Consider the following 121,896-nt stretch of genomic DNA (forward strand, 5'->3'; position numbering starts at 1 on the left):
TCTGATGGGTTTGGCTCTTGGCAGGGGGCTCAGCTTGACCCCAAAGGGAAGGGGTTTCCTCACCCGTGACAGACAGCCCATGGGAGGGAATGGTTCGTGTCGGTGAACTGCATGGAATTGTCTGAAAATGCGGCCACTCCCATATGACAGAGTAGGTGGGAGGGTACGGTGGACGTGTGAGGACTTTGATGATGTCACTGAGCCACAGAACTAACCCCCCACAAAGCTCTGCCTCTGGACTGTGGTCATATGTTCCGCATTCTCATTGTGCAGCACTCCAGAAGGCATCTCTGACACCTGATCGCCTCAGCTGTGGTCTGGGTCTTGCTTGTTGTTGCTTTGCATGCTGGGGACTGACCCCAGGGCTTTGCACGTGCTAGACAAGCACTCCACCCACTGGGCTGCACCCCCAGCCCTTTAGAAACTGGTATAAAATCTTGAGAAAGGAACTGTGAAGGCTGTCCTGAAAGTGGCGATCCTCCTGCCTCAGCCTCCGGGGTGGTTGGAATTGCAGGTATGCGCCACCCTGCCTGGGGATTGATCTTAAGTGCCCTGTGGCATCTATAGTGGTTGTGGTTTGGCTCTTCAATACTCTCGAAGGCCCGTAGGCTGAAGGCTTGTTTGCTGCCTGTGGTGGCTTTAGGAGGTGGGAGGAAGTTATGTCACTGGGGAGACGTTGGGATCCCAGCCCCTTCCTGTCTCTCTCTTTGCTTCCCGGCTGCCCTGAGGCAAGTGGCCTCCTCCGCAGTCAGCTCCCACCCCGACATTCTGCCGACGCTAGAAGATGAAAGCAATGTGTTCCAGTGACCAGGGACGGAAACAGACCTTCCCTCCTTTTCAGTTGATTGTCTCGGGTTATTTTGTCACATAACAAAATATGTAAGTTTTATGTATTCTTTTATGTATGACACAACTTACCAGCTCTATGAACCCAAGCAAGATGCTTCACCTTTCTGTAAAATGGACATAAAATAAGACCCCCTTTATAAGGTGTCTGTGCGGTATAAATGGGTCTTATACACACTTAGGACAGCGACAGGCACTCAGGACATGATACAGAAAGCATGGGACTTTAGTTTTCCCTTTATAAATAGACCGTAGGTGGACAAGATTGGATTAGTTGGAACCCTTGATTCATGCCGTGTCACTGATGTGTCACGGATGATAATGACGAACACCTCTGGGCCTGTCACTCGACTGAAGAACTTTTGCCCAAAGCGGTGACTCTCTAAACTGGCCTCCTGACCACGCCCCTCCTGGCCCCCTCACCCCCAGAAGCGCCGTCCTGCATCGTGATCACCCCCCTACGTGTTGTCTCATCACGTATAAATGTTCATTCAGACACCATCCTGCCGGTCAGGCCGAGGGGAGGGGGCACGGAGGTCTTGCTCTCTGTGAAGGCTCTTGTTTGGGCTCCCATCCCTCACCTACGGAGGCGGGAGAGAAGAGGCACCCCAGACCTTTTCTCCTTGCTTGTTCGTGGCCCTTCATCTGTCTGTAGACTTCTCCCGGCCCCCCTCCGGGGCTCCCAGAGGTGCCTTCCCTCTGGATCAGGGTGTGAGGGGCTTCGTGTTGCTCTGATCTGGTGGCCTTGCTGGGCACAGGGTCCAGGTGTGAGGGAGCAAAGGGGACGCGACCACTTAGCGCCCTGGCCCAAGGGGAGTGGCGGTGGCCCCAGTGGAATTCTTCTGATGCTTCTGAGCGCCCACTGGGAATCCTTTTCCCTTTTCCATCCCAAATATGGGCCGGGGCTCTGGAAGGCGTGGGAGGACTGATTCGAGTCAAGTGTAAACACGTCCATGCCAGTGGAACCCTGGCAGGCAGGCATTCAGAGCCATCCAAGACTCGCGTCAACCTGGAGTTGGACTTTGGCTGGGACCCTCTGGTGTAGCTACTTTTAGCTGGGAACATTTTTTTCCCAGGCTCTGGAAGGCCGCACTTGGAGGATGACGATTTGCTTAGCAAAGACCCCATGGAGACTCAGGGCATTTCTACATTGGGTTGGCTATTTACATGCCTGCTCCTCTAATTCCCCATTTCTGGGTGGCAAAACCTACCTAACTGTAGGTCGTACCCGGATCTCAGGAGGCCAGGAAGATTAGTTCTGCCCTTGGGCTTACCTCCTATTGATTTTGAGCCAATGATCTCACCTATCTGTTTGAGCTTTTAGAATGTAGAGATGATAGTCACACCCTCTTCTCAAGTTGTGGTGAGGATCAATGAGATAATCATACATAAAAGAATATATAAAAAATGATACATGAAAGTACTTGCATGTGGTAGTGCTTGGACCAGTCAGTACAGGTGAGGCTATGCTGCAGTAACAAACATCCCTCAAACTTCAGGGGCTTAACGTAATAGAAACTTAATTTCCATTCCAGATTTGTTGCATGCCCATGTCATTCCCCAGTACAGTTTCCTCCATGAGGGATAATGATCCAGAGGATTGAATTCTTGCTCTCTTATTTCAACACAAACCTTCCACTTTCGCTGTGGCAGAGGAGATCAACTGAAGAATTGGACTAAACACTTCTGCTCTCAATTAACTGGTCCTGACTAGACCAATGGTGTATTTCATGTTGAGGGTGCTGGGATATATAGTTTTCTCTATATTCAGAAAGAAAAATGGTAACAGATCTTGGGGAACCTTGTAACATCTCTCACGGTGTTCACTAAACATGAGTTTCCTGCTTTTATTTTCTTCCCTCAAAAAGCTTAGAACTTACTCAGGGTGACAAGGCACCTGTAGATGAAAAGACCAACATATTTTTTAATTCCTTAGGAGCCTGCAGTCCTTTGCGTTTTACAGAGAGCTTTTCAGCCTAATTTCCCACAATCCTGTGGTGTGTTCCTGCTGGAGCCGGGAGCGGGGGAAGACAGGGATAAGGGGCCAGGGCTGCCTGGTGACTGGACGGGCATGGGTCAGGAAGAGCCGGCTTCGAGGGGAGTCCAGCTGCACCGGGGTACATGAGCCTGATGCTGCAGCAGTTCTTCGTGGACAGAAAGAAGGACAATGACAACCCCAGCTGTCATGGGTCACTTGTGGTGCACAGGCATTGGCTAAAGGCCCTGTGGTCACCACTCAGGTGGTCATCACACCCACACCCCAGCTTTACAGGTGAGGACACAAGACTCAGAGAGGTGGACTAACCTGGGGGTGGGCGGGAGTGCAGGGACAGTCTCTGTCATGAGAAGTGAGTCGGGGTGCTGCTCCTCCCTGTCCCTTCTGCCCACATTATGACTAAATGGCAAAGGGGGGGTGCTGTTGGCAAAACACTAAATGTGACAATGTGCAGGAGGCCCTTTGCCAACTCCAGGGTGCTCAAGGGAATTCTCACAAGTGAAAAATAAGCTTTAACTTCTCAGGGTAGAAGCCATCGTTTGCCCCTTTTGGATAGTAGAGAGGGAGGGAGAGAGGGAGGAGAGAGGGAGGAGAGAGGGAGGGAGGGAGGAGAGAGGGAGGGAGGGAGGGAGGAGAGAGGGAGGGAGGGAGGGAGGGAGGAGAGAGGGAGAGAGGGAGGGAGGGAGGAGAGAGGGAGGGAGGGAGGAGGGGGTGGGAGGGAGGGAGGGAGGGAGGAGAGAGGGAGAGAGGGAGGGAGGGAGGAGAGAGGGAGGGAGGGAGGAGGGGGGGGAGGGAGGGAGGGAGGGAGGGAGGAGAGAGGGAGAGAGGGAGGAGGGAGGAGAGGGAGAGAGGTAGGAGAGAGGGAGAGAGGGAGGGAGGGAGGAGAGAGGGAGGGAGGGAGGGAGGGAGGAGAGAGGGAGGGAGGGAGGAAGGGGTGGGAGGGAGGGAGGAGAGAGGGAGAGAGGGAGGAGGGAGGAGAGGGAGAGAGGTAGGAGAGAGGGAGAGAGGGAGGGAGGGAGGGAGGAGAGAGGGAGGGAGGGAGGGAGGAGAGAGGGAGGGAGGGAGGGAGGGAGGAGGGAGGGAGGGAGGGAGGGAGGAGAGAGGGAGGGAGGGAGGGAGGGAGGAGGGAGGGAGGGAGGGAGGGAGGGAGGGAGGGAGGGAGGAGAGAGGGAGGAAGGGAGGGAGGGAGGAGAGAGGGAGGGAGGGAGGGAGGGAGGAGGGAGGGAGGGAGGGAGGGAGGAGGGGGAGGGAGGGAGGGAGGAGAGAGGGAGAGAGGGAGGAGGGAGGAGAGGGAGAGAGGTAGGAGAGAGGGAGGGAGGGAGGGAGGGAAGAGGGATAGAGGGAGGGAGGGAGGAGAGAGGGAGGGAGGGAGGAGAGAGGGAGGGAGGGAGGGAGGAGAGAGGGAGGGAGGGAGGGAGGGAGGAGGGGGAGGGAGGGAGGGAAGTAGGAAAGAGGGATAGAGGGAGGGAGGGAGGAGAGAGGGAGGGAGGGAGGGAGGGAGGGAGGGAAGTAGGAAAGAGCGATAGAGGGAGGGAGGGAGGAGAGAGGGAGGGAGGGAGGGAGGGAGGGAAGTAGGAAAGAGGGGATGGGAGGGAGGAGAGGGAGGGAGGGAGGGAGGGAGGAAAGGGGGAGGGAGGGAGGAGAGAGGGAGCTCTTTCTTTGTGCTGGGGTCTTAGGTGGCCAAAGTCAGGATCAAAGAATGAGCTGGGTCCTTCTGCGGGTCGCAGGGTGTGGGTTCGCCCTCTAGACCCTGTCTGTGCTCCGGGTAGCTGACCCTCTATCTGCCTCGTCCTGGCTCCTGTGGCCAATACGGGACACAACAGGGGGATGAGGTGGCCATGGGGACAGCCTTTGGGCCGTCTGTCCTTGGGCCTCCGCTGGCTGGCCCCCTGCAAAGCCCCTTGCTCTCAGGTCCTTCTGCTCGAGCCCCCTGCTTTGCGCTGCGGTACCTGCTGGGCTCTGCCCCGTCTTTCAGGCCCAGTGGTGATGAGGGGTCCCTCCTGCGGCCACTCTGGGGTGCCTGCCTCCCCTTTCCGGTCCCCTCCCCTGTAAACAGCAGGCCGTCCTCCTCCTCAGTCCTCTCTGGAAGGTGCCATCTGCTTCCTGCGGGGCTGCCCCACCAACAGGAGGGCTGGACGGTGACCTCCCTGGTCAGCCTTTCCAGACGCCAGGCTTCCGGGGTCCCTGTGGTCATCTTGCGGTCCCCTCGGTGCCAGCCGTATTTATTTATCGAACAACCCGCGAGCGCCGTTTCCCTTTGTGTCTCCTGTGCCCGCGTTTCCGCGGATCGGACTTCAAGGCTGGACTTTGTTGACAATAATGAGGTCACCGGACAATCATCGTTGGGTTTTTCAGTTTGCCAGAGAGGGGAAGATGAAAGAAAAGTTGAGAAGCTTTGCCTGTTTCCTGTTATCCATCTGCTGGGAGGGGTGGGGGTGGGGGTGGGCGGGGGGGGGGGCGGCAGAGAACAGAAAACCTAAGCGCTGACAAATGACCACATCGGGCGAGGCTCCGACTGTCCCCAGGGCCAGCGGGGATGGCCCTGGAGCCACCCAGATGCTTTTCTCCGGGGGCCCAGCCAGGGTCTGAGGACCCATCAGCCCCGGTGCCCAGGGCAAGTCCTGGGGAGAGCGGGTCGGGAGCCGGCTGGTCAGCAGTGGTCGTCGTCGTCGCTATTAATGGGCTGGTGGTTCTCGGCTCAGCCGTGAACTTGCTGATGTGGGATGCGTTCCTCCTCTGGTCTCGGTCTCCCTCTCTCTAGAACGAGGGAGTACTGAGGGAGATGCTCCAACCCCTCGGCCCTGACTCCTGGGACCTGTCCCTCCCTGGCTGGCTTTGTGAGATGGGGAGGGGTCCTGAGACCCTGCCGAGAGGCCTAGGGGGCCTTCACCCCGAACCCTGCCTTCACCCCGAGCCTGGCTCCCTGGCCCAGCAGCAGGGCCAGGGCAGGATCCCCAGGTCCTAGGAAGCTTTGTTCTGAGAGGCGCCGGAATTTCCTATTTTTGGCCTTCAGATGTCTGTTCTCCTAGGCCACCCGGGGATGATGAACCATTCCTGATTTCCTTTTTGAATACCCTTGCTTGGCCTCAACATACATTTTAAAAATTGAGAGTATCAGATTTACAAGCCAAATTTGGGTCCCAATTTTGGGTTTGGGGAACCCCGAACCAGGGGGCTGTGGACCAGCTAACCTCCTGCTTGGTGGAGGGCCCCTGGTCTCCCTGAGAGTGGGGTTCTGGGGGCACGGCTCGGGGAGCCCCTACTTGTCATTCCCACTGGTCCAGGCCCCAGCCTGTGGGTAGAACCAGAGCTCTCGTCATGGGGGGGGGATGTTCCCTGCAAAGCCCCAGCCTCTAGAAGCTTCTTTTGGCCTTATAATCCCTGCAGGTCAAAGAAAAGATCTTTCCTGCCTGATCAATGATAATGGGTGGCTTTTCACTTTCTTCACTCTTTTTCACTTTTACAATGAGCAGAATAACTCTTATAGCCACCTCCAATAAATGATCTCCATATTTTAAAAATCTAAACCCATATAGGTATTTTTTTTTGGGGGGGGGTGGTCCTGAGGATTGAACTCAGGGTCACTCGACCACTGAGCCCCATCCCAGCCCTATTTTGTATTTTATTTAGAGACAGGGTCTCCCTGAGTTGATGAGCACCTTGTTTTTGCTGAGGCTGGCTTTGAACTTGTGATCCTCCTGCCTCAGCCTCCCGAGCTGCTGGGATTGCAGGTGTACATACCCTGCCCGGCCTAAACCAGTACAGTTTTGACCTCCAATTTCAAAAGTAATAATTGGTCACGGCACTAAATTGGAAAACACAGGAAAGAAGAATAAAAAAATGTCCCCTTCCCATGAGACTGTGGTTCTTTGGGTCTTTGCGTTTACATCTTGGGTCTCACAACCACCTAGGAGCAAGGGCACCGTTGCTGCTTTGAGGGGCAGCTGTTCAGGGGGAGGATGCGGAACACCTTTACTTTGAGAAAGCAAAGTCCCTCTGGACAGGAACTGAAGCCACTTCCTCTTGGGGTTCCTCTCTCTTCCCACAGGCCCACTCATCCCCCACCAGATGCCCGGGCCACCAGTGCCTGCCCACCAGCAGCGACACAGTTGTGGAGCTGAATGAAAACCAGCCCAGAAGGACAGGCCCCTTGAGAAGTGTGCAGCCAGCGCCCCGCCCCCCGGAGGACTCTGCCTGGTGGACTTGGACGGACAGAGGCTTCTCCACCTTGTTCAGCTCTGAATTGATCTAAGAGTCGCATCATCTCAAATGACCTGAAACGGTTTGCCCACCACCTGGGCAGGCCCTGGGGGTCCAGAGGACACTCAGGGGCCCTGGGCCTCTGGGGCTGGAGGCCTGCCTGCCCTTCCCTGGCTGTCACAGGTTCCGGAAGGGCAGGGGCAGTGAGCATGCCTGTGTGTCGTGGTGTGGGGGAGGGCAGGAAGCAGCGGACCAGCCCGGGCGGGCGGCATTGTCTGCAGAGGCAGAGAGGAGGAAGTGGCCTGTGGTAGCTGAGCTAGAGATGAGCAAGAAGAATGGGGTCATTCTTCCAGAAAGCCGAGTGCTCAGGTCTGGGATGCCTTCCTGGGGCAGGGGTCTCGGTCACTGTTTGTTCAGGGCAGGGTAGCCTGGGGGTCAGTGCCAAATCATGGCTGAGGGTTCCCCAGAGGAGTGGCCAGTCTTGAAGTGGAAGGGAAGCTGAGGCTGGGATGCCACAAGTTCTAGGATTTGGGACAGGTCATCATCAAGATGGGGAAAGGTAGGCCCAGAGAGGAGCAAGGAATTTTTAAAGCTCCCTTAATGAGTTAATGGCAGAGCTGGGACCTTCATCCAGGTGACTCTGGAGACTCAGGGAATGAATCTTGCTCAGTCACTTATTAGGTGTCTGTATGATCCGTGAGGCCTCAGCTTTGCCGTCTGCAAAATGGAGTGTATTCGCCAGCTTTTGGGTACTATAACAAAATACCCAAGGCAAAGTACTTTATAGAGAAAACAGGTTTGCTTAGCTCACAATTTTGGAGGCTGAATGTCCAAACAGCATTGCATAGGCTCTGGCAAGGGTCCCCTTTCTATCATATTCTGGCTAGGGGAACGTGTGTATGTTTCTGTGTGGTCTTTCCATCTGCTTATAAAGCCACCAGGATTGAATCAGGGGACTTCCTAATCTAATCTAATCTGATGTGTTCCCAAAGGACTCATCTCTGAACAGCATAATGGGATTCAGTTTCTGCCTCTTAGTCCGTTAAGGTAAGACTCTGGGGGTGAAACTCCTGCATGAGTTTGGGGGGACAAACCCTATTCAAACCAGAAAATGGAGATAAATTCAGTCAAGGGCTGACTTGGGGCTCTGGGCTGATGTTGGCGAGTGACCCCTGGGTCTGGCCCCACACTGCTACATCACCTCCGGCTCCTGGCTCATCCTTCGAGGCCCTGGAAACCACCTTCCCCTTCTGGCCCCCTGTCCACCTTCTGGGATCCACCTGCCCTCTCCCTGTCCCCCGCAGGTGGTCCCCCTGTTCCCAGTGGAGGGTCGTCTGTCCCCTCTCTCGCCCAGTTCTCTGTGGTTGTCCTGGGGCCACGGCCTTTCTCCCTGATGTGTCATGACTATGACTCGTCCCTGGACCGATGGCTGCGGAGGTGGCGGAGTGTCCAGGTTTCCTCAGGGGAAGCCACCGACTCTGTGCACCCGTCACGTGGCTGGTGACAAGACTGTCTGGTGAACCTCAGAAAATCCTGGAACAGCGGTGTCATTTGTCCCCATTTTACAGATGAGGAAACGGAGGCCCTGGGTGCCTTCGGGTGGCCCCCTCCCATCTGGCCCGCGTGCTGCGCCGAGCAGAGGACAGAGAGAGGCTGACGCGGGCCGCGGCTGACATCCTACCTCTCTGCTGCCCGACTTGGGGGCAGGGGGAGAGCTTCCCACCTGCTCTGGTTGGACTGTGTCCTGGGTCGGTCACCTAATGGTCCAGGTCTCTAACTCGTAGGTCCACGTGTTTGGAGGCGGAGCCCTGGGAGGTCAGTAGGGTTAGCTGAGGTCTGAGGGTGGCCCCCTCAATGGCATTAGTGACTTGATGGCTCTGATTCTCCATGTGACGCCCCGGGCCCTGACACGATGCAGCAGGAGACCCTCACCCACGCTGTGCCGTGTGCTCCTGGACTCCTCAGCCTTCAGCGCCACGCATTTCTGTTCTTTGTGATGTCCCTGGTCCCGGGTGTGGCTGAGGCCACAGGCAACGCACTACGACGCGACCTTTGCCGTTCATCCTCCATGACGTCCAGCCCGGGTCAGACCACAGGTGGCCCTCTGCTTGCAACGTCCTTTTGTTGGGCCCCTGGGGTGATTTTAATCGTATTCCACTTTTGTTCAAGTATCATTGTGTGATACGATGTACGCACAGTCAGTCTCACACTTTCAAATACGTTGTCCTGAGCATTGTGACCGCAGTGTCATCGATGGATAGATCCTTTCCCTCACTCTCCAAATGACCCCCAAAGGGGACAATCTCTGCCTCCACCTACAATCACCGTGGCCACTGATCTGTTTTCCATCCGTGTAGCTTGTCCCTTCCAGCAAGTCCGCGGTGGAGTCTTGAAGCACCTGAGCTCCCTGCCGTAGCAGAAGGCGTGGGGGATCCAGTGGCCATGGGTCCCGTCTGCTGGTTGGCTCCCTTCTACTGCTGACTTGGATCCCGCGATTTGATGTCGCACAACTTGTCAATCTATTTTCCAGTTGAGGGATGTATGGATTTTTCCTGGGTTTTATTGACTACTATATATTTATAAAGCCACTGTAAATGTTCACCTACAGGTTTTTGTGTGAACCTCATTTCCCATTTCTCTTGGGCCAACACCTCACCGTAGGGTTGCTGGATCACAGTGTAGGAATGCTGAACTCTGCAGAAAACTGCGGAATGGTTTCCCAAGTAGTACAGGTGCCATTTTGCATTGACCACCAACGTAAGAGAGTTCCAGTTGCTCCACATACTCACCAGCACTTGATAGTGTCAGTTTTTTTTTTTTTTTTAAATTTAGCCATCCTACTCGATGTACAGAGTCATCTTGGTGTGTTTTCTTTTTTTAGTTGTGGGTGGACGCAATAGCTTTATTTCACTTATTTATTTTTATGGGGTGCTGAGGATGGAACCCAGGGCCTCACACATGCTAGGAAGTGCTCTGCCCCTGAGCCACAACCCCAGCCCCGTGTTGTGGTTTTAATCTGAATTTCCCCAGTGAGCGATGACATCGAGTGTCTTCTCACGTGCTATTGGCCATCCATGTGTCTTTTTTGACCAAGTGTCCGACTCTTGCTTCTTTTGTTTTTAATTTGGGTTTTGATAGTAATTTTTATATTCTGGTTAGAATTAAAAGTGCTTTAAAAATTATAACCTATTTAAAATAGGAAAGAGATTCCAAATAAAGGAGATGGATTCTGGTTTTGCTTTTTTTCCCAAGGCTGGGCTCAGCATTGCGTGAGGTGACCATAGCAGGAGCTGGTGGGTCCTCTGTTGTCGAGTGGGCTGCTCCCCAGCTTCTGCCCCGTGCCTGCTGCCTGGCTCCTGGAGGAGTCTGAGGCTGGACCTTGGGCACAGTGCGTTCTTTGTTCCATCTGGAATGTGGACTGTCCTCATGGGCAGCACCCCCTGGGGCTGAGTTCAGGTTTCACATCATTTTTCTTTGGATTTTCCCAATAGTCCCTTGCTAGGGACTGAGTTCCCCCAAACCCACTTGTTCCAGTGACCTCCAGATGCCCCTCCTATTCCCGTTGGTTTCTTGATGCTCCCACCTGTCCCTCTTATTGGGCCAGTTGATGTGGATGGCGTCACACTGCCACATGACACGCAGGCCCATCTGTTGTCCCTCCCTAATGTAGGACTCTGGTATCTGTGGTTTGCTGATCTGCCGCAGTCTGGCTGCAGCAAAATAACCGGGGGGTGCCGAGCAACTTGTGTACATTGATACAGCAGGAGTGGGAGCCCTTTATTGTAGGACAACAGAGGTATTTATACATTCCACACAGCTTATCTAATTAGCATAAACTACATACATCAGTCCACCAATAAGGAATCTCCACACTTAATGGCTCGCTGGCGTTACTTCACAAACCACTCCCTCTGGCAAAATGCCAGGCTCCATCCTGACTTGTTTACAGACCCTAACACTGATCAACCAGGAGGATGCTATGGAGCAGAGACTACAACCTGAGGTCATCTCAAGACAACCCCTGCGTAGCTTTTGTCTTTAAAAGGGTGGATTCTCAGTGAGGTTCGTGCGGGCCCAGCGCTCTCAGTCTTGAGCCTGCCCCAGGGTTATGTGAAAGGCTCCCTGGAGCCCAGATGGCTGAGCCCAGCCCCCCACCAAAGGACCTGAGCCACTAGGTCCTGGGGAGGGACAGTGATGGACATTTCTGACCATTGCCCCAGGTGATGTGGATGCTGCAGGTCCAGGCCACTCTGAGGACCACCCAGTTTGAGGGTCCCTTAGGGAAGGGAGGCCGGGAGAGGAAGGTCAAAGGCCCTGAGAGAGTACAGGGTGTGTGACGTCCGTGATGCCTGCAGTAATAGGACGGTCCTGGGGAGAGGGTGCACTGACTCTCCCATAGCAATGGCGCCAGCTGGATGAGCCAGAGCGAGCCCGGCCTCAGGGAGGAGCCTTGGCCCGGGTGTGACTGGAGCACCACGTGGCAGTGTCAGGGGCTGTCTGGGGCCTCCCAGCTTGGCCCGCGGTGGGGACCCTCAGCAGTGACCAGGAGCAAACTTCCAGACAGGTTTACTGAGTGGAAGCTTGGAATCACGTTTGATGCGGTTTCATTAAATTATTTTTGTTTGATTGACAAAAGTTGTATATAGGTATGATGTACATCTATGTTGTGATATATGTATACATTGTGAGATGTGTGAACGTGTCCATCACCTCACATACGTGTGTGTGTGTGTGTGTGTGTGTGTGACATTTAAGGTCTACTTTCTTAACAATTTCGAGCACACAATGCGGTTTAATGTCCCTGTATTAGATCTCCAGCATGGATTAGGGCTAATTCATGCTGCATAACTGAAAGTTCATACCTTTTGGTAATTTTCTCATCCCCCATCCTGACAATCTTCATTCTCCCCTCTGTATCTATGAAACCTGCTTTTTAAGATTCCACAGATACGTGAGACCAATTAGTGTTTGTCTTTCTGTCCCTGGCTTATTTCACGTAGCATAAGGTTTTCCAGGTTCATTCTGTGTTATCATGAATGACTAGATTTCCTTCTTCAAGGCTGAGTAATATTCTCTCTTGGTCTGTCTGTCTGTCTGTCTCTCTCTCTCTCTCTCTGTCTCTCTCTCTCTCTCTCTCACACACACACACACACACACACACACACACACACACACAGTTTTCTTTATTCACACATCTCTTGTATATTCAGGTTGTTTCCATGTCTTGTCTATGGTGAATAAGGCTGCAGTGAACACGGAAATGCAGGAGATTTCATTTCCTTTATGGCTCCACGCAGAAGTGAGACTGCTGGATCCTGTGGTAGTTCCATGTTTATTTTTTCTTTTTAATATTTATTTTTTAGTTTTTGGCGGACACAACATCTTTATTTGTACGTGGTGCTGAGCATCGAACCCAGGCCGCACGCATGCCAGGCGAGCGCGCTACCGCTTGAGCCACGTGCCCAGCCCCCATGTTTATTTTTCCCATCCATCCTTTTCATTGTCTGTGGAGCCTGTTTTATTGATTTCTCCTCTGATTCTGTATTATTTCCTCCCTTGGCTAACTTTGGGCTTAGCGTGTTCTTCCTTATCCAGGTTTTGAGGTATAGAGTCAGGCTGACGATTTCATATCTTCCTTTTTTCTTGGTGTGGACCTTTTCACGGTCAGACTCCCTCTTGGAGCTGTTCTGACTGCGTCTCTTGAGTTTTGGTATGCCGGATTTCCATTTTCACTGATCTCAAGATCATTTTTTATTTTAGTTTGATTCCTTCTTTGACGCAGTAGTCAGACGTGTGTAGTTTACTTTCCACATATTTGTGGATTTCCCAGTATTTCTGCGGTTATTGATTTCTGGTTTCAGAACACTGTGGTTTGAAGAGATTCTTGATATGATTTTGATCTCTCTAAATTGGTGAAGACTTGTTTTGCCGCCTCATAGACGATCTCTTCTGGAGAATGTTCTGTGCCTACGTGAAACAATGTGTGTCGACGGTTGTTGGATGGAATTCTCTGAATGTATTTTCAGATCCATTCGGTCTGCAGTGTTAGTCAAGACTGTGGATTCCTTACTGATTTTCTATCTGGATGATCTAGTCATTATTGAACACGGGGTATCAGAGTCCCCTACTGTTATGCTTTGGATAAAAGGTATCCCCCAAAAGCTCACGTGTGAGACAGGAATGTTCAGATGTGGAATGATCAGATCCTGAGTACCGTGACCCAGTCAGTGGATTAATCCACTTGAATGGATTAACTGGGTGGTGAGTAGAGGCAGGCAGGGTGTAGCTGGGGGAAGTCAGTCCCTGGGGATGTGCTTTTGTCCCTGGTGATCAGAACTCTCTCTGCTTCCTGGCTGACACATCCTGAGCTGCTTTCCTGCCATGATGTCCTACCCCCCCTGGACCCAGAGCTATGAAACGGGCTGACCACGGAAGGAACCTCTGAAACCAGGAGCCACAGTAAACCTTTCCACCTCTAATTTTCTCTTATCAGGTAGACTGGCCACGTGACAAAAACTGACTAACGTACCTACTGTTCATATATCTATTCCCCCGTTAATCCTATTAACAGTTGCTTTATTTATTTAGGCGCTCCAAAGTCGGGTGCATATTTGTTTATAGTTGCTCTATTCTTCTGATGAATGGACCCATTTACCCTTATATAATATCTCGCTTTGTCTCTCTTGATGGTTTTTTACTTAATTTTGTCTGACGTATGTATATAGCCACCTGCTTTCTTTTGGTTACTGTTTGTATGAACCGTCTTCACTTTCAACTAATGTCTGTCCTTAAAGCTAAAGTGAGTCTCTTGCAGGCAGCATATAATTGGACCTTGTTTTTAAAAATCCATTCTTTTTGGGCTGGGGATGTGGCTCAAGCGGTAGCGCGCTCACCTGGCATGCGTGCAGCCTGGGTTCGATCCTCAGCACCACATACCAACAAAGATGTTGTGTCCGCCGAGAACTAAAAAATAAATATTAAAAATTCTCTCTCTCTCTCTCTCTCTCTCTTTAAAAAAATCCATTCTTTTGTTCTTCTCCTTTTGACTGGAAAATTTGCTCCAGTTATATTTAAAATAATTTTTTTGATAAGCAAAGTCGTTATAGTGCAAAAAAGAAGAGACAGTCTTCTCACTGGTTCTATTCTGTCCTGTTTTTCCCTCTCACTGTCTTCATTTATGATTTGAGGACCTTCTCTTAGTGACATGCTTTAATTCATTATCTTTGTAGTTTATGTACCTACGACAGTTTTTCTTTGTGGTTATCATGATGCTTATATAAAAGGTCCTACAATTATAACATCCTGATTAAAGTGGATAACAACTTAACTTTGGGCTAAAAAATCTATATTTTATTTCCTCTGCAACCATATTTTGTGTTTTAAAGCCACAATTTACATCTTTTATATACTGCGTGTCCAATAATAATTTATTGTAACTATAGTTACTTTTAACATGTTTTCTTTCAAGTTTTCTACAGCATTAGAACATTCTGATTTTGATGGTATTCTTACCTTTACAGGGAGTTTTATATTTATGTTTTCGTGTTGTTATTTAGAATCCTTTTAATTTCAACTTGAAGACTTCCCTTTAGTCTCTTGTCAGTCAGTTCCAATGGTAATGGACCCTCCCAGTGTTTGTCTGGGAGTCTTCTCTCTCTCTTTCTGAAGGACAGCTTTGCTCTACATGGTATTCTAGGTTGGTAATTTTTTTCTTTCATCATTTTGAATACATCATGCCATCTCTTTTGGCCTCCAAGGTATCTTCCAAGAAATCTGAGGATGATCTTATGGTGGTTCCCTTGTACATGATGGGTTCCTTGTCTCTTGCTACTTTCAAAATTCTCTCTGTGTAACTTTTGAGAATTTGATTGTAATGTGTCTTGCTGAACGTCTCCTTATATTGAATACATTTGAGGTTCTTTGGTTTCTTGGATCTGCATGTTCATTTTCCTGTCCCAGTTTAGGGAATTTTCTGAATTTCTTTATTTCCTTTTTTTTTTCATTTTTATTTACTTTTTTTTTTTTGAGGGGGGTACTGGATATTGGCCCAGGAATTACTTTTTATTTTGAACAGGGTCTCACTAAGTTGCTCAGGCTGATTTTGAACTGGCCATCCTCCTGCCCAAGCCTCCCGAGTGGATGGGATTATAGGTGTGGGCCACCACACCCAGCTGTATTTTTAAAAAATAATTTCTCCGTTCCTTCTGGATGCCCTAAAATGTAAACATTAATTTGTCCCAGAAGTGCTGGACACTTGGATCTCTCTTCCGTTCTCCTTTCTTTCTGTTCTTACGGGGTGATTTCTGGGGCCCTTGGAATTCACTGATTCTCTCTGTTGCTTGACTGAGTGCCAATGAAGCCCCTTAGATATTTTCCAGTGGAGTTTGCCTGCTTCTTTATTATGGATGAGGGTCTGATTTTGCTCCTGTGCTGCTTTCTGTGTATCATTTAGTGCTGCAGTCCGGCTGGCTGGGCAAACTAACCAAGGGGTGCCGAGCAACTTGTGTAGATTGATACAGCAGGAGTGGGAGCCGTTTATTGTAGGACAGGAGGGGTACATATACATTCCACACAGCTTATCTAATTAACATAAACTAGATACAGCAGTCAGCCAATCAGGAATCTCCACACTTAATGGCTCGCTGGCGTTACTTCACAAACCACTCCCTCTGCAAAATGCCAGGCGCCATCCAGACTTGTTTACAGACCTTAACAATCTAGTTGTACGTCTGTGTTCTCTTAGCTCACGCAACTTCTTCAAGACAATCATCATGAGCTCTTCATCAGGTGGTTCATGAGTCTTCACTTCTGCTTTGAGTGGGTTACTGGGGTGTCATTTTGTTCCTTTGGTGGTGCCATATTTTTTTTTTTTGTGATCCTTAAAGTCTCACTTTGGTGTCTGCCCGTCTAAAGAAGTGGATACCCCTTGTGGTCTTCAGAGACTGGCGTTGGCAGGACGCATCCTCCCCAGTCAGCCCGTCCAGACGTTCTGGGAAAGCGGTCTGTGGGGTCCTCATGTGGGCTGGCCTGTCCCTAGCTCAGGGCCGGCCTGCAGGCTGGGTCTGTGGGGACAGCTCGGTCCAGCGTTCCCCGGGGTGGGCCTGGTGAATGGATAAGTGGGTCCCTCTGGTGCCTGGTTCCCTGGTGTGGCCTGGTGCCTGGTTCCCTGGTGTCCCCTGGTGTCTGGGTTCCCTGGTGTGGCCTGGTGCCTTGGTTCCCTGGTGTGGCCTGGTGCCTGGTTCCCTGGTGTCGCCTGGTGCCTGGTTCCCTGGTGTGGCCTGGAGCCTGGTTCCCTGGTGTGGCCTTGGTTCCCTGGTGTGGCCTGGTGTCTGGGTTCCCTGGTGTGGCCTGGTACCTGGGTTCCCTGGTGTCCCCTGGTGTCTGGGTTCCCTGGTGTGGCCTGGTGCCTTGGTTCCTGGTGTGGCCTGGTGCCTGGTTCCCTGGTGTGGCCTGGGTTCCCTGGTGTGGCCTGGTGCCTGGTTCCCTGGTGTGGCCTGGTGCCTTGGTTCCTGGTGTGGCCTGGTGCCTTGGTCCCTGGTGTGGCCTGGTGCCTGGTTCCCTGGTGTGGCCTGGAGCCTGGGTCTTGGGGGAGCCAGGTGCTTGCTTCCCTTTCCTTCCCCCTCACAGAGAAGGTTCCTCTCTCCCCTGCGCTGGCCAGGCTTGGGGGGCATTGGGCCATGTGCTTTCCTTCTCCTGTGCTCCCCCGAGAGCCGAGGTCGCTCACCTGGATTCTGAAGCTCTTACAGTGGTATTGTCACGCGTGGATAACTGCTGAGACCCGTTTTTTCTGTGAGGGGACAGAGGACAAGAAGCTCCTCTTCTGTGTCTTGCCGACAGCCCTCTCTGGTCTTCATTGGGTTTAGAAAAATGCAACAATGGTTTTTATGGTTGACACCTCCAAGATCACGGATTAAACTTCTCACCTGCTCTGGGTCCTGAGTATTGCTACCTTCACAATGACAAGAGTTTGGTCCTAAATAGGATAATCTTGTCTTTATCTTCTTTTCTGCAGTGTTGGGGACAGAAACCAAGTCCTCCCACTTGCTAGGCCAGTGCTGTACCAGCGAGCTCCACCCCTAGCCCTTTTTAGTTTTCATTTTGAGACAGGGTCTCATTAAAAATGCCCAAGCTGGCCTCTACCTTGTGATCCTCCTGCCTCAGCCTCCGGAGCAGCTGGGATTATAAATGTGCACCATGGCACCTGGCTGTCCTGTTTTTACTTGAGCATCACAAACTGATGACGTAAACACATGGGTGGATAATAAAAATGGGTTTGTGGGTAGTCTGCAAAGTGGAGCCGTCCAAGAGTCAGTTCAAATTACTGCTAGCTGTCCCCGTCACCAAAGCTTTTAAAAACAGCAACAAGTGCAACGACACAAAGCATTTCCCGGGGGCAAGGATTTGAATCATATCATTTTGAGTCTCGCCCAAACTCATCAGGTAAGAATGATTCTCACTTTAGAAATAGGAGAGAGAGGTTAGATGACAGGGCAGTGCGGGATCTGAACCGAGATCTTCTCCGTCTGTTTACACAGGTGATTTACAGCTGCCAGAGGAGCCTCTCGAACCCTCTCACACGGAAAACGGTGCTTCACAGGCAGGGTGTGGGGCGATGGCAAAGGGCAGGGGCTGGAGGTGAAGCTGGAGGCAAGGAGGGTCCAGACCTCGAGGCCGGCCTCCACCCCACCTGGCCAGGGGCACAGCTGGATGCTTCTTGTCTTGCTCCGTGTCCTCTTGCTGGCCTGGGTTCTGATTTTGGTCGCTGCAGAGTGGCTTACAGGACTGGGGCCCCATCCCAGCTCCTGGGGAGGAAGGGTCTGGTGGGCCCAGCTTGGGTCAGGTGTCCGTCCCCGTCCCTACTGGCTCCTTCGAAGGAGGACCAGACGAGGGGCTCTGAATCTCGCTGGGGGACGGGGGAGCGGGTCCACCCCAGTGGCTGGCAGGTGTGTCCTCTGAGCCAGAAGCTCGCGCTGTCTGGGGCAAACGGAGGCTCTGAGAAGCCATCTGACTTGTTTTTTTGGGGGGTGGAGATGGACCAGGGACTGAACTAATCTCAGATCCACCCAGATCACAGGGGACCCAGAAGGCAAGGCGTTGTCTGGGGCGTGGACCCCGCAGACCGGGCTGCCCGCGGCCTGGGGTGGAACCTCAGGCCAGTCCTTGAGCTTCAGGATCTATTCTGCGCCTCCCCGTCACAGAGCCCGGTGTGAACAGGACGCCCAGTGAGGTGACAGAGGCCAGTCCCCCTGTGCTTTTCTTTTCCAAAATAGCTCTGTTGGCCGTGGGGCAGGGAAGAAAGGAGACAAGGGAGTGTGGATCCCCTCTGTCTTGTTCTTCCTGGAGTCTCTCCCGAATCCCGCCAGCTGTTTGAATGCCACATCTGTAAAGAGGACAGTCTTTCCCCTTCCGCCCCTTCCTCCATCTCTGGGGACATGAGCTTCTGAGCTTTTGGTGGTGGTCCCCAGGGGATAAAAGCAGCGATTTCCAGGAAATCAGACTTCACAGCAAGAGAAAAAAAAAAACACTGCATCGGGTGGGAAACTCAACCCCCCAGGACTCGGGAAGCCTCGGACAGCTGATGAGGCCGCTCGCCTGCAGAGGCCCAGGACGACCAGACTCCAATCTTCAGGGAGATCAGAAAGAACCACCCTATTTCTTTAAGAAACAGTCGAGTCTCCGATGGCTGGTGACCTTCTGAAATCTTTCCACGTTCGAGAGAGGAAACAAAAAATCCACCGTGGAGCCCAGGAGGACGCACCCTGAGGCTGCCCGTGGGAGACCCTCCGAGGCAGGCAGGAGGTCAGCGGCCTCGCTTGGGAGGCCGGTCCTGCTCCGGCTCTGGCCCCAGCCTCGGACCAGGCTGCAGACTTGGCGCTGCCTCCCGCCCTCCCCAGAGCCTCCCCTGCCCGGTGCCAGGGGTGACTTCAGCGCGGAGACAAAGGGGCCTTCATGTTCAAAGGCCGCGAGACGGTCCATCCTCCATCCTCCACAAACAAACGGGCGGCTTTGATCTGGGTGGGGGTGGAGGCAGCAGCGCCCATTAGGAGATCAGCCCGTGACGGGGCTAAAGAAAGTTTGTAATAAAATAAAAGATCTAAGTGGCCGTCATGAGGGCTAAGGGGAAAGCCGTGTCCCTTGGGATTCTCTCCGAGGTGCCCCATTTGAAGTGGCATTAACCAGTTGGTATGAGCCAGGGGACCAGGGCCCGGCCCCCGGGGCCTCTCCTGGCCTCCAGGGTCATGTCCATCCTCGGTGGGTGGCACTCCTGGGCACACATCCGGGCCACCAGAATGGACAGCAGGACCCTGTTCCCAGAGCAGGCCCCCACCCCCTGCCCCGGCCACAGGAGGTGCAGCCCCTGGCTCCACAGTGGCCACCCGCTCCACCTGGTGTGTGTGAGTCCAGGCCGTCGCGGTCCCACTCCTTGGGGAAGGTGCTCCTGCTGCTTCTCCTCCTGTTCTGGGGCGCCCCCTGCCCCAGAGTCTGCTCTTGTACCACACAGTGCTTGGGCTACTTCCTGCTGCAAACTTGTCCCTCAAGGACAAGGACTCTTGCGGGTTAGGACCAGCCTGTTTCTTTCTCCCTTCCATACCCGCTGTCCTCAGGACGGGGCGTAGGTGCATCTTTTGAGTCAGAGTCCGTGGTCGGTTATGTGCCTTTGCACAGAGGGAGGCACCCGGATGGCGTCTCCAACGTGCCGATGGCTTTATGCTTGTCGTCAGGATGGCTGGGTACGGTTGCTCAGATGGTGCACTGCACAGTCCCAGGGGATCCATTTACAGTCCAGGCATGATTCTTTCCCCGTCTCCATTCTCCTGCATGATCATGGGCCAGGCAGCCATTTTGGTTCTCAAAGGGAGAAACCAAGGCTGGGGATTGGGGGTGGTGAAATGATATCCCCCAGATGACTGACCTGAAACGAGGCGCCTCCTGGGCCCTCGGGCTCCTGTGTTTCCACCTCTTCCTGTGACACTGAGCAGGTGTTCAGAACCAGAGTGTGGATTTAGTCCCTGCCATTCTGCAGCTTTAGGTATGCGAAGCCGCTGAATCTTTGTGCATCCTGGTGAGGTGGTTATAGTCATCAGCATCTCCATTTTACAGATGAGGAAGTTGAGACAACAGTGGAGTTCAAGCAGCTGGGCTCCCAAAGCCCGTGACGTGAACCGCTGCACCAGCGTTGTAATACCTCGTTTCCAGTTACTAGACCTGATACGTTGTTGTTTGCTTGTTTATTTATTTACTTATGGGGGGGCCTGGAGATTGAACTCAGGGGCACTCCACCACTGAGCCACATCCCCAACCCTGTTTTGCATTTTATTTAGAGACAGGCTCTCCCTGAGTTGCTTAGTGCCTGGCTTTGGCTGAGGCTGGCTTTGAACTTGCCATCCTCCTTTCTCAGCCTCCAGAGCCTCTGGGATGACAGGCGTGTGCACCTCTGTGCCCAGGTTACTTTTACCCCCTTTAAATTAGAGCTTCCATTCACCTGAGAAACCTGGGAAAAGATGATTTATTCTGTCCGACTTCAAATTGGCTCCACGTGGGCCAGGATCCCTCAGCAGCATCTCCCTGGGGTGCTGGAGTCCTCCTCCTCAGCCCGCCTCTCCCAGGAGCCACCTCCAATGGGTCCTGTGCTTCCGAGGTGGCAGGAATAATCTTCATTCCCTCTTCCTCCCTGCAAGGGGCCCTGCTTCCAGCCTCCAGGGACGCTGCCAGGGGGCAGTCCGGACCTCCCTGTCCGATCTACTGTAAAGGAGGGCCACCCTCCCTCTGCATGGGGTTCCTGTATGTGGGTCTGATTATTGGCTTCAACTCACTTGGTTTGACTCAACATCCACTGTTTCCAAATGGCACCGAGTAGAGGTTGGGACACGGCCTTGCTCCTGTCTGCTCAGTGACGGAAGAAGTGGCTTTTTTTTATAAGAAGAGACAAAGACTCCCAAGAACCGTCTTGCATCCTCCAGGTGCCGGGGGAGGGCAGGGGACCTGGGGCAGGGCAGTCTGCACTTGTGACTCTGATTCAGCTCTTAGAGCACAGCCTGGGCGGTCAAGCCAGCCTCATCTGAGCCGGGACAAGCAGATCCAGGAGGGCACCCACCTGTGGTCACTGGCTTCTAATGTCACATGCTTCGGAGTTGGGTTTATGGAGTCACACCTCTGCCCTGCTCAAGTGGCAACTCTGTGGCTGGATCAGATACAAGTAGATTGATTAGATCAGATACAGGGTCCATTGAGGGTCCCTACCCTTTCTGGCAATCCAGAGGGTGGTCAAGGCTCCTTTGTGTGCAGATCTAAGCTGGTGCTCATCTCATGGGGATCTGCCTACGCAGCCCCTGGGATAGCAGCAGCTAAGAGCTACAAGCGCTTGCTCTTCTCTTCACGTAGGCCTCTAAGCTCAGACTCCAGATCAGGTTGAGATCCTGGTCCCAGGTCCAACGTGCTGTGACAACTAGGGCAGCACAGAGGGCCTCTCTGAACCTCAGTCCCCTTTTTTGAAAAAGGAGGATAGTGATCAGTTCCTACCTGCGCAGGGTCCATGTCATGATTCAATGTGGTGATATGGGCGAGACCTTAGCAGTTGGTCCTCCTGTAAGCACACAGTGTCACGCCCGGGCGTCAACGATACCGGTATTATAGGCATCTCATGTGCATTTGACGCACCTATACATGCCTGGCCCAAAACAGGACAAAGTGAAGAGGACACTCTGTGTCCAGCATGGCAGTCACAGAGCTGCGCCCCTGGGCTCCCTTTGAGAGAACCCCCTCCCCCAGTTTCGGGAAGCACACAGCAGGCGCCTCAGCGCAGTGCCTAGGATTGGCCTCCGCTCTCAAGTCAGGCCTCATCCTTCCCAGGAGGCTCCTGGCCAGTGGCCGGCTCCCTTAGGGGGCAGTCTTTGGAGTTGGCTGAGACGCTGTGGGCTCTGTGTGGTGACCGAGTCTCCCAGGCCCAATCCTGCTTCCTTCCCTTGCAGGTGCAGCAGGTGGGCATCTGGGGCCTCCCCCAGAGAACCTGCGTCCCCCCGTGGACCTTCCAGGACATTTCCCCTGGCAAACGGTTTGTGCTCCTGACTCCAGTCCAGCCTCACTCCCTGGGATGCCCAGTGACCCAGAGGGTGAGACAGAGAGACACCGAGAGCAGAGAAGGACGGAGGCCGGGCAGGCCGAGGCTGTCTGCAGCTCCGTGGTGAGGCCCTGCCCAGCAGGTGCCAGGCTGGAGCTTTTAGCTATTTTTTTTTTTCTGCCGCCACTAGAGACCTGACAAGAACAACTTTAGAGAAGGGAAAGTGTATCTGGGGCTCCTGGTTTCCGAGGTCTCAGTCCACAGGCAGCCGGCTCCATTCCCCCGGGGTGGGCTGGAGGTGACGCAGGACATCATGGTGTGGCAGAGGAAGGGGCTCACATGACCATCAGGAAGCAGAGACTCCACTCTCCAGATACTAAATACATACCCAAAGCCACAGCCCCGAAGCCTGCCTCCTGCAGCCACCCCCACCCGCCTTCAGCCCCCACCCAGTTACTCCCATCCCGGGATCAACTCACGGACTGGGTTCAGGCCCTCACAACCCAATCCTTTCTCCTCTGAATGTTCTTGCACTTTCTCACTCAGGAGCTTTGGGGGGACACCTCACATGCAAACTGTCACACCCGGGATCGTCCCCCGCACACCATCCCTCCAAAAAGGAAGGGGCAGCAGAGAAGCGTGCGCTCCAGAGAGAGCGTGAGCACAGAGCGGGTCCCCGCCCGGCCTGAGTGCGGCTCCTGTGTGTGATCACAAGGCTGCGTGGTAGGCACGGTTGTTCGCAGAAACAGAACCAAATGCACAAATCAGGAATCACTTCACACAAGTGGAAGGCTGAGGAGCTGGGTGCAGATTGGTGGTGTGCAAACTGGAGACCCCAGGGACCCCGTGTCACTCCAGTCTGAGCCTGAAGACCGAGGACCAGGAGAGGCGACGGTGTGGGTGCCAGTCTGAAAGCCAGCAGGCTCGAGGCCCGAGGAGAACCGATGATTCGTTCCAAGTCCGGAGCCAGGACGTCCAAGTCCTCAGCCTCTCTGCTCCATGGGGGTCTCCACTGATCGGACGAGGCCCACCCACACTGGGAACGGTGATCTACCCACTCAGCCCACCGAATCCTGGGCTGATCTTTTCCCACCCTCGCAGCCACCCTCAGAATCATCTTTGGTCTCCTAGAGGCCACCTTCAAGTCCTGTACCCACCAGTGAGGTCCTGCTGGGGAGGGATCATGCAGCAGAGGCAGTTATGTGCCCCTCGGGGGCCTCTGAGAATCTTCTGGAGTAAATCTGTTCAGCACTGTCACCATCCTTGCGGACAGCACATCCTTCACCCCCGAGTCATCCCTCCTGCATGCCCCACCCCCTCAAGGTGTCCCCTCACTGTCACATCCAACCTGGGGGCCTTGGCCCTGGGGGTCCCAGACCCCGCACCCCGTGGTGGACACCCGTCATCTCTCATCTTGCTGAGCTGCCCGGGTGCCCTGTGCCCTTTCCTGGGAGAGCCCAGCGCGTTGGGACTGGCAGAGCGTTGACGGAGGAGAGGCCCCCCCGATCCTCTTCTCCCTCCACCGAGGTGGGAGCTGAGCGCTAGATGAGAAGGGACTTCCCGGGGGTGGCTGCCCAGGCCCTCGGGCCTGGTCTTCATGTGCGTCCCCAGGGCACATGGACGTGGCCAGGTGGTGAGCAGAGGGCGGCGGACTGGGCGGTGAGGAGGATCTGAGTACCAGGTGGGGGCCGAATGTGGCTGTGGGTGGCGGCAGCGTGCGCACAAGCCTCCCCCAGTGACTCAGGCCGTGGAGGCTGCATGGGGCAGGGCCAGGCTGTGTGGTCAGTGAACAAAGCCCCTTCTCCAGAAGGCTCCTCATGAGGAGGCTCGGCCTCCACCCACGGGTCTCAGCGGCTCCCACGCCGACCTTGCGGGGGCTGGAGTGGGCAGTCGTGCGTCCAGCTGCCCTGGGAGGGCTGGGATGGGTGTGCAAGCCCTCCTGTGGCCGGTGCCCTGTCTGCAGAGCCCTCTCCAGCTGCGTGCCGCCCCCGGGGCTCCTCCTGTGCTGGCAGAGCTTCTCTCTTCTGCACCAGGAGGGGCCCATGGGGCTGGACGCGTTTTCCAAACAGCAGCCTCCAGGCCAGCCTCTGCCCCTGGCCACAGAAGCCGGGAAGCGGAGGACAATGCCGTGAGCTGTTCCTGGAGCTGAATGTCCCCCTGCTCATGAGGCACCCTTTCTCCCTAGATGACATCGTCCTTCCTCTTTTTGATATTCAGATGCCCTCTCAAAGGTCACGTGAGAGAAGTTCTGTGGGCTCTCGAGTGTGCGCACACGTGCGTGTGCGCACTTGGGTGCTTGTGACAAAAGGCAGCGCTCATCCAAGCGTGGCCTGTGAATGCCGGGAGGTCCCCGTGCCCTCTCGGGGCCGCACAGGTCAGGGGTATTTTCATCACAATGCCGAGACGGTGTCTGTCCCTTTCCCGGGGCTCATAGCTGCCAGGGCGCAAGGACAACGGCGGGCACAGCTGCTAGTGTGGCAGCACGTGTCAGGCTGGGGTGCTCCTGCCGTAAAGCAAGACCCAGAAAAAGAGGCAGTGTCACCTGAGATGTCCTTGAGGCAGGGACATTCACGAATGTGTTCATCACTCCACGCTAGGGTAGCATCCGTGTCTGTATTCTGTGGGACCAAGAGGTAGTGAAGCATTTCCCTGCGTCCTGAAGGAGGACCGTGGTCCCTAGGAAGGGACCAATGGCTGTTGGCTTGCGAGCTTGACCTGACCCGGTGACCACACACGCTTTCACTTGGGGGGCGGTGGGAAGACTAAGAAAAATTCTATCCTTCCCTTTAAGGCACCGCCAGGCGTTTTCTCAAGAACGAAGGAAGCGCATCTGACACCTCAAGGTTCGTTTTCAGTGCTAACATCCAAGCTCTCAGGACCGTGGACACCTGTGCCTGGACGGAGTGGGAGGGCAGTAAAGGCCATGGCTCCCCTGCCTCGTCTCCCCTGCCTTCCCGTCTGCTAGGTGGAGGTCAGCCTCCGTCCTGCCTGGTGAGGTGTCTGGTGTGAGAGGAGGAAGAGGTGCGGTCACAGTCAGGGACAAGGACAATCCCCCAAGCCCAGCCACCAGGTAGAGGATTGTTTCTTATGCGTGAAACTCCAGGGAGTGGTCTGAGGGGGGTTTGACTCCAGTGCAGTGTGTCAGGGACTCAAGTGACGCCTGTCTTGTTCTCGGCCCTCCCCAGGGTGAGGCCGGATCCACGCCGTGTCTGTGACCCCACCTATAAAGAGACGGTGGGAAGACGGAGGGCTGGCACACGTGACGTGGGCTCATGTCCATCACATGGGGACACTCTTGGCCGCCAGAGAGGCTGCAGGGTGCAGTGTCTAGCTGTGTGGACATTCTGTGGTCAAGAGAATAAAGGGAGAATCGAAACCGGGGACGGGAGCAGGTCCCTTTGCAATGGTAGTGGTTTAGGATCAGGAAAGGAAAAAGTGGAAATCATACAAATGTAGCACCTTTAAAATCAGTGTACCACAGTGACACAGCCACTGTGACTGACAGCCATCGACGCAATCCGTGTTTATAGACGCCCAATTCACAATAGCTGAGCTATGGAGCCATTCTAGCCGCCCTTCAACAGATGAGTGGATAGAGAAAGTGTGATCTCTCTCTCTCTCTCTCTCTCTCTCTCTCTCTCTCTCTCTCTCTCCACACACACACACACACACACACACACACTCACACACACACAGTGGAATATTACTCAGCCATAAAGAAGAATGAAATTGTGGCATTTGAATGGATGGAACTGGAGAACATCCCGCTAGGTGAAATAAGTCAGTCCCCCAAACCCAAAGGTCCAATGTCCTCTCTGATGTGTAGAGTCTAACACACAACAAGGGGTGGGGGAGGGAAGAATAGAAGTTCACTGGATTAGACACATATGAATACACCACAGTGAATCTCAATATCGTGTGTATCTGCAAGACTGGGAACCTAGTTAGGATAAGATGTACTTCATGTTTGTGTAAAGATGTAAAAATCGACTCTACTGTCATGTATAACTAAAAAGAACAAATAAAAATTTTAGAAGAGTAGCATCTGAGAGCTCTGAGCTTCAAGGTGAGGCTCATGCCCAAGCCCGGAGAGGACCACGTAGCCTTGTGCCCGGGGGGCCGCCGCCTCCTGCTTGGTCAATCTGGGCCTGTGACCCAGGCCAGGTCCTTACATCTTTCTCCCAAATTTCTGAATACGTCAGGTCTAAAAGGACCCAAGAGACCTCTCATTCTACCAAAGGAGAGGCTGGGTCGGGAGGGCTGACTCTTGCCCAGTGATGCACAGCAAACCGGAGTCAGGGTGGGGGTGAAAACCCAGCTCTCCCTTCCCCAGCCCCAGGCCCAGGCTGTGTGTGCAAACCCCCCTTAAACGTGCTTACACAACTGGGGCTCGACTGGCTCATAGACTGTCCAGTGCAAGATTTTCAGAGTGGGTCACTCCCAACAGCCCGCTTCCCAGTGCCGTCTTCTGTGTCCCTTGCAGACTCATGTCACCAAGCAGCAGCTAGGGACTCTGACAAGCCTGAATCTTGGGGGCTTTTATGGGAATGGGTCCTGGGGGGGCTGAAGAGTGAGATCGGGAAGCTGCCTCTCGGGGGTCGAGGCTCCTGGTGGACGCCCTTCCACCCCTGAGTCTGTGCCAGGGCCAACTGGGGAGAGGAACTCTGCTGGCAGGCCCAGCCCAATCTGACGGGAAAAGGAATCGGGCCAAAGAGGGGGGGCTCCGACAGAGGCAAACGGTCCCCATCACGCCCCGGGCGTCCTGCCTGTATTCATCTGCTCCACAGTTTCCACTCACAGAGACGAACACCGACCTCATCGATGGCATCTTTCTAACGGGAGGCTGTGGTTACCCATCGGGGGACACCGAGGCTCATTCCTATTAACTACGTGTCCCCGGGCAGGTTCCTGGACGGCTCTGAGCATCTGGTCTCCATCTTTAACACGGGGACAAACCCCCCCCCTCCTAGGAAGGGAGGGACGACCCAGGTGCACCAGGGGCTCCTGAGGGAGAGGAGGGTCCCAGCCGAGGGGCTCTGTTCACTGTGCGACTGTCCCTCCCTCTCAGTCATTTCAGGTGGTTTTCCAGAGGCCGACGCTGAGATGTGCAGGGGGTGGCCCTGGTGAAGGGTGGAGGGGGGCCACGCAGAGTCCCAGGGGGTGATCTTGGCCGAGTTCCCTGGGGGCGCTCGGGGCCTGTGAGAGACAACTCGGCTTCATGGGTGAGGAGCAGGGAGCTGGGGTGTTGAGACCCGCGGCCTGCCGTCTCTGAGGTCTCCCGAGGCCAAGCGAGGCCCTCCGGCCGAGAGACACAGGCCCCGGCTGTCGGTGTCAAACACGCCCGGGGAAAGCGGAGGAGGAGATGTGGGGGGAGCACCCCGGGTGTTGTCCCTGGCTGTCACTCACCCACAGAGTGGCCTTGAGTGGAAAATGGCCTTCACAGAGGAGGAGGGCTGGCGTGCTGGCAGGCTCGGCAGCCTCTCCCTTTGAGTGAGCTCGCCCTCTTGTCCGGGGCGCTCTCCTTGGAGCCGCAGGTTTACTAAGCACTTCTGCGCACCCAGAGGCCGGCACACCCTGGGGCTCCAGACGCTCAGCTCCAAACCCAGGAGCTCTGGTTCACAGTCCCACCTGAGGATCAGGATTCCCACCTGAGGATCAGGATTCCCACCTGGAGATCAGGATTCCCACCTGAGGATCAGGATTCCCACCTGAGGATCAGGATTTCCACCTGAGGATCAGGATTCCCACCTGGAGATCAGGATTCCCACCTGAGGATCAGGAGTCCCACCTGAGGATCAGGAGTCCCACCTGAGGATCAGGATTCCCATCTGGAGATCAGGATTCCCACCTGAGGATCAGGAGTCCCACCTGAGGATCAGGATTCCCACCTGGAGATCAGGATTCCCACCTGAGGATCAGGATTCCCACCTGGAGATCAGGATTCCCACCTGAGGATCAGGAGTCCCACCTGAGGATCAGGAGTCCCACCTGAGGATCAGGATTCCAATCTGGAGATCAGGATGCCCACCTGGAGATCAGGAGTCCCACCTGAGGATCAGGATTCCAATCTGGAGATCAGGATTCCCACCTGAGGATCAGGATTCCCACCTGGAGATCAGGATTCCCACCTGGAGATCAGGATTCCCACCTGAGGATCAGGAGTCCCACCTGGAGATCAGGATTCCCACCTGAGGATCAGGATTCCCACCTGGAGATCAGGATGCCCACCTGGAGATCAGGATTCCCACCTGAGGATCAGGATTCCCACCTGAGGATCAGGAGTCCCACCTGAGGATCAGGATTCCCACCTGGAGATCAGGATTCCCACCTGGAGATCAGGATTCCCACCTGAGGATCAGGAGTCCCACCTGGAGATCAGGATTCCCACCTGGAGATCAGGATTCCCACCTGGAGGACCTCTGCCCGGGGGCATTTCACCAGCAGGCCCCAGGCTGGCCAGGCCCCGTTCGCCAGCCCAGGCTGGTGCAGTAGGGGGAAGGGAGCGGTTTTCCTGGTGGCCCCCCTGGGAGGGTTTAAAGGCAGGCTGGGGGTCACCGCGGGCAAAACTCCCACCTGCTCGGTCGGGTCTTCTCTCCTTTTCTAGACCCTGAAAGGCACCGGCGCTGACCTCAGCCCTGGAGGAGCCTTGGGCCTCCCACAGCTGCGGAGACTCCAGTTCCTGCTCTGTGTCAGTGAAAACAGGGACCTGAGTGTGTCTGGGCTGCTGGGTGCAGCTGGAGATCAGGGAAGGCCTCCCGGAGGGGGTGGCTTTCTAGCTGGTCAAGAAAAGGCCTGCATTTACTGAAACAGCTACCAAAGGGGCCTTAGTGACCCCTGGACTTAGAAACAGCACACTACAGGGACATAGCCTCATCAATGTTTAGAGCAGCACAATTCACAGTAGGTAGACTGTGGAGCTAACCTAGATGCCCTTCAGTAGATGAATGGATAAAAAATGTGGCACATATACACAATGGAATATTACTCAGCAATAAAAGAGAATAAAATAATGGTATTTGCAGGTAAATGGATGGAGTTAGAGAAGATAATGCTAAGTGAAGTTAGCCAATCCCCCGCCCAAAACAAATGGCGAATGTTTTCTCTAATATAAGGAGGCTGACTCATAGCGGGGTAGGGAGGGGGAGCATGGGGAGAATAGAGGATCTCTAGACAGGGCAGAGGGGTGGGAGGGGAAGGGACGGGGCAGGGGGATAGTAATGATGGAGGAATGTGATGGACACCATTGTCCCAAGTACATGTATGAAGACACGAATTGGTGTGAACATACTTTATATACCAACAGAGATATGAAAAAGTGCTCTATATGTGTAATAAGAATTGTGATGCATTCTTCCGTCATGTATTTAAAAAATAAAACCAATTTTAAAAATTAGAATATATTTTGTATACTTATTTGAGAAAGATTCACATGGCACTGTCTAAGAGTCAGCAAAACTTTGAGCTTTACGTCTGAACTCGGTTCACATGTGTAGATAAGTGAAGCTACGGGGGGTGTCTGTGGGGATTTGGGCTAACTGGCACGTGACCAGGCCCCTTTAGGAGTTGTGTACCTGCTCTCTTTCACCACGATGGCCAGGATGTCACAGGGCCAACGGGTGCTTCCCTTCCCAAAGAAGCAGGGAGAGCTGGAGGTCCCCTGTCTGCCAGCAGTGGCTTCAGGATCCAGTACCAGGTGTGCAGCACCCAGGTGTGGCCTCTCTTTCCCCCATATCTGGGACCTCTTCTGGCCAGGTGCCGGACTCTTACTGCTCTCTGACCATTTTCTCGGTTGGATTTGACAGCCACCTCTGTGTCCCTTGTCTGTGAGGGTTGATCAGGGTTGGGGTCGGTGTTAGCACCCAGAACTGTGGTTCAGAAGCTGGGAGATGACGCTAGACACACATGGGAGCCAGACCTCAAAAGCACTTGACTGGCGGACTGTTTTTGAATTTTCTCTTTTGTCTCGTGGTTCTTGATCAGGCATATGCTTCTGGCCACCTGCTGTATCAGTCAGTTCTTATTGCAATGATGCTGCATAACAGGTGATCCCCTGCCCCAGGGCCTACAACAACAAACATAATTATTCTCACTACAGGTCTGCAAATCAGTTGGGGCGACTCGGAGGCACCTGACTAGTGTTGGCTGAGTGGTCCAGGACAGGGCCTGGGTTTAGGTCTATTCTTTATGTTCCTCATTGCAGGACGCAGGCTGAAGGGGCAGCGTCTGTCTGTGGCAAAGTCTCTCAAGCAGAATAGCAGGAGTGCAAGAGGGAGGAGAGGAACTATGCAATGTCACCCAAGGCCTCAGCTTGGAACCAGCACTGTGTCACTTCTACCCATAGTTAATTGAACAGAATGAATCTCACGGCCAAGTCCAACATACTGGTGTGAATGTCCCTTCTGCTCACGGTAAATCATAGAAGTAGACTAGGAAGAATTTGGGGCAAGTAATTTAATCTATCATGCCATTTTTTCCCCTCTACTATTATTTATTTTTTAATTTTTTTTGTAATCTGATACCTTGACCAAGTCTTTGAGCAGAATGTCTGTGTTCGGAAAAAAAATCACCCTGGTGGTTCTGATGTGCATCCATGGGGGTAAGGAGTGTGCTATGGACCACGAGAAGCCACTGGAGGCTCACGAGCAGAAGAATGATGTGATCGGTATTGGGCTTGGAAGAGAACTCTGGGGACGGGTGGCCACGGGTGGGGATTAGCTGGTTAGTAAACGGTTGTAACTGACATGGGCAGTGGCGGGAACTCGAATCTGGCCTTCTGACACCGAGGCTGTGTAGCCGACCACCACGAAACTCATGGCTTCATGTACACCTGTTTGGTTAGCTCTTGTGACTTTGGGGATGGACCCGTCTCAGTGGGGTAATTCTGCTCCATGTCACGTCCCCTGGGACTGCAGTCACTTGGTGACTCGTTGGTGCTAGACGTCCAAGATGGCGCACTCCCGTGGCCAGCTCTGGTTGCTGGCTGGCTGGCTGCGGGGATTCCGTTGGGCTGTTGACTGAAACACATGGACGACTTTCCCACATGGCTTGGACTTCCAGCACAGCAGCTGGAATGTTCTGAGAGGGAATGTTCCAGAAATGGGCATTCCAAGAGGGAGGAAAATAAAAGCTGCCTTTCTCAGAGGCCCAGCCCTCGTTCTGTCATGGTCTGTTGGTCTGGTGGTCCCAGGGCCAGCCCAGACCCAAGGGGTCCACAGGGGGGTGTGATGAGTAATTTAACTACTTTAATAATCACACCTGGGGAGTGGCCTACAGAGGGAGAGGATGCAGATCCAAGAGGGAATCGTGCAAGGAGAATCGGGGAGGCCCTGAAGGTCTCAGCATGACAGCTTTTTTCTTGGATGGACACTTCAAACCCTAGAGTTAGCTGTGGGGTTTATGGGGTTCTAACATGGACAGCCCCTCTGTTAGGTAGTAATTTGCTTCCTGTGGGGGAAGGCTGGTCGGCACCTTTGCCCAGGATCCTAACCATCACCCCAGCAGGTATCAGCTGGTCAGCCCAGCTGGGCTTCTCTATGACACCAACTGAAGAGGACAGGTAAGTCTGATAGCAGAGGAGGCATAAAGGGAAGACACTGGATCTTCCCAAGAGGAGAGCGTTCAGAAGTCAGGAGAGGATGGAGATGAACGGATCGGGAGACGGACAGAGACGGGCCTGTGGTTACCCTGAAGAGTTAGTTAAGCTCTTGCAGATGTCTGTGGAGAGGGAATTATTCCCCCTTCAGAGGGCACTGGCCTCCTCCGAGTGGCGTCAGGTGACCCAGGAGGTCAGTCTTGATGGCACATCCCTTGCACGAAGGATTTCCTTCTATTCCTGGAGGCCCAGGGCTGTCTGGTGAAGGAGGTCCTCTGGTTCCACTTAATGGGCGGGAATCCAAGAGCCATCCTCCTGAGCCTCGCCGGGGCCTGGCCATGGAGGGCGGTCACCCCTCACCTGGCCAGAATCCCTCAGACCAGGGGCTTTTGGTCTCAGCGTCACCCATGTGTCAGGACCGAGGACGGTGGCTAACTTGCTCCTCAGATTGTTCAGTGCCTCCTTCCTTTTCCTTGACAAGAGTCAGGGTGAATGGTCAGGTTCACCCAGTCGAAGACCCAAAGACCAGCTGGGTTCTGGGTGTGGGGGGCGGGGCAGGCCGGTGGCTGGCTCCACTGCGGGAAACGTGAGCACCGTCCCTGGTTGGTCTTTCTCTGCCTTTGGGGAAACTGTGGGGGCAGATACCTGCAGACTGAGTCCCAGGGCCACCACTAAGAAACCCTGGGACCCCAGGCAAGCTCTTCTCTAGGTTGAGACTTTTCCTGTCCACCAGTGGGACTGATACCTCTCAGACAGACCCCGAGTCCTGTGCCTTGGAGGCGCCCAGTTCCGAGGACCGTCCGCCTTCCCACTCCCTCCTCTGGGGCCCTTGCTCCTGCTCATCCAGTGCTTGGTTGACGCGGGGCTGCCCATCAGCTCAATCTAGCCACAGGGGCTGGGCATCTGATTCAAGTTGGACCAGTCAAACCTTTGTGGTGATTGGCCCAGGAAGGTGCACATGACCCGAACTAGACCAACCAGAGTCCTTACGCAGGATGTTGCTCACCAGAGCTGGGGAATAAGGGTCCTCATTTCATTCCCCCTACAAGATTGTTAGGTCCTAAATCTGAACTTTTCCATGACCTGCCCTGACAGTCAGGTGAGCCCGGAAAGTTCCTTTTTGCTTGGGTTAGTTTCAGTTGACTTTAGTCACTGTACTTTATGACCAAAAAGTCACCAAAAAATGACACTTTAATGGCAAATAAAGATAACAACTACTTTAACTTCACGCCTGCTCTTTGCCAGACTCTGTGCCAAGCACTGCATACCTTGGCTCATTGTTCACCCTGATGTGAAATATGGGGATGTGTGCAAGGTAGCACCTCCCCACTGCACCCAATCCCCTCAAGGTTGGGTTCATCTCAGCATTGCTGTAAGCACACCCCATTCGGTGCCTGCAGAGATACCTGGAAGCTTAATGGAAGCCCCTCCCAGGGTCACCCGTGTGAGGTGAATGGGGGTGTTCAGTGCAGCCATGGTGGGTACAGACACAGAGCTGGTCCTCTGGTCAGGGGGCTGTGGGGAACGAGCAGGGTGGGGAAGACCTTCTGCTTCTGCTAAACCCCGTGGGGAGCAGGTGGGACCTGGTCAGGGCTCCATCTACTGGTGGGGGGAGAAGCGGCCTCTCTGTGGGACCAGGGGCCGGAGGGAGTCAGGATCTGGGAGAGCAGGTTGGGGAGCAGCAGAGAGAGGACACGGACTCTGGAGGCAGCTGAGGGGCTGGCCAGAGGATGGAGTCCAGATGAGGGAGAGAGTGGACGTCCCGGCACTGGCTTTCGATATTCTAGCACATTCCACAGTTTTTTAAGAACAGAAGAACTGGCGCTTTCTTTGGCAATTAAAAAAAATTGAAATCTGAATTATTTTCATCTGGAGCTGGAGACACCAGGGGTAGGAAAAGGTTGAGCTGAAGGCAGAGAGCGCTGGTTTGAAAGGGTCTGCCGCTCTCCTGCTTGAAGCCCTTCCAAGGTCCCTTCCTGCTGTCTGGTTCCCTTGGTGAGGCCGAGAGCCTTTTCAAAGGTTGTCTGGCCTCCGTATGTCCCCCAGAGCTGCTTGGGGTCCCCAGGGCTCCAGAGGACCCTGACAGCATCCTCGGACAGAGAGGAAGGCTCAGGGTTTAGGGGAAGGGACGGAGCTTCACAGGGAGGACCCAGGCCCAGTTCTCAGCCCTCCCCCGGCCCTTTTCTTTCTGGGGTCAGCACCATTCTTTTAGGGCTTGACCTGCGCGACCTTCAGATAATGCCTGGGGACCAGGCCCTGCTTCCCCAGCACCTCCCCTGGAGAGAGCAGAGGCCGTGTGGTCCGTCTCACTTTAATGTCACTTTGCTTCTGTGTGGCAGATGCTTCTGGAAAGGTGGGCTGTCCTGCGCAGCCAGTGAGTTCCTGGAAGCAGTTGGCCTGATGCCTACAGAAAGTGGGAGCCATGGAAGTTTGTAGGCAGGCAGCCGCCCCTGAGCTCAGTTCCCTTTGTAGGAAGTCATAGAGATGATTATCGTGACAAGACCGCACTAAGGCAGCGGAGCCTACTGAGAACCCACGCTGGACCATTTCACAGACGAAAGCAACGAAGGTGAGTGGCTGGCCGAGGTCACCCAGCTGGAGGGTGAGGGATCACCCACCGTCGCTTTGCTTAGCCTTGAATCGCTGACCTGTCATTTCAGGCAAGTTTGGCTCATTTTCTAGCAGTAACCTGCGAGGATAGTTTGATGGGCCCCATTGACAGATGAGGAATCCGAGGGCAAACGGTGGAGCCGGGAAGTGCCACTCTTCTTCAGGTTCTTTGCTTCTCTCGGACACTTGGGGGAGGCAGAAGGTCTGGCGAAGGAGGGAGGAATCTGTTTCTTTGCCAGAAGCAAAAGACCTGCGCTGGGGGGAGGGATCTCTGGGAAGCCCCGCCCCCACATTCGGAGGCTGAGCCCCAGGGCTTGCTATGCACCTTGAGGAGGGCTCAGTTTGTTGTAATTTGTCTGTCTGACCACAGGGTTGGCATGCAGGTTGACAGATTATGCACAACTGCAGGAGTTAAGTGGCATAAGCCTGAGTAACCCATCTTGCGACCTATGGGACAGTGGCCAGTGGTGGCCTTATTTGAGAGCTGGGCTGACAAGCAGTGGGGTTAGGATCTGGTCTCTGCTGCTTGGTTGAGACGCCTCATTACTCTCCGTGAGCCCAGTTCCTCCTCGCTGAGGTGGGGACGGCAGGCTAGTCCCTTCTCCCCTGGGGTTGCTTGGGATAACAGACCACGTTTACCACCTCAACAGAGCCTGGCCCTAGTGGCCCTCAGTACTGCTTAGCTTCTTGTACGTCCATCTTCCTGGGTGGACCTCACAGTGCCTGCACCCTCTGTGCCCAGCCCCGCTGGCCCTGGCTCGGGGGCAGCACCAGGCACCTCTCTGTGGAGAGCCTGGTGAGCAATGGAAGGCAGCGGGTCCTAGGGGGAAGTGGGCAGCAGGTGCCAGCCTGGTATTGTCACGCCTATCTGACTCATCAGCCTTCCCTGCCCCCAGGGGCATCTTGGCAGGCGGGAGCTCCCCTCAAGCAGTAGGCAGAACAGCGCCTGGAGCTGGCTTCCAGGACGGTGCAGTGCGTGTTCTGATGATCCACACCTCGACTGCACGTCTTCCTCACTCGGCTGCCAGCATTGGAAAATGGGGGGTGGCACTTAGGAAACTGCATTTCCAACTGCTCTTGAGAAATCAGAAGATGGGGCAGCCGTGGGCCCTCAGCTGGTAGCTGGTATTCATGTTCCTGACCCTGGGCCGACGTCACCCGGTCCATTACCAAGTCCCTGGCTTAGTGTCCCGCCCCTTGTGGGGTGAACTTGAGACTGCACTCCTCTATGAGGGGTGCTGCCGACCTCTTGGGTCTCTGCTCGGCAGGTCATTAGGGTGCCCCGGTCTCCACCTGGGGAATGGGGGTCCCTCACCAGGGAGAATCCTGGGGGATGCCCTCCACACTTGCCCACGCTCCCGACCCAGCCTCGGGGGTGCCACCTACCGACTCTCTCTCCCGCCCCCGCCTCCGTGGGCCCGCCAGGCTGCTGCCTTGCTTTGGGACACAAACACACACGTTATTAGAAGCCCAGATCAAAGCCGGCGCCCCACAGCCCGCCTCTCAATGCTCCCTTTGTGCAGACGGAAGCCTGCTAGAGAGTTAGAATCCAGCGAGGGAGGGCGGGCGCTCGCACAAAGATACTTGTCACCCAGAGAAGTCGCAGAAGATGAGGTCAAAGAGGCTTCAGGTGGAGGATGCACCCGGGCTCCCTGCTGGGAGGTGCGAGTGGAGAATTCCTGGTTCTGCAGAGGAGAAAACCCTGTCCCTCTTGGTTTCAGAGGAAACGGATGACAGGGGCCAGGGGCCGGAGCGGCAGCCTCTGTCTGCCCTTCTGCCCTTGCCAGGGTGGTGCGTGCGACTCAGGCTCGGGCAGCTTGGAGTGTGTGTGTGTGTGTGTGTGTGTGTGTGTGTGTGTGTGTGTGTTGGCGCAGGTGCCTGGGGGAAGCCCACAGATGTCACAGGCCATGGTGTCACCTCTGGCCAGGCCTGTGGGTCGGCCCACTCAGAGCTACAGCGACCTTCCCAAACCTTTCCAAACCCCGCTGCTGTGTGCCCCGCAAGGCGGGCACCGAGGGGAGGGACCTGGGGTCGGGCCCACAGTGCAGGGCAGGATGCTGCGCTGTGACCTCCGTCAGAGAGAGCTGGCACCCCAGTCCCCGCGGGGCGCCCCGGGTTCCACACACACATGGTTTCTCTCTCCAGCGCTGCTTGGAACAAAGAAGCACCGAGAGTTCAGATGGGCATCCAGGAAGCCGCCTGCCCAGGGGCTGCGGGAGGAGAGGGGTGGCCTGCAGGTATGGGGAAAGGGGTTCTCCAGGAGGGGACCCACGGCGACGGAATGCTGGGCAGGAGGCCACTGTTGTGCTGAGCTGCGGAGGAGATGGGCACGTGGCTGAATGGACGGGCGACACCTCCAGCCTTGCGGGGTCCCAGGGCTCTATTCCCACTTCCCAGGGACCACTTCTGGGGTCTGGATGTAAGTTCCTCCTATAGCTCATGACACCTGCTGGCAGCGTGCTCCTGAGCAGCTGCAGACCCTGCTGCCCGCCGCTCACCCGCACTCTCGGGGGCTCTGCTCCAACATGGTGGAGCTCTTCAACTGTCCTGCCTTGCAAATTGGCTCCCCCGACAGGCTTCTTCTGTCCAGTTAATGGCAACTCCGCCCTTTGGAGACTGGTTGCTCAGTCTCCAACCTGGGCACTGTCCTTGACTCCTCTCTCTCCCACCCCAGGTCCCATGTATTGGCTAATCCTGTAGCCTCCAACTTCAAGGCACATTCAGCACCTACTCCTTCCAGCCCCTCTGAGGTTGTCACCCTGGTCTAAACCATCATCATCCCAGGCCTGGCCTCCTACCATCACCCCTCTATCCACCTTCTGTTTTCAACGCACCAGTCCTGTTGCTCCAGGTCCCAACCCTCTCACTTGGGTAAAGCTAAAGCGTTGGCTGAGCCTATAGGGCTCATGATCTGATCCTGCCACCCACAGCCTCATGCTCCCCTCCACGCTCCCAATTATTTGTTCTCTCTGCTTCAGAACCAGTGGCCTGAATCATTTATGGCATGTGCCCACCCCAGGACCTTTGCACTTGCTGTTCCCTGTCTGGACCTGCCTTCCCCTGCAAAAAAACACCTATCATTCTTGGGTCCTTCCTCCCCGACTGCTGGCTCACCCTCACCTGCCCAGTGCTGCCATGGACACAGCAGCGTAGAGGCAACCCCATGACCTCGGTAGCTACCGAGAGAAGGCTGACCTTTCCAGAGCCCCGGGATGCAGGTGGTCGGTCTCACCTGGGTCTGGTCAGGAACACAGCCTCTCGGGCCCTGCTCATGCCCCATTTTAATAGGCCCCAGTGACCGCACGTTCAGCTCCAAGGAGCCCTTGACTAGGCTACTTGAGCACCAGCCCACACAGGAGGACTGAGGCTCTATCAGGGACCCTGATCTGTCTGTCCACCTGGCTGGCCATTTCTGTCCCCACCCCTGCTTCCTTCTGTTCGTTCATTAGCCCATGTGGACCCCAGTGGCTGTAGCCCCAGGACTGCCCCAGGCCCTAGGCCTATTAAAGTTCTGCAAAGAGACTCTGACCGTTCAGACTCAAGACCAAGGACCCTCCAGCCGAGGCCGGGGGTGAGGGGTCAGTGCTGCCCACGCGGCAGAGCCTGCTTTCCCCGCTCCCCCAGCAGAGGCCTTGAGAAGCCCCAGGGACTGACCCAGAGGCAGTGTCCAGCTGCTCAGAGGCCTGGCAGTGGACACCTGTGCCCTGAGACGTGTCCAGGAGGCCCACGGGGGTGTCCACCTCCAGGGGCACTCTCCAGGCTGCTGTCCTCCCTGCTCTCCTTCCTTCTGGGCTCTCGGTCCAGCTCCTGGACTCGCCCTTGGAAGGAATCTTAGAAGTAAGCCACCGGGTCCAGCCCATTCTAAAGCCATTCCACGAAACACTGTCGTCACTGGAACTTCCCCAGAGGGTCTCCTCGTGTGGTGAGTTCAAGAGACCCTGCTAGGATGCTTGGTGGGTCACCGAAGGCCCTGACAGGCCTTCAGGAGAAGAGCGTGGCTCCCTTTGGCCCAGCCAGGGCTGCCCAGCGCCTCTTTCACATCACGGCACCGGGAAATGCCGACCTGCCGGGCCCTTCCCTTGATATCTGGACGGCGACATAGGTGTGACGATCAGGCTGAGGTCAGGTGCACATAACTGGAAAATCAAGGCTTAAAAAGATAGTTTTTAATTTTCTCTTTGTAAAACAAGTCTGGAAATAGACAAAGATGGGTACCACGGCTGGAAGGGTCTCCTCGCTGAGCCCAGGAAGCCTGAGCTCTGAGCCTGTTACAGTGGTCTCCCCGGGGGGGGGGGAAGGCTGGTGCCACCAATATCCAGTCCCACTCCACCAACATCTGGAGGAAGGCGAGCGGCTCTCTTCTGCCCCCTGCACCCCCACCCCCCGCCTGGAATGCTCCAATGGCACGGCTTGGGGATCCCGGGCGCCTTGCCTGGGGAAGTCCAACCTCCTCGCCCCCATCTCCAAGAACGGATGCGGCCAGCGTCACCCGGCTGCCTCCTGCACCCACCCTTCCTCTCATGACCAGCGGCCCTCTGCAGATGGCTTGTGGCCCTAGCCTCCGTCAATGGCCTGCGTGGGGCCATCTTTCTGATTTCTTCATTCTGTCCTGTGCCACTAAAGCCGGGGACGTGGTCAGGACTTTGCTGGGGGTGGAGTCACGGGGGCAGATTACTGCACAGAGCTGAGCCAAGGCACGAGAGACCCTGCCGCCCTGCGGGTGCCTGGGCTCTCCCCACCTCCCGGGACGCACCCCTTCTCGGGGCCCTGGTCTGTCACTCGCTCCCCACACTCCTGGGGGCCTTGAGAACTCCCTCTTCCCTTCCCTGGCTGCCGTCCCCCAAATCCCCGCAACCTCCGTCACGCAGAGCCATTTAACTTTCTTCTCCTCACCCCAAGCAGGCTCCCAGGCCCCTTAACGATGCCCAGGCTCCCAGAAAACCACGAAATGGGGCACCTCCAGGGACTGGGAGCAACCAACTCAGGTTGGGGAATTTGTTTTTTTTTTTTTCCAGGAACAGATTTGGGTCTGGATGCTCAGCATCCTCCTTGCCTCTACCCACCCGATGCCCATGCCCATTGCCTTCCTTGGCCGCTCTCCTACTGTCTTACTGACACCTTGGGGCTGAGGCGGTCACAGCAGGTTCCTCTCCTTCCCAATAGAGAACCCACCATGGGTTGGGCCCTGCAGCCAGCGACGCTAGTCACGCAAGCCCCTTGCCTCAAGCAGGTCTCCTGGAGGAAGGCCTGGCCTCCTCATTTTGGAAAGAGGAGGCCAATAGGTGCTGGACAGGAGAGCTCAGCTGTCCAGAGCCGGGAAGGAGCACTTCCCTTAGGAAGCCGTGTCTGAAGGAGCCTGACCTGGTGGCTGGGCATGGGGTGGAAGCGTCCAACCAGGGTGATGTGGTTTTGAAACAAAACAAAACAGCCCCCCCCCAAAAAAACCCCTCCCACTCTATATCTGACAGCTCTCACCTAAGCTGGCCTCCGTCTCCAGCCCCACGCAGCCATTTGTTATAATCTCTTTCTCTTATCTCTTCCTGGCTTCCTCTCCCATTCTCCTCCCCCAAAGGATGGGAAATCTTCAAAGAAAAAGATGTGTCACTGTAAGTCTCCCGCCCAAGAAATGGGCCAGATAAATTATTAAAACACATAAAAAGAGTGAGTGGCGGGGGGCGGGAGGCCCTAGAGGACCAATAGCCACCCCAGTTGGACGGTGAGCTGAGGGCCTGGGGGGAGTCCCTCCTCCGAGTCCTGCACAGGCTGCACAGTACCTGGACGCTGGCTTTGTCACCCCAGGGCCAGGCCTAGGGGGCGTCACAGTTCCAACAGCCAAGTCCCCGGTGTCTGCTGGGCTGGGAAGCCAGACCCCAGGTGGAGGGGCCTCTCTGTCTGGGCTGGACATTTGGGATCCACTTCCCCTAAGACTCAGGCTGGTAACTGCAGTTTTAGTTCTCGCTTTTATCTCTTTTTGAACTGTGGAAAGACATTCCCAGGGGGAAGAGGGGATACTGTTTTCTCATGAAAGAAGAAAGCCATGATGGGTTTAAGGAAGTAACCAACTTTCCGAGTGCGGTGAGACGGTGCTCAGAGCTTTGCTTTGATTCCCAGGCGCCCCAGTACCCGTGGGGGTGGGGCTGCAGGAGACAGCCACCCCAAGTGAACTCCTTTCCTTCAGAGGGCGTCTGCGGGAAGCGCCCACTCTCCGCCGGTACCCCCAAGCCCCTGCCCGGCCTACTGTCTTATTGACCTCTGTTCCTCCATTTCCCTGCGGCTCCTGGGTTCTCGATTGCCCACTTCTGACATCTGGGAACAGACGAGTCCTTGGGGTGGGGTTGTGCTGGGCACTCTGGGATGTTCAGCAGCCACCCTGGCCCTCTACCCACCAGATGCCCACGCACATGGACAAATGCCCCAGTGGGGGTGGGGTGGGGCAAACCGCCTTCCAACTCACCTCACTAGGGACCCATTGACGACCTCCCTTCCACCCAGCAGAGGGTGAGCTCCGTGGGAGGGCAATTGTCCATTTTATTCACTAATATGTCTTTGAAGTGCCTAAACCCATGCGTGCCGCAGAGCTAGCTGGTGCTTAATATTTTCTTTCCAGATGGAGGACTCTCTCTCTAATGGTGGGCCACTAGGTTTGAAATGTGGTTGGGACATCCTGATAGAGTGAAATGAGCATGATTAATGGAATCAAAAGACTTGGGTTGAGTTCCTAACTGGGACACTGATTAGCTGTGTGACCTTGGGCAAGTATCATCACACCTCTGAGCCTATTAGTCTCCCTCCTTTCTATAAGTCTGTATCAGAGTGACTGTGCTCTATGTGGCATAGGAAAGTGGCATGTAAGAAGTACAGGATGAAGAACTGCAATACGTGACAATAGGAACGTTTGGGTCATCCCAGCACTCCTCCAATGAAAGCACTCTGCCAACAGCATCCATGTCCTTGCTTATAAGATAAGGCTTCATTTTGTGCCAACGGTGTGCATAAAAGGAAGACAATATTGCTGTTTGAAGAGGTTCACAACTCTGGAGGGCATGAAGTTCCCAATGTTCTTTTGGGACACACATGCTCACAGCTGTGCTGCCCAAGGCAGTAGCCACTCCCCACACGCCAAGGATCACCTGCCACGTGGCCAGTCTGGGTTGAGCTGTGTTTTGAGTGTCACCTAAACACTGAATTTTAAAGATAGTGCAAAATTAAGAATGAAATGTCTTATTATGTTGAAATTATATTTCGGTTATATTGGGTCATATAAAACATTAATTTCATCTGTGTCTTTTAACTTTTAAAAAATGTGACTGCTAGGAAATTGGAAAGTACCCACGTGCACATTCCATTTCTGTGGGATGGAGGCGAAAGAGCGGAATTGAGTCTCCATTTTACAGACCATAAAACTGAGGCTCTCACAGAGAACTCAGGCAGGACGGGGTTGGAGGAGTCTTTTCCCACGCCCAGGTTGCCTGACATCAGGGCGAGCTTAACACAGATCCACGGTGTCCTGAGCAGAGCCGGCGTTCTGAGAGCCACAAAGGTGGGGTGGAACCCCTTGATGTCGCCCTCACCTCCGCAGAGACCTCCCCAGACAAAACAAATCAGCCTTTGGGTCTGACGAACTGCAGCGGGGAGCGGAAACCAGGAAAGATCAAAGACCCAGCGGTTTACCCCCTTCCGGGCGGCGTAGCTTGGCAGCGCGCCCCGAACCCCGGCGGGCACCCACGGGCCCTGGACCAGGAGATTCGAGGGGCTGGCTGACAACTCGGGGCTTCTGTACACTTGTCGCCGCTAAGCGTCAGCTGGATACCCACCTTAGGGCGCAGTGGGGGCTTCTCCTAGACTCCCGACTGAAACAACTCCGGAGTCGGAGGAGGGACTTGGGAGGGAAGCGCACTCACGTCGGCCACAGAAGGCAGATGGTGAGAAGAGGCCGCGCAGCGGGAGCGCAGGGGACGCTGGCACCAGAGCAGTGGAGGTCTCCACGCCTGACCTCAGTTTCCCCACCTGCAAATCGGAGCCCCCTCCCTGATCGCTTCGAGGAAATACCGAGAGGAGGAAAGACACGGTCCCGTTAGCGGGGGGAGAGAATGTTCTACTGAGGGCAGCACCCCCAAAGGGTGTCCGTCCCCAAACGCCTCCCGATCACAGTCTCCGCACGGGTCCCCAGCCCCTGAGACCCCGGCTGAAGATCGCCGGGGCCACCAGGGCTCGCTGGGCCCCTCCCGCCCGCGCCGCGCCCCGCCCCCGGCCCGCCGGCCCCGCCCCCGCCGCGGCCCGCCTCGCCTTTGATGCGCCGCGCCTGGCCAATGGGCGCGCGGGGAGGCGCGGGGCCGCGGCGGCGGGCTGGGGGCTCGGCGCGCCCGGGCGTCAGTCGGGCCGCGGCGACGGCGGCAGGAGCGCGTCCCGGCGCCGCCTCGGGCTGCGATCGGCTCTGGGGCTGCTCCGGGAGCAGGGGAGCCAGGCGAGGCGCAGGGCCCGCGGGCCGCGCGCATGGCTTAGGGACGCCCCCGCCTGCCGCGCCCCCAGCATGGGGAAACTTCACTCCAAGCCGGGTCAGTGTCCCCGCCCGCGCGCCGGCCCCCTGGCCCCGGCGTCCTCCCCACCGCGGTCGCTAACTCTCTCCCTCTCCTTTCTTTCCGGCTCCCGCCGCCGCCGCCGCCGCCGCCGCCGCCGCCGCCGCGCGCGTTGTGCCTGCAGCCGCCGTGTGCAAGCGCAGGGAGAGCCCGGAAGGTAGGGGCGCGCGGGGCACCGACCCGGGGGATGGAAGGGGGAAGCACCGCGGACGGCTGCCAGACGGCCCAGCCCGCTGGATTTCATTACCAGGGCCACCCCAACCCCCAACGCCAGCGACCAGTCCCCCCAAACCGCTCCTAGAGCCATCTTCGGGCCCCCGCCTCTGTCCCGCCTACTCCCTCCCTGTGGTCCTGCTCTCCGACTTCTGACCCTAAAGCCCCACCCCTCCTGCGTCCCCGCCCTCTGGGCTCACAGCGCCCCTTCTTCAGACCCCCCAAGTGCTCTAGCCCAGGATCCCGTCGCCCTCTTTCTGGCCCCCAGCCCCTTTCTTGGCTTCTGCGTCCACTGCTCCCCCTCTCCTGACCCTCAGCCCACTGCTGTCCTGGCCTCCTGATCCCCAACCCCCTCTTCCCCGGGTTCTGCCTTCCCTTGCCCCGGATTGGATCCTTGCTCTTGGGGTTTTGCTGAACCTGGTTCTCCTGATTCCCTGCGTGTCTCTTGGATCTTGCCCAATCTCTTGAACCCCCAGCGGACCCCTCGGTGCCTTTACTCTCTGCCGCGCCCACTCCTTCTCCTACTCTGGGGGAACTTTCCGGCCGGTGGGGGGCCCAGACTCAGAGGCTTCGTGTCATCCCTGTCCCAGGTGACAGCTTCGCCGTGAGCGCTGCCTGGGCTCGGAAGGGCATCGAGGAGTGGATCGGGAGGCAGCGCTGCCCAGGTGGTGTCTCAGGACCCCGACAGCTGCGGTTGGCGGGCACCGTTGGTCGAGGCACCCGGGTACGGTCCCCACCCTGTCCTCTCCCCTCACCCCTTTCAGCCTCAGAGATGGGTCTTCACCCATCCCCACTTTTAGCACCCTCCTGGCCCGGTGTCCAGGTCTGAAAATCCTGTCTCTTCGGTCCCCTGCCCCAGCAGCACAGCCCTGTGCCCCACGCTATGGGGAACCTGAGAGGTCTGATGGGCCAGTCTCCTGCCCAGTTGGGGGGCAGAGGGCTGCCAGGAGGCAGGTCCCGGGTGAGGAGGTGGTATAGGTCTAGTGGATGGGAAAGCTGGTCTGTGCTAGTGGGGTTTGGGGGCCTGCTTTGACTTCTACCTTGTTTCTGTGACCAGCATTCACAGGGGTGTTGCAAGTGGGGCTGGGGGAGGGGAGGCATGGGGACTATCTGGCTGGAGGGCAGGGCTGTGCTGGCCCAGGGTCTTATGGCCACTTCCGAATGTGTCTTAGTGTCTGTGGCATTCATTAGTGCCATCTGCCATCTGAGTGGAGAGCTTGGGGGCCACTGGGACCCAGCGTCACCCTTAGTGAGGCTCACAGGGCGGGAAAGGCCTCACTCACTGTGCTGTAGCCTGGCACGCCCCCGTGCCTGCAGCCGGTGGGTCCAGGAGGTTGGAGTTGTTCCTGGAGGAGCAGTGATTGTGACAGGGGAATGAGTGAGTGCAGCCACAGCTCCTGGCCTGGGACTGGTGTTCACAGATGTCGTGTGAGCTCCAGAACTCTGCACGGGGCTTTCAGATGGTCTGCGTGGAACTCTCGCAAGCAGAGGATCAAAGGATGAATCAACTTTTTGATGTGACATTTAATTTTTTTTTTTTAAACTTGGAGGGGAACAGACTGAGTCTCGGGTCTGGTTAGTTCTTTGGTCTTGCCCATGGCTGGGGAGAGGCTGGTGGAGTCTTCAGATGTGTGTGTGTGTGTGTGTGTGTGTGCATTTGGGTGGTGGGACCTGGCAGTTAGATTGCAGGGGCTGATGTTGGGCGGGGGCCTGTGCATGTGTGAAGTAGCCTCTGCGGGTAGAAGAGTTCTCCCCCCCTCCCTGCTGCTTAGCTGAGGGCTTTCTCTCCTCCGTTTCTCCTCATCTGTTGACTGGGTTGGAATTGGAGCTGCCAGCCCCTAGCAGAGGTCAAAACTTGGTGGGTGGGGGGGCACTGCAGTTGGGCCCTTGAACAACACAACTACAAACTGCTTTTTCTCCCACCATTTCTAGCGTTTGATCTACTTTTTAAATTTAAAGGCCAATGAAAACGATCCAGTTGAGCCATATGAACAAATGTATTTGCAGCCTAAGACAGAGGCCAACTGAGTGGATTTCCATTAATCAAGTTTTGGGTTTTTTTTTTTTTTCAGCCTGTTTATTTTTACAAACTATTCCTGCAGAATGACATTTATTTGCAGTCCTTTTTTTTTTTTTTTTCCCCTTCTTAACTGCCAGGCAGCTCTTGCTCCATGCTAGAGGGGAAACTTGAAATACAGCGAGGGCTTACTTCAATTGACTTTTATCTTCAAAGCCATAACAAATGTTACCCGCATGTTTTTGGTGGGTCTCCTTGGCATCCAGTCCGGGAGGATGAGAGGGAGGAGGAAAGAAGGAGAGGAAAACAAAAGTCTGTCGTTTTTAATTAAATAGTAGTGTTCCCAGCAAGAGGAATGCAAGCCAGTGAAGTTGCCATTGGGGGAAATGAGGGAGGGCCGGGAGGGGGCCCCAGCTTAAGTTTGCGGCTTTGGTGAAGTCACGGAATTTTGTTGCCTGGTTTCTTCCCCCCAGCTGAGGACAGTATGGGATGCTGCCTGCTCCCCTCCCTTCGTCCCTCGCCCCCTCTCTCAGAGAAATGCTGTGGGGTCATTAATATTGGTTCAAAGTGCTTTTAAAGATGTGAGGCATAGAGCCATCAGTGGGACATGTGGCGGGTGGGCTCAGCCGCTGGAGATGTTAAGGGGGGGTGGGCGCTGACTCCCTGGGAGTTGTTCTTAGTGACTGGGATTTGGATTTCTGGGTTCTCACCTGCCTTGGTCCAAGATGGCCCAGCTTCTGAATCAGGGCACCGTCCAAGGTGTGGAGCAGCCGTGTGTGTGTGTGTGTGTGTGTGTGTGTGTGTGTGTGTATGTGTGTGTGTGTGTGTGTGAGGTGTCTGACATAATTTCAGGTGGCACCTGAGGGAATGTTTTTAGTCTTAATAGTTACTCCCCCCCTTATTTTTTTTTAAATCAGAAAAGATAGCTAGGTCATGGAACCATGATATCACAGGGTATTATTACTGCTTAGGATGAAGCCAAGTTAAATTCGATAGTCTCACTTCAAGTTGATTCAGAGAGAAATACTGAGTGCAAGTGGTCAAAATTATGAATGTGAGGATGGGATGCCCAAAGTTTGGGGAATGCTGAGATTCTGCACCGGGCACCCGGGGGCACCTCAGTCCTGCTTCATTTCTCTGTCCCCACCAGCGCGGAAGGGGTGGCTGGAAGGTTCCTCTGTGATATCACCAGGATGTAGGAGGGTGTGTGCTCCAAAGTCTGCTGGCTTCCAGGCCTGGCAGCGGTCCTCAGCCTGCCCCAGGTCTGTCTTGGGGATGACTTCTGTCTGCACTCCTTCAGCTGGCATGTCACCAAAGTGGCTGGGGACACATGAGTGGCTTATCCAACTAGCATTCTTATTAGTGCAATGATAGCTACTATTTATTAAGTGCCTGTGTGTGTGTCAAGCTTTGCTTACATTATCTTAATCTCCCGTAACCCTCTGGAGCTCCCAGCCAGCTGGTGTGCCCTCTCTTCTGCTGTACTTTCTAGGAGAAAGGAAGTCATGGGTGGGGAAGCCCCGTACAGAGTGTCCACTGCCAGGGCGCTCGTTTGACTCATTCCTCGGAAGGGGGCTCGCCCGCCAGCTGCCAAGCACGGTGAGCTGAGCCGAGCTGGTGGAGGGGCTGGCAGAAGCAGAAGGGGCCCTCGTCCTGCTTCCTCCTCCCTGATGGGGTCTGAGGAGCTTGGCCAATGTTTGGGGAGGGTCTGAGTTACCTACAGGGCCCTGCTGTGTGAGGGGGTGACCGTTTTGGCACTAAACTTCGCCTTCCTTCCTAAGTCCAGAAATAACGAGGCCCCACTGTGCCACAAGAGCTTGTCACCTTGTGCAAGCCATTTTGCCTTTGGATACCTTAATTAGCTCATCTGCAAAATGGGTGCAGTGATATTCTCATCCCTGGCAGAGTCAGGGCAGATAACTCCTTCAAAAGAGTCGAATCTGGGAATTCTGTGGAATGCTGAGGTATCTGCAGAGGGGAGATGGGAGCCCACAGATAGGGATTCTGGAACCAGAGTTCTGTTCCCCGCTTTCCTGTTCTTCCACAACAGGCTCCGTTGCGGGGAAACAGATTAAGGCCTAGGTTCTGCCCTTTGCATGGGCACATGATGAAGTCCAAGGGAATATGAGCTCACAGGAGACACATAGTGAGAAATGGGAGGCATGTAAATGCTCTGAAAGAAGAACAATAGACCGAGCCAGGTGCCTGCCAGAGGACCCTGGGCTGAGCAGAATGAGAAAGCAGAAGAAGTAGAATCATCTCCAGGAGGTCGCGGAGTGCTTTGGAACACGAAGTAGCAGCAGGCAGTTACAGAAGAAACCCATCAGAAACCCTGGGTGTGGGACCCGCAGTGGGGGGACAGCAGAGCTGCACAGGTGGATGGACTAGCAGGGCGGACGCAGGTAGGAGGCCAACTTGGAGAAACAACTTTGGTGCCTCTCTGCTGCTCACGTGGCGTGTACACACGTGCATATGTGAATGTGCACAGCCAGATTTAAAACACACACCCCCCCACCAGCTTGACCCTTTTGTTCTTTTATAGCAGAGCTGCCTGGAGAAATAGGCCGTGAGCTGCGGGGCAGGCGGGCCCTCCTCTAGATCAAAGGCGGCTGCCAGGCAGTTGGGTAATTTGATTAGGGGGTACCTAGTGCATTTTGATATTTGGGGAAGATTAGGAGGGTGCAGGGGCCTGGTTGGAGCCCCGGGGGACGTGTGGGGCTGGGTGATGAGATTGGAGGCTGGCCCAGCTGCTGCCCGAATGCTGGATTCCAGGGGAATTACCCTTGAATGATACCAGTTGGCACAATTAAAAGGTCCCAAGTCCTCACCATATGGAAAGTGTTAGTCCTCCTTACGTGGTTTCAAAGCTATGTGCCGGGAGGTGGACTTGACATTTGAGGTAGAGCATAAATTAAATATTTGGTGTTTCAGAATTAAAAGATGATTTGCTCCAAGGCTTGTGGAGGACTCGGGGCGCAGCCGTTTGAGCCCCACTCGCTGGCATCTTTGAGTTCCCCCAGGGAGGGTCTCCTCTGCCCATGGGCACCGAGGGCCGATTTCACTGCCCAGCCTGGATGATGTCTGTCCCTGTCCCCTGGGGAATGGACAGGAGAGTCTGGGAAGACCCCCGCTGGATGAAGAGCCAGGTGGGGCTTTGGTTTCCTCTAGGTCTGGGCCCGTCGGAGCCTCTGACTGGTGGGCAAGGGTGCCCTCTTCGGGGGCTCTCCTGCATCTCGGTGATGTGGTCTCTGGTAGCGACTCCAAGGACTGTCTTGTCCTCCCTCCGAGACTTTTCTTCTTTGAGAAGGAGGCTGAGTCCCCCTGAGCCCGGCACGTGCGCATTCCATTTCCTAGAAGTCAGGAATGCCCCTCTGCTTTCACATTTTGGAGGAAACGCAGGGAAAATCAAATCCAAGAGGCACCCCCTGCGTGACCTGCCAGGACCTAATACTTGGGGGTGTTTTCCTTCCGCTCATCCAGCGGGGTCCTCAGAACGGGGAGGGAAGGTGGGGTGGTCAGGAGTGTTCCTGTTTGTGCTGAAAAGCTCAGACACCCTCTGCGGGACCACACTGTCCCCTGGCCTGATTCCAACAGACGAATCTGGCAGCACCAAGAGGAGTCACTGAATGAAATCTCCTCCCCACGGTATCCCTGCCCCAGCACAGAGTAGGCCCACAGACGGATGGGTGAGATGAAATCAGATGATCGGTGCCCTCGCTGCCCCCTTCCCAGCCAGCATCTCCTCTTTGTTCCAAGTTCGTCCTGTCCGGGGTGGAAGAGAAGAACCAGGCTTTTCTTTCAGGTGCTGAGCTTAGTTGATGAATGAGGGAATTGCAAATTTAAAAAATGAGTGACAGTTCATTACTGAGGATAATCAACTGAGGCAGGCACTGGAGATACAGTGGAGAGTAAAAGAGACCCGCCCCTTGTCCTCCTGTGGCTTCCAATCTTCCAGGAGACCAAGAAGCGGCAAGTAGACAGGTGTGACGACGTGGTGGCCCGAAAGTCAGCGAGGGAAGACGTGTTGGGGGAGGGGATGTGTTCCTCCTGGGAAGGACTGCTGGAGACCCCCGCCCACTGTGGTCTTTGGAAGGTGGGCTGGCAGGGTCGCTGGGACTGGATGATTGTGCAGGGACTTGTCTGTGCAGCCCTTGGGGACCGGGAGTCTTTCCTGGTCCTTATTCTTTCCGGAAGGCCTTGAGCTACCTGTCCCTCCAGACAGGTGTGTGGGGTAGAGGAGGGTGGGCCGGTACACCTCCAGCGGCCAGCGCACCTTGAAGTTGATTCATGGGTAGCATCATGTAGGAGGACCGGGGACGTGACCCAGCTGTTTGAATGGGTGGGTGGCCCCTGGAGCCCTGTTGGAGGAGGAAGTCAGCTCTGGGGCCAGGAAGCTCAGCTTTGGTGGGCTCGGGGGACTGAGGGCTGAGATTGGCTGCTGAAAGGAACAGAGAGGTACTTCAAGGCACAAGGGACAAGAGACCGTGACAGGCAACCCCAGAGGGAGCCCTCACTTGCCCAGAGCTGCAGTGAGCTGGGGGAAGAGGCTCCCTTGTCTGGGTCAGCAGAGCCGTCCAGTCGAGGGGTGGGCGAAGTGACCTCGAGGCACCAGGGCCTATGCAGTGATGAGCCAGGAGCCCAGAACCTTCCAGCTCAGGGGCCCGGCAGCCTCACCGACAGGCTGTGGATGGATCCCTGCTGTGTTTTGGTTTAGAAACTTTTTGGAATTTTTAGGTCTCTAGTTGGATTCCAAAACAGGCGTTTCCGGTGGCTGCCCCCCGACTTCCCTTCCTCTCTCTCTCTCTCTCTCTCTCTCTCTCTCTCTCTCTCTCTCTCTCTCTCTCTCTCTCATGTCTTTTGGTAGCTCCTGCCTCTCCCAGACAGTCTTCCTCTTCCTCTTGCCCTGGCTCCCCCTCCCTTCTCCTCTCTTCTCTCTCCCTCTCTCCCAGGGAGAACTGAGGCAGGAGCCCAGAATACCCTGGAAGATCTGCCAGCGGGAGCTGAAGGCCTCACTTGTTGACTCTGGAAGGAGGGCTTTGATGTCACCCTGCTCCGTTTATCCTGGGAAGCTGCCTGCTTCTTTATGGCTTTAGACTCTCCGCAGGAAGAATGGCCCAGGGGCCTGGAGGAGAGGCCCGCTCCCTCCCCAAAGGGCAGCCCAGCTCAGCCCCTGCCAAGCCCAGGTGGTGGGGAGCCCTCTCTAAACACGCACTTCTGGAGGCATAAGTGACCCTTTGATAGCTCACTGGGCAAGCAGAGGGGGCTGTTGATCCGTGTGGGCACCAGTCATGAGGCTCAGGGAGGAGAGCCTCCAGTCCGGCCACTGAAGTCATCCTTCGCCCCAGAACTGGGGCGTGCACGAGCTCTGGCCAGCCAGCCCACTCTGCCTACCGGGGCGGATCCCTGGCGTGTTGGTCTGAGGCCTCTGAGGAATTCGTCTGGGCTTTGCTTCCCTTCTTGGTGAGCCACACTGGCTGTGGTGCGTATGGGTGGTCTTGGGTGTGGCTGATGCCTTTCAGAGGGCCTCAGGGTACCAGGTGGCTTCACAGTGGTGTGACATCAGCTGAAGGGCCCCTTTCCCCCTGGGCCTTGGATTCTTCAGCTGAGGAGCAAAAACCATCATTCTAACTTCCTGACTCTCTATTGAATGCGTCCTGTCCAGTGTGATAGATGTCCCTCGTCCCAGTTGCACCTGCCCTGTCAACAGAGGGCAGGCCTTGTTTTCGTGGGACTTAGAATCTAGTAGGAAAAGAGAAATATATTAAAGAACAAATCATACAATTGAAGTGGTGATCTGTGTCTCAAAAAACTAGTGGGTGCTTTTCGAGGGGCCAGACCTCATGGCTGGGGCGTGGTTATTCATTTCACAAATAGACGTTTGCCTTCTGTTTGCCAAATGCTGTGCACAGGATGTTGTGGGAATTACAAGGAATGGGACGTGATTCTTGCCTCGCAGAAATTAGTGTTTAGTGGAACTAAACTCTTATCGTTGCCTCCCATCTCTTTTTCTTCTCCTATTGCATGGGTTAGAGTCTCCAGTGCTGTTTAATAACCATTAAGTACGGTGTTTGTTATTTATATAGTTAAGAAAACATTCTTCCGCTGCTGGCTTGCAAAGATATGTAGTTTCAGGAATAATTATTGGCCTTTATCAAGAACTGTTGGGACATTGATGGAGCAGGTCATTCTTTGCCATTATGATATAGGATTCCTATGCCTGGTTCCCATTGCTGGATTTCCTAGTGTCCAACGTTTTCTCCCTCCTGAACTGAACCTCTCTTTGTCATGAGAGATTCCATGACGGACTGTGGCATGGGCTGCATCCATATCCATAGGTTCTATGTCCACGGACTCAACCAACCCAAGTCAGAAGATGTTTGAAAAAAAAAAAAATTGCATCCGTACTGAACATGGACAGACTTTTTTCCTTGCCATTATTCCCCAAACAGTATAGCTCGATTATTCACACAGCATTTACATTGTATCAGGGATTATATGTAACGTAGACAGGATTTAAGGCACACAGAAGGAGGAGAGGAGGTTTTATGCAGACACTACATCTTGTTCTGTAAGGGCCTTGAGCATCTGTGGATCTGGGGATCCGCGGGGCTCCTGGAACCTGCCCTGTGGATACCAAGGGACGACTGTACTTTTTAAAAATGTTTGATATGCAGGAATTTTGCTTTGGATCTGGGTATGGATATTCGGTTGGCTCATGGTTTGGGAAGAGGGGTGCTGAGTGATGAAAGTGACGTTGAGGGAAGCCTAGGGTCACAAGGCTCTGGGTCTAGAACAGGCAGAGTCTACGCCCTAGGGTCCTAGGGGGTCTTGGAGGAGGTGTTGAAGCTGACACCCAGAGGTGGAGGAGGGGCACTGTCTGTCTGGCAGGTGGAGTGGGCACCATGTGTGGGCAGCCCTGTAGCCAGGAGGGCAGACTGAGGGGCTGGCTGCTGGTCTGTTGGCTGAAGAGGGGTCATGGGTGGGCCTGGAGGCCTCCCCAGTCACATTGCAGCCCTTGGTCTTTGTCTAGAAGGGAGCGAGGTAGGCCGCAGGCTCTGAGGGCCAGGCCAGGGGGTCGAGGTGCGCCATGCTGCTGTTTGGGGGAGGAGGAATGTGGAGATGGGTTCTCAGTCGTAAAAATACTTGGGAGGATAAAGAGGAATCAAGTGACAGACTGTCTTCTCTGGGCTCAGCGAGATTCCAGAGTGTCTGTTTTGGGCTGGCACCACTCTGGCTCTCTGGAGGCCATCCGGGGACCCCAGAGGAAGACCCAGACAGGCAGGTGGAGGGCCAGAAGAATGAGCAGAGACCCCTGGGTTAGAGAGCAGGGGCTGGGAGCCGGCCTCCGAGGCCCGGTGCTGGCCTGGTGCCAGACCTCAGGGTCAGCTCGGGGTGCTGGTGGGAGTGGCCACTCTGCTCCCAGAGGTGTGAGCAGGGACGGGGAGCCCTCAGGGGGTGTGGAGGCAGAGGCTGAGCCACAGTGAGAGGAGGTTACTGGTCCTGGATCAGGAAGAGCTGGGGATGGGGCTGTGACTGGTCCTTGTAGGAGCTGCTGCTGCGAAGCCGGCGACAGGGGGAACAGGCAGAGGTCAGAGGCCTGGAGGAGGAACTGGGCCAGAGCCACGTGCCGAGGTGGTGACGGAGTGGGCAAGAGACACCCCAGCTTCTCCTCTCCCCACCTCCCTGTTCTTGCCAGGGCTTCCCGTGCGCGGAATCCAGACGCTAACAGGCAAGAAAGGCCCAGGAAACAGGTGCCCAGGGATTGGCTTCCTGGGGCCCAGAGCTGCGAGGAGAAGGGGAGGGAGTGATGGGGTGCAGCTGGCCATAGAATCATCACCTCTGGGCCTCAGGGTCTGCATCTGGAGAGTGGGGTGGTGGTATCACTTGCTTCCTAGGGTGGCTGCGAGGTCCCCCGCTGTAAAGTGACCCGGCACACAGTAAGCGCTCAATACACGTTAGCTATTAAAGTTGTAAAGCCACAAGACACACCCGGGCTGGGATGATTTGAGAGGATCTTTTTTTTTGTTTTTCAGTTGGGAGGACTTTTGAAGAAAGGGACATGTGAATAGGGCTTTGAAGGACGATAGGGCAGACTAGGGACCTCCAGGGACCAGAAAGGTCCTGTGAATGAATGCAGCAGGCTGGGAGGGGGGACATCTGGGAGGAGTGGGGAGTGGGGTGCCCTGGGAACACACGCCCTGCCTCCAGGGGGCAGTGCTACTCAACCCCACCCAGCTGCTGTCACCTGAGGATGTGGCCCTGGCATTGCGACCCTCTCTGATCACCAAGGGAATCCACCTATCTGGATTTTTATGTAAAACCTTGCTAATTTAAAAAGCTGTCAACTCATTAAATGTTTAGACAGTGGGAGATCCAGAGGCTGGCTTTGACCTGTGGTGCCCTGGCGTGTGGTCGCTGGTCTGGACCTGGAAGGTTGTGATGGGGTGACCATGGGTGTCACGCTCTACCCCGGGGGCTCCTGTGGTGTGTGGATGAAGAGACGGGCTCGCTGAGGGCCAGCCACTGGGCCAGCCAGGGAGAGCAGGATTCAGGCTGCAGCCAGAACCAAGGGTTCAGCCTCGGCAGAGGCTCGGAGCTGGGAAATGGACAGTGGGTTTCCGTGTGGAGGAGAGCAAGATGGGGGCTGGGGCGGGGGTGGTGGACAGTGAAGGTGTGGTGTGAGCTGCTTTCTGCTGTGGAGCAGTGTGTGCACAGAGAAGGGCCAGAGGGGGCTGACAGCTTGCAGCTTCAGACTTCCTGGGCCAGGCTCCAGGTGCACGTCTTCCTGTGGGGTGGACGTGGGCCAAGTGGACTGAGTCCCTGGTCATCGTGGAACTGGTGGAGGATAGTGAGTTAATGAACGTGAGTTCACTGCCGCAGCTTGGAAAATAAAGCAGATCCAACCTTCCTGCAGCTTTTTGGTGAGATGGGCTAGGGGTCACCCCCAAGGGTGTGCTCAGTGCGTGATCCGGTGGGCCATGAGATGCAGGGGAGGACAGTGTGGACGGAGGGGAAGGGCGGATTGCACTTTGGATTGGGGAGTGACAGTGAAGTTGTGGAGACCCCAAGAATAAACAGGGGAGAGCCCGGCGGTGAGAGGATTGGTGGAAGCCTTCTAGGTCAAGGGCGTGGAGGGACAGAGACAGGGCCGCTCGAGGGCTGCCCAGAAAGCGTCCAGCCCACGCTTGGTGTCTGTCACCTCCGAGGTGTCAGGGCAGGACTCTGGGCTCTAGCTCAGGGTCGGTGGCACCTGTGGGCCCTGAAGGCTACTGGAGCCCTACTGGCCGCCAACCCCCCGAGACTGCAGATGCTCCCCTTTCTGGAGGGGCTGGGAGGCAGGGTGAGTGCCCTTGGTCAGAAGAACTAGTGGCACCTTGGAGCGAGTTGGTCGGCCTCCTGTGGGCTCTGAAGCCTCCTTACCCTGAATCTGGAGCTGGTCTCTGGTGAGAGTCGGGCAGAGCATGAAGGTTGGAGAATGGTCCCGTCTACACCTGGGCAAGGCCAGAGCCTCCCAGATGGGCTCCAGCCCAGGATGGTTTTCTAAAGTGGCTTCGTGGGCTGCCGGGCCTCCCTCAGAGCCTCCGCGGTGGGGGTTCGGGGGTGTGGGTTAGGGCTGCACCGGTCACTCCACACCTGGCTTCCAGGGGGTGACTCGTTAGAGGTGGTTTCTGACCTTGAGTTTGTTGTTTGACCTTTCTCTCCCCAGTCATCTAGACAGACTGCGAAAGCAAAGAGATGGTTTAAGAGAATAATAATAAGCCAGGGACAAGGTTGCTGTCTCGGTGGGCGCTGGGCCTTCTTTTCTTGGGGCTTTTTTCTTCTTGCTCCTTTGCCCTGGGAAGTCCACAGAAGCTCTCCGGCCGGCTGGGCCCTGGGCACGTGCCTCCTTCCTGGCTGCTCTGTGGCTCCAGCTCCTGGGTTGATTAACCGTTGCCTGTGCACACAGCCCCGTGTAGAACCGTCCCCAAGACGCAGGCGGTCACAAGGTGGCCATTTGTTTGTTTGCGGAGTCTCTGCCCCTGCGCAGCCCTGAGCCCCGTGGTGGCCAGCTTCACAGCGCCCTTGGGAGGTTGGTGTTACCATCTTGCCCACGGGGACACTGAGGCTTGAAGAAGTCCACTCCCTTGCCCGAGGTCACTCGACTTGGAAGTGAAATCTTGCTCCAGCAAGTGTGCTGCTCCAGGGGCTTATAGGGCACTTGGCTCATGGATACGGGTCCAAACTTCGGCCAATTAGGTACTTTGAAAAAAGCAGCAATGCTATTGGTCCAAATTTATGCTAATTAGGGTTCGGAAACATTCTGACACTGTCATTGGTCAGTGCTTCAGTCCAGGCTTTCACTCAGGTCTGCCCCACTTCCGTTTTCTTGCTGCAGGTCAGGAAGCAGGAGGTTGAGGCCTGTTGGATGAGGTTGCGTCGAGTGGGCTTCTGCAGCAGGCGTCCATACCGTGCCCAGGCCCTGGCCGCCCAGGCCTAGCTCACCAGGGTGGCACGTTCCACAGGGCCATGCTTGCTGCCCACGCTCCAACCCACTCACTCCACTGTCTGCTACCCCTTGTTGGCAGGGACGGGTAGCATGGGGAGCTGTGTTGGTGAGAATAAATATTGTTTCGTGTGATTTTTTTGGTGTTGGTTTGAATACATATACATTTAGACGTCAGACCATATATACAAAAGCCCATTATAAAACGTAAGTCTTACTGTAGGTCATGCTCACGGTGTTAGAAAAACACTGGTGTTTGATCACTGGCGCAGGCTCTGAGCCTGAATGCCTCATTTCAAGCCTTCACTTTACTTCTCACTTGCTGTGTGACCTTGGACAAGTTTCCTGACCTCTCTGTGCCTCATTTTCTTTCTTGGCTTCAGGGCCTTTGGGCTATTTTGGGGGAGGGTCAGAGTAGACTGCTGTGGGTTAGTTCTTGCTGACCTTCCCCTTTGGCTTTGGGGTGAAGAGAGGGAGGAGGCCCTTGGTGGTCCTCCAGGCCTCACACCTGAGAAACTATTGTCAGAGCCTAAACAGTGGCAGCACCGTCCCAGGAGGAAGATGTGGCTGGATCTTTGGGGCCTGGGTGGCCCAAGAGTGGCCTAGCTTTCCCCTGGCCTTTGGTTTCTTCTCTCAGATCCATGCTAGAGAACAGGGGCGTGCTTTCCGTTTCCATGGAAAAAAGTCTGAAGTGGAGCGACTGAACCATTTTATGATTTTCTTCAGATGATGCCCCTGGGTAGAATTTGGCCGGCAGCTGGCCTGTGGCCCCGGGGCCTGGTCGAGGTGGTTCGCCCACAACAGCTGCACTTGGGCGATGTGTCTGGAGCCTGGCACCCCTCAGGGCCTGCAGGCCTCACCTCACGGCCCGTGGGCTTCCCTGGAGCACCGTGGTCTCCGGTGGTCAGACTTTCATGGTGGCCACAGCTTCCCCCAGAGACAGGAGCCGAGCCGGCAGGCTGCTAAAGGATCGGCCCGGAATTGACACACCAGATTCCCTCGGGCAGAGCAAGACCCAAGTCCAGCCCAGATCAGGGGAAGGGACCACGCAGGGGTGCTGGGAAGGGGGTTCACTTGGGGCACCGTTGTGGTCTGTCAGAGGGGGTGTTGTCGGAGAAAGGACCCGAAGGAGAGGTGGCCAGTGGGTTTGGTGGCACTGGATGGTGGTCCCAGTGGGTCCAACGGGAGCGGTCCTGGTGAGTGACAGCAGAGGTGCGATTACAGTGGGTGAGAAGGGACCAAGAAACACTGGCACGGGAACAGCGGCACAGAGTTTCGGGAGCGCTGGTGGCGGTAGTATCCTGAAGAATGAAAAATGGGTGACAGCTAAAATCTCCATGTATGAGGGGATGTGTGAGGGCATGGCCGTTTACGGATCTCTGCAAGGGGTCAGAGCAGGGCGCCGGGGTCTTGTGGGCATGTGGCAGGGAGGCCGGGGCACCTGCAGACGGGCAGAGTGTCACAGTGCCTCCACTCTCTGTCCCTGCGGCCTCTGCATCTGTGAGGCCGACCAACTAATCTAAAATAAATCAATAAACCACAGGCCCAGTGTGGTGGCGCACACCTGTCATCCCAGCGGCGAGGGAGGCTGAGGCAGGAGGATGGCAAGTTCAAAGCCAGCCTCAGCAACTTAGCAAGGCCCTAAGCAACTCAGCAAGACCCTGTCTCCAAATAAATAAACGGGGATGCGGCTCACTGGTTAAGCACCCCTGCGTTCAATCCCTGGTACAAAAAAGGAACCCCTACAGACGTCTTGATCTTGTCGTCATTCCCTAAGCAATACAGTGCAGTGACAGTTTGCGTGTGCGAGGCATTATGTGTGGAGACAATTCAAAAGGCACCAGGTTACATGCAAATCCAGTGTCATTTTATTTAAGGGTCTTGGGCATTGGTGAGTCTGGGTACCCTTGGGGGGGTTCTGGAGCCGAGGGACAGCAATATACAGACGTCTGGGCAGGTCTGTGTCTGGGTGTTTGCAGGTGCGTGGAGAAAGATCTGTCAAAGACTGAGGAGTGCAGGATTCCCTCTTCATATTCTCCATTTCCACATGGTGTGACTTTTGAAGACAGGAGCAGGTACTACCTTTTGTGTCTTTCAAAGCCGTTCTGTTCACAGTGAGAACGAGGGATGGGGAGAGGGCCACAGCTGCGGGCAGCGTGTGGGGCAGTTCACGGGGGGTGGGGAGAAGACAGAGGCTGAGGGGCTGTGGGGACGGACTCAGGCCGTGTCCCGAGGACGACCTGTCCTGACCCTCCTGGGAGTGGTTTCAGAGGTGGGGACCCCGTCTCCCGTCTTGCCACCTTCTGGATCCAGACCTCCCTGTAGGGGCACAGCCTTGGTAATGGGTGGCCTAGGGAGAAGCTCAGCTGTCCTTCTGCCTTCCCGTCCCCTGGCAGTGTCTGCCTAAGCCTCCTGGGTGCCTGACCCTCGCTGCCAGTTATTGATAGCTGCCTGACAATATGGAGCGCTGTCTCTGTAACGGGCCACCAGGCCCCTCCTTTGAGATTGGAGGCACGAAGGGGATCTGCGAAGAACAGAGAGACCGTGTGTCCCGGAGACCTCTGGGGATGGCAGTGCTCCTGGTCCGTCCCCTCCTCTCCGGGAGCCATCTCTGCCTGCCCCTGAGCCCTGGAGGTGTGACCGCTGTGGCTGATGAACGGGGTTTTAAGAGCGTTTTATTTGAATGGATTTTCAGAGTCAATTTGAGGAGCCGGCTGAAGTTGGTGGCTGCTGCACTGAACAGACAGCTGTGGACCGGGGACCCCCGTGTGGGCAGGGGGCGGGTGACAGAGGAGTCTTTGCAGCAGACAGTGGTGGGAAGGGTGCTCCCTGTCCCCTCCTGGGGAGGCACGGGTTTGGCCCTTTCTTGAGACCACTTGACGCCTGTGCCTAGGAGGGACGGTCACCCACCGTCATGGCTGGGAGTGGTCATGGCTTCCTCCTTGGTGGGTGGCCTGGAGCATCTTCCCCTGATGTCACCAGGTGGAGCCTCCCTAGCCCTGCGGAGCCTGCCTGTGGGATTCCTGGGTGGCGACTCATCCCCTGGGCCCTGGTCTGGGTGCCAGAAGGCAAAGCCCCTGCTGGGCCCCAGGCCACAGCCCTGAGGGGGATCAGACTTTGTCCTGCCAATGTTTATCCAGGGATTGGGATTTGCAAAGCTTCCTCCCCGCAGCCACCTGGCCAGAATCAGTGATCCGACCCGGGAAACGGAGGCCAGGCTCAGAATCCCCGGGTGGGCAGGTTCTCTGCGACTCACCCTGGTAACCTCAGGCCCTTGGCACTGCTCAGCACTCGACAAGCTCGGAGAACGTTTACCAGGAGGATGAGGCTTCGAGGGGACAGGGTTCAGGTTATGTCCCTGCAGTCCCCATGTCATCCCATGGAGCCGCGTGGCTGTGAGCCTTTGAAGAGAGCTTCTGCTGGTCCCCCTCTGCTCTGCAGAGAGGGCCTCCCGTGTTCCCTTGTGGTGAGTTGAGTCACGCACATGGTTCAAATAATCATAATAAACAAAAAGGAAGACAATTCAAGCTGGTCGTGAAGGGCGCACCGTGCCCAGCAGCCTCCCTCCCACCCCTTCCCGGGGCTCTTTAGATTCACCTGCTGAGACGGCTCCTGGGGTTCCTCTGGCCTTGCTGAGTGTACCCACTTGTCCCTGTGCGACGGTGGCAGCCCTCCTGGCCCCGGAAGCACTGGTGTTTGTAGGTCAACTGAAAAATTCACTCAGGTGGTGTATACGGGTTCTCTAGAGGGACAGAATCCACAGGGGGTTTAATTATAAGAGGGGACTTATCAGGTTGGCTTACGCCACCAGAAGCCGGGTAGTCCTCAGTGGCCGTCTGCAGGCTGGAGAGCTGGGGGAACCAGCAGCTGCAGAGTCCAAGAGGCGGAAGCCCAGAACAGGAGGGACCAGTGGAACCTCCCTAGTCTGAGACCCAAGGCTTCTGGGGAATCACTGGCAGAGTCTGCTCTGGAAGAGGGAAGAAGCAGGAGTCCGATATCCTTAGATGATCGAAGCAATCGAGAACCCCTGCGGGAAGAATGGAGCTTGCATCTGCCGCTGCTTCCTGTTCTCCCAACTTTCATTCCATCCAAGTCATCATCCTATTGGTCGGTGCTGCCCACTCTTAGGGAGGTCTCCATTTCTGTTGGCTAGCCCACATGCCAATCATTCCTAGACACACCCAGGAGCCCTGAATCCTCGACATCTCTTCATCCAATCAAGTGAACAGTTCAGATTGCCCATGACAGGTGGAGAGGCCAAGACACTGGTACAGACCTGGAGCATCTTCTTGTAACTGGAGCTGCCTGCCGTGCGTCTGTCCTGCACCTTACTTTCCTAGCTTACCGGTGCATCTTGGAAAGGATTCCATGTCAGGACAGGTCATTGTTGTGTCCTCCATGGCGATTGAGCTTCCCCTTATAAGGATGGACCCTAATTTATCACACCGATCCCCCTCCTCCTGGGCATTTGGACTGCCTTTATTTGGCTTCAGGTCCGTGGCACGTGTTTCTGTAGTGGGGCCAGCCTTCTCTGGGCCCCTGCCCCAGGCTGCACACCCTCCTGTCATTTCCAGGTGTGGCTCTGCGACTTTTCTGCCAAAGCTGGAGTTTCTCTGCTTCTCTGTGTGGACTTTGCTTTCAAGCCATCTCAGCTGTGTCATGACAAGCAAGTGATTGGTTCATGAGCCAAAGTGTTGGCTTCAGGTACAGCTGGATCCAGCCATGGCCCAGGACGGTGATCTGAGTCTTCAACTCTGGTTTCTCTTGGATCAGCCTCGTTCTTGGGCAGAGTCTATCTGGCTCATAGAGGTTCAGCCTTCCGTCTTCAGTTGGAAGAGAACTTTCCATCAAAAACTCAAAACCGGGCTTCCGTTGTTTTGATGAAGGTCACGTTCTTACTCTAGAACCGATCCCCATGTCCCTGAAAGTCGCAGGGCACCTGCTTGCTCCCCTGAATCTCTGTAAAGAGAAACGCCTCTTGGGGAGAAGGGAGGCCACAGCTGCGTGTGCCTGGCCCCGGGGCTGAGGCTCACTGAGGGAGGCTGCAGCCAGTGTGGCTGGAAGTGTGTGGGACCGACTAGAGCGGCTGGGAGGACCCAGGTCCTGCCATCAGATCTGGGAAGAGCCGGTGATCTGCCTCCTCCTCCAGGTGGCCCACGGGGTTGCAGCCTTGCTTTCCAGCTCCCAGGCTCCCCGTGATGATTATTGGTGGCTCCTTCTTCGCCATCAGGGGCCTGGGAGTGAGACCCGGGAGTTCACTGAGCTTGATGGTGCTTTCCTCAGATCCGTGCTGCACACCTTGAGCTCCCAGGTGAGACTCCTGCTGTGGTGTGTGGATCCAAGTGGATCTTCTCCCAATTTAAGGGGCACAGAGCTTTGGACGTGGGCTTCAGGCCTGGTTTACACTGAACTGTGTTAGAGTTGGATCTTTATCACCTGTAAAATGAGGAGCTGGATCCACCCCTTGGAGTTGTTTCCAGGATTAAAAGAAATAATGCACTTGGCCATTTGAGGCTCAGCTGCCCCAGGCGCTCAGCAAACACACCAGGAGCCCTGGAAGGGTCCCGGTCAACCCCATCCCCGTGGGCCTACGACACATCGGCCAGGGGCTCCGTTCAGAGAGGACACCTCGCCTGTGGACGTAGGGGCTGGGCCGAGCGAGTGGCTGAGGCTGGTTCGCTGTCCCCCCGCCCCCCGGGTGTCTTGAGTGGGTTTGTTTTAGTTGCGGGCACTTCTGCGCTCCGTTCCAGGACACCCCTCACTTCTCGTCCTTGGCAGGGCCAGAGCCACAGAGATGGCGCACCTGTGCACGGTGACCACTCGCAGGAGCCCCTTGATCTCAGCTGAGTCCTTCCTGGCCCCTCGGCCGCTCTGCCTGGCGGGCCCCCAAGGCCAGGGCGGTGGGATTGTTCTGGTGGAAACGTGAACTGGGGCTTTGCTTTCCGTGCATTAAGACACAAAGTCCTTGTGGTTAACAGCAAATTAATCACCGTGGTAAGGAGGGACCGTCCCGGGTAGACATGACTTCATGAGCTTGTCATAGCGTCTGCCCCTGCCGTATTTCACTCTCCAAGATTTTTGACTTTCAGAGAAGGAACCGCAGATAGAGTTACCAAGTTTTACAGAAATATTTTTCCTGGGCAGAAGATTGCTTTATGGTAAGAGCCAGTTATTTCAGGAGACGAGCAAAGAACCCTTTATTCTCGTGTTCTGTGGGAGGAAAATATTATGCTAGAAAGCCTGCTTCTGGGAGGGTCATTTGAGAAGCTGGGCTGCATTTCTGGAGTCAGGAGTGGGTGCCATTGGAGGGCCCCAGGAGTCCCGGGGGTCCCTGAGCAGGCACCCACCCTCGGTTACCTGTCCCCGGGGACTTGGGGCTTATTTTGCAGGCAGCGGGAAGCCTGAGGTATTGAGTGGGGGAGGAGGGTGATCAGAGTCATCCAGGAGAGAGCAAGAAACTGGGGGGCAGGTGCAGCCGTGGGGAGCCCCCCAGCGGGAGAGCCAGGCAGTTTGTCCATTCGCTGCGTAAGTCTGCCTTCTGCTGTTTGTCACTTGGGGACCACAGCACACCTGCCTCGTGAATCCCGAGGGCCAATGGTGACCCTCCACGTCACGTATTTTCTCCTGCTTCGGTCTGTTCTACCAGAAGGCTAGAGCGGTCGGGAGGCAGGACACAGCCTCAGTCCATCCGGAAACTTCCTTCGCTTGTGTGTGGGGTGCAGGGGTCCCACGCAGGTGGGAGATTGCAGACCTGGGCCACCCTAGCCATGCATGGGCCTCGTTCCTGAGTCCTTCGTTAGTGCTTCCATCACGGAGGGGACTGTCTCCCGGGGCCTCGGGGTGGATGTCAGCCCGACTGTGCTCAGGAGGATGGGTCTGGCCTCCGGGGGTGAAGGCCGCGCCCCTCCCTGATGCGGAAGGAGGCCGCCTGCCAGGACTTTTGTTTGTGTCTGGAGCGGCCCGAGCCTGATAAGGACTCGCAGGGCTGCTCCCTGCTCGCGGCTCACCCCGATCCCTTTTAAGTTGGGCGGTGGGGGAGGCTTGATTTATTTCCTCCCCCCACTCCCTCTCATTATTTAGAATGTGAGGGAGAGTTTATCTTGTTCTCTGGGAGATCTATGGTGCGGGCTCTGGAATGGCATCCAAGTTTACAGAGCGGAGCCTGGTGCCCAGAGCCTTTGGGTAAATATTTGGGGAAGTTGGATTCCGCTGGCATCATGGACCCTGGGATGGGCAGGGGGTGACGGGGCGTGGGCTCTTCTCCTACGGTGCCTGCAGGGCCATCTCAGGGCCAGGGACTCCCTCTTCTGCCCCTGGCTGCAAGGATTCCCAGTGCCCGCCTGTCCCCTGGGAATACACCCAGGGCCTGTGTGCTGCCCGCCCACGCCTGCACCCCAGCCTGATCCTGGGAACCTCCTTCCGTCTCCCTCTCCCGCCGCCTCCTGGGCACCAGCTCCTGAAGCCTTCCCTGAGGTGGCTCCCGCTGTTCCCGAGAGCCCGCACCTTGGTCTGGATCTGGCAAGACACCCAGGTGGGCCCTGGGCAAGATCCAGGCTCTCCCAAGCCTCAGTTTCCTCATCAATGAAATGGACCGGTCATAAAAGAACCCACATCCCAGACTCAGTATGAGGATCAGAGGCGGCCATTGTGGGGGGAAGCCCAGGGCCTGTGTGGCAGGGCGCCCCGATCCCTTCCTAACCTGCTAGGTCTTGAGAACCCTTCCCTGCAGGGAAGAGTAGTAGAGATTCTGGAAGGTTCTTGTGTGGAGAGGTCCCTGGGAGCTTGACTGTCAAGAGCTTCGTGGGAGATCAACGGTGCTGCTTTAGCAGAGTGTCCACTACGGTGGCCTGTGTCCTTGGGAGGTGGTGAGCTGTGACATATGGCTAGTCTGGCTTGCAAAGGCACGGGAATTTGAAAGCTTTAGTGTGGGGGGAAAAGAAGGCACAAGTTCTTATTTATCATTTTTTTTGTGGCTTTGTACATATAATAATAATGTTTGGGGATTTGAGTACTTTGGGTATGTAGCTTAAGTAACATTATTAATTAGAATTAACAATTTTTAAGCTTTTTAATGTGATTGCTAGAAAATTCAAAATTACCTGCATGGTCTGTAGTCTGCTCCTTCTGCACAGCCCGGGTCCTGACTCTCTGGACCATTCTTGGTGAGGATGACACCATCCCCAGGGGAGTGAGAATTTATTCTTGACACTTTAAAATCTTAATCAGATGCTGCCTGTGCCAGTTACCAGCTGTGTGACGTCTGGACCAGTGCATTAACCTCTCTGTGCCTCTGTTTCCTCACCTGTAAAGTGGGAGCCAGGGAGCAGGCCCCAGAAACCCCTAGCTCAGTACCTGTGTCCCAGAAAGCAGTCCGTGAGGGGGACAGTTGGTCGCTCTAGAGGTAACTCGCTTGGCTTTTGAAGGAAGTTCAGAGAAGGAGTCCGCTTCTGGGATTTGCAGTGACCGCACGGTCTGTCGGCCTCGTCTCCCACCCAGGAAGTGTGTCCCCGGGGGCTGTGACATCTTTGCAGCGCTTCCTGCTCAGGGTGGAATGTGGCAGGAGGGTGAAGAGCCAGACAGCCCCGTCCTCGAACCTCAGCAGCACCGACCTGGCCTGGGGGGGGTTCTGCCCCAGGGCCGGCCAGCGGGGCCTCCACCGGGGCCTCCACCGGGCTCCCAGCGGACGCTCCTGCCTGTGTCGGTGCCCGGCCATCAGTCAGGGAGACCTGGGTGCAGTGGGGACAGGCTGCCCACCCCCCACCCCGCGTGGACAGTCGGGTCAAAGGTCCATTTCAAGGCAGTGACTTGGAGCTGGCCCGGGGACCTCAGGCACAGCCCTTCACTGTCAGACCCCGTCTCCCGATTCTGGGCTCCCCGTGTGGGAGACCCCGGCCGGGCTCTGTCACCTGGGAGAAAGGGTGGGCCAGGAGGGCGGCCGGCCGGCCGGGCTGTGTGTGCGCGTGGTGGTGGCTTTGGGGCTGGGGGCCCTGGGAGCCTCCTGTGGTCTGAAGTCCTGGGTGCCCACTGCCTGCCACCACCTGATGCCCTCACCCGTCACGTGGCCTGTCGGGGACACCTCCTCCTCTACCCCCAGCCCGTCCTGGCCAGGCCCGCCCCGCCCAGCAGAGGCCCTCAGTGCACCTGCGCCCAGACCAGGAACCCGGGGCCACTCCTCGTCCCCCAGCTGAAGAGCCAACAGGGGGACATCCTTTGTTAACTCTGTGACTTTGAGAAGCCCCCATTTGTCATTCCCCACTCTGGTCCCTTGCTGGTCTTCAGCCACCATCCTATTTGACCTAGAGGACTCCAGCCAGCCTCTGAAATTATCTCCAGGGCTTCAGCCAGGCTGCTGTTACAGCAGCGGTGAGATCACTAGAATCTCCTGCAACTTCCCACAATGTTTTCAGGGACGTCTGAATTCCTTTTCACAGCACCCACCGCCCCCTTTCCTGCCCCGCACTCCCTCTGTCCCAGGTACTCTGGTTCTTTTTGGAGCACACTGTCATGTTTCCACCCCAGGGCCTTTGCACATGTGCCCTCTGAGATGCTTGCTGCTACTCTTTCTCTTGTGTTGTCCCCATTCACCCCATGGTGAAGTCTCGCTCAGAACTGGCTTTGGAACTCCTTGCCACAGTCCCTGTCATCATGCTCTGCGTCTTGCTCTTTCTTGGATGGTTCACTAAGAACTACTCATGTGGCATCCAGTTATTGCCCATCTCCCACAGGAACGTCAACTCCATGGTGCTAGGGGTAGGTTATCGCCACTAACCCCCGGAGCTCCATAGTCCAGCATGGTGCCCGACACATAGTGGCATCCGTTCACACATGGAGACAAGTAGCTTTCCCTCTCTGGGCTTCCGTTTTCCTGTCTGTTAAACGGGGATGGGGGCGCGTTCCATTAAGGCATTTCTGAGTGGCTTCCATCTTGGATTTTTGTGGAGTAGATGTGACTGGGGGCTGGCTGGCTGGCTGAATGGGGTGGGGTTGTTTACCATACCTTTCCTTTGTACCCTCGCTGGGTGGGGACTCAGGGAATCGGCTGTGGAATTCTGGGAAGCAGGAATCCTCTGGGCACCCGCTAGCCCATCCCTAGAGTGGGTGCTACCACTCCCGCGGCTGTTCTTCACCAGCGTAGGCGGGCACAGCCTCGTGGCTCGGCACATCTGAGACAGACGGACCCAGGTCTCTGCTGGCTTCCCGCGTGGAGGAGGCAGGAGAGCGGGCTCTGGGGTCAGTGGGTGTGGACCTGGGGCCTGCTGCCCTCCAGGCCCGGCCCCTCCTGTGGGAGACAGGCCTGCCATGGACCCTCCCTGGGTGTGTGGGCCCCACGGCCTGGCGTGGCCCGGGGCTGGGGGAAGCTGCCCAGACCAGGGGCAGAGGAAGGGGCTCCGGGCTCTGTGTTTCCCTCTCAGCTGGAAACCCTCGCCAGACCCCATCCCTGTCCCTTGGGAGCCCACTGCCCCTATCTGGTCTCCAGGTGACATAAGTGTCTCCCGCTGGAGGGTTGCCATGGAAACCTCTGGACGCTGGGCTGCCCTGGGGCAGGTGGACCTTCCCGCTGGCCCGACCAGGCTATTCCTGCCCCTGATCCGCCTGCAGCTTGGGGCCAGGTGCTCTGGGGGAAGGGGCTTTCTGGGGTGGGGTTGGAGCTCCGCCTGCTCTGTGCCCCCCGGTCGGGGAGAGGGTCCTATCCTGAGTCCTGTGGAACCCGAGACCCTGCAGATGCGCAGCTTCCTGGCGCCTGGCGGGGTCGGGCGGTCGGTGCCCTCTTAGCCCAGCCCTGGCCCCTGGGGCTTTTCTGGTGACGGTGTCCTGGGCCTGGGGACAGGCTGGCTGCACCCGGGTGACTCTGAGTGGGAAGGTGTCTGAGAAGGGTATGGAAACAGGTCAGGCCTCCGCAGCCACAGGGTGAGACGGGGAGAAGTGGCCACCCAAGGGGACGTCTGGAGTCACCACCTGGCAGGGGTGGTGCCGAGCTGGTCCTGGACGTGCCTGGAGGTGCCGGAGGCTCTTCAACACGTGCACACACCTGTCCCTACGGGGACCTCAAGAGTTCCGTGGTGTCTTCAACAGGCACTTGTCCCTCCGTCTTGTACAGGGAAAACAAACTGATGAAAGCACCTCTTTATCTGATTGTAGGACGGGGTCTCACTGAGTTGCGTAGGGCCTGACTAGATTGGCCAGGTGCCCTCTCCAGGTCACGTGGGTGTCCAGGGATAGACGTCGTCGATATCAGGGCCAAATTCAGGGCCCCTGCACCTGCTGCCTTGATGCTGTTGCTTTGGGGACCCGGTGGCTTCTCCTGTCCAGTGGGTGGACTTGGAGGGTGGACCTGGGACTGGAAACTGGGGCGCAGGATCAGGCTGGCAGCCGAGGGGGCTCTACTCAAGGTGGGGGCTGGGGTAGAGTGGCCGGGAGGGCCTGTGGGTTCAGTTGACACTTCCCAGGATGTCTTGGTGCCTGGCTGTCCTTCCCTGGGGACTCAAGTTAGGGTTCCTGGGGTCCCGGCTGGGCCTCGTCTTGGCTTTGGAAAGTCTCCACTTTGTTCTGCTGCTGCTGTTGGCGGGCGGGAGCCCCGTGGCCGCCGGGTGACAGTTGGAGCTCTTCTGGCCTCCACTTGCGCCATGCTGCCGCCGTGGGGCCCACACGGAGGGAGTCAGCAGCTGGCCTGGCAGACCTGGCCTCCAGCGGGCAGGAGGAGCTGTGCGGGCCCTGCCAGGAGCCAGGGGGTCCCTCCCCACGTCCCTGCCCCGCTGCCGTGGCGGGCGGGGGCCCTCCGAGGGAGCCCTGGGGTTTTCTTTGGCTCGGCCTGAGCCCACGGCTCCGGCTCCCTTTTCTTCTGAGCCCTGTAAAAATAAGAAGTTAAAAGACCCTGAAGTTGGAACAGTAAAACCAAATACTTGAAACCAAGCTGTTTCCATGTGGGGCCGGCCCGGTGAACACCCGGCTCTGAGACTTCCTCTCCTTGGGATTCAGGGAGGCCTTGCAAACTTGTCCCTTTAAACCTCAGCCTGGGCTCGGGGCATCCTGCAGCCTGACCCCGCTGCCGCCCCCAGCTTGATGGAATTCAGCCTGCACACAATAGGACTTCTGAAGCGTGCTCTTCAGAGCGCCGCGCCTCGTTTCATGACACCAGTAAGTAGGTGTGTGTGGTTTTTATTTTTTTTTCCCTTCTCCTTTTGCCAAGAAGTATATTCCAAGATTTATTAGACTCTCCTCTGCCCTCCCCCTAGTAACCCAGATTCCCGCTCCAAGGAAAGGAAAGGAAATTGGCTCAGAACACGTTCTGAAGCCAGGTGCCGGGAGCGCGGAGGGCTGCTTTTCTGAAGGGGGCATGTTGTCACCAGGAGAGCCCCTGGCGCCCAGGAGGGAGGGGGTCCTTGGAGGTTTTGCTTCCCAGACCAGGACCGGCTCAGGACAGAGCTGGAACGTCACCAGGAGAGCAGTGGTGTGTGTTTGGGGGAGAAAGAGGAGCGCTTTGATGGCACCTGCAAAGGGACTCGGGTCTCGGCCTCTGGGGGCGGGGTGGGAAGGAAGCGCCCCTGGACAGGTGAGGGGACACGTGGTTTTCCTCTCCGTCCCCACCCTGGTGGCCCTCCTCACTTGACAGGGCCCTTTCCCCGGGCCTGGAGTCCTTTTGTCTTTGGGGAACTCGGGGCCACACACGTTAAGAAGGGGTCAGCTCCTTTGTCCTTCTGCCGTCTGTACCTGGCAGAGGGCTGGGGGGTGGTGGCCAGTGACCTGCACTCACGTTTTGAGGCCCTCGGGGCATAAAAGAACTTAGGCAGGTGTCAAAACTTAGAAACAGACATTTGGCCTGTGGAAACCTAGGTCTGAGATATGGAGGATGTGAAGTCACCAGGCCCAGGTTTTGGCATGGACACCGTTGCGCCTTCTGAGCAGGGACATTTGGTGACATCTGGTGATGGAGTGGGAGGTGACCCCGGCACTTAGTAGGTAGCCTCCAAGGGGACTCCCAGACATCCCGCCGTGGACAGGACAGCCCTCCGCAACGGTGAATCCCCCCCCCCCCCGTCCACTGCTGAGGTTGAGAGACCCGGCTGTGAGGAAGGGAGCCTGTGGGCTCCAGTTGGTGACCAGTCCACCTCTTCAGGATATTCCAGAGGATTCTGTGTTCCTGGGAGTGACTGCCGGCTTCTCGGCCGACCCTGGCCTTCTGTTGGAAGCTGGAACTGTGTGCTAGTATGCCCTCACTTCCCCCAGGGTCCTGCCCAGGCCTTGAGCCAGTCCTGCACTGATGGACGTCTGAGGGCCACCCCAGGTGCATATGGCTTCAGCAGATCAGAGCAGGGAGGGGCAGCCATCGGCACCCTCAGGTCCAATGACAGGAGGACGTTTGGTCACCCCCCACCCCGGGCACCAAGAAGATGCCAACCCAGGGATTCCTGGTTAAGGGTTGGTGACTCGGGATAAGAAGATCCTCAGGGTGACCGAGTGGTGCCCAGGTGTCAGCAGGCCTGCCCGCCGTGACGTTTCTGACCGTCCCGTGTGGAGAGAGCTGGCCTAGAGAGCGGCCTGGGGCCGTGAGCCAGGGTGTTCGAGGGACCCACCTTGGCCCAAGGGGGCTGCAGGTGCGCCTGCGCTCCCTCCCCGGGGAGAGTAATGAGGGACCCCTTGCCCTCTGCACATCCGGAGGCCACACTGGTAGCCGGAGCGCCACTTCAGGTGGTCCCCAGGCTAGTGGGGAGGCCACTCGTGTGGCCTGGACAGGCTGAAAGGACTGTGGGACGAGCAGGAGGGGCTGTCGGAGGCAGCAGGGGCTTGTGTGAAACCTGGGCTCTGCGGTGACCTGGCCCTGGACAAGCCCCCTGGCCCTTGACCGCAGAGCTCTCCCCGTCCGTGGGGTGGAATGATGCCTTCCTGGCCTGTCACTGGGTATGTGGCAGAGCAGGCTTGGTAAATAAATCCCCCCCCAAATTATTTTTACACAATTCATTTAGATTTTAAAAGTTGCTTTCATAGAGATTCGATTGACATTGGAAAAGCCGTACTTAGTGCTTACAACTCCCCGAGTCTGGGGTGAGGATACACCTGTGAAAGCCACCATCAAGGCCACGGGGTGTCCGTCATCTTCCAGCACCAGTGGCCGCGTGTGAGCGCGGGATGTGAGCGCGTGGGCTGCCCGTGGAGGTGGGCGGCTCCCGCTGGGCAAGGTGAGCTTCCTGTGCTGGCTCTACCTGCAGCTGCTCACGCAGGTGACAAGCTGTCATCTGGACCCGTGACAGTTTTCTCTTTTTGCTCCTATTTTAGGCCAACTGATCCTTATCGTGCAAATAAGCCTGGACACTGTAGTGGCCCCACACACTGGGAGCTTTACTTCTCACACACCGGTCCAGGACGGGAATCTGATGGGGAGGGTGAAGGTGGTTGGGGACACCCAGGTGCCTTCCATCTTGTGGCTCCACGGTCTGAAGGGCCTGCTGAGTGTCCCCCTTCCAGCGGGTGGAAGGGGATGGCGGAGGGGAACGCTCTTCCCACCCGCTGAGCTCCCCGGCTGCAAGGCTCACGGCTGCTCCTGCTCCTGCTGCTCGTGTTCCTGGGTGAGAGGAACGGCCTGGTCCTCCTTTGAGGCAAGGGGTGCTGGGAAATGTCCCATGTGGGAAGCCACCTTCCAGGGACACCCAATCGTAGGAAGAGAGAGCAGGGATCTTGAGGGCCCAGCAGCCGTCTCTGCCACAGCCCTGGCTCAGGGCCCGGCTCCCTCTGCAGATGCGCTGGTGCCTGAGCCTCCTTCTCAGCCCACGTCTGCTTCCTCAGCTGGCTGAGTCCAGCTCCACATTCTAGAAGATTCTACCTCTCTTACTGTCTGGAGTGGCCCCGCTGCTGGGGGCTGCGGGTGCTTTGCCGGGAGACTCAGGCCCAGCGTCTCACCACGTGCCTTGCAATCCTTGAGATTCTGAGAAACGACTGGGGAGCCCACCCCCCCATGATTCTGAAAGTGCCCCGGAGCCTCCGCCGGCCTGTGGTTTCCCGGGCAGCCTGGGAGCCAGCCTGGTCCGGGGTGGTGCGGTGGTGAAGTGGCAAAGCCTGCGTCTTTGGGAGGCCCTCAGTGCATTGGGCATCACAGCAGGTGTGCAGGGAGAGCCCTGTGACAGCTCTCCAGCCACACGGTGCCAGTTCTCCTGAGCATCTTGGCCACCGATGCTCAGGGTGAGGGTGACGGCACTAGTTCCTCCATGCTTAGGCCACCCCCTTGGGCCGAGATTGCAGCCTGGTGGGCTGACTCTTGCCCTCACGAAGGTCTCGTTGGGCCTACAAATTTTTAAAAATGTTGAGCCGATGTTAATAAAACTTGGGGTTTTCATAGAGAAGTGCAGATTCCAGACTTCTGTTTAAAAGTGGGAAACCTGGTATCCCGGCCTCAATTTCTTGGCCGGGGCCCTGTGCCTGTGCCTGTGCCTCTGGGCGGGGCCTGTGTCCCCTTGAGCTGCCTGGTGCCCACCAGCCCTGTGTCTGCTTCTCTTGCTTTCCATCATCCTTCTTACAGAGATATTTCTTTTAAGAAATTTCTTTTAAGATATTTCTCTCATAGAAAAAACAAATTGCTACCAAAGACGGTTATGGGGGAAATGAGCCAAGATGGTTCTTGAAGGAAAACGAGAGGATGTTTCTGTGCACCTCCTGTGCAGACCCTAGCCCCGACCCACTCACGTCCAAGGAACAGCTCTCGTGGGATGGCAGTTTGTGACATCTACCTGGCCCAGATGTAGTCTTTCTTAAAGACAGTATCTATTGTCCCACTAGATTCTGGGGGGGAAAGAACCTATGCAAAACTAAGTTTGGGAAACAATGAATCCAATAATCAAGGAAACAGGTCTCTGGACTACAGGACTCTTCAGAGCCTTTATTGTGTGGATATAAAATTATGAATCTCAAATATGTGACTTCAGTGTAACTCAGTGTCCCCCGCACCCCACCCCATTTATCGAGCAGTTTCCCAAGCTTCTCCAGCCAGGGAGCCCTCTGGGAGACTGTGCTGCGGGGTTGGAGCACCCTCGACTCCCTGGTACTGGCCACTGCATTCAGATTTGGGATTCTGCTCCCTGCTGCCCCTGCTGCCATCCCAGATGCACTGCCCCCCCCCCCCCAGAGATGTGGACTTTGCTTCTGCCAACTTTTCACTGAGATTTGAGTCCTCTGCACCGTATGGGACCCTGGCCACTTGCTCAGAAGCAGCTTGGATTGAGAAAGCTGGCCAAGCAGCAAGGGCCTGCGATCTGGGGTTGGTTTGTGGCTGTGGGTATTCGGTGGGGGGGGCTTCCCCGGTGCTGAAATTCATTCCTCTACTCCAGGATGATGTGCCATTTTGCAGCGATTCTTAGTTGCTGTGAGCTTACAGAGCAAGAGAAGAGGTACCTGGGGAGAGCAGAACCGTGTGTGTAGGTGTGCACACACACCCTGGGTTCGTGCCCTTTATCGCTATGAGTTTTAATTTGGAGGGAGCTGGGTAGTGCAGGAGGCAGGGGGCATGCCTCTGACTGGCAGGAGTGAGGAATTGTTTCCGCGACCCGAGCGTTGCAAGGATTGGTTCTTGGGGGGTCAGTAGGGAGACGCTTGTTGCTCTCTCTAAGCTGGGCACACGGTATGGTGTCCTTCTTGCCTAGGAAATGCGTTTGTCTCTTGGCCCAGTCATAGGAAGGCAGTTCCTGGACCAGCTGCCAGCCTTGATCTTCTGAGCTCCCTGGGCTATTTCTGAGAAGGCCAGAGTGTATTGCCCGCCCAAGGATGTCTGAACTAATTAGCCCATTAGCGCCGATGGGCCTCACATCATGCATTTGGAGCTGTCTGCTAATTAGGCCTTGAATGTGATTTTAGTTAAACGATTAGGGGCTCTCCCAGGGCTGCTCTCCCTACAGCCGTCCCTCAGGCCTGTGCCTAGAGCCCCAGCCAAGACGAGATTCGCCAGTGTCCTGGGGAAGAACGGCTCCCAGGGAGCAAGGGAGTTTGGATCTTGCAGGTGCCCATTTCCAGAGGTGCCATTTCGAGGTCTTCACATAGACCGTGACTCTGCCTTACATGTGCCAGACGCCCCTGGGTGTGAGCAGGCTGGGGCTGGTTGCCTCTCAGTGGAAAGAGACTTTGATGGGTATCCTGGGTCCAAAGGCTGCTGCGCAGGGAAAGGTGCCTGATGCGGTGGACAAATTGCGACCACCCCATGCCTACTGCCATGCCGACGCCGCGGGATGGAGCAGGGTTATAAAGTCCTTCCCTGGTGTTTGTGTTACATGTTTAGCAGGAGCAGGGGCTGGGAACGCTACGGTTCCAGGTCTGTGTGCTCAGGAGCTGGCCCGGGCCTTGGTGGGAGCAGAGGAGCTGGTACCCACAGCTGGACTCTGTCAGGATCATGGAGACAGGGTCCCTGCCTGCCAAGGAATTCTGGCCTCAGTGTGAGAGGAGGCTGCTTTGGAAGCACATCCTGGGCCCTGGAAGAATCCAAGCACCCTGGGCAGCGGGCCCGCGGAGGACTCGGCTGGAATGCCAGGAATCAAAGCTGGCCTGACTTCTGAGGCCTCCGCGCTGGCTCTCTGGAGCCTGGTGGCCTCCAGATACAGCCGCCAAGCGTTTATCCCAGCAGGGCCTCCCCCTCCCCAGCCTGCGCTCAGAGCCTCACACCCCCCCGCCCCGTACCCAGGCCCTGGAGCTGGACACTGAGGTCATCCCCCCCCCCCCCCAGTTAATGGTGGTGAAAACGATGTCAGGAGAGCAGGAGTGACAACAGCTGCCCGTTAACAAGGGACTCCCAAGGGTCCCCGACGCCCAGCGCGAGCTCCGCCTCTCACTGAGCTGTGGCTCTGGTCTTAGTCCAGTTGGTCCTTCGAGTTCAGGACTTTGTGTCCACTTTCCCCGTTTATCTACCAGGTGTGGTGCTGGCGTGGCGCGAGGCACTGTTCAGGGACTGTGGCTGTGTCTTCACGGTCCAGACAAGAGTCGGAGGCCCAGCGTGGCCGGGAGTGGCAGCTGTAATCCCAGTGGCTCAGGAGGCCAGGGCGGGAGGATCACAAGTTCAAAGCCAGCCTCAGCAACTTAGTGAGGCGCTCAGCAACTCAGTGAGACCCCGACTCTAAATAAAATACAAACTAGGGCCGGGGTGTGGCTCAGTGGTTGAGCACCCCTGGGTTCAATCTCTGGTACCAAAACAACAAAACTTCTTCCTGGACTTGGGATCGGAGGGGAAAGTCCACCGCATCAGGCTGCTTTCCTGGTGACCTAGGAGTCTGCTCCAGTGCCTCGTATAGGGAAGGTCTCCCAGGCTTTGGTTGAATGCCTCCTGTGACGGGGAGCTCACTGCCTGAGTGGGTGGCTGCAGTCCTGCAGTGGAACATTTGGACCCTTCCTGTTGTTGGTCCTCCTCTGCCTCCCAGAGACACCCAGAATGGCCTTCTCCTTCCCTTGAGGGGTCCTTCTTCCCCTGGGAAGGCAGGGACCTGACTGCTCCCACCCTCTCTCTCAGGTCATCTAGGTTCTCAACTGATCCTAATAAAGTTCCCTCTCCTTCACTGTAATGCTACCCGCTCTGCCACCAAACTGTGTGCCCTGGAGTAAGTTACTTAGCCTCTCTGAGTGTTAGTTTCTTTATAAAAAGGGCACATCCATGGCCCCTGCCTCAGGCTTCTTGTGAGGACTAAATGAGTCAATGCAGGTAGAGTCCTTCCAGGTGTTCAAGTCGGGCATGGGACATGCCAGGTATAAAACAGCAGCAGCTCCGATGATACGGTTCCTTCCTGGTCATCGGATTTGGATTCACATCTGAATCACGGGAAGAGTGCCTGATCTTATTTCTTAAGTGGGGCCCGAGACGGCTTGTCTGACAACTTCCCAGACCGAGTTCAGACCACGGACCTTTCTTCAGATGTGGAGCTGTGTCTTCCAGCTGGGGTCTGTCCCCTTCCCGTGGTGGAGGAGTTGTCCCCTCCCCTGGTGTTGCTCAGTCCTACTGACGTGACCTTGTGCTGTCTCACTGAGGGGACAGTCATCCTGGGTACCCTGATCACCTTTGTCTTCGGGCTTCGGAGTCGCAGCAGTCCCTTTGGGAGACAGTGCCCTACAGTTGGCTGCATTTCGATGGCTCTAAGGGACCCTCAGGTTCTCTGGGGGAGATGGCTCACCTCTAGAGGATTTCCCTCTGCCCCAGGTCTTGGGATGTGTCATGTGACTAAACCCAGCGCCGAGTCAGCGCATCAGAGGTTCCTTAGTGCAGAGGTGGAGGACGTGGCGGGGTAGAGAACAGGCGGGCGATGGCGGCCGCTCGGGGCTCCTGGGTTCCCCAGTGTCCAGCCAACATCGTGCCTGGGAGGGAGACCTGGACCCTAAGCTTTGCTTCCTGCTCAGTTCATCCGACTTACATCTCCCACGGGAGGGATCCGTTCTCCTTAGATATTTAAGTGCTAATCACAAGTTTTGTTCCTATAAACAGTTGGGACTTAGAATAAAAGTTTAAACTGATGATCTAACTGCAGATATAACAGTTCTCAGCTTCTCAGAACCTTACTGTTAAACCTGCTCCAGAGCCGGGGTGTGGGCCAGGGGCCCTGACTGGCTGTTTCTTCATTTTTTTCTGCGTATTTTTTATTTGTGCGTTTTAGTTGTGCATAATGGTGGGATTTGTTGAGGTGTATTTGTACATGGACAGTAGAGCCATCTGATTTGGTCAATATCATTCCAATGTTTCCCTTCACTTCCCGCCTCCCCCCTCCCTTTCCTCCATTCTACTGACCTCCCTTTGATTTTCATGAGATCCCCCACCTTTCTTTTCCTTTTTCCTCTCTAACATCCACAAATGAGAGAAAACATGCAACCCTTGACCTTGTGAGTTGGTTTATTTTATTTAACATGATGTTTTCTGGTTCCATCCATTTTCCTGCACAGGACCTAAGTTCATTTTTCTTCATGACTGTATAGAACTCCATTGTGTCTAGACCCCCACGTTCTCTATCCATTCATCCTCTGATGGACACCTGGGCTGGTTCCATAGTCTGGCTGTTGTGAACTGTGCTGCTATAAACATGGTTGTGCATGGGTCACTGTGGTACGATGACCTTAATTCTTTAGGAGAAATACTGAGGCTTGGTACAGCTGGGTCATACTGATTTCCAGAATGATTTATAGTCCACTCACAGTATAAAAATATCCCCTTTTTCTCTATGTCCTCTCCAGCATTTATGATCACCTGTGTTCTTGATGACTGTCATTCTGACCGGAGTGACACGGAGCCTCAGTGTGGCTGTGGTCTGCATTTCCCTGCTCGCCGACAGTGTTGGACGTGTTTTCATGGATTGTTGGCCACTTGTGTCTCTGCTTGTTGTCTCTCTGTCTGATCCCACTGGTCCCCCTGCATCACACTGGTGAGAGGGCACAGCCTCATGCACCCAGGTGGCCTCGGTTTGGGTCCCGGGGCTGCCGCTTGTAAGGCGCTCGGTCAAGTTTCTCAGCTGCTCTCTGTCTGCCTCAGTTTCCTCCTCGCTGAAGTGGGGCAGTAGCAGCGTCCACCTCGTGGTCACTGTGACAGTGAATGACTTGGTGAACACAGAAGACTGAGGCTGGCGTCCGGCCCGGGGTCGGTGTGGCAGGGGGTTCCGTCTCCTTCTGATTTGCTGGGACCTCACTCACGGTGCCTAGGAGAAGTCCAGTCTGCTCCAACCCGGCATCCCGGGACCCTGCGGCTTCTCCCTGTGGGTTCAAGTTCAAGTTCCCGTCTGTCTCCTCGCTAAGCTTCCTTCCCTCCCCGTCTCCCCACCTTCCTTTCTTTCCTATTTATTATTAAAAAAATTCAGACACACACAGAACTACAACACAGAGACGAGTCTTCTTGCCCCCGCCGCCGCGGTACAGCTACCGTAGACTTCCTGACTTTCAAGCTGAACTTCATCGTTCTCTCCGCGGGGCCTCCCTAGGCCACTGTCCCTGGAGCCAGTGGCTCTGAGGACATGGTCAAAGGCAGGGCGTTGCAGCCCTCGCCCTCCTGTGGATTCTTTGGCTTGGCTGCTCTGCCATCCACCGTGCCCGAGGGGCCACACAGTGAAACCCTGTGCCCTGCCACTTGTAGTCGGCTCCATGTGCTGGTCAGGGGCACTGCCCAGGCAGGGCCGCGCCTTGCTGTAATTAGTGGGCCACTTTGAGGGCTGGAGTCTGGGTGGCTGATGCTCCCTTCTAAAGGCATCTGGCCCTTGGATCACGTGGAGCCCGCCCGGTGTCAAATGCTCTTTCGACCTTGGGATTACAGGTGACCTCTCCTGCTGGTCCAGCCCTCCGGTTTTGGGGAGAGGCCCGACTTTCATCTCCTGGCATGGATCCTTTTCTGCTGGTACAGAGAAGACCGAATGCACGGGTCCTCCCTGTGCAACCGCACATTCCCAGCCGGGGGACAGAGATACCCACGTCCTGGGCTCATGACCCACACAGACGGAGGACGTTTTGAAATGGTCGTCCTTTTTCTGGGGATCACCCTTCTCTCGCATTGGGGGTACATCAGAGTACTTTCCAGAGGTCCCGACAGCTCCATAGGTAGGTGTCACATTCCTGATGTGGAGGAGCAAGCTGGGACCCCAGGAAGTCCAAGCATCTGCCCAGCTCCGTGCAGATGGGAAAGGACAGCCAGCCTGCAGCCCCTAGGGGTCAGGGCATTGAGGCCCCCTCGCCCCTGGCAGGGCTGTGTTCCGTGGCCTCGTGGCCACTTTAAACTGACCTGGTCATTGTTGGGTTTGAAGGGCAGATTGCCAGGCGGAGGCTGGGAAGGTTTTCCTGGGCGCCGTGCAGGAGAGCTGGCCGTCTGACCCAGCAGGACAGACTGAGCTCTCCTAATCTGAATCTGAAATGCTCCAGGGTCCAGAACCTCCTGAGCGCTGCCCGGGTGCCAGTGTGGAAAACCCCCTGCATGAAACTTGCTCAGAATTATTTAAAAATATCTAAGAAACAAACCTCGGGCTCTAGGTCACGGTGTCTGTGAAACACAAGTAGGTTTATGTCACCAAGATGACCTCATCCTGGGCAGAATCTGAAACCCAGGAGGCGTGTGGCCCGGGACATTAGGACAAGGGATGCTCACCTGTCCCCATCGCTGTCCCTCAGTCTGCCCCTCGGCTCCTGCTGCAGGGTCCTGGAGGGCTGGGTCTGCGCGTGGCCGGAGCCTGGTGCAGGGAAGCCTCAGTCCCCGCCCTCCATCTCCTCCTCCCTGAAGTGCTTCTGCCTCCTGAGACAGATGGCCCTCAGGACTGTCGGGGGACTTTGTGAGTGGGCAGTGGCCCCTTCAGGCCACCGAAGACACGGAGCCAAGAAGGTCTGGGGCCTGGCCGAACTGACCCTGTCATGAGCCGGGGAATCGTGGACGATCGTGGCGGGAGGAAGTTTGGAGACGCGCTGTGGCCCTTTCTCCTCCCTTGGTACAAGGGGGCGACTGAGGCGGACCCCCAGCCCTCAGGCAGCGTCCCCCCCACCATTAGCCTCTTCTCGACCTCAGAGGGTTTGGGCTGGTTGGAGGAGCAGTGTGGAGGGCTGAAGAGCAGGAGGGATCCTGTGGAACTAGAGAGGGACCGTGCCATCTGGCCAGCAGTGACGGCCAGGGCGCTGACCTCAGGTCTGGCTGGACCAAGCGCTGGGGGGAGGCTGCCCTGGTGTAGGCGGGGGACTGCGTGGGAGGGGCCGGGCCACTCCAGGGGACGCTGTCTGCAGGGTGGGTGGAATGGCCTGGGCCGTGGCCGTGGGACGGGATGGCCCCGGGCTCAGCGTGGGGCATCCCTTTGCACCTGCCCAATTTGCATTCTGGGCAGTGACTCGGCTGCCGAGGACGGCGCTGGCAGGGGCGGCGGGAGGCACCAGGACTGGGTTTGGAGCCGGAGCCAGGGCGGGACCAGGCGCTGGTCCAGCCACGCTGGCCTCAGATCAGTGGGAGCTGTCCTGGGGCCAGCGAGCTGCTGCCACCACTGCCCGGGGGCTGCCGAGTGGGCGGGGCCTCTCCAGGCCACTGTCCCTGGAGCCAGTGGCTCTGAGAACATTTCAGCATGTCCTGGGCCCCCAGGGACGGGGGTCCTCCGTTGCCATCTCCTTCCCCGCTCTGTGGTTGTCCCCGTCCCTGCTTGGCCTCTCACCCGGATGGTCTGCTCGGCCCGTGGAGAAGGGGCAGAGCTGAGGGACAAGGGGCTGCCGTCAGTCTGTCTGCCCGGTGTGTGTGCCAGGGCGGAAGGACTCTCAGTCAGGGGAGGAGATGTAGGGGTCCTGTGGTCACCGGGCTCAGCTGCATCAGGAGACCAGAGACCCACAGGGTGCTGGGGGCCACGGCGGGGAACCCAATGGGGACCTCAGTGAGACTGAATGGCTTCTCTGAGAGGGGACACTAAAGCTGACACTGACTGAGGAGGTGGCCACAGCGGGAGGGAGGGTGGAGGGGAGGGAGAGCCTGGTCACAGGGCCGTGGGGGTGGAGACGGCGGTGGACGGGTGGTGGGCAGTACTCCTGCTGTCCAGGTACCATGACTGTTCCAGTCACCCCCGTGGTCCTCTCAGCGTGTCTGGGTGGAGGTCATGGGGGTGCCTGCTGTGGTTTGGATAAGTGTCGGGGCTCAGTGCTAAGGCCCTGTCCCCGGGGGCCCTTGGGAGGTGATGGGAGCTCGCAGAAGTGGGCAGAGTTGGAGGGTCTTTGGGTCATGGGGAGTGTGCCCTCCAAGGGACCCCCTCCCTGGCCATGATGTACGCAGTATTGATCCACCGTATGTCCCCACCAGGGCCCCCCAGAAACCCCTCCAGAAGCCCAAAGCCATGAGTCTACCTGATCTTGGACTTGAGCCTCTCAAATATGAGCCCAAATCACCCTTTTTTCTTTATATGTTGATTGCCTCGGGCATGCGTTACAGTGACGGAAAACTGACTAACCCAGAAGCCCAAACATAGGAAGGTATCTGTGTTTTCCAGATCAGGAAACCAGGTTCACGGAGACTTGGGTTGGTTGTGCAGAGCTCTGGAAAGGGAATGGGAACGGAGCCTGTCTGACCAGAAAGCCTACGGTTTCCCATAACCCCATACTATCTGCCACAAGGGAAGGCTAAACCTAAGTGTTCTCTGAGCCTGGACTTTGTGTCCAGCATTAGGCTAGGGGTGGGTGCCACAGTCCAGCTGCAGCAAAATAGCCGGGGGGTGATGAGCAACTTGTGTAGATTGATACAGCAGGAGTGGGAGCCGTTTATTGTAGGACAGGAGGGGTATATATACATTCCACACAGCTTATCTTAATTAACATAAACTAGATACAGCAGTCCACTAATCAGGAATCTCCACACTTAATGGCTCGCTGGCCTTACTTCACAAACCACTCCCTCTGGCAAAATGCCAGGCGCCATCTTGACTTGTTTACAGACCCTAAGAGGTGGGCACGGTGGGTGGGCATAGACTGAGCAGAACTCATTCAGTGGTTCATGGCAGGAACCAGGCTCAAACTGGCATAAGCAAAAAGGGGAGATTTAGTGGCTTCCCATCATTGAAAAGTCTAGGGGCACTAGCTTCAGGGATGGTTTGATCTAGGGTCTCAAGTGATGTCATCAGGACCTATTTTCTCTTGCTTCACTTTTTAAGACTATTTTTGGGGGGAGTGGGGTGTACCAGGGATTGAACTTGGGGCACTCAGCCACTGAGCCACATCCTCAGCCCTATATTTTGTATTTTATTTAGAGACAGGGTCTCATTAATTTGCTTAGTGTATCGCCGTTGCTGAGGCTGGCTTTGAACTTGCAGTCTACTGCCTCAGCCTCCCAAGCTTCGGGGATCACAGGCGTTCGCCACTGCGCCTGGCTACTTCTTCACTCTTTCTCCTCCGTGTTGGCTGATTTCTTAGCGAGGATCTTCCTGTGAAGAGGTGAACTGTTCTCACAATGTGACATTCCTACTTACAAGAGCAGATGTCCTGGGACTGTATCTTTTTAGCCTGCCTTCAATCCTACGCTGACCACTTCCTGGGCCTGGGGCTGGGCAGAGTCCTTCCTGGTCAGGACTGGGTCATGTGCCCACCCGTCCTCCTGCCTGTACCCGGGGATGGGAGTTAGGAGGGGTTGATAAACGGTGGGACACACAGAATGTTTTTGTGATGAATCCATCGTCTCAAACCCTGTGCTCCTATTTGAGTGTGGGATGAGCTTGTCCAAAATTCACATTTCACGAGTGTCCTGCATCTTACGGGTGAGCGTGGCTCTCCAAGGTAAATGGAAATATTCCCAGAAGGACAGGGGTAGGGGAGGGCTCTTCCGAGTCACCGATGTCCAGGAGCAAAGGGGAGGACAAAGAGCTCTCAGCCTTGGGTCCTTCTTAACGGTGCAGTCTGTGAGGTTCCCTAAGAGCCGTGGGTGTCCTGGATGGGGAGGTGGGGAGGGGGATTCCTGCAGGGGTGGCGGGGGCGTGGGGTGGGAGAGAACGTCTGTCTGTCCATGCACCTGCCAGGTGGAGCCTTTAGCATTAGGCCCTTGGTCCCCTGGGTCTGTCTGAGAGTCAGCTGCTGGCCTTCCCCTGGCCCGTCGGCTCCCCGTGAAGTCCCCAGGTGGGTCAGGGGTCCTCCTGTCCCGGGTGCTTCAGTGGGAACCTGTCAGGCACCCCAGGAGCCTGCAGCACGGGCCAGGATCTGAGGCCCATGCTGGTGGCCTCACCTGTAGGAGGCTGCGGGGACTCTCAGTGGGGCAGGGGACGGAGGGGGCTGGGAGCTGTGACAGGGAGGTCCCTCCTAAGCACTGGAGGGCTCTGGGGTGTGTATGTAGCAGGACGGTCCCCGGGGCTGGCCCAGGTCCTTGGTCTCTCGTCCTCTCCAGGAAATGCGGACCCACGGGACGCGGGCAGGGAAGGACCTGATTGCATCTAGGAAACGGGCCGTTGAGGGCAGGAAGCCCGGACCCTCCCCCCAGGCTGCTGAGGGTTCCAGGCGTCCCCTGGTGTCCAGGCCCCTGGGAGGTTGGCAGCTGGGCTGGCCCCACCCTGGGCCTATGCACATCCCTTCCCCAGGGAGGGGCCTGTGGGCTGTGGGGGCACCGTGTGGCAGGTGACAGCGCTGTGTGTTCCAGCGGCCTGACTCACAGCCACCTTGCTCTGTAGGCCATGGGGCCTGGACCCTGGCAGCCGACCTGGGCCTGTCCCCGAGCCGGAAGCTGCTGGCAGAAGCAGCTCCTCGGCCCCTTTGCCTCTGTGGCATGGGTCCTCTGTGGCATGGGTCCCCAGTGCTCCAGTGTGGCGGGCCAGCGCCAGGCAGGTCAGCGGCATGATGGACACTGGAGTGGCGGGGCCAGCAAGAGGGGCCACGGGGAGGGCGGAGACCGACCGAGTGCTGGGTGCAGGCCGCCGGCCCGAGATGGGGACGTGGGAGGCCCTTGGGGTGGCTGCGGCCGTCTGGCTTTGCCCAGCCGCCTGGTCCTGAGGATGATGGGGACAGGAGAGGGGGCCCCGGGCGGGGAGGGGCACGGCTCCTGGGCGGGCCGCACGGGCGGGGTGCTGGGCACATGCTCCTGTCCCCTGCACAGCCACCTCCCAGGTGGGCCTGTCCCTTCCATCTTCAGCTGAGGTCACTGAGACGCAAACAGGGGGGTCTTCTGTACAGAGTCACTCCGGGGAGAGTGGCCGAGTCGGGCTCAGCCCCAGGCCTGCTGCCCCCCTCTGGCCTGCGTGTCCTCCGGCACAGTGGGCGAGGCCAGGGCCCCCTCAGGGCTGTGGGTGCCATTAGTGATGCACTTCCATTGCCCTGCAGAGGACCTGACCAGTAACTGCTGGCCACTCGTCACCAAGGTTGTCCTAGACTCATGGCCTCGGTTACACTGACCCCTCGGCAGACCTGGGGCTCCTGGTTCCCGCCGTAGGAGGCTTTGAACGCTGCCTGCGGGAGAGTCCCAGCCAGGCCAGCAGCAGTGTCCGTGCCCTGGCCTGCTTGGACACCCCTGCACCCCGCCACCTCCCAAGAGCTCTGATGCCAGCAGTTTGAGACGAGAGCACTCTGGGCAGTGCCAAGACCGACCATTCTGTGTTGGCTCTGGCTCCCCACCCCGTCCACCGGGTTCCTCCAGACTTGGGAGTCACATTCCTCCACACGAGCCGTGAGAGGGCCCGTGGCCAGTGGGCAGAGAGCCGGGCCTCCCCTGGTGCTGGCCTGGGCCTGCCCTCCTTCCAGTTGGAACCAGCCTGACCCCGTGGGGGGCACAGGACTTCATCACCAGGCTCTTTAAGTGACACAGTTCCCACCGGGCACCACGGCACACGTCTGAATCCCAGCTGCTCAGGAGGCTGAGGTGGGAGGATCGGGAGTTCAGAGCCAGCCTCAGCCACTTAGTGAGGCCCTGAGCAACTCAGTGAGACCCTGTGTCTAAATAGAACATTGAAAGGGCTGGGCTGGGGCTCAGTGGATAACTCAGTGCCCCTGGGTTCAATCCCTGGAACCAAAAAATAATTAACAAATAAATAAATCACATAGTTCCTGAAGTTTGGCTCATGCATGTGGACGGGAGGTGGTGAGGGGTGCCATCTTCTGTCTCAGGGATTATTTAATAGGAATCATATTTAAAAAAACAAACTCAACTAGGACTCCTATCCAGGACCGCACTGGTCTTGCTGCTTATGGGAGGATTGGATAAAAAGAGAGATGGAGGGAGAATAAGAGAGCGAAGCAATGTAGAGGAGGAGCGTGTGCTCAGGGTGGCCCAGGTGGAAGATGGACAGTGCTGTGTAGATGCCCACAGCTGGCTGGGGCGATGGCCCAGGGAGTGGACCTGGTGGTCCCTTTGCTGCCTCTGGGTGGCTTGTCCCCAAAAATGTGCAAACCCATCCCTGGGGACTTTGCCCTCAGGGGGTCTCAGGCCTGGGGGTCTGGAGTCCACCCTGCTGAGTTCTGTTGACCCACCTTGCTGGACACCGGCCTTCCCACCAGCAGCCCATGGGGCCGGGAAGCAAGTTTGTGCTGGGTCCCTGTGTGGAGGGAGCCCGGGGCTGGGGTGTGCAGGGAGGCGCAGATCGGTGGCATCTCAGGCAGATAAAAATAGTCAGGAAGAAATGTGAGGAATTTTAATGGCTCTGTGTCTTTGGGGGCTGGAAGTCCGCTGCCCCAAGGCCAAGGCGAGGGCCCCCCCCCCTCCGCAGGTGGGGGACATAGCACCGTGCTGGGGAGGGCAGACATTTGTCCCCATGGCCCTGGGTGTGGCGGGGAGTGGTACTCTGCTTTGGAAGTCTGCGGCTGGGTTCTGGGGACGATGGGGCCAGGGCCTGGGGTTCAAGTCATGGACGCTCCCCACGAGTTGCTGGAAGGACGGCACGGTTGGTTCCGGGGTCCCTGGGACTCATTTCAGGACAGGCCGCAGGGGGCCCTGGCCCTGGTCCTCCCGCAGATGCTCCGAGCACCTCTCACGCAGCGGGCACCGTGCCAGAGCCCGCAGGGGGGCGTCCTGAGGCTGTCCCTGTCCAGCGCTGGCCTCTGCCTGCTCTCCCCTGTCGCCGTGGGCTTCCTCTTCGAGGGAGCCAACTCCGGAGGCTGGAGGAGGGAGGAGACGCCGTCCTGGCACCGGAGAGGGTGCCTCCTGCAGCTCCGGCGAGGACGATGCTGGGGAGGCCCCTGCTGGCCTGGCTGCCGTGGGGACAAGTGCTGGGCAGATGGAACCAAGGGCCAGCACTGGTGACCTGTGGCCACACGCTCATGCTGTCCTGGGGAGTGGCTCAGGCCTTTGCTCCTGGGGGGGGACGTGGCTCTTTGGGGGCAGCCCTGGAGGTCTGGGTTCGGATGGTGTCGGAGCTGGGCTTCTTCCCTCCCTGGGGGGAGGGCGTCCCCCGCTGCCCACCACTGAGCCAGGACCCCCAGGGTCCCCCAGCGAGGCTCCTGGCCCCATGTTGGTGATCGCACCTTGCCGGGTGCTGCCCGTGGCTGGGCAGGGGTGGGTCGTCCCCAGCACCTTTGGCCTGCGGTGCCCAGGAGCCAAGTGGGCTCTGGAGGCCAGAGAAGCCCGGGCAGAGGGAACAGGGCCACAGGTCCCAGGTGCCAGCGTGGACTGGGACCCCCCAGACGCCCGCCCAGAGGGACCCGAGTGTCATCCTGACTGCTGCCCGTTCCAGAGCCGCTGTGGCCGAGGCCCAGGGGACTCTGACCTCCTCGGCCATCGCCTCGGCTCCTTCTCTTGCCAAGTGGGTCATGGTCTGGGCTTCGGTCAGGCCACATTTTCACGACCAGCAACCACACAGACATGCAGGTGGCCCGGGTCCCTGGGTTCCAGGTTCGCAGACAGTCCACAGTGGGTGGGGACTCTGTCACCCCACGCAGACTCTCATCCCCTGGCCCTTCCCTGACAACAGAACCTCGGCTGCTCCACAGCATTTACCTTGGGGATGACCAGTCCCCGGGAGAGGATGGACGTCTGCAGGGCGGCGCGCAGCTTCTGAGCAGACTCTCTGCTGTTACAGAAGGGACTCGGGCAGCGGGATTCGGGTGACCCAGAGGTCCCAGCCCCAGGCCTTCGTGGACACCAGGAGACCACAGTGGGCATCTGTTCAGGGTCAGAGCAGCTCTGACCAGGCCAGTGTCTCGCCCCTCCACCTGCTGCTTCTCCTCCAGTGTCCCCCAGGGGGACGGGCCTGGTGGTCTCTTCCCACATCTCGCCCACTGGGTTTCCTAGACATCCAGGCAGCTCCGGCCTCTGCGTCTTCCCGTGTCCACGCGTCCACTCTGTCCCCCGTCCTGTGTGGGGCACCGTCTGTGTAGTGGGATGGACAGGACGGCCTCGTTCTTCTGAACCACAGAGCGGTGCTTTGATGGCCCTCGGGGTGGCTGTGACCGCTGGTTCCCAGGAACCGTGTGGCCCTAGACGTCACTGAACTTGAACGTGGCTCCCGACACACATGCGTGGAGCTGGTTGGGTGGCGGGGTGTGGGGATAAGCTGGGAGAATGTTCCGGAGAATGGGAGGGGCCCGTGGCAGCTGCCCACCTGGGTGTCCCAGTCAACTCACTGGTTCCTCCGTGACAGCTCTAGGTCCATCTTACAGAAGAGGACAGCGGGGGCCCGGGAAGGGAGGTCCAGGGCTGCCACTCAGCTGCTGCGGGTGGCGGGGCCCCAGCCGAGCCCGCCCAGTGCTGGGGAGCGGCCTGTCCTGCCCGCCCAGTCCTGGGGGTGGACAGGAGGAGGGCCTCACCTGCTCTCACTGGAGTCGGGGGCAGGCCTGGCCAGCTGCTCCCACCTGGGCTGGGGGGAGGGCTTGCCGGGCATCTCCTGGGTGGCCCCAGGAGGCCGCTTGGACCTGAGGGTCCCGGGAGTGGCCTGCATCCTGCAGGCAGGTCCCCGCCCTGCCGTGTTCCACGGGCACTGACATCTGTTAGCGCTTAGGGAGCAGGAAGATTGACGCGGGCCTGCTGGGGCAGGGGTGGGGACCGAGGGCCGGGAAGGAGGCCTCAGAGACAAAGCAGAACCCCACCAACCCCAGCCCTCCGCAGGGCCCGCTTTGATGTGGTTTTCCCGTCCCCGGAGCCTTATAAGGCCTTGCGCCTGTGATTCTGAGCCTGGGCTGGTGCTGGCCGCACACCCAGTGCCCAGAGGAGCTGGCCTCTTCCTGGGGCCCAGCGTGGGGCAGAGCTTGGGCTCCGGGGGCCAGCAGAAGGGACAGTGCTGGGACTCAGAGGGGAGGCGTGTCTACACTGTGTGGCCAGAGAGTCCACCAAGCCAGGCCCCTGGGCAGGAATCCTGGGCATCCAGGGAGGCTTTTCATCCGAACCTGGAGCAGAGGCTGAGGCTGACAGTCCCAGAGACCCAAGAGAAGGAGGCCTGTGGCCTGGGGGCCTGAGTGACAGTGAGTGGGTAAATCAGGGGCAGTCACGGCACGGTGAGGGTCCCATCCAGGCTTCTTGTACATGAATGCAGCAGTGAAGGGTATTGCTAGCTGTGGGACCTTGGGAAAGTCACTTGACCTCTCTGTGCGTCTGTTTGATCTCTATAAAGTGAGCTTGATAATGGCAGTCCTTTGGAAGGCCTCAGTGATGGCCACGAGTGTTAAATACAAAGCACAGCCAGCAGCGTGCCAGGCAGGAGGGCACCGTGAGCTGCCTGGGCACCTGTGAGTCTCAGCTTTGCTCAGCCATTGGGTCACAACAGTAGAAGAGGAGGTGACCCTAGCATGGCTCTGTCCCACCCACGGCATAGGCGCTGGCTGAGCGCGTGCCCATGGGACCTCCTGACTTCTTACCGCCACCCCAAGAGTGGGAAGGGGGTAGAGTCCCTTCACTGGGTGGCCTGGCTGGCGGGGGACAGAGCTGGCGTTTGCATGGGGTCTGGCCGGCTCCTGCTGCATGCCCTCCGAGGCCAGCTCCCATGGCACCTGCTCACGGCCCGGGGGGTCTCCCCTCATCAGGCCCCGGGTAGTCGGAGTGCTTTTCTCTGGCCGTCCGTGAGGGCCTGAGTCCGTCTGTCCCCGTGCCCCACCCGGTCGGGCAGCGTGAATGTCGTCAGAGCCCCGTCTGGCCTCCTGGCCCTGGTGATGATCACAGCGCTCGCTTTACAACCCGCCAGTCACCCGCTCTGAGAGGCAGGGAGAGTGGGCTGCGGCGGTGGCCAGAGGAGCCCGTTGAATGCAGCAGGTGCTCGGCATGGAGATGCGCGGTGAGCACCGGCTGTTTGGCTGTGGTGTGACTCTTCTCGGGTGCCCATCTCATAGACCAGTAGCCCATCTCCTGTCCAGGTGCACAGGAGGCCGTGGGGCCCCAGGATCCTGAGGGTCCGGAGCTGGCTGTGCAGCGTAGGTGGCCTCTGGGTCTGGTGGACCACAGACACTGCATGCCACAGACCCTGGCTCGTCCCTGCGTCTCAGCCTTGGAGAGGGCTTCCTGCTGTTTGTGGGCTCTGCACGCCTGCCAGGGGGCATTCGCAGTGTCCTGCAGAGTCCGGTGCAGTTCAGGGGTGAGGGTGGCCTCCGGACTTGCTCTGCTTCCCCACGGAGAGCGCAGAGGCCTGGCCTCAGGGACGGGCTGCTGTGCAGCCTGCGGGCAGGGGTCGGCACAGGGGCCCCGCTGGTGCCTTGTTTGGGGTGGCCCTTGGAGGGGGCCAGTCCAGGTCCATGGCACTGGCAGCTCTGCGGTGGTGTGGGAGGGCAGTGCGAAGTCAGCGCCGAGCCCCTGTCTGCAGAGGACCTCAGTGTGACGGGTCTGTGCTTGCCCTGGAGGATGGTCACCTGCCCTGTAAGAGGCGCTGCCGCGGGCCCCCTGGGGAGGCGGCACTGTGAAAGGCAGGCGTTGGCTGGCTGCTGGGGTGCCCTGGCCATCTGACGGGGCCGCTGTGTGCGCCCGGTCCTGTCACTGGCCCTCAGCCCCCGTCTGCCAGCCCGGGAGAGGGGGTGAGGAGTGTCGTGACAGCAAGGAGGACAGGGGCCCGGCCAGGACTGGGGGAAGGAAGTCGCCTGGTTCTCAAGTCCATGGGGCACCCGGAGCCCCAGTGGCCACCTGGAGCAGCCCTTGAGGGACGCAGGACGCCCTGGAATGTTGGAAAGGAGACTGTCCCCCGCCACCAAGTGGGAGCTGCTGGTCTTGGAAACAAAGCGGTGGGAAGCGAGCATCTGGCGGCCAGCTGTGGCCCCACGGGCACCGCGCTGCGGCCCTGTGCGTGAGGCGGGCGCGAAGCTTCCCCTGGCCTCAGAGGTGCGGGTCCCCCGAGGAGAGGGTTTCTTCCTTTCCCTTTTTTCTTTTTACAAAGAGAAGCTGCTGACAGCCGCTGCCTGGGCCTTTTTACTGCTCGTCGTTTTGTGTGTTCAGGAAGCCCGGCCAGGGCATCGCTGGGGACGGCAGAGAGGGGCAGGACACCTCCAGCCCCGTCTGTCCCCCGAGAAGACTGTTCCCCACAGGGCATTCCTGGGTATCTGACTCTCGTAGGATGCTTTTTTTGGGGGGCGGGGGTACCGGGGATGGAACTCAGGGGCACCCGACCACGGAGCCACGTCCCCAGCCTGTTTTGTACTTTATTTAGAGACAGGATCTCCCTGAGTGGCTTTGTACCTCACCATGGCTGAGGCTGGCTTTGAGCTCGCGATCCTCCTGCCTCAGCCTCCCGAGCCACTGGGATGACAGGCGTGTGCCACCGTGCCTGGCTCATACGATGCTTTTGAAAGGCAAAATCTCGAGGTCTGCACGGGCTGGGAGCCGGCAGTACACATCTGCACACGGAGGCTCCCAGTGCGAGAAGCACAGCCAAAGCCCTGATAAGTCCTGCAGCAAGGGGCCTCGCGGAACTCTGTCTGACGCAGTCTGCTTTGATGGCAGAACTCCTCTTGGCAGAAGGCCAGTGAACACAGAGGCCGGTTTGACCAGCCCTGGCCTCACTTCTCCATATCTCCAGTCATCCTGCTGCGGTGGGCAGATAGATGGACAGGGCCTGAGTCTGTTGACATCCTGGACGTTTCCCAGCCTGTGGACCAGGGAAACTCCCCTGGCCAGCCTGATAACACCTGAGTGGCCGCCCGGTGAGGCTGGCCGGGGGAGCCCTGCCACGTGGGCACCAGACCAGACCGGGGGGTGCCCGTGCCAGGCCGGCAGTGGGAAGATGGGGGTCGGTGGTCCCTGGGGGCTGGCGAGGGCTGCTGCAACCTGGGTCCCGGATGTCAGCTGAGGGCTTTGGGTGCAGGACGGGGAGGGGTGGCAGGGGTCCCCCGTAGAGCACTCCAGGCCCAGGGCTGTTCAGACCCACCGGGACCTAGACCGTTGCGGAGGAAGGATCCAGAGTGAGGTCTCATCCCGTGGCCCGCGGGGGGGCCGCCTTGGGGGGTGGGGGACACTTGCCTGGCCCTGGCAGCTGGGGAGGGGACTTCCCTTCTGAGGGTCCTGGGTAGGGTCTCCTGGCTTCCTCCTCACTCCCGTCAGAGACCAGCCCCGCCCCGGGGGCTCCTGCCGGCCCCCCACCTCCCTAACGCCCCGGCCTTTGTCTCCCCAGGAGCTCGTGGGCGAGGTGCTCAGAGACGCGCTCAGCGAGGAGGAGGAGGAGGACTTCCGTCTAGAAGGTACTGGGCGTCTGAGTGTGGCTCCTGCGGGAGAGGTGGGCAGGGCTGCTGCCGCCTCCACCCCTGGAGGGCAGGGGGAGGGGGACGCGCAGCCCTCCAGGGCTCCAAGCCCAGGGGGAGCCCCAGCTTGCAGGGCCCGTCTGGCCTGCACCCATCAACCCCAGGCCCTTGTGAGGTGTTAGTAGCAAGGCCTGGCCCCGAGGGACTGAGGCAGGACGTGGTCAGAGCCACCCACAGCTGGTCACTTTGCCCAGTTCTTCCTGTGCATCACCCTGTGCACCTGGAATGTGTCACACACGCACCCACAGGCACACACACACGTGCAGCCAGCCTCCCTCCCTCCTCCCTCTCTCTCTCTCTCTGTGTCTCTCTCCCTTTTTCTTTTCTTTTTTTTGGGGGGAGGGTACCAGGGTTTGAACTCAGGGCACTTGACACTGAGCCACATCCCCAGCCCTGTTTTGTGTTTTATTTAGGGTCTCACTGAGTTGCTGAGAGCCTGGCTTTTCGCTGAGGCTGGCTTTGAACTCACGGTCCTCCTGCCTCAGCCTCCCAAGCCACTGTAATTATGGGCGGGCGCCCCGGCACCCAGCCCCACACTGTCCCTTTCTCCAAGAGAACTGGCATACTGTGGGGAGATGGGGACACCAGTGTGTGGGTCCCTGGCCACTGACACACAGATGTCACTTTGGCCAATGACATCACCTTCCTGGCTTCTGTCTCCACGTTCATGGTGGGAACTAGGGCCTGGTCCCAGCATGGTCACCGCTGACTTCCTGAGCTGAGAGCATTTGCTGAGTGGGACCGAGTTCCATTTTTTATTCAGAGAAGAGAGTGGCCGATGTGGGGCGTCCAAGGACCCCGCTGGGGCCAAGGTGGGCAGCTGGCCGGCTGCAGAGCTGGGTGCTGGGTGCAGGAGGTCCCAGGAGGTCCCCAAGGATTTGCCTTGGGTCCTGAGGGCTTCGATAGGGAGCAGCGAGAGCCACGAAGCTCTCTGGGGTGCCCGGGGCTGGCGGGGTCAGGCCCCGTCTGGCCCGAGGGCGGTGGCAGGTGGAGACCCGGCTCCCTGGGTTTGCTGTGTCGAGAACGATTTCAGGAGTCACCCGGTGACACTGTCCCAAGCTGGAGCAGGCTGGGGATCAGGGGTCTGCACACCTTGCTCCTCTGTGAGCAGCCCCCGGGGGGAGCGCAGGGCACCAGGGACCGAAAGCCCCGTCCACGGGCGGTTGTCGGTGGCCTGGCACTCGGGCCCGGGGGCTTCCGACCTGGTCTTTCCCTGGGTCCCCGAAGCCGCAGTGGAGAGAGGTTGGGATCAGGTGCCCGCAGGACGGCCGGGGAGTCAGGGGAGGGCTGCGACAGCTGGCCCTGGGATCGAGGCCCCTGGCCCTGGTTACGTGGGTCCAGGCCTCGTCCCTTGGTCTGCTCGGTCACCCCTCGTGGCCATCTCACGGCCCCTGTGCGTGTCCTCCCCCTCGGCTGCCCCTGCCAGCTGTGCACTCCCCACCCAGTCCCCCACGGGTCACCCACCGGTCCAGGGCCCACCAGCCAGCACTCCGTCCCCCGTCCGTCTGCTGCTCACCCTTCACCCCACCCTGTCCGTTCATCTGACTGCCACCGCCGTGGGTCCGCACCATCCGTGGGCATCCGTCCTTCAGACACCTTCCATTTGTGACCGTCCTCTCTCTCGGTCTTCGCGCCGTCCCTGAGGGTTATTTTGTGGTGCGTTTTGGGTACCAGGCATTGAACCAGGGTGCTCAACCCCTGAGCCACATCCCGGCCCTGTTCTTATATTTCATTCCGAGACAGAGTCTCACTAAGTTGCCGAGGCTGGCCTTGAACTCCGATCCTCCTGCCTCAGCCCCCAGAGCTGCTGGGATCACAGGGGTGGGCCCTGTGCCTGGCCTTCCTCGGTGTTTGAACTCCTGGTCAGAGCCCACCCCTGGGACTTTTCCGTGTTGAGGTGCTGTCTGAAGTCAGGTGACTGATTTCCAAAGCGCTGTCCACCTGCGAGCAGACGGAACGAAGTGAGCCGTGGGCCGGCTCCCTCCCAGTTGAGGCCTGGCTGGCCTTGACCTCTGGGCAGATCTCTCCCTCTCCGGCCTCCCTGTTGCCCTCTGTGGCGTGGTGAGTGGATACGGGGAGCTGGACTCGATGGGCGCTCACCGCTGTTCTGGGGACGCTGCCGACAGACATTGATTGGCAGGTGGGGGAATGTGCGGGGCCTGGGGGCCTGGTTCTGCCAGGGGACCGTGGTGGGTTGGCCGCCCTCGCTCTGACCCGAGGCACACCAGTGGCCCATCAGGCTCGGTAGCAGCCTGGGGCCTTTCCAGCCATTGGTGACAGCCAGGCTTAGAGACACCGTGTCACCTGCCAGCCTCAGGTTCCCAGCTAGGGACGGGGCGTGGTTGGTGGGGCTGTAGCTTCTCAGCCTCTTTCTTCAACAAAAGATCGTGGGGTCCCAGGGGCACCGGCTCCACAGGCTGCCGAGGCCCAGGGCTGACGTCGGTGTGTGATCAGAGGCAGCCGGGACCTCCCTGTCGGCTGGTGCAGGTGCTGCTGAGGGGACGCGGCCTCGCGTGCAGGACAGCAGCTGGCCGCGGGAGGAACTGAGGTGGCAGGGGGAGGCAGAGCGAGTGTGACTGTCATCTGGGGCAGTCACGCGATCCTCCGGAAATCAGGACCGCTGGCCGCGGTACTGTGGTACCGGGGTGACGGGGTGACGGGGTGACGGGGACTGTCCTGCTTCCCCCCAGGATGAGGTCGAGATGTTGGGCGCTCTCTGCGGCAGGCACCTACAGCGGGGTTTATTGAAAAGGGGGACACAGACCTCTCCCGGGAGGGAGCGGGGGTCCTGGCTGGGGCCTGGGTGTCCCCAGAAGCGAGGTGTCCGGCCCTTTTCTGTGTCCCAGGCTTCCTTCTCCTTCTCTCTGTCCTTCCTGCTTCTGTGACAGGCCCCGAGGATGCTGGGGGGTGGCCCACAGGTGGCACACAGGTGGCTAAGGGGAAGGGCAGGATGGAGCAGCCCAGGACAATTAATTAACAGCCCTGTGGCTCCCTGTCGGGGGACCGCTCCTGGGACAGGTCACCGTGGTGACAGGTTGGCGCAGGGGCAGGTTGGTGACAAGGGTGGAGGAGGGGCCCCGAGGGAGTTCGAATTCAGTCCTTCAGGGGACAGTCCAGGCTCCAACTCGCGGGCCTCACTCCAAGTCCTCTCTGTGCCACCGCCGTCTCATTCCGGCTTCAGCAGGACTTAAAGTGACACGGTGGCCACTAGTGAAGCTGGGACCAGGGCTGCTGTGGTTCCAGCAGGTGGTCACCTGGGCCTGTCCCACCATTGGGTCCCCGAGGCCCTTTGGAAGGACCCGGGCGCAGCGACCATCTCTGGTTCTCCTGGTTCTCCTGGTTCTCCGGCCACCCTGCGTGCAGTGGCCGGGGATGGGGAGGTGGCCGAGGACTGCAGGCCCCTGCGTGGCCATCACCTGGCCATCACCTGGGGCTGCAGGAGTCCTCTGGAGGTCGGTCCCTCTGTGCCCCTCGCTGGCCCAGGGAGAACCCGCTGAGCCCTGAAAGTCTCCTTTGTCTTCCTCTCGGCCAAGTTCACTGCCTCTTGGCGGCTGGAGAGCTGTTTAGGGGAGAGAAGGGCCATCTGAGGCGTGAAGATGAAAAGAAGCCTCCGGGCCGTCCCGGGAGGCCGCTGGGCTGCGGTTCTGTAAAGCCGCCTAATCCCGGGTCTCAGCCGCCTTAACCGGCCAGCTGGGAGCTGAGAGGAGATTAGGGCCAGCGCAGCGCTGCCAAGCTCCTTTTGAACTCGGGGACTGAACAAAGTAAACATCAAAAGTCCCGGCTGCAGGGCCGGGGGCGAGGGAGGCTGCGGGGCCGGGAGGGAGCCCTCCTGGCCGACCCGCTGGGTCCCAGGACGGGGCAGGGGTGGCTCCTCCCCCCCCCAGGGCCCCGCAGCTGGGCAGCAGCCAGGTGGTGGCAGCCCGTGGCTCGTGCCCCAAGGTGGAACTCGGGCGGCTGTCTGCGGACCCACGTCACCCCAGTGTGGCCTGCGGGACTCTGTCCCCGGATGTCCCCCTGCTGCAGGGGCAGGTCTCGCCAAGGTACCCGCCGGAAGGGAAAGACCGTAAATGCTGTCTCCCTCTTCGTGGCCCCCCTCTGCTGGGGGTCGCTGGTGTCCCACCCCACCCGAGTGCCCATTCCTCGCGCCCTCGGCGTGCTCCGTGGGAAGCTGGCCCTGGAGAACGTGGCCTGCCTGCTGGACCCCCCAGCAGGCCTGTTCTGGGCCCCCCGCCGCCCCACTGGCCCGGCCCAAGTGTGGACATGGCAGCTGTGGGAGGGTCTCCTCTGGCCGAGGGCCGAGATCCCGAGGAGCTGCTTCTGTCCAGTAGGATAGGGCAGGGGCTTTGGGGCTGAGCCCTGGGGGCTGAGGACCCTTCCAAAGCTCAGGACTGGCCCGGATGCTGCTCCTTGCTCATCTAGGAGGGGCATGTCTTGCCTTTATTCTGACTTTCTAGGAATTTCTAGGAACCGCCTTTGCCCCAGCTTGCTGCGTGGTCTTGGGCAAGTCACTGAACCTCTCTGTGCTTCGGGTTCTCTGTGGGGTTCCCCATAGCACTTCTGCTGTGGGTTGTTGTGAAGACAGGTGACTTACGTAAGCCCTGAGCGCAGTCCTGGGACGGGGTAAGTGCCCGTCCTCACGGGCTGTCATGGTCCTCGTCTCACGGGTCCGGTTTTCTTGAAGGGCAGCCAGCCCGTGTTCATGACCATTCACCTGGTCCACATCAAAGAAGGCCTGCTTTCAAAGCTCCTTTAATCCCATTAGGATCCCTGAATGCCCCCTTGTGCTCCCAGGATGTGGCGTGAAACTTGGCGCACGACGTAAGTGCTCCATAAATACTGGAAGAGCGCAAGTCAGCACCAGGAAGCACCGCCATCGGGGGACTTCCTCTCTGGTCCTCTGCCAGTCCGTCCAGTCTCCCAGGTGTGAGGGGTCAACTAGTGACCGAGCGGAGGAGCCCTGCAGAGACCCTTAGTCCCTTTCACTTAGGGACAAAAGTAGTTGAAGAATGAAGGCCCAGAGAGGGGAAGTAACCTGTTCAAGATCACAGAGCAGACTGAGACTGGACTCGAGGCCCCAACCCGTCCTCATTTAGTATTTCCTGAGCACCTGCTATCACTGCGGGGCTCTGCTGTGAGTCCCTGGGCCAGGCAGACCTGGGAGGGAGGTGGGCATGAGAGCGAGCAGGTGAGTTTCCAACAGTGTTGCTCTGCCTGGTGGAGGATGGGGGCAGCTGAGATGTGGAGGCCAGTAGGAGCCAGCTGTGGGCCATGTGGGGGGCAGCAGCCAGTGTAAGGAGCCAGGCCCTGCAGCCCAGAGGCACTGAGCATGGTGGGGGGTCCTGTGGGGGACAAGGAGGGAAGGGCAGGGGCCGCAGATACGCCTTCTACTGTGCTTAAAAAACTAAGGGCTCTGGAGGCCGAGGCAGGAGGATCGCGAGTGCAAAGCCAGCATCAGTGACTTAGCAAGCCCCTGGGGACCTCCAAGGCCCCGTTTCTAAGTAAAATACAACCAGGGCTGGGGACGTGGCTCAGTGGCGGATCACCCTGGGTTCCATCCCAGGACCCAAGAGAGAAGAAAGGAACTAAGGGTGGAGGTCACTGTGGAGGTGGACTTGTGGTGGTGACCGCAGGCCCTCTGTTTAGACCTGCTGGGTCCTGAGGCCGGGGCGCCATCTGGGAGGGGCCGCAGGGAGCGGGGCTCCTCTCAGGAAGTGGCCGCAGGCCCTTCCACCGGCCCCTGGGGCTGGCCGCAGGCCCCTGTCGGGGAGGGGTCCTCCCTGGGGTGCAGGCGGCCCCCCTTGGGCCTCCCTCCCTCCTCTGGGCTGGAGCCCACCCTGTGGGGGGGTCAGCAGCCCTGCCGTCCCCCCAGAAGTCGACCCAGAGAACAAGCGGACTTTGTGGCCACGTCCTCCATAAGAACGCGCCGTGGACGTGGGAAGTGTGACTCCGCGACCCCCGGAGGGTCCGGGTTGCCAGCAGCTCGGGGGATGGTACAAGTGGGTCTCAGCACACATCCTGGCGGGAGGGCCGGCGGGCGGGGGGACACGATGTGTTCAGCCCTAAGAGGCCCCTCCCGCCCGCCCCTCCCCCTGGGTCCAGAGGGGACGGGCCTCCCCAGGTGACAAAGCCGGAGTCCTCTCTGCTGGGCAGCGTCTCTCCCCCTGCGTCCGAGTCCCCCGTCCAGTGACACTGTTCCTTCATCGTGGGGAAGCGCCCGGCCCCGGGGGTGGGTTGGGAAAGACCCTGGGGACCTCTCTGGGCTGCAGGAAGGGACAGATATGTGCTGGTGCCAAAGGCCGGAAACCGCCCTGGAGAGTCCGTGGGGCAGCCGCGGTGCCTGTCCACCTCACCCAGGAGGCAGCGGCGGCTCCAGGGGACGGTGGTTGGGTCAGGAACCCTGGAAACTTCAGCTTTGGCTCATCAAGTGGGTCCTCGGGGGCCGCTCTGGGGCAGGACGGCCTGGCTGGGCCCCGGGGCAGACCGCGCGCTGACCCACGTGTGCACAGGCACACACAGGTGTGCCACCCGTGCTCACTCCTGCCTCCACCATTCCTCCCTCTGCCCTCTCCTGAGCCGTCCACCTGCGGGGCTAGCTGAGGACTTCCCCGGAGGTCTGAGGGGGCAGCAGGGACTGCCCCCCGCCCCAGGGGCAGGCCGGTCCCCCCCTCTGGCTCCTCTCACTGAGTTCAGAGCCCGTCCTGTGCCGAAGGCCCTTGACCTGCTCCATTGGCCTGCAGCACCTCCAGAGGCCCCAGTGTTGGCTGTGACACAGGATGTGGCCACTGTGGCCCCAGCTCTGGTCCCTCTGTCCTGCGAGCTCAGCTGCCTTAGGTAAAAGGTGTCTCCCGAGTCGCGGTGTATCGTGTTTGAATCCCGTGATCTCAGCGACTTGGGAGTCTGAGGAAGGAGGATTGCAAGTTTGAGGCCAACCTGGGTAACTTAGGGAGGCCCTGTCTCAAAGATCAAAATAAAGAAGGACGGGAGAGGCAGAGGACGCTGCTGCAGCTCAGGGTTAGGGCACTGGGGTTCAGTTCCCAGTCACGTGCACACACGCATACACACACATGCACACGTGTACACACACACACACACACACACACGCGCGCACACACACACACACACACACACACACACACACACACGCTTCATCCTGCTAAATGTAAGTCAGGTATCCCAGCCCGGCCTCCCCGAGCTCATTTCCAGGAGCCGTGTCCCCCCAAGGCCACCTGTGTAGGAGACGCCTGCGGAGTCACAACAGAAGGACAGCCCTCCTGACTGATCTGGGATAGAACAGCTGATTTCAAAATGTCACAAAAGCATCCAATCAGGCACATGCCGGGGCCAGGGCAAGGGAGGGACCCAGCTTCCCGCTTCGCCCTGGCCTTGACCTGGGGCCACACGGGGCCATCAGGTGGGTGGTGGGTGCTGGGCGCAGCCCTGCTGGGAGTGGGCGGCCCTCCCCCCGGGCAGGGGTGCGGGGGGTGGGCGGCTCGGCAGGACAGGGCAGAGGCAGATGCTGTTACTGGGAGAAGGAGAGAGGCCACCGGACAGGCGGGAACAGGTGTCCACTGCTGTCGTGTGACAGGAGAACCAGGGGCCAGAGAGTCAGGAGCCTGCTGGGATCGCAGCCTGGTTCTACTGCGTGCTGTGGCTTCGTGTGGATGTTGGTGACGATGATGACGACGATGGTGGTGGCCGTGGTGGTGATGGTGACGGTGGTGCCTCCGAGCGGGGCCCCTCCCCCAGCCCAGGGGGGCTGCACGGAGCCCTGAGGGTGGAAGGAAAGGGTGCTGGGCAGGGGCGGCCGCAGAGCTGGGGACGGTCAGAAAGCCCTTCCAGCCCGTGCGGGGGCTCGGGGCTCCTCTCGGGACAAAGGGACCGCCGGCAGGTTGTCATCGGGAAGTGGCTGTATCGGTTTTGCTTCTTGAAGTTTAGTTTCCACCTTCGTAAAAGTGCAAAGAGTAGCACCTTCTGCACGAGGTTGGGCGAGGTCACCTGCAGAGCTCGGTGCCACCTGCCCAGGTCTGGTGTCTCCCACCCCAGGAGAGCCTGGTGCAGATCACGCAGGAAGCCGCTGGCCGGGGCACCCGCGGTGGCGCTGTCCTTCCTGGCAGCAGGGCGACTGCCTCATTCTATTTGGCTGATATCAAACCCTGTGACAGCTGCAGCTGGAGGGACGGGGACCCAGAAACGTCCTGGCCGGCCACCCTGAGACGGAAATGTTCGCAGCAGATGATCTGAATGTGGGCCGTGGTCAGCAGGACCGTGGGCTGTTAGGGCGCGTGTCCCCGCTCCCAGCCCGTCCTGCCAGGTAGCCGTGCCTCGAAAGGTGCCCACCGGGCACTGGACACGGTGACCATCTCTGCGCCTCCCTTAGTGGGGCCCCCTGAGTCCTAACTGTGGTTCAGATCGTCCCTTTTTTTCACAGTTGACCGTCAGCCGGGCTTTGCGGATGGGGTGGAGATTAGCTGGCGTTGGCGGGTAGCGTCCCGAGTCTGGATTTCCGCCTAACGTGGCCGCCTCGTCCCCCAGGTCCCCACGCGCCCTGCAGAATTCCTGGCCTGTGGGTCGGGTGGCCAGCCTCACGCATGGCTATGCGGAGGGTTTGGCGCCGTCCGGCGAGCCTCGTGGCAGAATCTCTGCCCCGTGCACCTGCGGGCAACCCCGGGGCGGTAGCCAGCCAGGCCCCAGCTCCCCCAGAACGTGGGCTCTGGCCGCGAAGCCCTCAGAAGCTCCCAGAAAGACCGTGCAGACTCGCCCCACGGGCTCCAGACGCATGGGTCCCGATTATTATCCGAGGCTGGTCCTCCTCAGACACCTGCCTGCCATCTGTGGAGAAACGTCGCGAGCGAGCCCCACAGATCTGTGGTGTCTGACATGTCAACGGGGCCTCCCGGGGTGGCGCAGCGCCCACCTGCCCCTCAGAGTGGCCTCCCAGTGACCCCAAGTGACCCCACACCACAGGGAGACGGCCCCGAGGTGTGCTGGGTAGCTGGGGAGGGTGGGGCGCGAGGGTCCGGTCGGTTTCATGTCGCAGCCCTGTCCCACCCCCGATGTCCGGGGGATGTCCGGGGGGCGCCCGTCCTCTGCAGCTCTGGCTGGGTGGGCTGTGCTGACCTGCTCCCTGGGTCACTGCTGTTCGCCAGGGTAAACAGTCCCCAGAAAGTGACCGTGAGGCTCTCCCAGCACGCAGCCCCAGATGGGCCTCGGTGCCCCCACTGGGCCCCAGGGGACAGGGCTGGAGTCCAGACTGTGATCAGAGTGGCCACACTCAGGTGTCTCCTCTCTTTCTTCCTCCTCCTCCTCCTCCTCCTCCTCCCCCTTTTTTTTAAACTGGGGGAGGGGAGAGGGGAGAGACTGTCTTTGATCTCAGTGGAGGAAAAAAGTCTGTTCTGTTCAGGCTTTTGGCTAACACAACAAACAGTGTTTAAAATTTAACTTTGCTTAATTAATTAGTGATTCTGTTTAATGCTGTCTGATCTCCCTCCAAAAGGTATTCTGAAGCTTGAGAAGGGAACATCAAAGCGAGCTGGGTGAAGATGGTCAAGTAATGCATTTAATCTGGCAGTTGTTGGGGGTGGAGAGCAGCCAGGTTGGGAGCTAATGTGGGAGAGGATTGTCATTTGGTAAACATAGAGCGGACTCCTTGTGGCTGGGGCTGTGGTGGAAGGAAGGATAGGGAGCAGCTTCCAAAGAGAAAGAGCTCCACAGACTGTCCCCAGACTCACTGGGGCTGAGAATCAGTTTTAAGAAAGCAAAGTGGGAATTTTCTATCTTCCATGGCCACCGTGTATGGTTGGGCAGATTGTGTACTGCACAAGGGTTTCCAGACAAACAAGAAAAGTTGTAGGTGAAATGCAGTTCATCAAGCACGCACCCTGGTTGGGGTGGAGGGCTGTATTTGCACAAAGCAACTGTCTAGACTTTTCTGCAGAGAGCCAGATAGTACCTGTCATTGGCTTTTGTGGGCCATATAGTCTCTGATGTGACTGCTCAAGTCTGCTTTTGAGGGGCAGAAGTCACCAGAGACAACGTGTGTGATTGAGGCTGTGTCCCAAAGACCAATGCAGTTCCCGGTTTCTGCACTGTTGCAGGAAGTGCTTCCCAGGCAGGTGGAAGGCCTCTTCCTCCCCTCCTCTGCCTTCCCCTCCCTTCTTTTTGGATCAGAGGCAGAGGGTAGAGGAGACTCAGATGCCGAAGTCTATCTCAACAAAATGCTGTCCCTCTGTCCTGGCTGGTGTGACCACGGTCTGCGTGAGCACCCTCGCTGCCTGCCTGGAGCCTGCTGCAGGGTGGGTTCTGCTCTGCACAGGGTGCCCTGGGGACTTCGGAGGATCCTCTGTGGATCAGCCTCAGGGACCCTGAGTCCCAGTCTCTGCCCCTGGCTTGGGGCCTGGGTGGCGTTGGACGGGTCCTCTGCCTCCGCCTCTTGGGTGGGAGACAGCGAACGGTGGAAAGGCCTGGGGTGGGGACAGAGGGATGCTGATTGTCCTTGTCCCTGACCCTGGGTCACAGCGCTACTTCCCATGTGTGCTGTCCCGGCCTGGGAGGGGCCTGGCAGGCTGGGGACCCCTGGCTGTGAGGTCTTCGGGGCTGGGATGAGGTGCAGAGAGGACGATCGTCCAGGCTGGGCTCTGGGGACACCGTGTGAGGGTGGGGGGCACCCACCGGGGTGAGGAGAAGAGAAGGGGACAGGGAAGGACCTGAGGGGACACGGGCTCTCCTGGGCGTGGCCGGGGTGGGTGCTCCAGGGGAGGATGAGGACGAGGACGAGGATGAGGATGGAGGTGGACCGTGAAAGGCCACACTGACCCTGAAGGTGCCTTTGTGACAACATCCCTTTGAACTTGAACTTGGGTTTCGAGAAGCCTGCCCACTGGCGTCTCTGGCCGCGGGTGGAAGCCGTGACTTTGGGGATGGCCGGGCCTTGTCTTTCTTTCTTCCCCACCCCCACCGCCGGCCCCGGGGAGGGGGCGTGGAGGGGGCTGTGGCAGGCCACCCTGTCTTCCTGGTTTTACTCAGTTGGGACAGTTTTGGAACAAGGGCATCATGTGGATCTGGGCTCAGCCACATCTTTTCCAAAGCCAGCATCTATTGAGTGCTTACTGTATACCAGCCACTGCATTCAGGGAGCAGTCTCCGCTTGGCCCTCTCCCAGCAGCTCTGTGAGGGAAGTGCCTCAGCCTCCACTTTACAGAAAGGGGACTGAGGTCCAGAGACATCGAGGGCCTCGTCCAAGGCTGCCCAGGCCAGAGGTGGCAGAGTCGGAAGGTCATGGGCCCCCAATGTGCCCTCTGGATGGACACTCCTGCCCAGCCCCGCTGCACCTGTGTGTTAGGCTGGGGGCTTCTGGGGCTGATGGCTTCACTCAGTGCTGGGACGGGGCACCCCCAGCTCCCCGACTCGGGATGGCAGGAGTGCCACCTGCTTGGTGGCCTTGGTGGCCTGTGAGGTGGCAGCTCTGACCCAGCAGGGTACCAGGTAGATTTGGGATGCAGGCGGTCCAGGCTGGATGCTGACTGTCCCTGGGTCCCTGGCTGGTCACCTGCTTGGCCTCCGGGGGCTTGGGGATCTCCTAGAGCAGGGCACCCTGCCATGGGGGTTGCTTTAGAGGAGCAGGGGTGAGGGATTTGTGTCACAGGTGACGTCAGCGGCCTGCCCCAGCCTCTGTCCCCCGGGGCAAGGGCGCCAGGGCCCCGCCCTCCAGGGGGACGCTGCTGTTCTAGGTCAGCGCTCGGTTGGCCTCGTCTGTGCAGCCGCAGCACAGGAGCTGGTCAGTTTCTGTACCCAGTCCCCCACAGGGGCTCCCGATGGCTTTAAGAAACTGTCACCTTGCCGTAGGGGACGGAGGGACAGAGGTGCTCTGTGCTGGAGTGGGGGGGACGAGGACAGGGCTGCAGGGAGCTGGGGAGGGCGGCTGTGGGTGCTGTGTGGCCTTCCTGGCCCGCCCTGTCTGCGCCAGCTCCAGCGCCCTCCTGCCTGCCCCCAGCCTGTTGGGTGGATCGAGGCGCCTCCTGACTCCCCGAGGCCTCCTGGTGGGGCCTGCGTCCCTGACCTGCTGGGGGCTGGACCGTGTGCTGGCCCGGCCTCCCACCCTTCACAGTCAGCTCATGGCGTCCTCACCCGAGTCCCCTGGGAAGGAGCCATTAGCGTCCCTGATTGACAGCTGGGGAAGTGACACCCAGGGAAGGTTCAGGACCTGCTCAGGGTCAGCGCTGGGAGGACCTGGACCCGGACGGAGACAGAGTGCTCCCCGGTCAGTGGGAAAGGCCGGCGGTGGCCTGCGAGGTCTCCGGAATGAAGCCGTGAAGGGCTCCGCGGGGCAGCCTGGCAGGTGGCCCAGGTCCCAGCCCTGTCCTGTCCCTGCTGCACCCCTTGGCACCCCAGTCCCCTGTGGGAAATGGAGCTAATGGGAGGACCTGCCTCACCAGGCCCGCGGGGACCCAGGTGGGAGACGGTGGGTGCTCGGCCGTGTGCCCAGGGCCCGGGCATGGTGGCCCGGGCATGGTGGCCTGGGCATGGTGGCCCGGGCATGGAGGGAAGGGTCACTGAAGAGAACTGCTGGGAAGAGCGGCCACCTCAGCACAGGAGCTGGGACGGGTTGTGGCCCTGGCCCCACGAGGGAGCCCAGCCGTCCCTCCCTCAGCTGCTCGCGGGGCACGTGTGCGAAGCTAGGTGTGCGAGCCCGTGGGGGGGCCACGTCCCCACCCCGCTCCTGGCCTGGCACCCATGTCTCCAGGTTCCTGCCCTTCTGACTGATTAGGGCTCCCCGGCTCCCCACAGGGCCTCCTGCCAGTCTGGCCACCCCGAGTCGAGATGGCCAGGGGAGGTGCCTGAGGGGGACCAGGAAATGGCGGCCCAGGGTCAGCAAAGGGGATTTAAGGAGGGAGGGGCTGTGGGCGTGTGGTGCACAACCATCCAGTCTTCCTCTGCTAGGCAGGGCCGGGATGGGCAGATAGGGACTTGTAGCCCGGGTCCTGGGTCCAGGTTGGGGGTGCTGCCTGGAGCTGCCCTTCTGCCGTCTCTCAGAGGTGTCCATAGGGAAGAGGTGCCCGTAGGTCCTCCTCCTGCTCTTGAAAGAACACAGAGAGCCAGGCCCTCGGGCAGAGGGGGGACCTCGGCCAGCACAGTGGGCACACAAGGCTCAGGGCGAGCAGCCCCGGAGACCCTTGGTGTGAGGCGCTAGTGCGCCTGTCCCTCTGTCAGTCAACCCAGGTGAGCTGTCTGCCACTCAGCCTGTCTGCCCACTAATGTCCACATGCTGGGCCAGGCAGGTGGCATCTTTGAGAAGGCCAGGACGTCACCACAGGAGGCAGCAGGACAGTGCGGGAAATGGCCATAGCCCCTGTGTTTCCTTCTCTGGCTCCCAATGCCCCTGTGCCCTCATCCACCTGCTCTGTGGCCTGAGCCTGCCCTGAGTGGCCATGTCCCTGTGGGGCACCAAAGTCACAGGCTGCTTTACCTGGGCTGCAAAATGTCAGCGAGTGGGGAGCCCAGGCCACAGCGGTGCCCTGAGTGACTGGTGTGGACGCACCAGGGAGGGCCCCCCGGGGCCAAGAGTAAGGGCTGCAGCGCTGGCCGGCGGGCAGGGCAGGGTGCGCCGGGCACTGTGGGGAGGGTGTCCTGCACTCCAGTCCCCGGGACAAAGCCATTGCAGCCCCCCCAGCCCCCCCTCATGCTTTCTCCCTCCCCCCGCAGTGGCCCTGCCGCCCGAGAAGACCGACAGCCCAGGCCCGGGCCCAGGCCCAGGCGGCGGAGACGGGAAGAGGCTGGAGAGGGGGAGCGAATCCTGCCCGGGCTCCAAGAAGCAGCTCAAGTTCGAAGTGAGTGTCCCTTGCTGGGGCCGAGCCCCGGGGAGACGCCGGGCCTCCCTTCCTGTGTGCTGGGCAGGCCAGAGACTCCTGCCGCCACCTCAGGGCGTCCTTGGCTCAGCACCGGCCCCGGGGACCCCGTGCTGCCCGTCCCTGGCCTGGCCGTGTGGGCAGGGCCAGAGCACCAGGGAAGGGCCTGGGGTGGTGGGAGGCAGGCTCTGACCCTGTCCGCTGCGTCCTCTCTGGGCCTGATCCTTGGCCTCCCTGGCTGCCCCTGGAGGCTGCCTGGCACACAGGTGGGGCTCTCAGGTGGGGGGTGACCAGGCCTCAGTTTCCGTGCGGTCAGCCTAGGCACGTGCCCTCCCAGAGCTCCTGTCTGTGAGGCCTGCCCCTGGCCTGGCCCCAGCAGTGCCTGAGGCCCGTCTGCACACGGAGCCCAGGGCCAGGGGTGGAGAGCAGACCCGGCCGCTGCGCGGAGCTCGCCTGTGCCTCTGGGCCCTCCCTGTCCTCCCCCCCGCCTCTGCTCTCCACCCCAGGCCCCGGCCAGGGCTCGGAGTCGGCTCTGTGACTGTGGATAAGTCCTTAAGCTCAGCCTCCCTTGCATCACCTGGGCAGTGGGGATGACCATGATCTCAGCACGCAGGGAGGCTGGGTGGCACCCGCTGCTGAAGAGGGTGTCCCTCACAGTCCGCACGTCCCTGCCTTCCCACCAGTGCGGGTTGGGCACCTGGTGGTGGCCAGGGGCCCAGCAGTGACCTGGGCACAGATTTTGCCCTGACAGAGTGAGCAGCGTGGTCAGGGGGACAGAAGAGGGACCCAGAGGAGTGGCCGCACAGTCAGCGATGAGATGGGCATCTGAAGGGCGGGTGGTCACCCAGTGGGCAGAGGTGGGGACAGGGGTAGAGGAGGGGATGCTTCGGCCGTCTCACACCGCGGTGCCTGCGGAGGGGCAGTGTGTGGCAGGTGGCACTGGGGCTGCGCCTCTGCGTGCAGGAGTAGGTTTGGGGCCAGGGTGCCAGGGGGCCCTTGGGACAGTAGGGCCCTTCAGGCCCAGGGGCCAGCAGGAGTGTGGGGCCTGGAAAGGCCCAGCCTGGTGTGTGGGATCTGCCCGGGGTGGTGGGCCTGGGGGCAGCGGGGGAGACCGGCCAGGGGCCCTGACTGCAGGGCCGAGGGGTCCAGGCAGGGTGTCCATGAGGGGCTAGGGCTGCCCCCTTCTCCTGGAGCTCAGCCCTGTCCTGAGCCACCTGGGTCCCCACAGGGTCTCCTGGGTGCCTGGCAAAGCTGAGGGCCAAGGCCAGCAGCCGGAGGAAGGTCCAGACCCAGGCGTCTGGCTGCTGGAAGCCCCAGGGTGCGCTTTCTGAGGGGGCGGCTGACTGCTGGGGACTGAGCCGTGCGTGGCCCGTGGAGAGCGCTCACCTGAAAAGCCCAGGTGGGTAGGGCGGGGCCGAGCAGGGCGCGCACCACGGAGGCCGGGCGATGGCCGCACTCGCGTTCCGAGGCCTGGTGTCACTGTCTGGGAAACGGTGGACGCTCCGTGTGGTTAGGCCTGTGTGCAGGTGTATGTGGGCACAGGTGTGTATGCGGGTGGTGTGGGTGTGGACGTGTGTAGGGGTGTGTGGGCAGGCATGGGTGTGGGGAGGTGTGTGGGGGTCGGTGTGGTAATTAGGCCTGTGTGTGTGTGTGTGTGTGAGGTGTGTGGATGGGTAGGTGGGGGGTAGGCGTGTGTGGGTGTGTGTTGGTGAAGGCACATGTGTCGTGACACCCTTGGAGAGCAGGGCAGGCCTCGGCGCATAGCTCAAGGACTCGTCAACACTGAGGAAGGCCGACATTGAACTCAGGGGGCCTCCAGAGGAGCAGACGGCTCTGGGCAGGGAGGCCGGGCAGGGAGGCCGGGCTGAACATACTCCTGCCAGCCTACGCAGCCCTGGGGGGCAGAGCCTATCGTCCTGCCTTGTGAGCATGTGGCATGTGGCAGAGGAAGGACAGGTGGAGTGAGACCCTCGGGGCACACCTGTCCTCAGGTGTACGGAATCTGGCGGCTCTTGAGGGCCTCTTTCCCCAAGTGGCGCTCGTTGGAGCCCTGTCCCTGTGATCCCAGCTGGCCTCTGCCTATAGACCGTGGTGACGGAGCGCACCACCTCCCAGTTCAGGTCCCTGGAGTTAGACATGGACGCTGCCAGCTGCGGTGAGGAGTTGGGTTGACCGTCAGAGCAGAGGACAGCCGCCATGGACTGGCTCCTCCTGGGGCCAGCGGTGTGCTGAGCGCGGAGTGTGCCACCCGTGCTCCCCACTCCCTTCCTGCGGAGTGGACCTTAGACCAGGACATGGGGATGGACAGTGTCCTGGAAGGGCCCCGGGAAGAGGGTGCTAGGGAGCAGGGGACAGAGGCTCATAAAGGGCGGGGTGACACACGGGTCACCTCCACCGGCAACCGGGGCTCTGTCCCTCTGGGGACAGAGGAGCCATATAGCAAGTGTCAGTGTGTCCCATGGAGAGGTGAGGAGGTGGGTGTTTGTCCCCTGGCTCCTGTCCCGCCCCTGTCCAGGGTGCCTCTGGGGTCTCCGGGGCTGCCCAGCAGGAGAGGCTGGTGCCTGTGGTGGGAGGTGGACGTGCTGACCGTGCTGCGGCTGCGGGGGAGAGTTTCCTCTTCTCAGCAGTGTGACGGGCTAGAGGCTGTCATTCTCCGTGGTTTATGGAGGGGAAACTGAGGCACGAGGATGCGGTGGCTCCCGTGTCCACAGCTGTGGAGAGCCCAGCCGGGCGAGGCCTGGTGGAGCCTGGAGTTTCAGCTGTCCCCGGCCATCCTCGGCTGCCTGCTGCTCAGGTGGCCCGTCCTGGGTCCTGCCTGGCTTCCGGTTGCCTTCTAGTGGCTCCTGGCCCTTGGTCCAGGCTCAGCCTCCTCCCAGATGGCGTTCCCTTGCCTCTGAAGACCCAGAGGCCGCTGTGCCCGGTGGGTCTCTCCCTGGTCACATGTGGGTCATTGTGCCCCTCTTTCCCTCAGGGTCTGGGGAGGCCAGGGGGCTGCCCCATGGCCTGGCCTCTGGACCCAAGACTTCGGCCAGTGTCCATGTGGTAGGTGACCAGCCCTGTCCGTCCGTTTGTGTCCAGGAGCTACAGTGTGATGTGTCCGTGGAGGAGGACAGCCGGCAGGAGTGGACCTTCACCCTGTATGACTTTGACAACAATGGCAAGGTCACCCGCGAGGTGAGTGCACCTGTGGGGTCTCCTGGCCACCGTCAGGCCCCTGGGCCTGGGGACCTGGCCCTCCGCCTCTGCTGACTCCCCAGCCCGTGCCAGTCTGCTCCTGAGAGAGGGTGCAGCTGGCCGCGGCTGGGGTTGGAGGGTGGGGAGCGAGGCGCCAGGAGCTTCGGGGAAATGCAGAGGCCCTCCTGGTGCCGCAGGAACGCGGGGAGAGGTGACAGGCAGGAAAGGCCACCCAGGCCCTGCACTGAGCCTGGCCAGTGCTGCTGGGGAGGGCCAGGAGGCCCAGAGTGCCCTGGAGAAGGACCAGTCCCAGGAGAGTCCTGCCTTGTTTACTTCTCTACGTCCCCAGCTCTAGGGGCGCGGCCTGGCCACCCCAGGCCACTTCCGGTGCCCGGCTGTTTGGTTCAGGGGCTTGGGCAGGGCGGGCACCCCAGGCTCCACGGTCCCTCCTGCATTGTCACGGGAATGAGCAGCCCTGCTCTCAGAGCCCGGCACGTGGCTCTGCAGCCACAGCTCTGGTCACAGCACGCTGCCCTCGCGGTCTCCCTCGTCCTGCCCCCTCCGCGGGGCCACCTCTGTCCCCCTCAGAGCCTTCCTCCCATAGCTTGCTCCCCCAGATTCCTCTCCCCTTTCTCCATGCCGGTGGCTTCGCCAGCCGGGCACCTGCCCCACGCCAGCTGCAGGACACGGCGGGGACGGACAACAGGGCTCCTCACCTCTCGGCTCTGACGGCCCAGTGGGCGTGGAAGACCATTTTAGGATGGCGTCAGCCGCTGAGTTCTGTGGACATTAGCAGGGCGGTCGGTGGAGCCTGCGGGTGCAGGGAGGGCTCCCTGGAGGAGGAGCTGGGTGCTGAGCGGCAGCTGCAGGCTGCAGGGAGGGGAGGCCGAGTGCGAGGCCGCGGGGGAGCTGAAGGAGGCCGGCTGCCTCACAGGAGAGACACAGCTCGGGCGGGGGTCTGCGGGGCCTGTCCACCAGCTCCAAGGCCCTGGAGGGCAACTGTGTTTGATTGTCCATGCCAAAGGGACCTGCGGGCGGCTTGGTGTCATTCCTTTGCTTCCTGTGTTCTGGATCAGCACGGCTGGGCTCCTCCCCTGCCTCTGGTCCAGCACGGGGGACTTCGCGGTGTCCCTGCTTCATCTCCTCCCGGGTCAGGGAGCACTTACAGTAGGTGTGGTAGATAGATTTATGGGTCACGGTGCTCGCTGTCCATGGCTGTCACAGAGCAGGGGACGGTCGGCTTCTCAGGAGAAAAGGTTGTTTCGGCTCAGAGGCTGCAGGTTCTGGTCCGTGTTTGGTCGGCCCTGTGGCCTTGGGCCCGTGGTGGGTGGCACATTCTACGGACAGAACCTCTCACCTCGTGGCCGGGAAGTAGAGACAGAGGACGAGAGCTGGAGTCACACAGTGCCCTCTGAGGACACTCTCCCGATGGCCTAGAGACCTCCAGGAGGGCCCCGCCTTGGTCCTGGGGACTTGCAGAGCACAGGGTCAGGCCCCCGCTGCATGCCTGCCCCCTGCTCCCACGGGCTGCTCCTCCGGGTGGAATTCCTTATCCTCGGCCCTGGATCAGCCAGGACCTGCTGAGGCCACAAGGCGGGGCCCGCGCCCTCTATGGCGTCTGATGCTTTGGGGATGCGGGGGGTGGACTTGGATGGCTCCACCTTCCTGGTGACCCCTCCTCATGGGCTTCCCAAGATGGCGAGAGAGAGGGTGACGTGACTGTGCAGAGCGGCTCAGGGAAGGAAGGGGGGGCGGGTCCCCATGGGCCTGGCCCCAAGAGCCGGGAGAGTCGAGGGGACCCCGAGTGAGGGCTGGAGCCTGGCTGTCGCCGGCAGCCCCCCAGCTCAGTCAGACCCCCCCACGTGCCATCTGGTCCTTCCGAGGCTTGAGTTAAAACTAAAGCGAGTGGTCAATATCCACGATTCCGGGGATTTTACAGAAGGTTCTGGATTTCTGGCTTCTCTGAGATGACCCTCAGCCCGCAGAGTCAAGGGGCAGGTCAGCTGAGCTGAGGACTGTCCTCCCGTGGGTGGGACTGGCTCCAGACTGACCCCACCACTCAGCTCCCCCGGCCACACGCCCAGCCTGGGGCTCCTGGGCCTCCTCGGCCTCCTCGGCCTCCTCGGCCTCCTCGGCCTCCTCTGCCTCCTCGGCCACAGGAGGAAAGGGAGGTGGAGTCTGTCGGAGCTCACGAGCAGAAAACTGTCTGTGGACCTGGTGGACGGAGAGGAAAGACCTTTTCCAGAAGGTTCCAATATCATTTCAAGCAGGGAGCTGCCCTACAAAAGACCCTAGCAGGTCCCAGAACCAAGGGAGCCTAGCCTGGGGCCTGGGACCCCCCACCCTCTCAGAGTCTTTGAGGCACAGGTGCTGCTGGAGACCCAGTTAGGGTTCCGGGGGTCACCGAGGCCCAGAGAGGAGATTTGGTCGGGTTCTCGCAGACTGTCTTCTAGGGACTCTCTTGGGCAGCTCAGCTGCCGTGACCGAGGGCCGCAGACTGGGTGGCTTTGACAACAGGATGGTGGGAGTGGAAGCTGGAGACCCTAGCTGACCTGGTTGGTGGCAAGGGCTGCCCTCCCGCTGCCTCCTGTCGGCTCTGCCGTTTCCTCCTCTTACAGGGGCATGAGCCCTGGAGGATTCGGGCATGACCTCACTGGGCTTCAATTTAATCACCGCCAGCCCTGGACAGTCGGCATAGGACGGGGAGGGCCAAGTCCGTGCCCAGTAGGGACACATCTGCTTTTCCATTTTTTGCTCAGAAGATGTTCATCCGACCAGATGCTGCCCGTGCCCCAGCTCCATGTTCCCTGAGTCCACCTCTCGGTCCACCTGGTGCTCTGGGGACAGTGCGCAGCCAGGGAGCTTCCTGTGGTGCGGGGAGTAGCTCAGCCCTTGCAGGACAGGCTAGAAGCACTGGGGTGTGGCACACATGGAGCACCTTTTCTAGGGAGTGGGAGGGATGGGGCTGGTTTGTAAACCCACCACCCAGCAGTGAGGCTACTGGGGACAGATTGCACATGGTCCCTCAGAGTGCCCGGTGTCACTGGACCCCAGTGGCCCGTGGCTGTAACCTGCCCTCTGATCTTTTCTGAATACGTTTTTCTCCCTTCATCCGCGCTGCTCTCACTCCTGCTTCTAGGACCTCCAGATCCAGCCCCCCATCTCTGCTTGGGGCGGCCGGGGGTCCCAGCAGTGAACGCCAAGCAGGCCTGTGAGGGCGCTGTGCTGACCCCCGGCGGGTGTCGCTTGCTCCCCGCAGGACATCACCAGCCTGCTGCACACCATCTACGAGGTGGTCGACTCCTCCGTCAACCACTCCCCGGCCTCCAGCAAGACGCTGCGGGTGAAGCTCACCGTGGCCCCCGATGGGAGCCAGAGCAAGAGGAACACCCTCCTCAGTCAAGCTGGTGAGGGACCCTCCATGTCCAGGGGGCAGTGCCTGGAGAGGGAGGGGCTTCCCGGGCTCTGCGGGCAGCCACCCTGCACCTGGGGGTCTGGTGGGTCCTGAAGGGCTAGGGCGGGGGTGGGGAAGGGAGGCCCTGCTCTGGCACAGGTGTGCAGGTGGCCTGGGCCTGGCAAGCAGCCAGCAAGTGGAGCTGGGGACGGCAGGGGCTGGCGGTCAGTGGGACAAGTAGCTGCGAGACCCCTGTGTTTAGTGTCAGCTCAGGGACCCTCCACAGAGTGGTGGCAAAGCTGCTGTGGGCAGTTTTCTGTGGCTGCGTGCCAGGCGGCCCCGGGCAGGGCCAGGAGCCAGCCACTCATCGATGCTTCTTGTGCTGCGGGGGCACTCAGACCTGCAGAGCACCAGGCCCAGAGCAGAGACCAAGCCGGCCGAAGAGCTGCGGAGCTGGGAGAAGAGGCAGCGAGCGCCCCTCAGGTACCGGAGGCGCACACCCGTGGCAGCCTGCTGCTCCTGACACCTATTGAGCACCAGCTGTGTGCCTGCACCTGAGAGATGCCGAGCCAGAGGCTCTAGTCTGGCTCTCTTCAGGGGCCGAGGATCTCGCACACAGCTCCACAATCAAACCTTAGAAAGCTGAGGAGCTGTGGCCCGTGTTGCTGATGCCGAGCCCCGTGGCAGTGCGTGGGGTGGACGCAGCGTGGGCTGGGTGCCTGCGTACCTCCCCTCCCTGTGGACGGGCTTGGGGCAGCTCCTGGGACTCCTGCTGGGTGAGGTGGCCTGTTCCCATGCAGTAAGACAAAGCCCAAGTGCCTCTCCCTCCCTAGGGTGGCCTGGGACACGTTTATTCAGACATGGGGGGGTTCAAAATTGTGGTAACAGCTACGAGGCTGCAGTTATGTCACCTCTTGTCACTTCTGCACCTGCAAAGGGGATGGGAGAGGCTATTTAAGGACAAGCTTTGAGTGACAACAGAGCCGCAGGTGTGCAGCCAGTCACACCTGTGGGTGGGCAGCATGGAAGCACCTAGAGGGGTCAGTCCTCTCCGGGAGGGAGAAGGCAGCTGGTCAGAGCAGGGCGTGGCAGGCAGAGGCCGGGCCAGAGGCCAGCTGGGGGGGGTGCTGGCCTGCAGGAGGTGGGCAGACCACAGTGGAACTGGAAGGAGGAGCAGGTGGCCCAGCGTCCTGCAGGGGAGGAAGGAGGCCTGTGCCGGCACACTTACACACACTCACACACAGCTATAGACACAGTAATGTGCACACATGTGCACATCCACCCACACACCATACCCACACACACTGTCACACTCCTGATACTGCACACTGATAGAATACACTTGTGCACATGGCCATGCACACAAATATAAGCACATGTGCACATGCACACACTTGTGAAAACACATATGCATGTGCACACATGTACACTAACATACATATTCACAGATGCAACCCCATACAGACACACACACACAAACACCCAAGACATGGAAATACACATACACAATGTAATCACATGCCCACACATAGTCACATATATGCAAACATCCATCACACTTGCACACCACACATGCACACATGTACACCCACACCTGTACACACACCCAAAGCACACACACATGCACACATGTACAGATACTTATGCTCACACACAATGCACACATGCATTTGCTCACTCGCACACACTCACTCTAATACCCACACACACATATGTGCTGGTGAGGCCCCTGGGTTTGGGCAGGTCGTGGAGTCTGCCAGGCTCAACACCAAGTGTGGGGGTTCCGCTGCCCCTGCCCCCTGGGGAACCCAGGTACTGGCTGCCTGGCTGCAGTGGGTATCTCCGGCTTGAGCCTGGTTTGGAGTATCCTTGAATTCTCACCAATAACTCTGCACGTTTGCCTTTGGCCTGTTCAAGGGGAAACCCTCTCCACTCTTCCCAGCAACCACAGGAGGCTGGCAGGGGGCTGTGTCTCGTGGGCAGGGTGGAGATGGAGACAGAGGTGGCAAAGAGGTCCCGTCCTCCCGTCCCCTCACTCCAAGACCCAGAGGGACGATCCAGGGGTCCAGTATTTGTCCCGCAGCCTTCTGGCAGCCTGTGGGGTGTCCCCCGGAGCCCAGTGCCTGGTCCCTCACAGGCCTCCCTCACGGCAGGTTCCAGGGTGACAGCCGCCCGGAGCAGGCCGGCTGCTACCACCATTGCGTGGACGAGAACATCGAGAGGAGAAACCACTACCTGGACCTGGCAGGGATAGAGAACTACACATCCCAGTTTGGGCCTGGTAAGGGACACCGGCATGGGGGCGGGTGCAGAGGGCCATGGCCGGACGGGTCAGACGCACCATGTCCAGTGGTGGTCACTTCCCCCGGGCTTTGTGGGGAGAAGTGGCTTTTACTAGACAGATCAGAGACTCTGTTTGGAGGAGGGGACATTAAAAGCATTGTCAGATTTAAAGTGATACATGCACAGATTGGTACAAAATCGAGTGTCTGAGGACTCGGCAGGTGATAAACCATAATGGCTCCCTGCTCTGCTGCCCACGTGGCCACTCTGGCTTCTGGTGACTCTTTCCCTACCCTGCCAACCGCCCATCATTTCCCTCCTCCGGCTTCCTCTCCCCTTCCCCTGCGAGAGTCCTCCACAGGTCTCCTCTGGGTAATGGCTTGGAATTCTTTCCTGCCCCAACAACCTTATTATCTCGTCTCGGTCACCATCTCTGTCCCCCAGCTCTCTCCCAGAGAAGAATGATTATTTTTGAAGATCTACTACAGAACCACTTAGCAGATAGGAGGTTCCATTCAGAGTTTCCCTTCAAGGCAGCGAGGGGCATTGGGGTGGGTAGCCCTGATAACGGAGAGCCGGCCTTTATCATTCTTGGGGTTCAGGGGGGTGGGGGTAGCCCCCGCACACTGTAGGTGCTCATGAAACGTCTGTGGAATTGGTTTCTAGGCTCCCCGTCTGCGGTCCCGAAGTCAGAACTGCCCCCCCGCACCTGCAACCCCGCTCGGTCTCGCTCCCATGAGCCAGAAGCCGTCCACGTCCCACACCGGAAGCCCCAAGGCGCGGACCCAGGCTCCTTCCACCTCCTGGACACCCCGTTCTCCAAGGTCTCCGAGCTCCAGCAGCGGCTCCGGGGCGCCCAGGACGGGAGCAAGCACTTTGTGAGATCCCCCAAGGCTCAGGGCAGGAGCGTGGGTGCGGGCCACGTGGCCAGAGGAGCAAGAAGCAAGCCCCCTCTGGCGCCTGCTGTCCCCGTGGTGTCCCCCTCGGCCCACCCGGCCACCAGTCCAGCCCTCCTCCCCACCCTGGCGCCCCTCGGGCACAAGAAGCACAAGCACCGAGCCAAGGAGAGCCAGCCGGGCTGCCGGGGCCTGCAGGCGCCGCTGGGCGCAGGCTCGGTCCTGGGGCGGGAGCACGTGAGGGAGCTGCCCGCCGTGGTGGTGTACGAGAGCCCGGCCGGGCAGGTCCAGAGACACGAGCACCACCACCACCACGAACATCACCACCACTACCACCACTTCTACCAGACCTAGGCCCAGGCCCCTCCCCGAGGCGCGATCCTATTAATTATTGTTATGATGACGACGATTGTTATTAATAATTATTGCTACTCCACTAATATCTAGCTAGCCTTCCTGTAGAAGATCCATGGAAACACAGAAGGAAATTTTTATTTATATGTTGTGGGGACCGCGTAACACCCCAGAAACGACTCGGGGTTTGGGAAGGGGCCCGCAGACGGGGCAGGCTCCCTGGGGCTCCGGAGCTGCGGGGTCCCTGAGGATCGGCCCACACCCTTCCCAGCGCCGCAGGAGCCAAAACTCCACCCCACCCCAGTCCCTCTCTCCCAGGAGAACACCCTTCCCCCGTCCGGCTTCAGAGCGCCTCCGAGTCTCTGAGAGACCCACAGCTGCTACCTCTTACTCTTCTTCTGATTCGATTTTGCCCTTAACCGGTGGTGACATGCGACAAGGGATCTCAGTGTGGACTGCAGACACGCGACCTCCCTCCTGTTGTGCTTTTATGTCCCAACCTGGAGACCTTAGCGCTCCTTTCTGGAGTTTTCTTTCACGCCTTCCCAGTGGGATTCACAGCCTCACCCCCAAAAGCCCCCTCTCTCCTGCCAGGCACCACATGAGAATCCACTCCTCCTCCTCCTCCGTCCCCCTTCTCCTCGCTTCTTTTGAAAGACAGATGTCCACATGTTTAAGGACCGTCCCTGAAACCAGCCTTCTCGTTTTGGAAACCGCTAGCTAAAGAGAGAACCAGCCACGTAAACACGTTGGTTTCCCCAGACGGAGCAGTCTGTGCGGTGTTGGCCGTGGGGACCTGGTGTCTCACCACCGGCAAACACCTGTGCTCCTGCGGGGTCCTCCGACAGCCTCCATATCCATAGGGAGACGCCGCCCCTCCGTGTCCATGCACCGTCCTATAAGTGCGTCTCAAGTCCCGCTGCTGGTGTGCGGGCATCTGGTCTACCTCTCTGGATGCTTCCTGAGACCAGACGTGACCCTGGTGCCTGCTGTGGGCTGGACGGCCATCAGATACAAAGAGCCACTTGCCGCATCGGAGGTCCTGTTTCAAAATCTGGGGTCTTCCGATTGTGGAGAGACCTGCTGGGGCACAGATGCTTGGAGGGGAATAGGGACGAGGGCCAGGGTCGGGATCCTGGGGCACTGTCCTCTGTAGAGAGGAGTTTGCTGGCCGGGACCTGGGAAGAGGAGGAAAAGGACCACTGTCCACCAGGCGGGGGCCGACCAAAAACATCACATACTCAAATTCGGCCCTTTGAGGAGAGTTTGGTGAAGGGGTTATTGACAGAGTGAGGACAAGCATCCCGAGACACTGCAGAAGCCCAGGCTAGCACCCGGGGCCACCCCACCCATGGGCCTGAGGGAGGAGGGGTCATCCTTGGCAGAGTCGGGGGGCTGAGGGACATCTGTAGGGGACATGACCGAGGGATGCTGGGGCCTTCCGGGGGCGTGAAAATCCTGACCCACGTTCCTGCTGCTCTGGGTTCTGTCAGGGCCCCTGTGGCCGAGATCACCAGGAGCAGGGAGCTTGTGGATGTGGTCACAGGGGCATTCTGGAGAGGGGACAGTGAGTCTGGACTCCAGCTCCTCCTTCCTGCTGTTTGGTCCTGTAGCTGGGGTCCTGCCTCCAGCGGGGGTTGGTGTGGTGGGGAGCAGCTGCGGTCACCCTTTCAGTAGTGCTTCTAGTTACCCTCGTCCCCGGGACAGAAGAGGACCACCCTCAGGACCACCCTCACAGGCAGGTGGTAGAGGCTCAGGCACCCCATCTGGGGCTCAGAGGGGCTAAGTGACTCTCTTGAGGCCACACAGTAAGAGGCGGGGCCGGGGCGCCATCTTCCGCAGAGTCGGGTACCCACTGGAGAGGCAAGCCCCCGGGTCTTAGATTCCTTGCGTGAGGCTGTGGGTTTCTGTTCAGTTGGGACCCAACTCAAACTGAGCTGAATGTGACCAGACACGGGGGAGGCAGGGCTGGCTTTGAGAGGAGGGCATCCAGGTGTGACTGAGCCTGAGAGGTGTCCTTGTTCTTCCCTCTCTGGGACCTGGACCCTGAGACTAGCTGAGGTCCCAACTCTTGGCACTCGGGGATCCAAGACCAAAAGGAAAGTTTTCTGATTGGCTGGGCTTAGATCAGGTGCCCACCCCTGAACCAACCCCGTGGCCCCCTGGGTCACATGTCCACCGTGGCAGGGTCCTGGTCAGCACCAGAAGGCAGCAGGGGAGCAGTGCTGAGCAGAGGGGCACTAAGGACCCTCTGGCCAGAGGTGCCAGGACAGTGGACACTGGCCAGGGGGCTGGGGTCTGTGGTCTTGGAGCAGTTCCGTGGCCTCTTAGAGGAGGCTCCTGCTGCCTCCTCCCGCCCCCTGCTGCCTCCTCCCGCCCCTGCCCGTCAGGATTCTGTGGTTGGTAACTCTGACGGGCCCAACTTTAAGAAATCATTTTAGAAACAGCAACGTGCACATGGTAAACAATTCAAGTAGTGCCAGAAAAGCAGACTGTCCCTGTGGGGACAAGTCCCTGTCCCATCATCCCAGCCACCCAGTCTCTGGTGCAGCTTCCTGGAGCCTCCAGGACGGAACGCGCGGTAGGGGTTGTGAGCGCAGACTCGGTGCCGAGCTGCTGGGGTGGAGTCGGCTCTGGCTTCACAGTTCTGGCTTCAAGTGAAGCACTGGGCTTCCGTTTCCCTTCTGTGAGCGCTGTTGAAGGGGTAGCTGACCCTGGTTCCCAGAATAAATGCATTTATGTAAAATACCTCCCCACTCAAATTTTGTTAATTTTTAAAAATTTGCAAATGCAAAGTCTGAAGCAGGAGCGGGTACCAGAAACTGAGCGCACCTCCAGAGTTTGCAAACGCTGCCGATCTGTGATCTTTATTTCAGATCTATTTTTAAGAAAGAAAACCCTGCCCTTCGGGACTGCTGACCCCTCCCAGACCCGCCCTTTTATTTTTACACAAGGTCTGGCATACTCCTCGTGCTTCTCTCCTTTTCCCCTGCGACCTGACGTGTTTGGAGAGTCCCCACGCCCTCTGTCACTGAGCCTGGTCCCCTTCTCTGGAACAGCTGCTTGGCCTCGTCTTGCTTAGAGGTGTGTCGCCTCCTGGAAGCCAGCATGTGGGCCATGTCTCGCCCTGGGCTGTGACAGACACGCTGCATGGAGGGTCTTCTGTGTCTCGTCTCGGTGTCCCCCCAGGAGAGCCCTGGTGACGGAAAGTGACAGAAGGTGTTGACACGGAACTGCTGAGCTCAGGAGCGATGTGATTTCAATTTTGATGCCATTGGAAGTGACCTCTTAAAGTGGTCGTACCCGTTAGTTAGAAACTGAAGGGAGGAGAGAGAGAGAACCGGAGGAGGAGGTAGGAGAGAGTAGGAGGAAGAGGGAAAGCCCGGACCTGGGGTCAGGTTTGGAGCGCCTCCTGCAGGCTGGGTGGCACGTCTGACCCCCAGTCCGGAGGACACTGCTGCTGCCCTGGCCCTGGGTTCCGAGCATGGGGCTCTCCTGGGGCCAGGGGCAGCGGTAGGGAGACAGGACTCCTGGCACATGGCACAGCTGGCTGGCAGGAAAATGCCATTTCCTCTGACGTGTCACTGGGCTCAGAGGACACCTGGCACGTTCAAGGAGGCCCGGCAGGGAGGGTCAGGGAGCCCGGGGGCCACTACACAGATGCCCAGCCATGAGGTTCCTCTTTTTTTTTTTTGGCAAAGGAAGCAGCCTGGAGCCATTTCTTTGGCCCCCTGGTCCCTGCCCCTTTCTCAGCATCCAGAGCTGGCACCGTGGCTGAGCAGGGGTGGGCAGCCGCACACAGAGGTGGCCCCGGGAGGCCCGCGCCTCAGCACCAGTTGTGACAGAAGCCGTGCTGATAACCTGGGAGGCTGCGGGTGCTCTGGGGACTGGAAGGGAGCCCTAAAGTGTGCTCAGGGCCCGCAGCCCACGAGGCCCGCCCAGCACCCTCAGCGATCCGGGGACACGCCCTAGGAGACCCACAGCAGCCTGCGCTTGTCCCCCGCTCCCCAGCCGGCCTCCTGGTGCCTGCCCGCCGGGCTTCCGGTCCCCGCTCCTCACAGGCTTGGCGCGGATTTTGCAGAGCAGACAGATGGGTCAGCTACCTGCTCCTTAAGTCCTAAAACCCACACCCAGAATGCCTCCCCGTCATTAGCTTTATCTCCTCCCTTGTTGGGGGTCATTAGCGCCTCCCTTGGTTGTCTCCCCCTGTGTTGGGACTAAGGTCTGGTCTTGGTCTATCACCTCTCCAGCCACCAGACCTGTGAAGCCACCCCTTCTCAACTGCACCAGAGAGGCCCCCCCGTGATTGTCCTGGTGATGAGGGGATTTGCCCACAGGGTCATCCTGCAGCCACACCTTCCTCTGGCGTGAGAAGGGGGTGAGTGGGACCCTCTTTCCAGAGAAGCAGCTGAGGACGAAGAGGCAGAGGCTGCTTAGGTGCCTTATCCCCCCAGCTGGCCGGGTGGACGGCCCCCCCTCCACCTTTTCCCATGATGGGAGAATCCTGGTACAGTTAGCCTACGCGTCTGGCAGAGGCAAGAGGGTCCCCTCTGGACGTGTGACCCCAGGTGTGACTTTGGCAGAGAGCGGTCTGTTGGCAGTAGGTGGGGCGGCGGACCAGGGTGCTCACACCGGGAATTCTCATCCTGTGTTTCCGAATCTCCTGGGCAGAGTTCTTTCGAAGACCAGCACCCGGTCCCACGTCTGTAGGCGCTGACTCACGAGTCCAGTGAGGCCCAGGCGTTGAGGCGCATCAGTCTCCTGGTGACATCCCGATGGCTAAGACCCTTGCCCTTTCCCCAGATGACCTCAGAACACCCTTTTAAGAAGACACCTAGCTCCCCGTGCGGTTAGCGTCTCCCAGAGAGCAAATTAAATGGCAGACACCCAGCCCACCCAGAGATCAGGTGGGTCTGGGGGTGGGGACGCAGTGACAGTGCTTTAATAAGCTCCCTGTGCCCAGGAAACGGTGATGCAGTGGGCCCGTGGCCACAGTCCGAGGACACCAAGCGCCTGTCCCTTGAAGCAAGCAGGATGGGATTCGGACTGCTCGGCTGGAATGTGGCCGGGAGCCGCGAGTCCCTGGCGCTCCCCCACGTGCTGGCCTCCTCTCTCCCTAGACGCTCTGCCGTTGGCCCCTGAGTAACCCACGTCTCCCCCTCATCACAAACCCGCAGGCACCCCAGGGAGCCAGAGTCAGGGAGGCTGGACGTCTTCCAGCTAGGTGGCCTGAGTGACCCCTGGTGTGGGGACCACCCAGTCCCTAGCCTCCCTTGGCTGGGACAGAGACGTGGAATAGGGGGATCTGGCTGAGCTCTTGCGAACCTCCCTCCCCAGTGGCTCGCGGCCTTGGGGGCCCGGCAAGGCCAGCGCTGGGGAGAAGCTTGGCACAGCCCCCAGGGCGCCCACCTGGCTGCGCCGCAAGCCCAGGCTTATGGGGTCCTGCCCTGCCACTCTGGGGGTCTGCTTTGGGGGTCACCTCTGGCACCCCGTTCAGAGAGCCCTTCCCAAGCCCCCATCAGCAGAGAGGGGCCGTTGGGGAGGCCATTAGAGGCTTGGGACAAACAGCCTGGGAACACGCACAGGGAGGATGACCGGGACCCCCCCCCACCCCTCGCCATCTCTGAGGCCACAGGGTAACAAGCGGAAGAGGACCATGGCCTCAGGGCCCCCAGCACTGAAAGGATGGCCTCTGGGTCCCCCTGGGCCCCCAACCAGCTCCCCTAGATGTGCCTGACGGGAAGATTCTGGGTGAATTCATCAAAACTGTCTCCATGGTCTCTCCTCTGCAGCGAGGGCCGGGAGCCATCTCCTGTGCTCAGACAGCGGGTGGCGGTGGGCAGGGGGCATCAGAGCCCTGGTTTGAGAGGTACCTTCCCCCTGGCCTGCAAAGCCCCGCAGGAAGGACCTCTGGGGAGGCTGCTCTTTCCTGAGGGTGTGGCATACAGTAGGTGGTTAATAAGTGGAAGAGACGGAATGGGAGGGGAAGGAGATGGGAGGGACGGGGTGGAAGGGTTCATCTCCTGGGTGGATCAGTGGATCGTGGAGTCATGGCGCCTTCCTGCCGGCGAGGCCTTGATCTAGGGTTTCACGGAGCAGGAACGTTTCAAATGCAAGTTTGGAAAAGCAGCACCACACGGCCGACTCTTGATTTTGTTAAATAAGGACAGGAAAGCAAAGAACAACTCGTAGTCTCTACTTTTTCTTTGGTACCTGGGATTGAACTCATGGCACTCGGCCACTGAGCCCCGTCCCCAGGCCTATTTTGTATTTTATTTAGAGACGGGGACTCTGGGGTCTCGAGTTGCTTAGCGCCTCACTGTTACGGAGGCAGGCTTTGAACCCGCCATCCTCCTGCTGCGGGGACCACAGGAGAGCCCCACCGCGCCCGGCTTGTAGCCTCTTACCGTTTAGAGAAAAACTTCATTACAAAAAGGAAGGTCTGATTAGTTTTATTTAAAAAGACAATGTCCTCATTGTGCCGTTCAGTGTCCTCCCACCCCCCAGATCGGTCAGAATCTGGTCAGGTTCATTGTGCTTTTGAACAAGGAACTGGACTGGGCCAGGATGACTCTGGTAAAGATGGGTGACCGCGGCCTCGGGAGGGGAGTGGCCCAGATGATGACGTCCCTGGGCTCTGGGCTCAGCCTGGTCCACTCTAAGGTCCCTTTCCAGCCTGTGGCCTCAGTTACCTGCTGAAGCATCTGGAGTTGGCACCTGTGATGTCCAGACAGGGCCTTCCATGGCCTCTGTCACTGGTCAGGACTGCAGAGGCCACGGTGGTCCTGCTCATATGGGTAGACCCAGCGGCAGCCAGGCCATTGGGTCCTGTCTGCTGGTCCAGGGGTTGACCACGTCCCTTGGTGCATGGCAGAGCGGTCAGGGCAGGGCTGGGGACAATGTGCCCAGAGCCACTCTTTCCAAGAAGCAACGGGGTCTGGAACTCAGGCCCACCCCTCCCCTTCCCGCTGCCCGCCCACTGTCCCCCCCCAGAAGCTGGGACCACCCTAGCTCGGCCCCTCGACACGTCACATGGGACCTATCTGGGGCTTCCAACGCTTTCAATGAATTTTTGAATCTGAAGTTCTCGCCTAAAAATCTAGGTTGTTTTTACTTGTAAAAATCAGAAAATAAGATCCATTTGCAGGGTCACGTTCATGAGAACTGTCTGCAAGACCCAGCCCCTTCCTCCTGTCCACCTGGGTCCTCCTCAGCCTGGCCCTGAGGCCTCTGGGTCATGGCCCCTGGGTCCCTCACCGCTAAGCCTTTGGGGGTCAGTGGCACCAATTTAAAACGGCCAGTTCAGGGGAGGGTTGTGAGACAATGGCCAGGGGGTGCTGGGGACATGGGAGGACTTCCGTGGGAGGGCTTTGGGGAACGTCTCGGGGAGCCCCTCAGGTGGGGTCCCTGGGGAAGGGTCCCCGCCTGGGTGAGGCCTGCCCCCCTCCTTGCACAGGTGAAGGTGGGGGAAAGAGTACCACCAAGGACACCTGGAGTCCCTGAGGCAGTGCCACTCGGTGAGCTGCTCACTGTGGCCGGTGGCTCCCCGCCCTGAGCCTCAGCCAAGTCCCTGTAGGTAGGTCTGATGAGCCTGCGGGGCTTCAGCTCCAGGGTGTTTGGAGGTTTGATCCAGGCAGGAAATGTGGGAGGAGGTGCCGGCACATGGCGCTCCGTGGACGGACGCCCCGCCACCTTGAGAAGGGAGCAGAGGGACTGCTGCTCTGTGAGGCTCAGGGTGCTCACGAGGGGACCCAGCACTGCCCTGGTCAGGTCAGGCACGGGCTACGACCCCTGCAGACCCAGGAGGACGCAGTGTCACACGCCCTGGGCCTGATGTCTCCAGTCCTGCATGTGTGGCTCAGTGGTGAGAGCCTGAGGCGGTGACGGATCCAGAATAGAGGCTTGGGTGACAGAGGGACTCTAGATCCTAGTTCTGCCAGTTACAAGCTATGTGACATTGGACAAGGGACCTGACCTCTGTGGCTCCAAGTCCCACTTTTGCACCATGAGATCCCTTGGGCCGTGAAGCTGGACCGTGGGAGTCCTTAAAGGGCCCGGCAGTGGGGGCTGCCTCTGGAACTGTCCCGCTGCCCCACACCTGGGACTGCCCCTGCCCTCGGGGAACTGGCCCGGCCCTGAGCCCAGGAGAGCTGAGGAGTCTTGACCACTGTGTCTACCGCTAAGGGCCACCTACTGTGTGCTCGGCCTACATCTCACACCTTAGGACAGCCTTGGGGGACACCCAGGAGATGGAGCCTCAGGTCAGCTACCAACACCATCAACGCACCGGACCCTGGGCTGGCGCAAGTTCAGTTTAACACAGAT

At 58.5% G+C, this 121,896-nt stretch overlaps 1 protein-coding gene across 1 annotated transcript; it reads left to right on the forward strand.

Moving 5' to 3' along the window:
* Positions 1-42,754: 42,754 nt before the first annotated feature.
* On the forward strand, positions 42,755-113,695 carry Nkd1 (NKD inhibitor of Wnt signaling pathway 1). Its single transcript, XM_077793252.1, has 10 exons — positions 42,755-42,857; positions 43,003-43,035; positions 43,682-43,815; positions 89,503-89,569; positions 103,328-103,452; positions 106,549-106,644; positions 109,904-110,051; positions 110,437-110,521; positions 112,192-112,319; positions 112,988-113,695. The coding sequence occupies exons 1-10, from the start codon at positions 42,833-42,835 to the stop codon at positions 113,569-113,571; spliced, it is 1,425 nt and encodes a 474-aa protein (XP_077649378.1). The 5' UTR covers positions 42,755-42,832; the 3' UTR covers positions 113,572-113,695.
* The last annotated feature ends 8,201 nt before the right edge of the window (positions 113,696-121,896 follow it).

Source organism: Urocitellus parryii, chromosome 15 (assembly GCF_045843805.1).
Source record: "Urocitellus parryii isolate mUroPar1 chromosome 15, mUroPar1.hap1, whole genome shotgun sequence".
Taxonomy (NCBI): domain Eukaryota; kingdom Metazoa; phylum Chordata; class Mammalia; order Rodentia; family Sciuridae; genus Urocitellus; species Urocitellus parryii.

Bases quoted from the DNA above. Each gene is read 5' to 3' on its own strand.
- Nkd1 (XM_077793252.1), top strand. From the start codon at position 42,833: ATGGGGAAACTTCACTCCAAGCCGG. The intron at 43,036-43,681 runs GTAGGGGCGCGC...TCCCTGTCCCAG, and splicing joins GCGCAGGGAGAGCCCGGAAG to GTGACAGCTTCGCCGTGAGC. The intron at 110,052-110,436 runs GTGAGGGACCCT...GGGGGCACTCAG, and splicing joins CACCCTCCTCAGTCAAGCTG to ACCTGCAGAGCACCAGGCCC.